We start from the raw sequence: 107,624 nt of genomic DNA, 5'->3' as shown, positions 1-107,624 counted from the left end.
CATATTCAAGTGGAACCTCCTGTGCTCCAGTTTGAACCCATTACCCCTTGTCTTATCACCGGTTGTCACCGAGAAGAGCCTGGCTCCATCCTCCTGACACTCACCCTTTATCTATCTGTAAACATTAACGAGGTCACCCCTCAGTCTCCTCTTGTCCAGCTCCAGAGCCCCAGCTCCCTCAGCCTTTCCTCACACGGGAGATGCTCCACTCCCTTCATCATCTTTGTTGCCCTGCGCTGGAGTCTCTCCAGCAGGGTTAACAGTTTGTCCATGGTTAACTCTGATAAGTGTTCTCTCAGCATGGCTATAGGTCAAAAAATAAAATAAAATAATAAAAATATATACTATATATATATATATAAAAATATATATCTCAGAACACTTTGTTTATGGCTCCCAAGAGAGCTCGTGCAAAAAGAGCAACAGGTTCTCAACTTGCCAAAAAGTTCTTCCAGCATGCTCAGAAACAGGGATTTATGCTCCCGTTAAAAGTATCGGCACTTCTGAATCACACGCAGCTCCTCGGTTTCACAGTACACAACCTACAGTTAAACAGCGGAAAACCTTGCTGCAAGGTACTGTCTATGCTAAAAGTTTGTAGAGGTTTGAGGGAAGATCAGGCAAGTTAATGAAACTCGGGGGGTTTCAAAGTACAGCCTGTCTGAAGCAGTTCTTGAACCTCAAATTCTCGGGAGAAAGTTTGGGAAAAGTATTCCTAAAAATAATATTGCAATATTTTTCCCTAAGCATTTGCTTTTCACTAGATAAAACCAGGTCCTATGATATAAGACCTCACACCTTATCTAGAGTAATTAATAATTCCTATGTCAGCAGCAGGACAGACAAACAACGTAGAGACTCTTGTGCCGTTTCCATCCACAAGCAGGCAATGCTGTCTGGAAGATGCTCTGGGGTTCAGGTCTTGCAGCTGCCTGGTTGGACCAACCGGCTTGATCAGCCTGCACAGTTATCTGCTGGTGATTACAGAAAGATCATGGAAGGTCTCGGTTGCTCTCTCAACTTTATCCCAGCCAGCTATGTGCTTTGCAGGACAAGTCAGTTCATTTCTTTATGTCTAACTTTCCCCCCTGTGGTGAGTTTTCACCTATATTTTAAAGCAATTCTGCATTAAAATAGAAAAAGGTTGCAATCATAACACACAATCTTTTTTCTGTAGTTATGAAAGTAGATGACTTTTCTCCCTGTGTTATTCTGAATTCTTCTTTAACAGCTCTGAAAATTCAAAGCCATCTGGTAGCAGCTGTGTCTTGACTGCACACCTGTGCTTGAGCTGAAGTGGGGAAAAGTTCAATAAGGATTATACTGTAGGTGCCAGAATGTCTCATTTGTTCCAGGAATATTGCACAGATTTAATATCCCCCACCACTCCCCCCTTAACTGGTTTGTGCTTTACTCGGAACATCCAGATTAGAAAGACAAAGCAATTTCTGGAGAGTACAAAGCCCTTGCTGGTAGGTGCACAGCAAAAGTTTCCATGAATCTCTGTTGATCCTGGACCTGCGCTTGCAAAGCTTTATTGATTCAGGACAAAAATAGGCCTTTGGCTGGGCACCATGGATTTCCACAGATATCTGCTCATCAGCAAGCCAAAGCAAACTGTTCTAACGGTGAAAAAACACCATTCTGAGCAACTAGACAATAGCAAGCTTGGTAATGCCTGCAGCTGCAGGGCCCATACAGCCCAGTGCGCTTAGGGAGGACTCTCAGGACAGTATCTCTGATTATTTCCTTATCTACCCCTTCCTTTAAGTTCAAGAAAATAAGAAAGCTGTGTATGGAGCACACAGAAAGAAGAACCTGCCAACTCGCAGCAGTTCGGAAGAGGACAAGCTGAATAGGTCACTGCTGGTTCTTCTGGTATAATACAGCAACACTGCTGCCGATTGACTCAAGCCGTCTTTGCAAGGACACTTGTTCTCTAAGTACTCTTAAGTTAAGCAGTCTCAAATACCGGATCTCCCCTATACTTTAATCTTATTACACCGGGGCTGCTTGCCGTAATCTAGTACTGGCTTTATGTCATTGACTTTAGCTTAAAGCAGCTCTCATTTTGTTCCCACCACTTCTTTACCGACACGATGCCCTGCAGTTCTCCTCCAGCTCAGTGCTCAGGCAACGCTGTGCTGTTAAAGGTATTATCATTGCAATTAAAAATAAATACCTGCAGATCACTGTCATGGCATTCCCTACCCATCTTTCCCCTCCGCCACCATCAGTAAGGCTTGGAAACAAGGAGCATTCTCTCAAATGGCAAAACGCAGAAGCTGAGCAAAACCCCAGCCATTTTTTTCAAGGAGTACAACTATAAATGTAAAACCCTGCAACATTTCAAGTTAGGTAACTATTTTCCCTTTTATGGTATCTTTGATTCTTGTAGTTAATAATTGTATAGATATTGTAAGTGTTCAACAGCTGGCACAAAGTACCCTGGGATTTTTCAGCATTAAACAACCTGCACGAGATACAATTTCCTTCTAAACCCCTCCTCTCTTTATTAATCCACCAAAACAAAGCAGTGCAATATCTAACCTAAGTTTAGCTGTTCTCAAAATCCTTCCCTATAAGATATTAGTCACATGAAATGCCCTCTCTCTTTAAAATCCATGGGCGCTTCCATTCTAGCAGGTAGTGATAATGCGTCACCTGCAAGAGCAAAGTAAAAAGTGTTCCCCAAGTGGGAATATAATCTCTTTAATAGAAAGTGGTTTTCCAGAGGGGGGAAAAGCAATTATTTTTCTTCCAAAAAAACCAATATATAACCAAGTTTCCATACGCATAGCAACTTTCAACAAAAAGTCGTGTAATCCAAAATGCACCATTTCCTTGTCTACCATGAAAATCTTTTAGCCCAGCAAATGAACTCAGAAAGGGGTAGAAAGGAGGTCAGGTATATCTCATCATGACATTTAAACTAAGCAAAAGTCTTGGGTTTGAGCAAAGGTGCAGACAAGAGAGAAAAGCAGGCTCTTATTTGAAGGCCAGAATGCATCATATGAACTTCCAAGAAAATCAGATGGAGTTTCCATTCCCTGTAAACAGGAATATTCTATTCAGCAACCCCATCCTCAAATGAATACTGCAAAATGTTTCTCATATACAGAGGGAGCCTGGGCCAAACCCCAGTGTTCTAGCCCCACTACAAAAGATACCGGTTAAAATCCAAACCCAGACTTGCAAGCTGTGTTTAAATGGTCAGCTTTACTTGCAACATCACCAGGCTCTGGGGTCACCGAAGCAGACTGATTTTTTGGTTTCGGCAAGGTTGCTGCCACGTAGAGCTCTCTATCTCAGACTTCTATTGCTCCACATACCTCACTTTCAGCTTTGCACAAGAAAATTTGCCAGAGCTCCACTTCCATTCTCCACCAAAAACTACTGCCTGGGAGCAAATTAAATAATAAGATGCACTTGGGCAGCTTTCTTAGGGATGTGCTGAGCTAGGATGTTAATCAACCCAACCACCCTTTACAATTAAGATTTCTTCAGAGCTGGCTGCTGTGAAGTAAAGGAGTTTGACCCACCTTTGGCCAAGCTCTAGGGAGATTCTGCCCATGCCTGCCCCATAATTAATTACATATTCACTCACAAAACAGCATGGCTTGTAACATATCACAAAACCCTGTCACCAGGGGCTACTTCATTGTGCCTGACATGACTTGAACTGAAAATGGGGACTAGAGGAGCAGGTGTTCACAGAACACTTGACACTCAGCTGGTGCATCATTTTCATGGCGCCCTTCTTCCTCCCAGGGCTGTATCCTCAGAATGTTCTGACGATACAGCTCCAGGACTGCATTTAATAAAACTTCACTGGTAAGTTCTTCTCCACCGTCAAGATCTCCTCTGCCACATTCAGACTGAAAAACTATTTGTTTGTAGACCTCCGTGCCAGTCTTCGTTAGACCTACACTATCATTTCTTAGCTACTCGGTGAGCTCCCTATGCAACAGGGTGTAGCACTGATGACAACCTTATAGTTCAGCTGGATGTTAAAAAACTAAATTACTTTGACTTACTGGCCAGATGGGTTGAGCAGCACGCCAAAGCCTCCACTCAGTCAGTGTTTCCTTCATTTCCCGTCTTATGATGAGAATGTCTGTCCATGAGAATGAACCTTGGTTCAACCTTGATTTTCATAACTTTCAGTAACTTGCTCCAAAAGAATTGTTATCTGAAAACAGTATCCATGCTCTTCTTGAATGTGACGCAATGTCACAAGTGAGTCAAACAGATGAATTCTGGCTGTTCCCTGGTGGCAGGATGTTAAATCATAACTACCTGTGATACGTTCATCACCACAGAACATCAGCATCCTTCACTTTGAAGTTAGGTCTTCTACAGTAGTTAAAACCAAAACTACTTCATAGACATTATTCCATTCTATTCCAATTAATTACTTTGATTCCAGTTTTGAATTTGTAAAAAGTGTTTCACTTGTAATCACTCAGTAAGTTGATACAAAGCGGGATTCAGTCAGGCTACAGTACTTAATTCACTAGTGCTTATGAGATACTTTGAGATCCTATAATAGGAAATCTCTAAGAAGGACAAGAGATTAAACTAAAAGACGGTCAAAATGCAGCAGTTGCCATTTGCTTCCACACAGATCTACTTGGGAAACAGTTCCAGCGCCAGTACTTTAATGGCTTACATACCGTATTTTTTTTTCAAAAGCCATTAAGGCCTGAGAAATCCCACAGTGGTTATTTGGCTTGACTGGAGAACTTCTGTGCCAGAAAAACATTCTGCTCGCCAGGACAAGGTAGGGGAGGCTGCTCTTTAATTGGGCTGGTGACCACTTCTCTTAAGGAAGGGCTTTTACTTTGTTATTTGAAACCGCTTCCTTGAGGTTAAGGAGGAGAAAACATGTCAAAACGCAAACATACAAAAACATGCAGTGTTAGATCAGATCAATCTGATCAATCAGATTCAATCTGGGTTTTGGAGAACACTTATTGACTAGATGTGGGGAAAACACTTTTGGACCTATTTTTTTTTTTTAACCTATGTTAAAAAGAGGTAAAAATACGTCACAGTGTCAAGGCTGCTTACAGATTTTCCTTCCATTTTCATTTCCTTTCAAAAAATAATACAGTTAACTTAATTTTATAGAAAAGATTTTGCCTATATTTACAAAGTTGTTTACAAGATTCTCCATCTCCACTCCCAATTCCAACACCACCTACTGTAGTGCTAATTTTTAGAAGTTCAAACATTATCAAAACGAGTATTATCATTGTGACATCACACCCTGATAAAAATCAAAGCTGACATCTCTGATTATTTAAATCCAGCTACTTCTGTTGTGCCATCAAGTCATATTTAGCCCCTCACTTTCCAAAACCAAACACAAAACCCCTTAAGCAGTGTATACAAATCTAAACTGCTGCTCAGCTCACATCAACCTGTGATGTGCTCAAAGTTTAAAACAAAAATAAAAGTGTTATTTTATTTTCAATAGATTTATTTTTTCAGAGACAGAAGAACCAAAACACTGCGAGAAGCTGCATGCAAAACTTGGAAGTCCAGATTACACTGGAGATTGAAGAGATTCCTCTAGTTTGGATTTGCTTCCAAACTCCTAGATGCTCGTTTTAAATGAAGCATGGTTGTCTTATTCTCTTTTTACTCACACTGCTTTTGCATCAGTACAGGTACCCCAAACTCTTAATTTGCAAACAGCATTATGAGGTAAACAATCAGATCCTTTAAATTCAACCTGTAGTGACTTATCGTTTGTATATAGCATATTGTTCTTGCAATTCAGCTCCAGGATTTCACAGCAATTCACTGAAATCACATAAAATTTAGGATAAAATAGTTTCATCTTTCTACTCCATGCCATTCCTCAGCATTTTGAGTCAGCAGAAGGCGGCTCATTCACCATCATTTAATTACCTTCAGAACTCACACTAAACTTTCCTAAGTCCTTTGGCAACGGGCACAACCGAGTGAGCTGCACAAACGCTGAGGTTGCAGTGAATGTGTTGATTAATGAAGCACTAGATGGCACCCGAGCATTCAGCTCTTCAGAGGTTTTTACAGCCCTTTTCTCACCCAGATTTGAAAACAAGACAGGTGCCTGAATTTTATTCAGGTCAAGAATGAGGATTTCTAATTCTTTACATGGGAATGTGTCTTAGCAAATACCATCTAATATAGTAGTGCCAGATTACAAATTTTAAAAAAGTAAAACTTTATTCTATTCTACATAAGCAAATATTAGTTCTTCTAAATAAGGAAACTTCAGAAATGAGTAAGCAATTCCATTACTGCGAGCAGTTTAAAAGCAACCTTTAGAGTAGAGAAAAATATTATGTTGATAAGTTTCTTCTTACCACTAAGCAGCGAAGAAGAAACTGTAATCAATTTCTGAAAATCCACCTGAGTGCCTCTGTAAATGCTGGACAAGTCAGAGCTGATGGGACACAAAGATTAGTCATCCCAAAACAAGGGCTTTGTGTGTTTTGCCCAAAAATAAATCAGTACGCACCTATTTCCAGCGCTATTAGGATGGAAGGAGGCGCTGTTGTCTCTAGACAGCACACTGATAAAAAAAATCCAGGTTTGGAGCAATTAAATGATATGGTCAATACCACAGAGTAAATCTGTGCCAGAGCAAGGGAATGAACCATTCCAGGCCAGTGACTGACCCAGCAACTGCCCCTCCTGCCCCCAGCAACTCTTGGGACCTGCTTAAAGCGCATGACAAACAAGTGGTAGCAGAAAACTCCATGCAGGACTGATCCAGAGCACCAAAGGACTGGAATAAGGTAACTGGCCAGCAGATGGGCTATGGCATCTTTCCAGAACTCACACAACCAACATTCTCCTTTTCTGAAGCGAGGACAAAACAAAATGTTCTGCCTTGTCTCTGCATTATTGCCATGAAACTTTCATATGGCAGAGAAAGAGCACTACCAAGAAGATGAGCACAGAATTTTACATACATTCTAGATCACTGAAAGAATAAAAGACCGTGGCAACAGACAACACAGAAGGCTATTTTATGGTGGTATTATGTTTCCATAGATTTCCACTAGATTTCCACTAGATTTGTAGATAAAGAATGGCTTAGGAAGCAGAGAAACTGGAAGGACAAAAAAAAATTTACAAGCAACAACAAATGTGCTGTGGTAATATTTAAAATAATAAAAAGCAGAGAGATCTAGGCACTCCTAAAGTTTAAACTAGATGATTGAAACCGATTTTAGAAAAACCACTTGAGTTCCACCAGGGTACATGAGGTCAGAATTGGACCCAAAGAACCTAATCTCTCACCATATCAACAAGTTAGCAGGTGGTCAGGACAGTCCAGCTGGAGAACGGGCTCAAATTTTCAGTGAGCTAATACACACTAATCTTCCACTTCTGCAGACCTGGCTTCAAAACCTAAGATCATGAACTAAAATTAGTCTGCTGCTTTTATTCTAGTCCGCACTTGTGCATAGCACTAAACCACCATAAAAAGTGTCCTGACTGGCAATGTCTCTGAGACAGGCCCAGTTCTGGAAGGGCAGGAAATGCTGTAAGCAGACTAAAGCACACTGGCACAGCCGTGTGCAGAATTTTATATTCTCTGCCCACATTATGCTTGCCAAAGCCAAATTTATATATTTTTTTTTCTCCTTGATTTCTGCAAGTGCCACATTCATGCTGAAAAGAAAAGAAGAAAGGAAGGAAAGAAAAGAAATACAGAATGAATCACTGCAGTCACTGGAACTAACACCGCACTGATTCACACCCTGTACATCTGCAGAGAAGGCAGTGATATTGCACAGGGTATGGATTTGCACAGGCGTTATTTACAGTATCTGGTTTCATTGGGTTTGTTTTTCTTTAGCATAGTGCATAGCTTCATTTTGCCCCACCATAATGGTGCAGATTGCTAAACTGGTCTATAACTTTTGAACTGGCCTAAATCAAAGTACTGTAAACCTAGATGATTCTTCCACTCAAGCGACTGTCCCAGCTACACAGAGACCCAACCTGGAAATATGCTTGAATTTGTTAACATAAAATATTCATAGTTATCCATGACAGATCACTGGACAAACTCCAGCCACATAAACCAAAGATAATCAGCCACACGTCACTAAGGAAAAACCACTTCCAGCTCATAACTCCAATATAACAGCACGTATTAATACAGGCTGTCATATTCAATAGTTAGAATCTAAAAACCCCTGAACTATGACCAGAACTACGCCCTATCCCTCTAAAACCATTTAGGATTGAGACGGGTTTTTTGCAAGTAAAATTTCTCCCATGCACCACAAAACTTCCAGCCAAAACAGGCAGTGCAAAATAAGGTCTTCGGTAACACGCAAGCTAATATAAAAATGAGCAGTTTCAGGCAGTTATGAGATCTTCTAAGACAGCAATAAAGGAACACACAAAATTTAAAAGGAAATAAGAAGGAATCAACTGATATAGGAGCTTAATGAATTGTTCTATTTAACAATTATCAGCCACAAATAACATGACTCCACTGCACCACCGAATTGAATGAGACTAGCTGGCTGGAATTAAATAAAGCAGGACCGTAACTTTTGCCAGCAAAAATACAAAAGCCAGATAACAGTAGCAGCAGCAGTTGCCGTTAATCCCAGGAAACTGTTTTTCCCCATTTGCCAAAGCGGCCATTCTCCCCAAGAGCAATTCTCCTTCCGAGGCCAAGGTGGTGCTCAAATATAGTCAGTAACAACCACCTTTCCCAGAAGGTACCTGTGGCAACTGGGTCCCTTCCCGTGCGCTCAAGTGGGGAATGGAGCAGAGCTACGAACCAGGACTTTGACTCCCATGCAGCGGAGTTCATAAGCACGGCTACTACCGTAAAAATGGGCACAGAAAAAGTGGCAGGTTAAAAATTAAGTGTTCTACAAATTTACCGGCTTATCTACAGATTTCATTTTCTAGAAAAGCTCCGTGATCCTCATCTGGACTGTAATGTGAGAATAGCTTCTATTTAAGAAAGTTTCTGTTAACATCTAGATAAATATGACAACATCTCCAACTAAGTTTTGAGTCCTCACTTGCTGTGTTTGGTCTTTGTATTACCGGAGTTTGCTTCAGTTACAATCGCCCCAGAAAGAGTGTTCAAGCAACACCAATAAGGAACCTTGAATTTCCCTCCCACTAATGTATTAATACACTGAGTAGACCTTATTAATGGGGTGGACTTCAGTGACTATGGTTATATTCTGCAGGCTCCATGCCTCTAGAAACTTCTCAACAAGAGGAACGCCTACAGGAGATGTCCAAGACTGCAAAGCAGAAAGAGACCAGTTCTATTTCTGTACCTACAAAACCCAAGGAATAATTAACAAATAGAATGTGAAACTGGCTACAGAATTGAGATGTTTAAGCCATGCACTTGCAACACATTCATTCTGTTTCCATTTAATTTTCTTCCTTAAGTCACACTCATAAGAAATCTGGAAATAAAAATATGCTTTCGGCAGATCGAGCGGGTTGGACAGCAGAATGTGATTTTTGGTGGCCCTCTCTAAATGACCACAGACAACGTTTTGTTTCTAAGAGTTGTCTCCAAGTGAAAAGTCAAGAGATTTTTGGATTTATCTGAAAGTAAAATTCACAATGATAAAACCAGGCAAACCCATTCTGGAAAGCTCAGATTTTATTTCAGGCTCACAATAGTTACCGCTCTTATACTGATGCAATACATGAATATATAAAAGCAACGAAGCCTCCAGGAACAGAAGCCAAGGAGTTTTATTGATACCCTAATTAGACAACAGAGTAAAGATCCCTCATAGCTTTCTAGAAACAGCCCTGGATATGCACAGCACTGTCAGAGTGAAAAATCAGGGACCCAGATTTTAAATATCTGTCTGGTTTGGATGGCAGGAAACCCTTCCTGGCAGCAGCTCCCTCCTCGCTCGCCTCAGTGCACAACAGCGTTAGCTGAGCAGCTTTGGGCTAATCCGCACCATCCTACCTCACATGCTTACACAGGTGGGAGCTGCCCAACCTGGCTCTTCCGCCGGCAGCTGTGGCAGGGAAGAAAGAAAAATATCCTCGGAATACAGACCAAAAGCAAAGTGGGGAAGAAAGGAAAAAATCAATTGACTTCTGCTACCAAGTAAAAACTTTACAGCTGTTTTAAAAAGGTACTGAGCTACCAATTTGCTTTTCTACCACACCAGTTATTAGGCACACTCCTGGCTTTAATAACCATTTTCTGCTCCAACTATTTGTGTAATACAAAGAGGAATACAGAGCAAGCAAAACCCATTTAATTAGAAGTGCTGTTTGCTAAGCATTCAGAGGAAGTTACAGAATTGTGTGTTTCACCATAATGATATTTAATCTAATGAAAATTTTCTTAAAATAGGATTTGTTTCCCTTACACGACATAAACATATTGTTCATGCTCATTACAGGCGATCCACACAATAAAGCAGAAACTATAAAATTAAAACACAGATCTGTGAACAAGTTAGCACAGGGTAAACTAGGTTATGAACCTTTAGGGTACATCACCTGTGCTGTGGTAACGCCGTGTAAATGTTTTCACCCCATGGTAAATTAAAAGTAGCTGATCCTTATTCAAAGAGCTGTTGAAAGAATTTCTGCTCCTTTGCCAGCGAGTCCTCTGGCGCTGAACAGATGTGGTCAGAAACTATATGAGACTGAGTCCTGGAAGGAGCTACAAATCAAGATACTACCATTAAGCAAGGAGCGAATGCCAACCCTGCTTAACATGTTGTAAACCCTATCACAGGCTTCAGTGAAAACACAACTTTGCCTGCTCTTTCTGGGTTTGCTTCTTAGAAACTACTTATTCAACATTTAAAGAAGTGGCCTGGCCATTAATACAACTTTTGTGTGATTGCAATTTAACATCTAACAGAAAACTCTGGCCTGACAGAGTGCCTTAATTCGAATTGTTTCTTCACAAACATCTCAACATATGGAGAACATTATGCTGGCGGCTCGTGATGACCTATGGTCTATATGACTAGTGCTGTTATAACAGCAAGAACCATGTATGTAGTCAGAAAGGAAAAGTGAAGAGCAGGCTGAGTGTGTACACAGATAGATGATAAAGTTTCCAGTACTCTTCAGGAAATTTTGACATACAAGATAAACAACAGTAAGGAGTAAGAGAGTTCTCTGAATCTTCTTAGATTACCCCATAAATGTTTTTACTCATATGTGTAAAATCTGGATAACAGCAGTGGTACTTACTGGAAGGAAGAATTACTTCTGTAAGCTTAGAATTGTGTCTAGTATAACTAAATACGAAGTCCCCGCAACAAGCCTTCTGATAGCCAGAATGTTATTACCTATTGTTGACCCAAGAACTGAGCTGAAATTCAGAAATTTGAGTTATTTCAGTTAGAATGGAAAAAATATTTGAACTTCAAGAGCTATGATTTCAGATTTCAAAATGAGTTTCAGATATTCCCTTTATCTGTTCTCAGAAGCAACAGTCACAGTGCTATTGTGCCTCGTGGCCTTTGAAATGCAACAATTTATCAACAAAAATACAACCCAAAAAACCAATCACCTATAAACCACCTCCTTCATCTGAGCCACATTACTAAAGCTTTTAATGCCTAAATATGTCTGCCATATTTATGAAGATATTGTCATAATAAAACACCAGTTCATTCATTAATTTTCATACCTACACAGGTTTCTTCTTAAATTCCAGAAATCCATCTCGAAAAACAGTTCAAGTTGTGGAAGGGCACAGCTCTCCAGACTGTGCCTTTACCTGAAGCCAGTTAGACAACTCAGTTTTGGAACTTCTCTTTAGCTGTATTATATACTCCAGTCTAGTAACTCTTACTGAACAAGTACCACATAGAGCAAGGATTTCATTACACACTCAGAGTTTAACCCTTGATACTGGTCTTTAACTGGCCACTTCACAAAAGGTAACTCTGCTTTTTGAGCTTCGGTGCTGTCTGTTCATCAAGCTGGGACAGGGCTGCATTCTTGTAGCACTTTGTTCTGCCTCACTATGTACTTGTAAAAGTCCTCCTTCTAGAAACCCATTTCCTTCACAGGACCAGCATCTAACTGACCTGTCCCCTTCCATTTCTGGCATCACTGATACTTTCCCTTGTTTTCACAAACAACGTACTATTTCTATAAACCTTCACATGTGTCATGAACTAGATTAGCACCAGGTATTAAAAGACAAAGTCATGCAAAAATAATTGCCAGCTTCCAGCATCCTCATTAACAACTTTTTTTTTAACTTCTCCGAGGAATTACTAAAATTTAGTGGTAAATTCTATGGTGTCCTGGGGGCACCCGTGGTCTCCCTTTCTAGTCTTACTCTGGAAGTCTAAATGCCACTGAACAGCAGCACCTAGACACCTATTCCTTGGAAAGGCAGGTGATAAGATGGGAAGTTCTCAAGCTGCAAGATACTTAATCAGCCCTAACCAGATGGTCCCGTTCTCTTGCTAGTATTTAGCTATGTTGGAATTGATGACTGACCCCCAAACCAATACCTGGTGCCTGCTTTACTGGGCACAAGCCTTTTCACAGAGTAAATTTTGCATCATTGCTTGTCTCGGGTGGCTCTGTTCAGCCATTCAACTGATATGTAATATAAATGAAAATCAAATTCATTAAGTCAGTTTTGCATTATTTGGACTTGACCAGCTTGACCTTTCCCCTTTGGCAATTCCCTCATTACCTAAAAAGTTCAATAAACGTTCCATCCCATTTAAGTTCTTTTATTTCCTCAACTCTTTGACATAGCTAATTTCTGCTGGGAAATCTCAGAGCTTTCCTGATCTCCTGTGTTCCACTGAACTTCTTTCTTGACAGAAGGAACCACAGATCTGTCCCCAACATTTCCCACTGCTGCATTACAGCTGGGTTTCGCCATCTATCCCAGCATTATAACAAGGACTCTTTGGTCCTTTCTGGGAAAATTTTACTCATTGTTCTACTTCTTCTCATGAAACCTCCAAGTTTAGTCATAATACTTTCTTGGAATTTCTGAGCTCCTCAGGCATCTCCATCTCATTTCTTCTTTGTGACCTAAATAAGTTGGCAAACATAAGGGTCACAGACATTTGAACGAGTCAAGACAAGAAATAATTGAGAGAGCCAAGTACCTTTACTGCATGCCCTTCCCCATGCGTAAAGATCATACAAAATTGTATATTCCTACATGCAGCAGGAATCAAAAGAGCAGTTGTCTGTTCACCAACTTCAGCCTCTTTCTAGGTAGCATCGACCTCAAGCTCTCCCTCCTTCCGAGCTTTCCATCCCTACGTATCAGAGCTTTTATGACTACATCTCCCTTCTGCCACTTCTCTCATCCTCTTTCTTCGTCGCTTTCACCTTCAAACAATGACATTCTGCTACCCATATTTGGATTCCACATGTATTTGCTTTGCAGGCCTGCGTTTGGAGGGGAGGCTTCTAATGCTCTGCTTCTCCTCTTTGGTTTCATAAGGGACATCTCCTGCTGAAAGCCGTCCCCAAACACTCTCGTGTCCACCTGCGCCAGCCCCTGAGCATGCTCGTGTCCACTCACCACAGTTCAGCCAATTGACAGTAAGAGACAGTAAATCTATTACATTCCTGACCTGAGAGAACAAAGCTCTTTGTGTCCTCCCTTCCCCTGGTACTAATAGCAGTGCTGGTTACCACTAACTTGAACACTGCTTTTGTCTCTGCAGCATTAGTCCACAGGAACCAAGCCAAGTGACTCGAGACTTCAATCCCAAAGCACCTACTCAAATTGATTAAGCTGCAGCAAGCCCACTACAACAGTAAGACAAAATATGTTCACTCATGAGTCTTCCACAAGAGTTTAACCGAAGGCACCGCATACCTTGCATTTCTGACACTCTGCATCCATGGACATTGTTGGGTTCGTTGATCGTATGACAAGCAACAATTCGATTCAATTTACTTGGGTCAACATGTGCCCAAGAATGTGTCTTTCATGAACTATACTGTCAGGTCCCTGAGGAGGAAAAAGAATACAGTGCTTCTCCCTGTGCTCTTCAGACTGAACATTATGTCCGCAGATCTGGCCAACAGCGTCCCTACAGGGCACAACTTTCTGCACTAGACTCAATGGGAAAGTTAATAATGAAGAATAATTTTTAAGTGCTCCAGAAAGTGAGCATGTCTTTAGCTGTCAGCTCAATTACTTCTGTTAGGAATTAATTTGCTGATGTTTCCACAACTACAGCTTTCCAAAGCCCACACAAGAACAAATTACATGGGGTGGGAAGAAAATTACAGTAGGGCTCAACAATTGCAAAATGTGGAGTGTACAGGCACTACTGCAAAATCACAACCATTAACATGTTATTCTATCGAACATTTAGATACTATGAACATTTTCCAGCTGAAACCTGTCCAGGTTTTCTTCTATCCAGTGCTCCGTGTTTAGTCCAGGAACATTAATGATGAAAATCTAGACAGCGTTACATTGTGTGAACTATTAGACGTACACTGATGATACTTGATTTTATATTGCCTTTGGCTTAGTCAGTTCACAGCATTTAAATGATCTGACTTCTGGCTAGCATCTGCTGTTGAACGAGTAAACAGTAAATCAAACTTAAGACTTCATTGCTGAGTTAAAAGCCTGTTTTCCTACAGACCTGGTATACCGCATGATGCAATCAAACACATTATTATCTGTCAAGCATCCAAAAATGAACTAAATGACTCATAAAAGCAATAAATAAGACACGGTCTCTGCCCCTGAAATACCTTACATTGTAAAATTAAAACAAGACTCCCAGAAAGACTAAATTCTGGGGAACCAAGTTAGTCCCATAATGGAAGGAAGACCATGGGTTACACAGTAATAAAGCACAAAAACTCCTACAAAAGGGTGAGAATGGAACCTGAACTGCCCACAGCTGCATTAGGCTGATAGTACCTGTGCATGTTTTCTCCCCACAGAAAATGTGAGTTACCTTATTCAGTAGTTCTGTTCAGATGTTTCCACACTGTTTCCTTGGGCAGCAGATTCCAGTTTTTCCCCCAGATGAAGGTGTGTCTGCTTCCCCATTTTTAATGGAATAAACTACAAATCCATCACGTGGTTGCAGGACACTCCTGAGTTCAACTGGGTCTCTGTTAGATAGCGATCAATAGGTATTTCCAGGAAATCACTGCTAATATCTCTTCTGACAACCAGTTGCTCACATACAAATACCTGAATACAGTTGAACTTCTAAAACTTTAAAACAAAAAAAACCCCACCCTAGTTCTGTGCAGCAATAACCAAAACCATCATAACTGCAGAGCATACTCAGCAAGCATCCCTATGATTTACAATAGTCTAATAAAATTATGCCTCACGGAGAAAGGAGAAGGATTTCACTCCACCAGGCCTGCCGCGTCCAGCAGCTGCTACTGAGAGAATCTGCAGAAGGCAGAGTGTATGTCAAGAACGCATTTTAACATCCATACACAGCTATACACAACCATACGCACATGAAAAGAAATAGATTATATAATTACAGAAGTCTCCATTATACTTACGGCTTACATTTTGCAATTAGGTACTAAGCCTTTTAGATTTCACATATACACGGATTTATTTTTTTAACAGGAAGGTGCAGTAGTCATAAAATAAATAATGCTTTCACATTCTCTTAATTCAGACATGCTAAAATTAATTAAATTTTAAAGTGTAGGTATCTGAACAACACCACTCGCAAAGCTCCAGACTTCTCCTCTGGTTTAATAGTCAAGGAGTACTGCAGTGACACTGCGAACTGACCTTATGTGTAGTTACTTTTCTCTTAATAAATGAGACCTACAGCACCTAACAAGTATATCGTGTATCAAATGTCTCATGGTACCGACAAAGAGTGTTGATAACTACTTTGAAACAGAAGCAGACAAAATTTTGCACTCTATTTTATGAAGCCTGAAACTTTCACCGTTGCCAAATCATTTCTGCATTTATAGACATTATTAAATGTTATTTAGAATTGTTTGAGAACTATTCTTTATTCAGGGCTCAAATGGGGGATGTGAAGAACAAGTATTCAAATTTTTGTCTTATCTCCATTGTGCAAGTCTTGCCATATATTTCCTCGACCCTAATCTGTCTGCAGTATTTCCTCAGGAAAAAAAATCAACGTACTGATACGCTTTTCACCATTACAGAAGTGTTGCCTACGCTTTCCACCATGTGTGCTTCATATACCCTAATTCAGTCAAACGAGTGGTACTTTCAGACAGGACACTGAAGCATAGAAGGTCAAACATGTTCAGCAGTTTTAATGGACTGATTCAAGAGGCCCAGGACCATCTTTTCCAGAAACCAGCTTCTGTTTATTTGCTTTGCTCAGACCCGTACACCTTTCTTAGCACATGTACACAAGCGCTTTGAATCACACCCCTAGAAAGCCACCACCACTCAAATTCCGTGAGCCCCAATGATGTGGTTTACACACCTCACCTCGCGGCACAGAGCATCATGATGGCAGGCAGCAGCAGAGAGTTAATTTCTCCAGGACAGTGTTCATCTACAATACCAAAATCCTTGTTCATCTGTGATACCAAGATCCCTGTTCTCAGCCCTATCCATCAATTCTAACAGCTGCAAAAAGGGAGGCAAGGATCATACCAAGCTCTGAAATATCTGCAAAGTCTCCTCCTCAAAGCAGATCCATCATGGGCACCCTAACGAGCATCTGTCACTGCTGAAAAAGAAAAAAGTAGATTGGATGCATGCGTGCCAAAAAGCACATGTATGTATAAGAGGATGGGAAAATCCTTTGTTTAGCATTCTATTACTTTTATATGGCCTAATTTGCAACTTCAGTATTTTCAATGTTATGTTTTGAAAAAAACAGCAAGTCTACCATGTGGTGTCTTTCCTGTAGGATTCATCATCATCCTGTAGGATTCATCATCAGTTACAGCCTTTACACCCAGCACACAGACCTCTGCATTTGAGCCAAGAGCAACTGATGGTGACAGCACCTCGTCATCCTTGCTGTACATCACCACAAAAGGGGATAACATCTTGAAACAAAAAATTAACTTGGACTATTGCAGTGGTAGTTCTCACTAGTAGTAAAATGCAAGAGCAAAAGAATGTAAATGAAAGGTAGTCAGTATTTTTTCTTTCAGATGCAATCATCGTAAGTCCAGTGTAATTTATCCCAAGTGGCACGTTATTCTATTAGCTGTCCACAAAGTTTCTCCAGAATCAGGCCCTGAGTAATCTCTGTTACTATCTGTACTCTTTACAATTTCATTTTAAAGTACCTGTGCTACACAGCGAGGCTGAGTGTTCCATGTCAATGGGATAGAGCAGATGGGATCATAACAGTCACATAAAACATATAAAATACAAACCCTCCCTTACCTTAGCACATGAGTGAACTACATTTATCGGCCCTTAACAGGACAATCCTTAAACCCTCCAAAGACCACCTGATTCATGCTCTCTCTTAGATCATTTCAAGAGAACCTAATCCTTTTGCTACTCAATGCTTTAAATATAGTAAGGCTCTTTGCAATTTGCCAAAGGTTTGCACTCAAGTTAGTGCAGTTCAGAGCTGAGACCTATTTCACTCATGGCAAAGCAAATGTACACCAGACTGTGGATACTCCCATATTCTACTGACTATCAGCAAGTATCTGGGGAGAGAAAGCAAGGAACTGGTACCTCACAAGAAACTGGCAGGGGTGGGGGCGGGGGGTGGGGAGAAGGGTCTCCCTGCCTTCCCAAAGGCAACTTTAATTTTAGTGTCCTCATCAGCCAGAACCCAGGACAACAAATATTCTGCACTAGCAACGAGCATTATCTTTAGCCAAGAGATAAACCCACACAAAAGATTTCAAACATATACCAATACATATATGTGTGTATAAATAAGAAAGAAGCCTTTGAGTCCCACATTTAAAAGTGTGTGTGGTTTGTTACCATCAAACGAGGTGTAAAAAGCACAGATCTTGGCTGGCTGAAGTTGAGAGCAACACTAAGTGCCCATAGACTCGGCCTACCTTGAGAAATCTGTTCCTGCTGCAAACTAACAGGCTTCAGTACAGTCTGCAGGATGACATCACCCAAAGCAGCCTGCCAAGTATGTTACTTTTACATTTCTTCAGCAAGAAGATTTCCTTTCACCACTTTTATTTTTTTTTTAGTTAGTCGACCGTTCAAAAATATGAAAGTTCTAAGTATTTCCAGGCCTATAGATTAGCAGCTTTTAACACAAGCAAGTGACTATGCCTTTTAAAAATGTTGTATATAAGTATCTTTTTGCCTGGTTCTTTTTAATAGATTTATACTTGCAACCGTGCTAAGCCAAAATAATACAATTGGATGCAGTTACCATACTGAATTTTTTCTCCCTTTCGTTTATCAGAGTCCCACTGAAGAATACTCCATTTTATGTGAACAGTGAAAGCACATCCACCCATTTAGCGAGTTGTATGTAACCCACTGGAAATTATGGAACATGAACAATAATATAAATCAGTCACATGAGAAAACTCTTGCATTTTCAAGGAATCTGTGTAAAGCTTACTGGATGACAACTATGAGTAATGCATTTCACTCTTCCACATAGTGTAAACAAACAAACAAAACTGCTCAGTTAGTTGCAGAAATTATGGTTCTTTCACTGAAATATTCTAGATAAGCTCTTTACTTTTTCAGTTCTGATGAGGGTTTGCATCTTATCTTTGTAGAAGCCACAGCTGAAGTACGCAGGAGGTTTTTCTTTGGCACTCATTCTCCTCAGGTGTTAGTACTTTCTTCATCAGTAAGTTTCATAAAGTCAACATCCAGCTCCTCACAGCAGAACCTGTGTCTTCATTATTAGGTTTGAACCTAAAGAAGATAATTCAATATTAGTTAATGCTGTAAAGGCTGGGATGCTTTCTCTTTTGAAAACCTCGGAGGGAGGAAAAAGAGAATGTAGAGTGCTCAAAGCAGGAGTTCAAGTTCAGAGTTACATATGCAACCCAGTGCTATTTCTTTGACTTGAAATAATGCTTTAAGTTCCTCTTTTGTAGTCTTGTTTTTAAGCAAAGGACCAGACACTACTACTGTAATTCAGATTTTTTTCCCATCAAGAGCCAGACTAGTTACGGTCCTAAATCTGAAGCACTTTGTATGGTACAGGAAACAAAGAGACTTCAGAGAACAACCCAGTGCTATCAAGGGGAGAAAGAAGGTAGTACAATGGCAATTTTCTAATGTCCTAATGCAATGCAGCGATGTCTTAAACTTCACCGAAATTGTCATACTCCTAATAAATACCTATAGAGTACACATGTTCACAATATATTTTAAAGATATATTATCTTCAGTTAATTTTCCCCGTGTTTCCACAATGATTTTTTAATATAAGTTGATCACTTTAGGAAAAAGTAGAGCTGATAATGAATGCAACTACTTTGATCTGCTTGCAAAGCAGCTCAGATCTAATGCTCTCCAAACATATATTGCAGTGCTTATGCAAGAAATATGGAAAAAGGTTAATTTTTATTTATATATTGTTAAAGAGTTTGGGCAATAGTAAATTGAGAACCCGAAATTTGCACTTTATTAATTTGTCATTTATGACCACTTGTTAACATAAACCTTGAGTAACTGCGGATTACGAGTAAACAAAACACAACCAGGTTTTACGAGTCTAATTTCATGATTTGCAGCTCGTCCTTCTGCACGCCATCCAACTACAATTACTTTAGTGCTGCTTCCTATTGCCTGGCTTCAGATTGCTGATAAAAGGCTAATATCACAAAACTGGCATTCTGTTGTGACAAGAAGTACCCATAAATTAACATCACATTCAAACACACTGATGCCAGTATGTCTCAGTGAATTGAATGGACTCTTACACAGCCATAAAGTGAACTCTTATTTGTTCTATTAGCTCAGCAATTCCAGGCAACAGAGGATCAATGTAGATTATGTATTGTTTAGGCAATGGTAGGTATTTTTATAAAATACCGAGGAAAAAAGTCAACCAAACTAACAAATCACATGGGCCTATTGCACAGACAATGGGAGATTTGATTTAGTTCTGTATATTATATAATATTTAGTAGAATTACAGTCACTTTTGAAGTTAAAAATATTATCCTTGCATTTACTTTGACTTTACTTGCAGATTATGGTCCTCTTTCTTGAAAGGGCATCACGGCAAGGTAAGATTAAAGACAAACTTTATAAAACACAATTTTGTGGTATTAAAACAGAACTCCTCCTTTCAATACTTGTCAAGGCTGCTGTAAGAACTTCAGTGCTAAATGCTCAGGTTACACATAATCCTCCAGCTGCAAGGCAACAATTAGCACCAAAACCTCTAGAAAAGCTTTCAGCTCTCAACAGGTGCCTCACCATTGTGTTCAGGTTTAAATCAAAATCTGGCAGTGTGTCCCACCTCCTGCCACCCCTCCCCTTTGAAACAACTCTTATTACAGCCCCTACCAGAGCAGCTCCACTCTCATTTTCTCCAAGAAGACCAAACATGACTTTCACTCTTTTGTCTGAGTGCTTTTTTCTCCCATTATCTTTATCTATCTGAGAGATCTGAAGGCAGGAAGTGGAATATATTTGCTGTGTATTATGAGTCTACTACTTCCCTCCTGACTGGTGAAAACAGGAGCAAATCCTTTGAGAGCCAGACAGTTATACTGACAAAAATCAGAAGGACTTTCTCTAGGCAGTTGCAGAAATGACAATCCAGAAAAACCTCAATATGTCAGTCTGTAACATTAATTTGGATCTGTATTAAAGTGTGAATTATAGATCTGAATTTCTCTGTAACATTATGCATTACAGAATTTCCTTCCCTAGCAAAACCCATAAATATTCTTTAGATTAAAGCTTGTTTCTGTCCTTTAGAACGTCTTCACAAGGCAGGAATGGAAAAGTGCTTCTTACAATCCTGACTTCAACAGTAAGTACAAACACTGTCAGAACACTTCACAGAAATCCTCTCTTCTATCAAATGTAGAAGCACCCTCTACACAGGAGGAATATTTATTAGGAAGAATTCCCTCTTTAGTAGGCAATCGAGCTCTTCTGATCCAGTAACAAATATGTTTTGGCAAAACAAGCCATTTAGAACCCTGCAATACTCAGGCCCTGCAGGCTGACTTCCTAGTGAATTAATCATTTACAATGAACAAAAAGAAAACTGTTATGAGAGATATCAGAAGATCTAGTAAAACATGATGGCACTTAAAAGAACAAACAAATCTTGATGTTTGATCTGATGTGTTTCTATATGGAGACAAGATTGATAATACAACTCAGATATTTCTTTGGTGCAATTCAGTTTATGAAGTCAAGTTCCCGTGACACAGTGAGCAAGTAGATTAATCATGCACCATTTCCAGGTTTGCTTTCTGCTCTGCATCTTGCAGAGCCCTTTTGCAATTACCTCCAGCTGTGCTCATGGCTGCTCCTCGCAGCTTTTTGCTGCAGCCCACACCCTGCCCGCGGCAATCGGCTCCCGAGACTTACAGCTCTGACATATCTATGCAAAACCCCCACGCTGGAGGAAGCATGGGAGTGAGCACTAGCCACGTTGCTATAATAGCACTCGGTTCTGGATCCTACTCTAATCCAACTACCAAGTGGTACAGGGGATTTGAATTGGTGGCTTACACTGATTTATTTACACTGGAATTACCAGCACAAAATCTGGAACTTCTGTGTGACAGCAAACGCTCCTGGAGCTGAGAATGCAACTTGTTTACCACGATTGTTTTCTGAAGTATTTCTGCTCAGGAGAGTCTCAGATATCATTAAGCTATTGGGCTCTGAAAAAGTCTAACAGTGTGACAGTTACTTGGAGCAAAAGATCTTCTCAAGATTGTGCTTCTACTTGCTATATAATACCCATTTTTATTATTTTTTCCTCCAGCAATTCAGTAATAATTAATTCCTAACTGTGCTTTTCTTTCTCCCCCTCCTTGCATGTGAAGCCTCCCCTGGGTCACAGGTGATGAACACCGTGGCATGGAGGGTCACATCAATGTCACACCTTCTACCCGCAGCTGGAGCTGATGCTGCTCACAACCCAGCAGAGCAGCCGCTGTCTCATGGTCACAACATGGAAATAGCTCCCACTTATACAATTTCCTGCCATTCCTTTAGGATGGCTACAAGAATAATTAATCTCCTGTATTGAAACCGGTAGCTAAAATAATGGTAACCTTCAAAGTCACTACACTGTGAGCGTGGCCGTAGCCAAAGCAAAAGAGACAGAAAGGTCTGTTTGGAACAAGGGACAGCTTTGGGAAAGCAGATTTTGAAATAAGGTGCAGATGAGACAAATCAGTCTGAGAATGTTAAAACAGAAGACGAGAGAAAAATGGATGTCACTGACAGTTCGTCAGTGGTAGGAATAAGCTTCTGTACTGATAGAAGCATATTCATATAGCCGCAGCAAATCTAGTTTTTCCAACTCTGTTGAGTAGAATTCATGAGATACAGCTCTATTATGTAGCAGAACTGATTTTTTCTTATTAAAAAAAAATTGAAGCAAAACCTCAAATTCACACATTTTCATAGATTAAAATTGACTCAAGCAAAAATGGCATAGACATTTACATGTAACCAGCTTATTCTCCTTAATTGCCTTAGTGCAACTACTGTCCCTTTCAAGAGGAAAGCCTGGAGTCTTTCATTCTGGAAACAGCTAGAACGATCACAGACCTGTTCATTTTTTTCCCCACATTACTTTACTACTAATAAATTAATCAAAGTGAGCTCCTCCTATAACATCCATAGGTTTCCAAAAAGCAGCAAATTTGTACTGAAAACAAAATCTTCACCTAAATGTTTCTGACTCGCTTTCCCAGGGAGAAGTTGAGCAAATAACTTGACATGGTTGCAGGATGACACGGAGGTTGCTCTGCCGACCGACTTCATCGGGCAGGTAATCAGCAGAACACACACAGCGCCAGGATTTTGACTCCCAGCCATCATAGACTTCATGCCAGTTACAAAGATTAGTGGACAACCTGAAGTCGTCAGTATGTTACATGTTTCATCGGAAAACAAGTCTTTTTTTAGGGATTCACAGACTGCAGCAAACACCCTGGACAGAAAGATTAATTTCACCCTACTAAAATTATTTTGTTATCCACAGCTTAGGATTCACCAGTAGGCTTAAGTACAAACCAAGGTTTAATTGTCTGGGTTTTTCAGTAACTGTAAGAAGATGACAGGTCTCTAACGCAAGTTATTTACAATCTAAACAAGACTGAAAATAGCAAGGAAACACTGAATAAGTATTAATCAAAATAAACAGAAGTAATCTCAGGAAACCAGGAGCCTATTGCTGTTGATTTTTTGTGCTAGGGAAATAAGAAAGGTTTATTTTGGGGTGCTTCTAAGAGCCCCTCCAAAACAGGAAGGAAGCAAAAGTGAGAACATAAATGTACTTTATCTGAAAATGCATTGAACAAGTGACAGAGTCACATTTCATCACTGAAAAAGAGGCAAAATAATAAGGAAAAGACACAAATAAAGACATCAGAAAGAAAAAAGAAGAAATAAGGAAGCGTCTATATAGGTAAAATGGAGAAAGGAGAAAAGGAAGTTTAAGGAGTGAACTGAAAGTGGTATAAAGATCACTGGCCTTTAGATGTGCAATCCTGTGAGTTTACAGAACTTCAGCTGTTTTGCTGAGGAGAGAGCAGAAGTGATGGATGCAGCCCAGCATAGGATAAGCCCAAAGTCAGAGAACATATGCTTTGAGTTTAATCCAGCTGCAGAGTTCTAGCAAACATGCCGCATTTATAGAGGCAAATACATCAACTTTTAATTTTTTGGCAGCTGTGCTGCCCTTTTATTCCTTATAACCTGAAGTCTACACTTGCACCCCTTTCGCTTACCTCTAAAAAGCAGATCACTTAGAACAGCTCAGCCTTTCTGTCTGAAGCCAACTAACAACTCCTGCCCACTGGAATTTTCTCTGAGATGTACTGCTATTTTCCACTTGTTCTGCCCATTTTCTTCTTAATCAAACACACATTGAAGTGTCTTCCCAGGAAGGCTGAGCCATACCAGCAGGAACCAAGACTCTCTAGTTCAGCTGTCAAGCCTCTCCCTAGGAATCCCAAATTATCCTGGATCCAGAAAGCCTCCTCTCTTTCACGATTCAAGCATATCCTCCCAGACCCACCAGGTCTCCTAGCTCTGCTCTGATACCTCCACGCATTTCAGCGTTAACTCTGCTCGGTGTATTGGAGCCAACTGCCATGAGCACCAGTAGAACATCACCACTAATCGCACTTTTGCTCCCAGCCCTCAGCTGAGTATTTGCCTCCCACACCTGAGGTCACTGCTCTGCAGCTCCCCCCAGCACAGGGTGATATCTGCACCCCTCCCACAAACCCCATCAGGCTTTCATACCAATTAAGCTTATTGACACCAGATTTTACACATTCCTTCTCAATGACGGCACACGTTTTCTTAAAGCGAACAAACCTTTGAATGTGGGAACGTGGTACAAGGTCCCCAAAGCTAAAGCTGTCAGCTCTGGCACAGCAGCCCAATCCCTTGGAAGCTGAAAGGGAGAGAAGGATGGGGCAGCAAAGCTGGAAAAAAAAAAAAAGGAGATGACGTTAATTTTACACCTGTTGTTGTTTTCATCCCCTGGCAGCTGAGGGACAGGAAGAGCTGCTGGGAGGCAATGGGTGCAGGCGGAGCAGGAACCTGCCCTTTAAGGCCACTGGGGGAAGGAAAGGGGGATGCAGGGAGCTCCCCCTATCCATTCCTCAGCCTGGCCCTGTTGCTGCAGGGGAGGGGAGGAAGGAAAACCCCCCAGGGCCTGGGCTCCCCACCACCACAGGACTGAGCTGTGGGGCAGCTGCCTCCACCGCCAGTTTGCAGATGCATTACATCCTTGTGGCAAAGGGCCGCTGGAAGTGTGACCTGGCTGATGGCTGCTGTGATCGCTGAGGCGTTGCCCAAGATCAGCCTCTTGTACAAACGTGGTTATTCTCTAGATCACCCAGGAACGAGCTGCTCTTCATACACTGCAGGCACCTGTAAATTATACCCATAGAAAGCTGTTACCTGCAGGCTGGTTTTTGTTTTTTTGTTTATTTTTACAACTGCTAAACCTACACGAACCCCACTGACATGAACGGTGCACAAGCCCCTGAACAGCAGAGCACACATAAAACTCAGCTCCTCATTAGTTACAAAGCAGATGTCCCCTGAGAGTGTCCCATAAACCCATCAATACAGGCAATGCCTTTGGAGCAGGGACCGATATTGCATCAGAGGCGCATCTTAAATGCACCGTTTCTGCCCACCTTTGGCACGCGGAGGAAGTTCATCTGGCAGAAAGCTCTGGAAATGGCCTTTGTGCAACACGTCCACCAGCCTTCCAGTATTGCTGAAATACAGACAGAAATTGCAATCTTGTTTGTTCAGAAACGACTGCCGCCTGGTGTTGCCAAGAAAGCCCGGCTCTCTCAAACACACAAGCTCTAATTATTTCTTAAGATATTTTTTTGCTTCTCTCAGGCTTTGTATTTTGCTTTCGTTTATCAGACTGAGCAGTGGTTGGCTGTATACTGAACCCATGATTCACTCTTCCACTAATTCTCTTCATATCTCTTAATTGTCTTGATATAGCCAGACTTCTGCATGGTAATTAATGTTATTGTGAACTTAGACACTGGAAATCCTAAAATGATTAGATTTCTAGAGGGCTGAATAAACCAGGATCTGCAAGTGTAATGGTATGTAGTGGCCTGAGCACAAAACTTTAAACTGACTTCAAAACCTGGGTCTACCTTACTATTCCACCTCTGTTCTTCCCTCTCTCTATTTACCTGCCTCCCAAGTTAGGGGAATAAATCTTGAATGTGACATAAGTGCTAACACTGTAATTAGCAGGAAAGACTTTCCCCGTTCCTTTCAACATGTTCAACAACAGATGCCTATCACTTTAAAAACATATTCTGGGCAGAATATTTTTAAACCAGAAAGTAGTCAAGATGGAATTGTCTCGACAGTGTCTGCTGTAGAAAGATTCAGGCCAGCTCATTTGGTTTTAAAAGTTTAAATTGAAAGCTTGCAGGGCTTATTTTGTATTTTTCTTTTATAAAATAATAATAAAAAAATCTGTTATAAACAAAGAGATAAAAAGGGTTTTCTTAGTGCTGCTAAATTAAGACATCATTTGTAATGCCCACAAGGGGGAAACTTGGGATTTACTGGTTTTGGATCCAAAGTGTCATGGAGCATTAAGAAGAATCCTCCAAAGCTGCCTGACCTCAGGCTTTGTGGAATCCCTGTCCCACAGCACAGCAAGTACAGCCGCGCTCTGCCTTGTTGTAGTATCTTGAAAACAGATCCCACAAGATTTTGGCCCTCAGAGGGTGGAAAAGTGGCTGCTGTTTTGATCATCTAATCTCCAGTTATTGTATAATGAAACATTAATTTATGCAGAAGAGGAGAAAGGCAAAGATGATTGCCAAAGCAAATCACGATGTTTTCTGTAAAATACACAGACAGATCACACACAGAAAAGCACAAACCGGAAGCTCTCAGATGACTTTCAAGATGCACTCCAACAAGCTTCTGGTAAAAACAGAAAATAGCCCATCATGTCCTCATAGCAAAAGTGAAATTGTCTGAGTTTTGCTCCGAACATTTAACATCATCAGGATTGAGACGTTGTGAGACTGTAGATGCAGGCTGTAAGACAATAAATATTCCGTAACAGGAAAATTAAATACTCCATAACACCCTATTCAAAGAAAAAAATCTTGCTAAATTCAGGCTTATTTCAGTCTTGATTTAAAATTAAAATATAAAGGTAATCTGGGTATTTTATAAATACATCTGTTGGAGCCAGCTAAAAATGTTGATTTTCTTGTTCTTCAGACTTTCAAGCAAACAACTAAACAGCACTTCATATGCCACAAGTGTCAGCCTTTCTTTGAAAACTTAACAAGAACAGAGTTGGATCTCATCCATCATTTTCCAAGAGATTAGATCCCTAAATCCCAGTATCACATCTCGTAGAGTTACCGATATAATACAAAACCAAAATTTTCCGCTCATAAAGACATCAACACGCCGCTTTGCCAGAACATTGACCTTCTCAGCCGAGGAGTGTTAAATGATGCATAGCATAGTTTTATAGTCAGACAGATAGATGAAATAAAATTATAAAATGTTTTAAGGTCATCCTAGGAAAAGGATAGCAAACAGGACTGGAAAGTACAGGCTGATTCATTGAGAAATTATTGACTAATTTTTAATCTTTTCATGAACATCATGGAAAGAGCTGTCTGCAGAGTTAGTCGGGATGATTTCTCACTAAAAGAACCTGTGTTGCTATTTTGTGTTGCTACTGAACAGCAGATGAGCAAGTCTGCAGGACCAAAACTTTAAAGGCAATTAGTCTCCCTGTCTCCCCTCTGATTATATGGTAGTGATTTTTGACAACTGAAAGCCAGCAACTACCATGCCAATTTTCTGTGAAGGAAAAAAAATACCTGTGATTTGGGCAAATAATTAGTCACATGAATAATACTTTTAATTTTATAGCTTGGTTACCTATGTCAAGACAGGGTAAGAGTAGAGGCAGTAAGTCAAATGTTTGACTTTTAGAAAATATTCAACAGTTCTAAGGTTTCATCTTTAAGGTGGTAATAACACCTACTGGTTTACAAAGTGTGGCTAGTATGTGTGCAATTCATGATACACTTCAGACAGAAACAGTTACATAAAGGCCCAGTCTTGAGGAAAGAAATGAGTTGCAGAATTGATAATTTGCCAGTTCTTCAGGGTTCAAGCCCTAGGTGAAATGGGAACATAAATACGTCACAATATAAATTTTCTGCTGGTGTATATGAAATCACTGTAGTGATCACGGAACAGCTGAACAAGCCCCTGCTGTACAAAACTATCCTGTTGGCTCTAAATGTCCTTTTTGCTAATGGTTTTGGCAGAGAAAGCGAGGCCGCTCTGATAAGCAGGGACTCTTATCTCCAGAGGTGGTCCGCCGGTCAGAGTTAAGGAATGTTGGCTGGGCAGCACGGTGAGCATGTGATGCTGCTGCTGTCTCGACTACGTTTATCTGCTTCTTCCAGGAGCACCGAATGCTCCGTGACATCATTAGGATGAAGAGTACAGCAAAAACAAACCAAACATTTCGTCAGTGACAACAACATCAAGAATTATATTCCCAAGAAATAAAAAACATTCTGCAACCTCAGGAGAAGAATTAGAATGGAAATAAAACCTCAGACGTGAATTTTTAATTACCCAACCTTAGGAGAGAATATTTCCTTGAGGGGAGTTTTTCTGAAACTAGCAACTGTCATATTTCTTGCATCTTTTTCCCAGTATTGGAGGCAAAGTGCCAGCCTAGATGGGCAAATACAATTAATACACCAATGCCAAAACTCACACATACCTTTAAGAAGCATATACCTAGCGATTGTTTTTAGGTTTCTAAGTGTCGAAGTTATTTGAGCAGCAGAAAGGAAACGCAGTCACTAAGCAATTGCAAGCCCCGTTTAATCCAGAAAGACAGCACAAAGAAACCCAGATTCCTTTTAATCAGAGGCTGAGCCATCCAGTGTGACCATCTGAGTGCCATGAGAGCAACAGGAGCTGGAAGTGTCAGAAGCAGAACCCATATAGGGGAGTGTCTCCCAAACAGTGACTGTGCTTATGGAACAGCGGGATTGCACAGGGAGCTGGTGGTACAGGCAAACGGCCCCAGTGAAGGTGCGTGAGGAAGAAGCTGCACAGCCCTCAGGCCCCAGGGAAACAAGTGTCCTGGTACCACAAAAACAATTCTCTTGCCTTTCACATCTGATGAGAGCTCACTGAGACAAAATATACATAACTGTGGGAATTTCTGTGTCTTTTAAGTCATCCGTAGAAAGTCTCAACAGAAATCTTCATGATTTTTAAGTACTGGCAATATTGTTTCTCTCCTTCACTGAGCAGAAGCTAACACACCACTGTGTCAATTAAGGTCAGGCTTTTCTGAACACTCTCTGAACTACTAATTCTTCTCTCTCCCAAATGTGTAATCTAAACCTGTTGAAACTGGCCTCTCTTCCCACAAAACAGGATGTGAAATGAAGGCTGATAGCCCTAAAAGTAATAAGAAAACTCAAAAAAAGTTTGCTTATGTAATGGTGTTAACAGTCTAAATATCATGACAGATTTTTCATATATCAAATAGTCACAGAATATAATAGCACAAATCAGGGGCATAAAAATGCAGAAACATATATTTGTGTCACATATTGTACTTATATACAGCTTATATATGTGTATACATGTACAAATATAATGGTTTTGTCTGTGTGTCAGGAACTAGTTATATCCACCTGTTCGTATGTGAGCTAAGTGTTTTCTTTGCTTAATACCCTTTGTGCACAAATATAACCATCTGTTGGGTCCTGAGAAGAACCTGCCAGAAAAGGATAGTATTTAACAAAAATATTCAACCTATATCAGGGTCCAACTATGCAAATAATTATTAGATAGGTGGTAGGCCTTTGATCACTGCTTTTAGAATTTGATTGTAAAATTAATTTACACTGAAAACATTTTCGTTACCATACTTACCCTGTTGTGGTGGAGCCACCGTTCCTGGAGCTGTTTAGAAGACACAGAGATGAGGTTCTTAGGGACATGGTTTAGAAGTTGACTTGGCAGTGCCAGGTTAATGGTTGGACTCAATCATCTTAAAGGTCTTTTTGAACCAGAATGATTCTATGATTAAAATGCAAAAAAATCAAGATATTATACATATCTTACGTCTATATTTATAATTTTCTGTGCTTGTATCCCCTTGCATATTCTTCTGTTCCAGTATTTGCTACTTGATCAACAATACAAATGTTTATTAACTCACTTCCAAAGAAACACACGAGTGCACTGACAAATACAGTGCTCTGTCTGTATATCACATGCACACAGACTTCTGCATGTACTTAGTACATGTGTAAGTGAAAACATAGACAGTGATGGTTTCAGACATACACATCACTCTCAAGTAATTTCACTCAACCAGCTAAAAAATTGCAGAGCAAACAGCTGCAGTGTCAAGGTGCTGCCTGCTGCTCCTTGGCCCAACCTTGGTACGGTTTGATCCTTCCTCTGTTTCCAGGATGTTCCTATTAATCCTGTTGGAAACAAACACAAACAGCCAACATGCCCTTTAAATTGAGATGGCCAATATTTTTAACTACTTAAGCGCATGCTATTCTGCACTTCAGACAATTTATGGGTTAACTTTTGCACGCCATCGTGGTAGTTATCAAATTGTGTAAATCATTTTAATATAAATTTAACAGTTGTGGGTTTTTCCGTTATGCAGCCTGTTTACATCTGTCCAACACTAGCTTTCCTTCAGAGGAACAGTCTGCGTGTCTCTCAAAATCAGACATCACCGACAAGGAAAGGCAGAATTGTTCTGGACATAGAACATGAAGTGATGATTAATCTTCTCCCTGTGCATTCTTGTCAAATGCTTACTTCACCTCTCACTTTATTCAGTTCTCAAAAACCATCTGGCCTACAGTTCTTTTTTTTTTCTTTTGGTATATGTTGCCTAATTGTTGTTAGTCATGAAGAAAAGCTGAAACCAATGATGATGTGACTGTACCAGGTGCCTGGGATTACATCACGCTGGACTTTATCTTGCAAAACAGTCAAATACTTATTTTGGCTGAAGGTATTTTTTTTCCCAGAGTAGGACGGGATATTCTTACCTCCCCACACGTGTATTGTTTTCTTTTCTACTACACACAGGGCCATGAAGTGAAAGAGAACGATGCTCAGTAAACAAATAGACAAATGTGTTCTGCAGAAAAGGTACATGTCAGTCTTTCACTTGTATGAAAATCATGGAAGGAATTCCCTAATTCCGTACACATTATATATAACCCTCAGTCTCTGTTAACTGCTCGTTGACATAATCAGATATCTCACAAAATGACAGGCATAATCACAGTTCAAAGTAGAGAGGAACAAATAGGTAACATTATGTGAAAAAAAATACCCAGCCCTTATAAAAAAGAGCAAGATGGAGCTCTGAAGCACACTGAGCCATCTGGCCAAAGATGAGAAGCTTTCAGGAAAAGCAACACTTTGCTTTAATATATGGACTTGTACCACAATTAAAATGTTGTTAATTACACAGGTGTCGAATGAAATCACTACAAATAAACAAGCCCATTTCCCTATCAGGGTATTCTTCTTTGTGTCAGGTGAAATCCCCTCCAAAGCGACATGCCCAGGTAACAGCGTTTACTTGTATAATTTTACCATACAATCAAGCTGGTTTACATTCACGGTTTAGTTAAGACAAAGCGGGAGCCAAGCTCATTCTGTTGCCATTGGACTGTGTTGGACAGACACTTGCCAAAGACACTTCATCTAACCAGGGCACCGTATCTCAATTATCTCAGCCACCTCTCTCATGGTGCAATGGATCATCTCTGACTTTCCTTTTTGTCTACACTGTGAATCTAGACAAACAGATAACCTGAATTTCAGGCAAAAATTAGGTAAGTGGCTGATCCCTTTTTAAACTGGCTGCTGGGACTAGGAAAGGCAGTCCTCCTCTGAACACAGGTTAAAAAGCATCACCAGGAATTACATTTAAAGTGCCAGGGATCTTTTGTTTGCAACTAAAAGCTCTTGGCCTCGTCCTTTTTGAGACCTCCAATGTGTCTGTATGTTTGTGTCGTCCGTTTCCATTAAATTCTGAGTCAATACTTCTGCTTCTAGGTCTATATAGAAGCTGAGACACGCCTTTCGTTCTTTTGTTCTCCTTCATGACAATCAACTAAGTGATTAAAGTCTTCCCAAGCCCACACATTTTGTAGGACAATAGTTTTTGATATCAAACTGTCACAGTACACACACTGCTTTTATAGCATTATTTTTATGCACTCTCTTGAAATTAAAGGTCTCTTTGGTTCTAAATCATTAATTAAACTCTTAGCACTATTCAATACCTTTACTGAAGGCAACTTTCAAAGGACTGTGCAGTGACGGTATAATGTTTCACTGTGAAATTTGAGACTGTGGAGCCATGACAGACACCGTTACATTCTAAGTCTGACCCTAAATGGCAATCCGGCATAGAGAAAAATAAATCCTCCTGTATCTTTGTTCATCTTCCTTCCCTGTGTTTCTTATTTTTCAGGTTTATAATAACCTGCCTCATACATAAAAACAGACTATTCCTCTTTCTCACAAATGTTACTGGATTTGTACTATAACGCTATTAGAAGAGAGACATTGATTTCAGGACTTTCCAAGCCTTGTGTAAAATGAGAAAGTACCCCAAACTCTGTGAAACTAATTCCTAAACAAAGAATAAACAAATAAAATTAAAATGCATGCAGCAAAAAAGCACTATCATAAAAACAACAGATTTGCAGCAACAGTTTGTGATCAAAGGTTTCTTAGTTGCTATTGCACAAAAGCTCTACTCTGTTATCAAAGAACATTACAACTCTTCTATTGTTCTCAAACACGGCACAGGTCAAAGAAGTGGCATAACAAATCAATTAATGTCCTACCTGCCTCCTTCACTAATTAGAGACTCAAGTCTCTCTCTGCTCTTGATATTTGAAACTTCTCAGAAGGTGAAGATTAAAGTAGCACCTCTCAGACTTTTCCAGAGGGCTTCCTTTTCAAGCCATACCTTCCCTGACAAGTATGGATTCAATTGAGGTGAAAGAGCACTAGGAAATCTTTCCATCTCGGCTGCTTTTATTTATTTTTATTCAACTCTATAAACACTGTCTGTAGAAACACTTCTGCAAAGGAATCTCCATAGTATCTTGCCTCCAGTTCCGGTTCTGAAAATATTCAGATAATACAGAATATCAGACGTATTTATTCATACTCCTCCATGCTCCAGGAAATATGGCCTCGGTACATATACAATAAGCATCCATCAGCATCTCTGGTTTCGTAATAATCTTTCAGATATAAACCAGCATTGCCTTTCTTTTCGTTCCATAACATAAATTCTTCAGTACATGTGTCTGAATTCACACTTATCCTTTTAGATACAAGTTTTCTACTTTCCCTCCTGGGCATTCCACTGAACAGGCAGGACCATTATGTCCTGTCATTGTTATTTGGCTTCCAATACTTTTCCTACTTCCCAGTCAGTTAGGAAACCAGAAAAAATTAAGCTCTACCATAAGCACAAAGTTGGAGGCTGCACGTCTGATGATGTGGAGGGGAGCAGCTATAGGGTGCACAGCCTTCTCCACCTATGGAAGCCATAGCACAATCAGCACATTTTAGACACCGCATGCTGTCAGAATCCTCAGTTTCTCTGCTGCCTGTACAACTGCAGCTGAGGAGGGAAGACAGCAGTCAGTAGTGATTCAGCTCTAGGCATCAATAGTAAAAACAATATTATCTACTTTGAGATATTCCCACAGAATTGCCCTTCTCCATCTTCACTTATATTCTTGTGTCTAGATTATTGGTTGGAACCATGGACACTTGAGGGAAAAAAATAAACTACACAAATAAATATGCTGGTCCTGAGCAGACTTTGCTACAAAGAGCCTTTTTGTAGCTTGTGCATAATGCAAGCAAATCAATGATTTGCAAAAGTGGTGCGGGTAAGTATACAAAGATAATGACAGGGTTCTTGATTACTTGATATTTAAGCAAAAAATTAGAAGAAAACCAACAACACTGATCCTCTTCCAAGAATGAATATTTTCTCATAAGATTCTGCTTTGGCCAAGAATGTAAGGAATGTACCTAAAATGGCTTCAAGCTTCACAAGAAAGGAAGAGGCTTTGGATGTTGATCCAATGGCCAAATGAGAGGCAGCCAAGCCTCTCGATGAACATTACAGAAGAGAAGGAAACAACAGGTATCCATAGAAGTCTGTGAACACTTGATTTGTACAGTTTTGTCTCTGCCCAGCGACAAGCAGGAGTGTTGATGCACCTGATTTAGTGGCTTCATTCGCCAGCTCGCAGACTAAAACAAAAAGCCCATTTCAGTCTAACAGTGATGTTTCAGGGAGCAAAATGTCTAAGAAAAGAGTATTGCAAGGCAGTCTTGTGTGACCCTCTATCTCCCCCTCACACACACTTTTGGTCCCTCATATATTATATTCTCTGTTAACCATAGAGTTTCTCTTTTTAAAAAAACAGGGTCCCTCACAATGTTGTTGCCATACATGTGGGATGTCATCACACAGACCAGACTGCTACTCATCTCTTTCCAGGCTAGAATGGGAAAGGATGGGCCCACCCAGTTCCCTTGGACACATCTTTCATGCCAAGGGAATCATCAGTCAGTAGCAGCTGATTTCATAAGCTCCGCGAAAAGGTTACTTGTATTTTCTTAAAATCAAATCCCAGTCTTTTTTTTTTTTTTTTTAAATATGTTGCCAACATTAGAGCACAGGGATCTAATCCAATCTAATTATCAAATGTGCAGGTTTTTGTTTCCATTACACCACTTTTCTGTCTGTAATATAAGAATTTGTCCTGTGTTGATACAGCTTCTTGGGCAAGCACAGAATTTGCATATGTACACTCGGTCAAATGCAACAGGGGACTGAACCCTGCACATGACTGTATCGCACCCGAGTAAGGGCTTCTCTGCACCTGAAAACCGTTCTGGAGTGATGCAGGGAACGATTACACCTAAGAAAATGCCTGTACATACAAACTCAAGACAAAAAAGTAGGAGCACTTTTGTGGGAATTCTGGTTTTGGAAGGGTTAATCCAGAGCTTCGCTATTCTCTGAACACAGCACTTACGAACCATATCCACAGGGGCTCTGTGCACTTGCAGCGTTCACTGAAACCAGTGGGAGTCACGGCTTCTTCCAGGACTGAGCCATACACACAGAAACTACATTTAAATATATTTTTTACATACTGCAAAGCTAATAATTCACAGAATCCCTGGCATCATACCGCAGGATTTTCCTTCAGACACAGTCACTTCTCCTAAGCTAGTTTTTCACATCTTGGTAGCAGTTGACCCTTGAACCATTTTCAGACATAAGTCAGTGTTTTCTTAACCTGCCAGTGCCCTACTGTAAGCACGTTCATCGTGCAGCTGCGCTCTTAGTCAAAGCCCCTTGGGAAGGAACCGCAATTACTGACGAGTTTCGCTGGCGGGACCGTGGCGATGTCAGTGCAGGGTGTGCTGCTGGGCTGTGCTGAGCCTCCCGCCTGCCGCACCCGCGCAGGGAACCACGGACAGACCTGGACTGCAGACTGGGACTGTGGTCTCCATTCTAAACACGCGTCCAGCACAGCCCAGCTGAAAGCAGAGCTTACCTTTCCGCCGCTCTACTGTGCTCACAATTTTAATGCGTTCAGCACGAAATAGCAAGCAGAGCAGAGAGATGCAAGGATTATTTCTGATAAGGCTCAAATGCGCTACTTTATTTCTTCTGAGCTCAGGTGATCCTTCATTCCTTCCTAATTTCAAACTATCATAGAAGTTAAAAATTGAAAAAGTATGTTAAGATCAAGTTAATCCCCCTAAAATTTACCTCAGCCTCAAATATCTTAACAGATACAAATTATGATATTAGTTGATTATTAGTCTTATTTTAACTAGACCCTTACTCATGGCAACCTCTCATATGATGGTCCAGATTTCACACAGAATCCCAGAGTGTCAGGGGTTGAAGGGCCCTGGAAAGCTCATGCAGTGCAATCCCCCCATGGAGCAGGAACACCCAGATGAGGTTACACAGGAAGGTGTCCAGGCGGGTTGGAATGTCTGCACAGAAGGAGACTCCACAACCTCCCTGGGCAGCCTGGGCCAGGCTCTGCCACCCTCATCGGGAACAAGTTTCTCCTCAAATTAAAGTGGGGCCTCCTATGTTCCCATTTGCACCCATTGCCCCTTGTCCTGTCACTGGTTGTCACTGAGAAGAGCCTGGCTCCATCCTCCTGACACTCACCCTTTCCATATTTATAAACATTAATGTTCCTTCAAATATATCGGCTCCTAGCTGGAATAGTAGTTTTGAGAAACCAGTAGAGAGTTCATCCATTAAGCCAGAGTTATGGAACAGTTAGCAAAGGCTTCTGCTGCTCAATATTTAAGATGAATGATGCAATTCCACTCTAAGTTAATAAAACTGGCATCTAGAGGGAAATTCTGACATCATTCTCAAAAGACCGAGTCTGTTTAGTCATCATCTTCTATGACCAACTTTTAGACAGAAAGGTGACCTTTAATTCTAACTTTTCATAAATCTTTCTTAAATGATATCTCTAACAGTGCAAATGTTTTAATAGAAAACAAGTAACTTGAGCAAGATGATAGCATAATTATAAAATATTCTGATTTTCCAAAAGCAGATGGAAAAAGCTTATGTTGAAAGACATTTTTCAGGAAATGTTAGAAACATCTTTTCTATGAATTGTGTGTTGAAGGAAAGAGAATATGATATAATGAAAAGGGACAGAATCCAATTATTCTAATATTTTATTTCTATCCAAAGCCAATTTTAGGCATTCCAGTGAAAGGCTAAAAACCTACTCCGAACCATACAGAGACTCAATGGAAGAAGTTAAAAACCAGAGCAGGTGTTGGAAAATGGTATCTGCCCTTTTTTTCTGTTTGTTATCCAAAAATGCAAATTGCTTTTTACCAGAATATTTTCAGCTACATTTTAGTTTGAAAAATATAGCATCTATTCATGCTAGTGCTGAGAGAGAAAGCCATAAATGTCAGCACACAGCAGGCTGGATTTTATAACCACACGTCTCTCAACATCCTTCTACATAACGCATAGGACTAGGTAATTGCAGCACAATTTAAACAAATCTTATCATTAAATAGGATTAGGATAGAAAAAAGCAAGGAAACTTATGAATTGGGGCTTCCAAATACTTGTAATTGGCCCAGTTTTCTTAAGTAACTGCAATATGTAAATACCAAACTATAAGAAATCAAAAATTCACACTCACATGCAACATTTTTTAAAATTAAAAAGTATCTCTGCTTTGCTAATGGCATAAACAGTCAGAGCAACTATATCTAGGAGCCCCACATGCAAAATTCACACTTCCACAGCCACAAGCAGAACCCTCTCTTTGTAACAGACACCCCGCCCCGTCCTCAAACTGAAGCCAGCACCATTTTCTCAGTTCCTAGGTCTAGCCAGTGTTGTTTTCTCTTTAAAACTTGTTGTTACTGCAGGATGGGTCTGTGTATTGAGAAGAGGAGCAAGCGAGGCACATATCTAGGTGGAGTTTGATGTAAGGTTTCATGCAGCTCCATCAAAGTCAGCCCAGAGCTGCAGTGACACTGGCAGTCCACAACCGTGTCCCGGTCCTGTGCGTCCTCCCGGCAGAGCTGTGCTCATCAGCCTCGAGGCTGTGCTCATCCAGGTCCTCGAGGACCTGGACAGACTTTAACTCATCCCACAGCTCCCGTTGATGTGCCGGGCAAGTAACACCACGTAGGCTGGAGCACTCACATCCTTCCACAAACACATTCCACTCCTGGTCCTCAGTACCTGCACGCCATTTCAGTCACGGGGGGTCCTCCAACACGTTGAAAGTCAGATCCAGAGCATCCCCTGAATTCTCTGTTCTGGGCCTCATCTAAAAGCAGCACTCTTTTGATTACTCAGATGAGTAAGACCTGAAGAATGAAACTACCAAACTCATATCCTTCTGTACCTTTCCAAAGGTCTTTGTCCCACCTGATCCCTTCACTGTATATTAACTGACCTTCATTCTCTTTTGCTTTAGCGCCTTTTAAATACCTAGCGGAGGACTCTGAGGTATTCACACAAGCATCTGATGTAGCTTTGTATCTAAATAAGCAAAAGGAAGCCAGGCCAACCAGAGGTGAAAGACTAGCATAGATCTCAGTGGACTACCAACTTCCTCTCGTTTTTTATTTTACTATGAAATAAGTTATATTTCTATAATTTAGCATTATCTTAAAGTCATTGCATTGTGTGCTTTGGCATATTTTAATATGACAGCTGGAGATAATTTCAAAGATATACGAAGATTTCTGCCATACAGATCAGCCATGTATCGCCAAAGAAGGAAGTGTATTAATTCTCCCACATCTGATGTCAAGACTTTTTCTTGCTAGTCTGTTAAATACACGTTACTTCCAGAGCTGGACAGTCTTGGTTATCCACAATATCTTCCATCCGTACGGGAATTGCTTGCACAAGATTCCATTGATGACAGTTCCCATTAGCACACATTCATTTACACATAGCTTTTTTTTTGCATCTGTGAAATTCCTTTCTTCGAGTGGATATGAAAGATTATTCCTTTACTAGTCCCTTCCCCACAGGTAGATAAGTCTCATTTGGGGAAGCCGTCGCTCACCATGACCACTAGATCAAAGGGGCTCCAGCAGAAAGACTGTCTCTGAATCTGTGAAGGGTCACTTGTCCTCTAAGCCCTGGCTGGCATTCACATTAAATGATGGTACAATTCCATCCCACCTGTACTAACATTCCAGTGGGGCTGGAAAAGTGGTATTTTCCATAATGCTGCTTCAGGTCAGCTTACAAACTATCAATTACTTCATAAAATAATGCCAAATTTATTTGATCAGTATATTTTTTTTTTTCTTCTGGGCACTAAAACACAAGTACAACCCTGGCCAGTCACCACAGCTACGGTGTGCTGCCATGACAAGCTGCACATCCACCCAAAGTTTGCTCTATGGCCAACCAGCACATCTCAAACCAGAATGATTTCTGGTCCCTCTGAAGCTCAAGTGCTGGCATTTAACTGAAGGTAGACCCTTCCTGGAAAGGCTAAGTTAGAGAAATCGTGGCAACTAAAGCGCGGTCTTTGGCAGAAGGGAAGTTCTAGTTCCTAACTACTGTGAGAAGGAACATCCCATCAAGGTGTTCACTTCAAACCTGTGTGAATCTCATTGGAAGTCACAAACACAGGAAGACAAAGAGCTCTCCTGCAACCTTTGTGCAGCTCCACAGGGCATCTTCAATGGCCGATGTTCTCACTCCATCCACACAACAGGGTTCCTTTTTCTCCCCAGCTGAATGAATCATGTGTCCACAGCACCATTTCAGACAGGATGACCTGGAAGGCCTGTGTATGGTTCTGAACTGATCCGCTATTAAAGTGGATAACATATTTCAAAGAGGTATTTTCTACCTATCGTGTAGTGGTTTTGCTCACTCTATAGCCTATCAACTTCAATAAGGCTGCCATGTCTAATTATAAATTACCTTCTTCAGTGACTCTGAGTATCCGCACCATCTGTTTTCAAACCTCAGATACAATCACAATATGTGTCATATCCTGCTTTCTAACATCAGTCTCCTTTCTGAGGACAAGTTCTCCAGCGATACAACTTATTAAGCTAAGCATGTCCAAAATGTGAATTTCTTAACCCACATAGAAGTCAAAATGATTAGCAGGTCCTAAGTACTGAGAGAAGCAAAATGTCCCATTTTTAAGTTTTAGAAGTTTTCCTTACTGGCTTTGCAGCAAATTTTCAAAATCAATAAAATAAAAAAATTGAAAAATCTCCATCCTTAAATAAGTAAAAAACAACTCTAGGTTAGCCCTCAAACTTTTACAGTTCTGCCAGTAGAAAGTTTCCAAAGAGCAGAGGAATACACAGGACTTCAGTTCAATTGCAGCCTCGCGCGCAGTTTTAGATCCAGTCCAGCAAACAGCTGTCCAACTAACTAGCTTAAAAAGAAAAGCTGCTGAGAAGCAAGTTGAGTAGAAGTTTAGAATAACATTGTTTGACTCAGACAATCTTATGCAGCTACTCTTCCAGCTCTTCAGTTTGGCAATTCTGGAGAATTCAAAAGAGCCAAGAGGTATTTTTTAATCACAATGAAATCACTTTTTCCTCACCCTTTGCATTAAAGCTATATATTGCACTTCCACGACACTTCCATCCAGAAGGACTGCTAAGGTCTTCACAGATTTTTCTAATTTTTGAATCTCCTTCAGACATACAAAAAGCTTTCTCACCTTTTTACTTGGAGCAGAGCAGACACAACAGAACCCAGTTCCATCTTCATTTTACAGCAGCAAACACCTGTTCATATACATCTAGCAAGCAGCTAAAAAAAGGCATATTTAAAAATATTTATATTTTTGTATCATAGTTGCACTTTAGTGAATAAGATCTGAAGCCACTTACATTCTGAGTGAAAGGCAACAGTTTTAGCCTCTTTCTATATTATTTGTATTATTATGTGGTGAAAACAAGCGGTATCTGAAAGCCGGAACGGGGATAAAAAGGTCTAGTAAGTACTAGTTCAGAGATAAGGGTAAAGAATGCACTGAATTTAATTTATAAACTCCTGCATCATTATCAAAGTTTGAATCCTTACCTGCATTAGAAGGGCACAACACTTACAAAGCCACACAAAAGGGGAGGAAAAAAGCTTTAACAGCAGCAGTATTAACTACTCCCTTTCTGTTCCAAATTATCAGAGAGCTGAGTCCAGTTATGAAATGCAAGATACTGGCTCTGGAAAGCCTGGTTTGTAAGCTTGACGCCAGATGGATGGCCCTGGACATTGCTGTCTCTTCTTGATCGCCAGACAGGGTCTCCCACTCCAGGCACAGAAGACTGTGCTTGGAACATCTTAAAAAGTCCTTCGCATACAGCAGAATTAAGAGAAGTTAAATGCACTCGCACTCATTATTGGCCGTTATCCTGATTTCAGAAAAAGAATCTATCAAGTACTAGGCACCCTGAGCAGACAACTCCATTGCCCAATTTGCCTGTAGTTTTCTTCTTTCTCCTTCTGTAGTTGAGCCTGAGCTGGGAATTCAGCTGCGAGCATCTCAACATTGATGATTCACTGTTTGAAGGACCTCCAGGGAAGTCCTACAGCACCTCCAGACAAAGTTCTCACCTCTGGCTTTTCTTGGATTGCAGGTTCATTACCCACTCGAGAGTTCAGGCTTATAACACATCCAAATAGAACTTAACTTGAAGGCTCATACACATGCTAATGGACCCTGGAGCTCCTAACTATAATTACATATTCGTATCAGCTGAATGAGATGCTAAATTACAGTCTTGATCCCACACTGTACCTCTGCACAAGCCACAGCTGATGTTCATCTTCAACTGGGAGACTGGGAGGGGGTACAGAAAGATCCAGCTGTTGCTCATTTGACTCAAGAAAGAAACCATTTACTTTCCAATGTGAAAAAAAAAATGATGAGAATAAAATAATGTGAGCAAAATAACATTCCCCACCCTGTCATTTACAAAAAAACATAGTCAACATCTTCAAACCTAAGGCTGTAACGAAAGGACAATGGCATATACTAATGGGAAATATTGCTTAAAAGTAAGCCTTTTTTCAGTTAATGCACATTTTCACACTTTGTTTCCTCCTTGAAAGTTTGGCCAAAACAAATCTTCCTAAAGTTAATTTCTCTCAGGAGTAATAGGGTTGATGCAGCATTACACATTCATGCTCTGGATTCCAATAAAAAAGTTGTTACCATAGCAAGAAGTATTATTGCAAAGACAACACATACCATGTAAGATTAAAGAAAACCTCCAAAAATATTTCCAATACTCAACAATAACACAGGATATTTTCTCCTCATTACATGAAGATGAGCGTGCGCTACTGCTTTGAGAGTTCCACTGTGGCAAAACAGACCGGCTCCTTTAAGACTCATTTTTCAAAATGCAAATTTCTAAATTACTAATTATTTTTGACATCATATATATCATCCTGCTGCCTGAGTCCAGTAAAAGACTGGAGAAAGACATTGTGCAAAGTATTGTACATAAATGGTAAAAAAGGCAGGTCATACTTTATAATCAGAGTTAATTTCAGAAAATAGAGGAATAAAGGAGAAAAAAGAGTGAGTTGGGGTAGTATGAATGGAAAGACAAGGCAGCAGTAGTCTGAATATAGATGCTCATCCAGTTTGGCATGCCACCACCTAGTCAGCCTGCATTGCTCAGTAAGTATTTTGATACAAGCTAGTTTTAAGAAAAGTTTCAACTACCAATAAACTTTGAACTTTGTAGGCTTTCCTAGACACCTCACAACGTGAGAGAAAACCTGGAAATGATTGCAGGAGTAGACTGTCCTGGGGGGAAAGCTTGCATTGCTGGAAAGTGAAGACAGCTGTAAATAATGATGCAGCACCATCTGAGACTGGAACAAGGTGAAAGTGGAAGAGAGAAGAGCAAGACAGCAGAAAGTGTGAAATCGGACGAAGAGCCAGGAAAATTATCTACGTAGCAGAGTTTGAATGGGCTCTGCAAGGGCAAGGCTGTGGAAAGCAAGACCAGAGAGGAGGACATTGCTTTAGTAAAACACACACTGCAAGGAGCCTGGAGAAGCCTTTGCATGTGAGCGTACATGTTTAGGTAAAGGGCAGGTTCTCTGTGTGTCATGTTGGAAGAGACGGGAAGATTTATCCACAGACAGCATGTGAGTCTAGAGAAGGAAAGGCCAGGCTGAAAAAGAAATCAATATATGGCCTTCGTGTCTGTTGACAGTTGAAAAAGGAAAACAGAATGCAAAAGAAAACGCAAATGTAGGAACTAGGATTTGAGAGAGGCAATCTGAAAAGAGGAATAAAAAAGGAACGTGCAGAATAAGCACATGTGAGGGGAGAAGAGAAGCAAAGGAGTTCACTGAAGAGGGCAGTGACGAGAAGGAGATGTGATGTAGGACAGGCACACAGTGAAAGCTGTAGGTGAACAGCAAACAGTTACACCCCACAAGCTATTAAAATAATATTTAGGTTCTTGATTAACCATCATAAGAACTTTGACCTCACTGTAAACATAGTTTGTAGAGGGAAGAGGGGATATTTATTGACTGAACTCTTTAAAATGCTTACACTGGAAATCAAATGTCATCAGGTAGAATTCCAGCACAGCAGGTGGTCAGGCAGCCTGCCCGAGATACACGATGTTCTCTGCTTGACTTCGCCACGAGAAAGAGATGGAGAAACACACCATGTCGATGGGTTTCAAGTGCTGAGGTGTAGTGGTCAGAAAACATTTCTGTCCCTGTTCCTTTACACCCTGTCCAGAGCACCCTTGCCAATTTTTCACTACTAATTTTTTTCACTGTTTCCGTATCCTTGCCTTCCTAAGCTCTTTTTCTTTCCTCTTACCTCTCTCCTAGTGCCCTGCCATTCTTTCCCTTGCCCACTGTCCTTCATCATTTGCAGCACAGTAAGGCAGATTCCTCCTCTTCTCTGGTGCTCCGCACTAGGCAAGACAAGCACAGACAGATCATTTTCCAGATTAAAACAAAAAAAAATGGCCAAATTTCCTCACTACAGACTGTGGAAGCACTAATATTGCTCAAAAAGTCAGAGTTTATTTATACATACACATGGGCATGTATACATGCATAACTACACATATCCTGTAAACATGGGCAAACCAACATCTTTTACCCCAACCCTAGCTGGAGAAATGGCTGAGCATTTTAGAATAAACTTCCAAAAATACTTGCCCAAGACACACAGCATGGGAAATTTTGACCCCAATAGTTTAAGTTTGGCAAAGTCAAAAGCAATAGAAAATAGGATCTTATAACAGAAAGTGCTGGGCAGCCTTATGGCAGACATCGCTATATGTGCTGCTTGTAAGACTTCATTTTCTTTAATAGGAGCTGCATGGCAGGGCTGTAGTACCCTGGGGCTTCCTGTCTTTAATTTCCTTTGAATATAATCTTGGTCTTAAGCCTTCCTTCCTAAATGACCTCTGTCTTTAATTATTTTTTAAGCAAATTACAACTTAACAAGCACACATTCTCATAAGACAGAGCCTCTAATTATCAAAAAGACAGTGCTGCTTAGAATCTGGATTTCACAGTAATTCAGCAACCCATTTGATAGGTCAGTAAATAATTATACACCATCACTGCCAAAAAATAATCAAATAGGGTATTATAAGAAGTCGTTGTGTATAACTACACCTTGCATTACTCAGTCACCTGGTTGATTCTTGCAGGGGAGTGTTCATCAAGTAAAGGTACATATGTGCAGTCCCAGGTGGTCACACAATTAATTAATATTTGGAAGCTGTATTACATTATTTTGGGATAAACTCTGAGGGTGTTTCTCAATCATTATGTAGGCAAGACTGTCACAAGTACATGTAAGACACATTGGGATGTGGCTCATCACTCTTAGATACATTACATAAAATTATTCTGCTAGATGCAATTTTATATTAATTGTCTTGCCAGGAATAACTTTTAGATCCCTAGAAAGGATGTTTTAATTTTGTAGGATTTGCTTCACAGATTCTCTAGACTCACAGTGCTTCATGTTGCTTCATCCTCTGATGCGACATAAAATAGTCACTGTGATATCAGTGTATATCCTTAGAAAATCATATCCTGTGATATACAGCGATATCCTTAGAAAAACAATAGCCAGCTGTTCCAAGTTCTTATTCAGAGTGAAAATGAGTGTAAAAATCATAAATCTTTCTTTTAATTAATCAGCAACATTATACAACAAAGTTTTCAATCCTCAGTTTGAATAGGAATGAAAATTCCTGAAATACTTGAGTCACCTTATTCAAGGTAAAGACCTGACTCGAGGAAAATTGATCCAGCTTGAAAGCAAACTAGCAAATAAGGGCTGCACACATCTTCATGTGTGTTTTGCTAGTCTAAGTAAAAGATTACTAACATCACCCTAGATTCAACTTTCCACAGCAATTAACTAAAGTATCTCAATTTATCTTTCCCTGACAGTTTATGATTTTAAGGAAATTTGAGATGTTTGGGTTGTTGAGGTTTTTTTCCTTTTTTGGACATTTTAGCACCATCTGCTGGTGTTAAAACTTGCTCTGGAAACTAAACACCAGCTACCTGCTTCATTTTAGCTTCTTTAAGGCCTGCTTCTGGCTCTTATTAGGAAAGGTTAATTGCTTGCTTTTCTACTACAGATCCCAGGATTGGATAAGTAATTTATCTGAAAGAACCACGCATCCAGATGGAGAATGCCTTCTGGAGGCTATATAGCAGTAGCAACACACTATTAAAGAAACACTTCGTCTACAGCTACATCCAAGAGTAGATGCGATTGTTTTTTACAGTGTAAAAACAACAAAAAACACCCCTCATTTGTTAAGGGATAATAGGCATTTTCTTCTCTGAGTTGACAGTGGTATTTAGACTAAAGGATTATGCTGTGATATTGTAGATTTAATGTCTGGTGCAAACAGTCAAAACTGACCTGTTAAAATTACCTTTGACTGTGTCTAGTTATATAATCATATAACTTATCCCATCTAATTCATCCAGTTACTTTTCTATTTCCTTAGATTGCTCCTGGCTCAGCACCAGTTCTTTCCTGTTTCAGAGCCTCTTGGGGCACAGAGAGTCTGAAAGCACTTTGGGAAATGGTCACACCAAGTCTCAGCTGCCTTTCTACAGCACCTGTCCTGAATACATGAAACACCTCCCATCTTAGGTACAAGCTTGATCTCTGCCTTGGTTAAGCCAAGCTGACAAAATTCCTCTCTACAAGACTTGTCAGAAGCCTGGGTTTGACTGACAACATCACAGAGCACTAAGAAACTTGCCATGGACTTCTTGAACTCCCCAGAGGGAAGGGTAAGGACCAACCCATTTGGATTCAGGCAGGTCTAGCAAGTAAATGTGCCAGGGGAATTTCAAGTTCTTCTGTTGTGGCTATTCTTCATATCAGTGACTCCTGTGACATGACAAACAGGGGAATGGACCTGGGGATCATTTTTTCAGTCTTCCCTTTCAATACTCAGCATTAATCTCCGTGGTCCATACTTCAGTCTCAGTTCCACCTCACGATCCCAGCCCTGTCTGCACATCTTTTATGTACCCCTTACTCTAAGGGATACTCTCCCTCCCTCAGGTCTCTTCTGCAGCCATTAGTCTCTCTTCTCAGCTGACTCTTCATTGCGTTAAAAACTCCGATTTTGCAGATTCCCCATGGCTTAAAGCTGAAATTCAGTTATCTGAACCTGAAGAGAATGTAGAGAAACAATCTCTCCAAAAAGTACATTCCAGGTTGCTGTGAAAAGCTGATGTAAAAGCAGCAGACAGGATGAACTGTCAGTTTAACAGCATGGTGTGTCAAGATGTTATGGGTGAGCAATCCTAGGTGCATCCTTTCCACTATAGATATAAATACGCTCCAGCATAACAGAACACTGCCACGGTCCACTTAGGCAGCAGTTGCCCCAAGGAAGCTAAATAACCATGAGACAATTAATTACCTTTTGCTTTCCTTCCAGCCATATAGATAAGGTTAAGTAAAGCCCAAACCCTGCTTGGCCATAAATTCTTTATCCTAAAGAGTGGTGACTGAAGACTTTTCAGATAGATGTTCTCAGGTAAGTTTTCAAAGTTGTGCTCAAAAGGGTCAAGTCAAAAAATAAATCCCGTTATTTGTTAGAAAGATCGGTGTGTACACCTCCCACAATCACTGCTTTGAAATGGACCCCTTAATGTCTGGAGGGGATATAAAGCCTATGGCTCTTCTAAGGTTTCAGAAGGAGGAAGAAAGGCCATGACCTCTAATAAAAATTATTCTGCAGAAATAGCACTACTTGCCTTTGCATAATCTTTTACAAAATAAGCTTGATGAAAAGTGCAATGGAGTAATATAAAACAATGCCTTAAGAGCTGTAAAGAATCAAGGAAGGCCCGGAACACGTTATATACATTGATGGAAAAACTATGATCTGGCTTTAGGCCAGAGATGGTTCCACTCACAGTACCCAGCCTCTCTGGATTGCAAAATAAAGAGGCATACTTAGTATAATTAGCCCAATTATGTCTGCCAACACTGGTGAATGTCAATGTAGACTGATTTCTGAATAACTTCTTTCCACATGAGTATCATTCATATCTAATTTCCATCAATATCAGTAAGATTCAGAAATAGGTTTATCAAGAAGAGATGATTTGGGTGGGGATGGGAGAGATAACTCTTTGCTGCTTCAGTGAAACAGAAACCATAGCAGCAAATTAATTTGGGCAAATTTCCCGTTAAAACAAAACCAGAACCTTTTGAAACTCTCCAAATGTCCTTTCCAAAATATTTTGAAGAAATTAGTTCCTTTGAGTTGCAATCTACTTCTGCTTTTCAAATTTAAATGAACGGAAATTCAAATAAAAGGTCAAAGTTGAAATGTAAACCTTCCAAATCTAATAAAATTAATGTCCTGATCTCATAGAGAGCATTAGTGACAGGAAGGCACCCTGTGCCTTGGGAACTCCTTGTGCACCACGACTGGCACAGCAGGATCTCCTGAGCTCCACCGCACCTTCTCCAGTGGCTGCAGGTCCATGGGAAGCGAGAGTGCAAACACTGCCAGTGATGTCGTGTAAAGCCATATGGAAAGTGAAGCAAGATGGATAATAACTGCATTAAAAGACTGCCAAGCGTGTTCAGAAAACTGGAGTGGCTTTTTGTAAGAACAGGAAAGCATCTGCACTACATGCAGTAAATTTATCCAAAGAAAAATGTGCTCTGATTACATTTGCCAACTAATGGACATTGACATTAGAAAACATACATAATTGAGCACAATTTTTAAATATCTGAATGTAGCTTCTATATGTTCACTGAGAAAGTAGGTAACAGAAATACATATAGAATTCTCAGTTATTCATACAGAGTTCTGATTCTGAGACAGATGATGGGATATTGCTAACAATATGTGGTACAAGAGACAGATTATTCTGTTTGTTTAGTTAAGCTACCTGACTAGTCAGTTACAGGAAACAATTTGCATTTTAGTAGTACTCACATTTTAATTATGTGAAAAGAACAGATGTTAGACGAAACTAAAACAAAGACTTATTTTATGTGCGTTTTTCATTTTTTGTCTCAGAAGTAAGAAATTTCAGAATAATGAATAAAGGTGCACTGAAAATCCCCAAACATCCCTTATACCTGACCCTCTATCTCAGAGAAAGGAACAAGACTGACTTACTGGGGTTGTCAGAGTTCTTGAAGCAGTTCCATGTTAGCTGGCATCCTTTCAGTGTTTGGTTTCAGGTGTGATCACTTTGTGAAAAAGAAGTGCCATACTTGCAGGTCAGATGGGTTCTTTCACATCTGGGAAAAGAAGAAATAGTTTTTTTCCATGTAAAAAATATTTTAATGGAAAAACTTTTGGCTTAATTTGCAATTATTTCTACCCCAAGAAATGCAAACTTGCAAGGTGTTAGGATTTTCACAGGCCACACAAAAGAACTTCTAATTGCAGTAAAGAGGTCTGAGAGGTGCTCCTCCAGCCACAGCTTCTCCTGCCCTGTCTTCTGGGGCTTTGTGCTTACTCAGTCCCCTTGTCCCTTTATTAGGCCACAAATGTACTCCCAATAAATAGAACGCCACAGTTTAGGTGGTTGAAGCACAAGTTTTCAGTCTTGCCAAGGACAGGTTTCACTGGATGGACAGGGATACTGTTGGAACAATTACCTAACACGAATATGCCATTTTGTGGTTATTCACTTCTCACTGTTCATTCTTAGATATAAACAAGTAATTATCCATCTTTAACCTAACTTGGGCACTCAGCACAAATAGCCTCCCATTCAATTTGATATGATAAACTAAATGTTTCCTCTTGGAACTAATCCAGCTTCCATCGGAGGCAACACAAAAAAATACCATTAATATATTATGAGAGCCTTTAACCTGTAACAACTATTGCCCTGGAACTCTCACTAGTTCACTTCCTAACCAGCGCTATTGTTCGGATAACTTCTGACACAACAAAAGTAACAGTTCACAAAGCCAATAGATAGATATGCAGATATTTTGACGGAGATAACATCCAAATGTCCCATTCACAGCTGGAGGTCTGTATTCTTCACATGGAAATCCTGAGTTTGGTACACAGTAGTTACCACGGTGTTCACAGGTTACTGTGCAAGGAGAGAAAATGCTACATGAGAGCAATATTTTGTTGTTCTGGTTCAAAACTTACAGGCAAAGTGAGCCGGTATATGTTAACAGGTAATACAAGCATTTTGGATTAGTAAAACTGTATACATCATGATAAAATTGAATAGCAACAAACCCCTACTTCCAAATACGTTCCTTAACATGAAAGTACCTCTTAAGTTGCATTTAAATCAAAACATAGTTGCAAAACTTAAAACTGGATTTCAAACTCTAGGTTTATGGAGAATCTATAGATGGCAATTCTCCTTCCCAAAAGAACCCTTTGACTGTGATCAGAAAAGCAAGTCTAAGCTCAAGTATTAGGTATACACAGAAATTAAAAAGAAAGGAACTACTAGTACCTTGCAGTGAAGCCACTCATAAGGTGACAATGAATTGAGCAGCAGCAAAATATTACTTTCATAACATTTTTTATTAACACAATATAACCTGATAGCAGAAAAAGAGGGCCCCCTCCCGCCTGGGTCATCATTCAGGTGAAAAAGAAATCAAGTCTTGAGCAGAAATCCCTTCAAACCATCATGAAAAGGTCCGTGCACAGCCTTGGTATAGTGCAATGAAATTAAAAAAGATGTCATGTAACCATGTCAGCCACATCTGTGACCCATATGGTGCACGTAACAAGAGCATATGTCTATACCTAAAGAGAACATTATATGCTCTATAAGGCGAAGGCAAATGTAAAAGTGAAGTAGAACACCTTCACATTACAAACACAGTTTGTTATTTGTGTCACATCAAAGAAAGAGTCTCCAGGAATTATTTGCCTCTGAAGTCATTTAATTATGATTAAGTGAACTAAGAACTAATGTAAATGGCATTTTATACCCCAGTGAATTAAAGTATGAGATCTAGTCAAGGTGAATAAGATTTACAGCCAAAATTCATGCAACCTTACAGTAATTTCATGACACTTTTACTACTAGCCCAGACATTTCAGTTCTTGAAATAATTAAAAATACACAAGCAAATTTTATTCTTTGAATGCTTATAATAAACCATAGCCAGAAAAGAGAATTGGTTGCTTCTGAAGTGATTTATGCACTTCTGTTTTCATTATAAAAGGAACAATGATAATGCAGGGCAAATACAAGCTTCAGAGTTTACTACTGAAAAAAGAAAGAAAAGTAAGCATAGTAGGATGCCCACAAACCTCTTCCATTTGGACTAAATCTGGCCCAGATTAAAGTCTCAAGATTCATTTTTGGCTAATCCCAAATACCTGTCTGCTAAAGAACGCATTTGTTATGCTGAGACCCATGCATGATACAAGCAAGTAAAGTCAGCCAACTCACTTTAAAGATACTAAGGGTCTTCTTACAGATTTTTAACTATAAGGAAAACTATTGCCAGGTATTTGCCTTCAAGTAGAATTAAGACTGTCCAAGAAGAAATGTATAACATATCAACGAATAGTTATATTTCACAGCTTTTCCAGCTGGAAGTAAACTCATTTTCCAGCGACAACTGTTAATCCACTCTCTTCTAGACCCTCTCTTTGAAATGCTCCAGGTAAAGAACAGAAACTTGGCTGACAGAAGAAAGTACCAGATGGCTGCTGGGATGGGAAAAAAATTGAAGAGAAGAAAGCATTGAAATGTGAGTTGTAGAAATAAGGATTGAATCATAATCAAAATGTAAGTAGAGAACCAGAGCCTTCGGATTTTAACAGGAGCCATGTTAGGAACGCAGCATCTCCCCAAGCGGTAAACTTGACAGCCTGAAGAGGCCCTTAAAATGCAATGCAGCAGTAACAAATTGCATCAGTTATGTCTGAAGAGAGCTCTTTGAACAGGCTCTTCCGGCTGATGTGGCCATACACATTTGCACAAATCTGTCTCCTTATACTGAAGACATGTAAACCTGAATACTCAGGCCATACCAGTATGTGTCTCTTACACACAAACTGTACACTTTTCAAGTATTAGAAAACAAACAAACCAATAAACAAACAACAACAAAATACCTTTTAAAGTCACAGCAATCTATTTGGGAATCAAAGGGATCAAAATTCCTATGCTAAAAAAGCACTAATAGAAATGCTCATGCTGTGGTAGTTGACATTGTTTTAAGTAGCAAATGGTGCGGAAGAAAAGAAACAACTGGGACCGAAATGTAGCAAAATTTAGAACATAAATGAGAAAGTCTGGGTCACAAAATATTGGGTCCTGACCCATTGCTCACCTCCTTCTGGCTCTAGACACTGAAGTTTGTAACACCTTTTTTTTCTTTTTGTAACCTGTCTTATTTTAGCTTGCCTTCAGAAATACTCTCCTAAAGGAAGCTACTAGTACTACATTAACACTTAGGAGTATCCAGATTTGTATCAAATTTGGCATATTTGTAGTGTACCCCCCAGCTGGTGACTGTGTGATGACAGCAGCTCAGGCATCCATTTTATATCCATGCTGAAAAACTATGGTTTGGGGGAACTTATTTTTCATATAGTCAGGCTTACAGCTAATGCTGTTTATGAAATAACAAGTGCTGCCTGTCACATAGGAAGCTCAATAACTAAATTGTCATTCTTAGCTAGCGCAGACACCCAGACTCACCATGGCCGTGCTGAAGAACACCCTTCCTAAACACAGCCTTCTGGAATATCCCCATTTTCCCTTGTTTTTCTTCATTTGCCTTTCCCTTCCATTAGATGATCCTCAGCCCGACTGGCATGAAAGACTTCATTAAAAAATTCCAGTTGAACTGAACTAGCCGATTCTTACCGCCAATAAAATTGCTTTCGCTAAGACATCTGTGTAAAAGACGAGCACCTGGGGACACGAGATGGCTCAAGGGATTGGTAACAGGCTATGGAATATTTCACGTCTAGGGTGTTGGCTTAAATCCAGAGTCAGGACCAAACTTGAAGCATCAGTCTCTTAGGCAGGTCGCCACGTGAGACCTTTAAAAATGATACCCCTTCGCTCAGGAGAGCCCTTGCTGGTCTTCTGTTGAGAAACTTCCTCTGTCCAGTCTGAACCTTACAGCTGAGACCACTACAAGTTGGAAGGCTGTAATTTAGAAATGTGCAAAATGTTATGCCAACACAAAATAAAAGCTTTAGTGCAACTGTATGAGCAACCCTGTGAACTAGATTTAGTGATCTGCCAGAGGACTGATGCGTGGACTCACGATTCTGCTGTCGATACATGCTATAACACATGAGACAAATGATAGAGCTTCTCTATGCCCAGAGCATAGAGACTACATGCGATGATAAAAACAGTCTTCTATTTTGTCCACACTTAATCTTTCTGGATCAAAAATCCAACTAAAATTAATAATTATTATTAACTAATAAATATAAATAGTAAATAATTTTTAATGAAAATTAAAAGTTAGTAAGGGTAGAAACCATCAAAACTAAAAAACACTTAAAGCCAAAGAACACAATGGAAGCTTAGTCTGTTTTAAACAAAAGCCGTTCCCTGCACCTTTTCCCATAGGCAGCAGCAGCAGCTGTCTGCTCCTTCGCTGGGATGGCGTTGGAACGAAAATTCCTAAGCCACTCCCTTCGCTCCTCTGTGTTATCATTGTCCACAGCAGATTTCTTCACACCCTTCATTAAACCTGATCCTCTCACTCTTTGAGCAAAGACAAAATAATTTCCATTTGATGTTTGCTATCACTGTTCATCTCAATGAAAGTACAGTAACTCGCTCTATTAGTGACTCCCAACTTAGCAGGTCTGTGACTGTACAGTATCAGTGAAAGCACAGCTGGAGAAATAAAACCCATGTAAATAGCTGAAAAGATAGGTAAAAGTCTGGGCAGTGATCCAAAAACACTAAACTACAGACTCCCAACATCTGGTTCAGGGTGGATTCCAAGAAAGACAGAAAGCGAAAGGCAGAAAGAAAGGATTGATTTCTCTGTATATTTTTTTACATAAGGTTTTCATTTATTTTTTTAATTCGTCAAAAACGTTACTCGATTATTGTGGTTTCATTTCTTCACCTTACTGCATCCTGTTGCTTCACTGGTTTAGCTATATTAATCAGAAGCAAGCAGTGCCTTGGACAGGGGTTATAAGCAGCTCTCCATTTCATAATTGCATATTTCATTGTGATAAAGGGAAATTACAGATGAAAACCTCCAAACCGTATTATCCAGCCTCTTTCTGTTTTTAGCTAGGACTGAGCTTATGACACATGCATGAGAATCCTATTGAGATTTAATTTCAGGAAAATGGTCACAAAGGAGCCAACCCTGTCAGTTACCCAGCTTGTCTAAGCACTGCAGACATCAGAGCGAAGCCCACACTGCCCAGTACCTACAGGGGACACCCAGGACTGCAGCACTCTGACCACCACTGTGTGAAGAGTAATCTGCTGCTTTGAACAGTTTTTTAGCTGAGAGCTTCTGCTGAGGAGCTCAGAGACACCATAATTTTCAAAAGCTCATACATGACTTAAAATCAGAAAATCCCCCTTTTTTTTTGGGGTATTTCTACCCTCAGTGTACCCAAGCTCTTTTCAAACTCCTGCCTCACCATGTTAAATGAGCATGTCACCTATTCCACAAATGATTGCCTGTTCTGGCCATACAGAATGCCCCAGGCTATCAACACATCATGTCTACCACCGATATGTTCAGATCATCCTCCTACCACCATGCTCAACAGACAACTGAAGATGCTGTTCTTCCCCTCTAGAAAAGTCCTACTGCCATACGGACTCTCTTCCAGACAGGAAGCACCCGGCTTTGTCTGGGTGTCCTTAATCAGCAGTGGGTTTTGCTTTGTGTTAGGTGTTAGCAGACACACCACTGGGCCTCCACATGGTTTGCACACCAGCTTTGTCCCCACCGTTTCCGAGGTACCTTCTCCCAGGTATCAAGGCACCAGCCTGCTGTGGGCCCACCTCGCAGGTCCCTCCAGCCGCTGCCAGTGGCATCCAAACCTCAGCAACTCCTGATACGTGCACTCACAAAAATCATTAAATGCACAAATGAGGTAATGAGAAGCTCTGAAAAGTCTCCAAACAATTTCAAATTTGCCTACTTTGTGCTTCAACGCTGCCTCACTCGGAGCCGAGCAATGAGTGCTTGTGCGCTTTCCAAGCGTTAGTATTTGCATACAAACACAGGAAGAGAAAAAAATTCACATGGGTTAATTGCCTGATTCTCCTGCTCAAAGAATAATTCCCCCCTACATCTAGACAAGGTATGCATTTTCTTACTTTCTCCTCTTTCAAAACTGTAAGAAGGTTCAGGACGATGTTTAGGACTCGGCCACCATCTTACCCCTTTGCCAGCGCTGTGCCCTAGTCAGGGGCACCAAAGAATTTAGTTCCACCAGAAAACCTTTTATGCAACAAGGTGGTGCCTTCCAGGTAGTACACACTGCCAGTAAAATGGCAACAGGCCACTCACTACTCATGTCTCTGAATCCACCATGAGCTTTCCTCTGCTGAAAAGAGGTAATGACTAGACTGAAATGGGAATCCCATCAGGGCACCGACAGGTAATATAAGGAGACGAATTCTGTCCCTCAGAAACAAAGTCCCTGAGAAATAAGGAAGCTACCATTCTTGAAGATCTGTGTAATTTATTCTTTACGATCAGAGCCTAAGGGGAGTAATTACATACACGTATTATTCAAACCTGAATTCATTTTTTTGAAACTCTCTTTAAATTATGCCAGTTTGCAAGACTATCTTTGGTACCTGCTTGTAGCTTGCTGCCACAGAAAGATCAGCTTGCTCCCCAGCCTGCCCAGGCCACCTCGCTTCTCCCTTTCCATCAGTCCGGACTTCGAACCGACCCTTTAGTGAACACATTCAGCTCTCTAGACCACCAGAAAACAACTGACTTTCACTCTGGAAATACTTGACTGATGTTCCACTGCCCCGGGCAGAAGAAAGAGAATAAAGCAGCTTGCTGCATAGTTGACAAAGCACGAGTGCTTTGAAAAATGACTGATAGGCCCTCCACCCCATACCTTTGTGATACCCACATCAGTCTAAACGCGTATGTTCACACCCGGGCACATAGATCACACACTGAACTAAAGGAACAGTCACAAACGAGAGAGGTAATTTCAAATCAAACAGAATTTCCTTCTGAGTTACACTAACAACACTTTATAATGAAAGCAACAGAGAAGTTGCATGAAATGCCTTGATCCAATCCAGTAACTTTTACCCCATCTCCTGCAGTCATTAGATTCTTCTGCAATCAAGTAATCTGGCAGAAAGCTAACCCCAAAAGGCAGGGCAGGACAGAAAGTTTTCACCTGAACTTCTTTCCAAGGAGTCTGGAAATGTCGGCTTGGTTTGGAGATTGGAGGTACTCTGCAGCTTGTGGATTAAAAAAGGGGAGAAGGAGGAGAGGGGAAATGTCTGAATACAGCCTCCATGAATTGCCTTGTCAGGCAGAATTAACTAAGGCGTTTCACAGATATTTACATTAGACTAGGTAAAATTCTAGCATTATACAGAACCTAATTTTGCAGACCACAAGGCACTTGGAAAGATGAATCATGACAGTCAAAAGCACATCCATACCCTTCCTTTACAAGGTTCTTGCTTTACAGGCAGATTTATACACAAGCAGGGCAAAAAGCTGGCTGAGACAGCCCGGTTTCATCCTGCACAAGGACGGCAACACACCAAGTCAGTGAAGCTTAAAGGAAGTCACTTTTTTTCTAAATCTCAGCCCTCTGGCTTTTCACCACCTGGACAGCGGTTCTAAAAGGATGACCTCATCATTTATCATTTTACCTTTCAGTGCTTTACTTAATACATGACCTGCTCAGTAAAATATTTGCAGACTTGGTACTCTGGTACTTTATCCCATTACAAAGGCACGCATAACATTTCACGTCTCTTTCATGCAGGTGGTCCTCTGTTCTAACTCAAGGCCAAACAGCATATAAAGTTAGGCCAGTTCAGCAGTATAGGTGAAGGCATCTGAACTGAGGGGAGGGAGTACGGTAACTGCAGATGCCAAGTGTGGCTATACATTTCAAAGATAGTGCTAATTTATTTATTTGGCTTACAGTGACCGAATCCATCTGTCCAGTACAGATGAACAACCACAAGACGTCTAAGAATCACTGCGAATGAACATTTTTTTATTAAAATTGTTCACATATGTACGAAGGAGCCACAGAAACGTGTATTAAAAATGGTCCCGTTCTTTCAGGCAATTCCACTCCATTAAATTTTATGAGTACACATGTCTGAGAAAGAGAAGACAGGAAAATAAAAAAGCATGTATCGGATACTTTTATGTTCCCAGTTTATTTTTAGAATGTGTAACAGTGCAAAACGCAATGCCTTTTTAGTTAATTTCTCCATATTTTTCTCCATTCCAATAAAATATTTCCTGTGCTAGACAATCTCTCTCTCCCTCAATAGTTTTATACTGGATGATCTAGTTGCAAATATCTTCAGACACAGCGATTTAGATTTACAATCAGCAAATTGAATATATCAATGGAAGTCTCTAGACAGATGAGTTACAGTACAGACGGGCAGGAGGCATTTCTTTTAAGCTTACTTACAGAACGCGTTTGCACAACTGGTTTTGATTTCTATTTCTGTTCCTCACTAAGGAGATAGATGTGAAATCTGGTGCTTGTGGCACTCAGCGCTGATAGGTACTGGGAATGTTGCCACCTCCGAAGATGACACAGTAAACTGTGGGGACTCAGTGTCATGCAGGTCTCTCCCAAAGGAAGTCTGCCCTTTCAAAAAAGGAATGCGGCAAAAAGAAGCTGGGAAGAAGATTTCCTCTGCCATCGAGCTTTCTGTAACACATCCCTTTGATTCTAATCGAGAGCTTGCCTGAGCAACGACTGCCACAAGAGCAAAAGGGCAGGCACAAGGACACACAGGTGACAGAACCGAGCAGCGAAAAGTACTTTACAGAGCCCTTTATTATGAAAGGTTGCTAAGGAAATTGTTTGGTCCACAGTGACTTGCTATTCTTTAGCTTTTTTTTTTTTTCCAAAACTCAGCTATTGTGCTCTCAAATTAAGATTTGGCTTCGGCTTGTAGAAAGACACGAATAATAATAAAACCATATTGCTGCACATATGACTTATGATTAAGCAGCTCTGTGGGTTATATACAGAGGAAATGTCTGAAAAGGTACTGGCTGACACTTATCAAAGAATTTGGAAATGGAAATTACAGCAAAAGACAGTAAATTAGCCAAGAAGTTTAAAAGAAACAGGATATAATGATCAAATAGATGACATCAAATTAAAACCCCAGATCAGGAACGAATGCAAAAAACCTCAAGACGACATGCTCTCAAGCTGTCAACATCATATTTATATATATCCTGTGTCATTCAGACATATTCTGGTGGTCTCATTAAATATACAAAGCATATGATTTTCAACTCCTGTTTCTCTGTCTCCGTTGTATATTATCAGCTTTAGAGGGCTTTGCAGATTAGTCCCTGTTCATAAGTCTGTTGCTCAGATTCTACTTAAAGTCAGTGTTGGAAGGTAGGGCTTTCCAGTAGGATGCTTATTGTGAAGAAAGAGTACAGCATTTTTCAAGACCTGAGCTAGTGAGTCATACTGTTTGTGTTTCCCAAATAAATTAATAACAACAACTAACAATTCATTCCTAAAGTTCCTGCATGCCCACAATTCCAACCGACTGCAGTGGGAGCCAGAAATGCTCTGCAGCTTTGAAAATGAAAACCATCCTATGTGTTCCAGCAGAAATTTCTACAGACGAATGGTTGAAGGTGACACTTAAAATCTTTGGAAACCAAATTTTCAAATTAGAAATCCTAAACCAGTAAAACACAATAAGCTTATTATAGAACACAGTCTTTTGAGACTATTACTCCCTTTACCCGTGCAACCTGACATTTAGAAGCAGATCATATATTTACTAATGTTACTGGCATTGACAACATTATCGTTGCAATAATTTATTACCAATTATTCCAGATTATTGACAGCATTGGTAGAGCAATCTAAATAGAAAAATGGTTACTTTTATGAAGTCACCAGTCCCTGGCAAGAAAAGCTGAAACCTGAATTTGTGTCCAGGATGAATCTATTTTAATGACACTATTTAAAATATGTGTAGGTACACATTGCACCCAAAGTATATCTTTGTGCAAGGATCTCAGAGCTTTGGTGTTTGGTGGTTTGTCTGTTTGGGGTTTTGGTTTGGGGTTTTTTTTACAAGTTGGGTGCTAGCATTCCATTCTTGTGGAAAGAGGTGGCTCAGGATGGTAGATACATTTGCCCAGCACAAGGCATTTCAACGAAAACAGCAACAGCTACGCATGCTGGGCTCAAATCTGCAACCTGCCAACATCCACACTGCTGCATGGGACTCCTGTGCAGTTCTTTTGGGTGAACGGTTGTTAAGATTTCATTTCAGTTACATACAGTAACATACAAAGTCACCTTGCCTTCTGCCAGCTGCTAGACAACTGCTTTAGCTCTGCCCTGGAAAGAAACGCCCCCAAACCAGGACTCGTCGTGTTTCACGATTAGAAAGAAGAGAAATGGAATCAGAACTGAAGACTGACTTGTGTACAGTAAGTGTGGATGGCGGGCGAGGGCCGTGGTGCTGTTGAAGCGAGGGCAGCCGGCAGTTCACCTATGTGGGGAGAGGAAGGCAGTGCAGCGAGGGTTATATAAGCAAAGTCACTTGTGGAATGTGCAGAATGTACACAGAGGGTGTGCCCCGAGCTGGGGGCGCGGGGAAGAGCCTCCGAACCCATGTGTAACAGGTTGCCTGACAAAAGGCGTTTCCAAAACGCAGCCTGTGTTTTCTGCCCTTGCCGCTGTTTCTGCCCTTGGACTCAAAATTACAGAAGTCATCAGATACCAGTGTGGACAGTATGGTGTGTTATTTAATGCTACTGAGGTAATCATAAATAAAACAGTCAACATTTCTCCAGTGCCCTCATCCCCCTTCCTGAAACAGGCAAGACTTCCGCAATTGTTGGCAACAAAGTGCAGGCAAGATATTCAATCAAAGGTAAAGAAAAAACTTCATACCATTTCCGGAGCAGTCTGGGTTTTTTGCTGTTGCTGCTTTGGATTTTTTTCCATGACTCATTAACACATCCCCCCCTAAAACCTACCCAAAACCCGAAGCAAATAAAGGGGAAAAAGGGAATATTTTGATTTTCAGTGAGTCTGCTCTAACCACTGCAATGCTCCTTTTGTTTTCCTCTTCAGGTGCCACTTGAAACAATCAAATGTATTGAAAGTAAGTCCACCTCAAATTTACAGATATAGTAAAGCAAATGCTCATGAAATCATGGAATAAAACTTCATCCAGCTGAGAGGTAGATTTATCTAACTAATGCACAAACCCAGGGATCTGTGGAAATGTGTATGTTGAATGCAGTTGCCAAATACTTGACCCCTGGCTTTGCGAACTTAGTATGGGTGTACGAAAGTGTGCATGAGTAGCCTCTGACTCCGGGACAACACCAATTAGGGGCAGAATTCCCCTCTTTCCCTCAGCTACAGGACGGCATCCTGTCAGTGTTTTGTGATTGCCAACAAGAAGACGGAGTGAAACTATCTACAGTGGGGCTTGAATTAGCTCTACTGATCAGAACTAATTATAAGAAAAGTTCACACATTGAATGTCAAAGATTAATCCACAGAGGAAATATAACACAGAAAACACATGTTCCAGACATGCTGTTCAAAACAAATCGGGAAAAAATAAGGTCAAGGGACCTGGAGTAATTCTCACAGAGATTCTGCAAGCTAAGTAGTGAAATGGCATTAAATAAATTACATGGTTTCAAATTACCCACTAGGCAACTACAAACTACAGAAGAATATGGCTCTTCAGGAGTACCCTGCCTATAGCAGAACAAAAGTGTCTGGAGAAATATGCAAAGAAGAGCAGAAACCATCAGTGTTTAACTGTTGGCCATGACTTACTTTCTGTAAGCACCAACCAGTCTCTTCCTCAGGAGCAGGATTTTGGATGGACTCCTTAAGTAGTTCTGTACAGAGGAATTCAGAAGACAACCATTAGCAGGCACTGAGAACAATACATATTAATCCATATCACCTGGCTGTGCAGCCTCCCCCCTGGCAACAAGGGGACACCGACGCGCAGACCACAGCCCGCTCCGGAGCCCTGTCACAGCGGCTCTGGGCAGACCCGAGTGCAGGACATGGGCACTAAGGTGAATTTAGTTTAGAACCAGACATAGTTCACAGCATTTAGTTAATATTGCAGGTCCAAAGCTTCCAACAGGACTACCATTTCCAGAGGTAGCATCATTTTTTTCAAAAAGTATTGTTCGCTGTGCATTCAGCTTCTGTTAGAAAAGGGATCCCCACTTCTAGAAATTTCATATTCTCAGGTCCAATTTTTCGTAGAAATGGCCTCATTTTTGAGTTCACAGAAAGCGTAAAAAGCAATAAAACGTTTAGATGTGAGGTGATTTTTCATCTTGCTAGAAATACTTCAGCACAATTCTAATTCACCATCAACCCAGGAAAGGCTGCCTGTAATTCACAGAGCCAGTTTGGGCACTAAGCCAGCAAAGCACTTCAGCATGACTTCAGCTCTAAGCTGTACCACTGACTTCAGTGAGATGACTCAAAAATCATCACGATTAAAAAGCTTAAATGGCTTGCTCGTTTAGCATCTTGGTGTGAACTTCCTACGAGTATTGTAGCATAAAGTTATAGCATTTGGAGTTTATAATGCCCTAGCACACGACCCAACCCAAGTAAGACCCTACAGATGAGCTCCAGGTGAAATGTGATGGGAATGGACAATACTTGCAACAGGCCTTCAGCAGAGGCCTTTGTATTCAAAAGTCTCTTATCCCAGTGCAGGTGAGAGTATACTTTATACATCCCAGGAGGAAAATAACTTAAGTCAGAGAGCTCTCAAAGAAAGATAAAGAGTACAGACAGGAAAGCTATTGTGCATAAATCCAGGAGGAACCATAAGTCTTTCTCAAAATGCTGAAAGAATAAATCCCCCTCGCACAAACTACATAAAAAGATGTGGTTCCCATACACAATTGAGTGGCAAAGCAACTTCCCACATAGTCACATCTGACTCCTTTTTCCTCTGTTCCATCACTTACATTCTGTCACGAGAGCAAACGCAAGAGGGGGGCAGGGGCTGTATACGCACATCATCATGGGAAGGAATAAAGGACGGAGGAGGATTTGTACCCTAGATGTTTGCACATGATTTTGGCTTCAGCCTTCATCGCTTTTACATGCCTTTGAACACTTTCTGTTTCTTTCTGCATTCTTCACTGCTCCATTTTATTTATTTTCACCTTCTGCTTTTCAGATCTTCTGCCAGACTGCTTATTTAATTCTACTTGTTGCACCAAAAACACCATTGTTGTCATCCAAATTAATCCCTGAACATAATAAAAACCTCAAAATAACTCAGACGACCAGTTTTCCATCCTTTGGTCTCACTTGCAGTACGGTATAAAAGCCAGTTCTTGGGAGCTCTGAGAGTTTACACAGGACCAGTCCTGGGTACATGGCATTTTAGTAGGCACGGGAGATTTTTCCTTCCCTATTTCTCTTTTCCTTCCATCAGTTAAGACTTCTCAGAGTCCCCCCCACTATCTCCAGCCCAGTTAGCCCCTCTTCCAATGTAATCCACTGCAAGACTTAATGTTTTTCAAAGAAACTCAGTATTTTTCAAATATTGAGGTGGCTTTCTGTGACAGGTTAGATAAACTAAGATCACCTTTACTTTTAGGAATGAGGAAAGAGTCTGTGGTGAAGTAGTAGGGCACCCTGGCTACAGATTCCCTATTAAGTCTCCTGTGTTCATCTCTGTTTAAACTGCACAGGGGAAAGAAAACAAAGAAAAAAGAATAAAGAAATGCGATAGGACCAGTATTTACTTTCCCCAAACCTGTACTGCCATTATCTGCCCTCATCCTCAATTTTTCTCCTGTGAAAGCATCCCCGGGATGAGAAAGGCCCTGAAAGGGCTAAACATTCTTTTACTGCAGATCAAATATCTATCCTTTTAAGAGTCAATCAGGGTGGAGGGGAGCTAAAGGGGATGAACACATCACTACTCGCCACTAACCCAGTCGAGTATTCATTTCATGCCTCGTGGGGAACAAAAGGGCCACGTTGTTCTGTCTGAGGAGCTGGATGGTCCTTCTTGATCTAAAGCTGCTGGTGCCAACTGCCCATGGGGACACTCTGCAGCAGAATGAAGAATAAGAGCACAGGCAGATGACACAACATGGTCACAGGATGGCACCAGGTCAGCCTGTCCAATTTGTAATTTTTAAATATTAAGTTTGTGTCTCTTTTTAGGGAGGAGAAGAAACAGCAAGTGGCAGATGCTGAAAGAAAGAATGACAGTATCTATTTAGGCACTCAGAAAGCAGCACAGACTACTTCGTTTTCTTACAAACTTCAATCTCAGAACTTCACAACACTAACAAAAATTGTGAAACTGCAAATAAAGAATTAATCTTTTCTTGCTGCCTTTGGCCAGTCTGTCAGTACTGTATTTTTTCAAGGGCAGCTCACTCCTTACCCTTCAGTCTTTTATTTCCTTGATTTGAACTAGATGGCAAATAACTATCATAAGGCAAGTTTAAACAATGGATCAGTTAGAGAAATATTCACTTGACACATACGCAAACCACTCAAACTAGGACTATAATAATTTTTTAAGCTGTTCTAGCTTTTAAAGGACTACTTTAGACCTCTTCTTACAGTCTTTAGGATTCCTTTCCATTTTTTTTTTCCTTCACATAGAATTTACAATTATTCATACCATTTATGTCATCCAGTAGCACTTCTAAATTAGAAAACCAGACTGGAACTTCTACAGCCTGTCTGAGTATTAACCAATCTCAGCTCCTCCACTCTGACAAAGCTCTGGCTGCTGGCTGAGAGATAAAAAAGAAACACATACCTACTTGTTACGAGCTGTTCATGCCAACTCTTCCTTCCCCTTGCTGCTATGCACTAATCACAAATGGAAAGCGTTTTAATATTGTCAACACAGAGAGCTTGTGCAAAGCCAGATGAGAGAAATAAATCACAAAAGTAACAAAATCTTTGAACTTATGTTTATGCTGCTTTAGCAAAGAATTAATTGACTAGAACACAGGCAGGCTGCTTTCTAGTCTGTAGACACATAAGATGCTAGTGTAGCAAACAGTGTAGTTTTTAAAGTCCTTACCAATAAAAAGTGTGATTAAGCCAAAAAAAAAAGTCAAGCATTCAGTTTTCACATTCAAGATCTCACTTGATTTTGCCATTTGCTGATTTGGGGAAGCCAGACTGTAGTTTTCTGCTTCATTTTTTGTTCATACCAGGTTCACTTTTTAGCTCTGCCACTAAACACAGCAGTATCAAGTTTAAATAAAAATATGCAGTTTCCAATGGTCTTGTGGATATATTTTCCAACTCACAGATATTCCCACTCATATCAGACTCTGTAAAAAGCAAATCAAAAAGCAAAGTCTAACCCACATTTTAGTCCTAAGGTATCTGCCAGTAGTCCTTTAATCCTGACAGGTAAAACCACAATAAGATCACTACATTTATGAAGAGCAAAAAGCCCTCCTAAAATAAAGCCTTAAAACTGTGGGGGTTTTTCCTGAGTATTTTATCATGCACTGAAATAGCCAATTGCATCAGAAGGTCTGAGACATGAGCAAAAGCTGTTTCAACTTCCAACCTCAGCAGAAAAATTATCCTGTCATTTGAAAAAGTATTTACCACCCTGTAGCTACTCTTTTCCATGTCAATGTTTCTGTCCTCTCAGAACTGCTTAGCAGGGGTGCTCTTCTTATTTTAACTTATGTGCCATCAATAAGGGGTGACTGATAGAGAAGAAAGTAATGTACATAGCTGCCTCTCCACATCTCTGAAACTCTTTGAACTAGAAGCCCCTCAAAGCTTTCAGCAAAAGGCAGGTTTTTGCACTTGGACTGGGGTTGATATCCGTGAACCATAATATTTACATTCTTTCTCTTTTATATGGCTTTTCCTTAGCACTTTCATGAGACACTTAAAAATAGAAGGTGAGACACTACAACTATTTAGTGGTGTAGTGCTCCCCGTGGCTTGTCTGTGCCTATTCCTTTTTACTGAGTAGGGCTAATACCTACCAGCACAAGCGGTGCATCTCTTCCTACTCCTGCCAGTGCAAGATTACTACTACACTGCACCTCTTCGCAAGAGACTACAGTATCACTTACATAGGTTTTATACATGAAGGCTGCTGAGAGCTCTGTGTAACTTGCTGATGTGGAACACTAAATATACTCTTCTCATGGAGGATCTATTTGAGGTGCTTCACCAGTTTTATCCCACTTTCATGTGACTCTGTCTGCTGTCCGTCACTGTTCTGGGAGGTTATCCGGCATTGCAGCACTTCAACAAATTTTAGGAATTTGCTCTTTCCTAATTCATGTTGTCACTATTTTCCAAGCAAATTCAGTTGTCTTTTCAACGTCACTTTCTTAAGGCCTCCTCACAGTAACTAATCTCTTGAATACTTAAGCCTAATAGAGAAATAATAGAAAGTTTCTCTCTATCTAAGGCCTTTCCTCCCAGAAAGTTTCCTGCATATGTGATCTGCTTGACATGGGGAATCTCCAAACTCTAGAGTGGAAAGAGCACAACCTGTCATCCTTTTTGCTGCCTCATCACAAGCTGGTAATACTATGATACAAATAATTTCTGTGCAGGGTCAGAGCGAGGTCATATCTTAATACTACTCCAAAGAATTACTCTTATTTGGTGCACAATTTATACGCGCATGGGTGTTTACTGTGCCAATGCTGCATCGCACACATGCATTTCAGTTAGGGCAAGGTAATTCACACTCTGCACAGTCAAACTGCAAAACCATACTATAACTAGAAAAAGAATTAACAACATGACTGTCTCCAGCTGAAGGTTAATACACAGAAGAAATGGTTCTTGAAATTACCGGTATCAGTCATCATTTCTTCATAAACCTGCATTTACATTGCTCAGAAAGCAGCCATGTTAAAGTGCATCTGACGTGCTTTCATTCCAAATGCATTTTCCTATAAATAATGGTAAAAATCTGTTTAATTGTATTTCAGCTGTGAAAAGGTAAAAGTGACCCAATGGTTTAACTAATTTAACTAACTTGGGTTTGTAAACCCAAATATTGGCCTAGTTTTTCACATTTTCAAAAGTCATAGCTACAATGATTCTTCTAGTAAGTTTTTCATTCTGTTACCAGTGCAAAGGTTTTTGTTTGTTCATATTCTTTTTCTTACAGAAACCAACAGAGCCGTCTCTACTCACACTTCACAAGAGCATTTGTGTGGTTTTTGTAACATTAGTAATTACACTTTACAGTCTAGAATACTTAAGGACTTAAAAAGACTGGCTTACCACCATGAAAAATATCCATTCTATGTAATGTATTATATATAAGTATATATACACAATGGAGACACATATAGTATGCTAAAGTCATTAATTATTACATTTACGTTCTTTCTATTAGAGTTTCACTATAAATATATAAATGTAGATATGCACACACGTGCATAGACACACACATACACATATTTATCAGTGTTCTGGGTCAGTGAAGCAAACACTCTTGCAGGTCACCCTCCCATTACGTTCACAACAACTGCAGTTTTCCACTGCTTCCCACGCACATTTCTTTATTGCACAAAAGCAAAACGTGCCTATACTCAGAAGCTTTTCCAAGTGATTTTGAGAGTATGGTATTAGCATCGAAATCAGAACAGTCCCACTGCAAAGGATCTCAGGTGCTCAGCGGACCCATTATGCTGACAGCTAAAACACTGCAGGCACCATTGTTGATTGTGCCCATGGGACTAACACATTTTCTGCAGAACCACAGGAAGCAGAACAGTAAGAACTGCGAACCTGAACATGCTGAAGACCCAATGCCCTTTAAGCATCCCCTCGCATTTACAAAATTAGCAGGTGCTGCACTGGCCCTACATGTGCTTCACAAGCCGAACACCTACTTCTCAGCAACACCCTGCATCTGCAACACATTGCTAACGAATTCACACCATTAGCTCTCGGTCTTTCTGATATCCCTAGCAGAGTCCATGTATCCTTGTTTTCATTTCCACTTTTATTTCTTACAGTCTTCCCACTTCTCCCTCCTTAAGTTTGCTTTTTCATCGCTTTATTTTGTGACTGAGTTTTTGCTGCACTTTATGCTTCATTAGTCTTTCATTTTATCTGCCAAATGCCCCTTCAATTTAGATTCCTCCTCCAAAACATTAGTATCTCCACCTCTACCCTTTCCTTTAGACATAACCAATGGCTTGTCTCGTTTAGGCTGCAAATCTTTTCACCAGGGCTTACACTTTCAGTGTTTGTACAATATCTGATTAATTTGTAATCCTTTGAAAATTCTTACTAATATTTTAGTAGGCCTTTTTTTTTCCTCTCACCCTTAGGAAGTGATACAGTGTTTGTCTTTTCTGAGGCCAGAGAGATAAAATGGTCATCCATAACTAGACGTACAAAGCACAGTGGAAAAATTAGGTGGTTTCAGCCAGAAAAACTAACAATCAAGAACCTTTTGGCAGGTCTGAATTTTAACTTAAAGCTGCAAAATACATCATTTGAGACAGTTTCAAGTCTTGACCAAATCTTTACTGGAAATTACAGTAGCAAAACAAAGCCGAGTCTCCTGAGACACCCTCACATCTCAGCAAACATTGTTAATCACCTGGCAGCTTGCAAGCATTTATTTCATGTGAGAGAGAATGTTCCAGATGATTCTGGTATTTGATGGAAAAGATTGTTGAATTCAATAATATTAAAAAATCTGGCAGCACTAGTCAATGTCAAACTTGCAGGGCCCAAAATATGATTTCTCTTAAAAATATTATTTCCTTCTCCTAGAGTTTAAAGGCTCCAGCTTACACTTGTTCTTTGCAAGACCAACTGGCTAGAAATTTTACAGACAAAACCCAAACAATTCACTATGGGGCCCCACCATAAACAAAGTCATATATGAATGCTATTTTTATTACAAAAGCTGTAAAGATTTCCTGGAAGCTCATCTGTGAAGCTGCTGAATACTACATACCTAACCCAGGTTTCCATGATATTGCCTCCAACTCCATGGACTTTCCAGGAGACAGGAAGATTTTGAATATCCTTCTCCTGTTCCAGTAGAAGTGCTCAGGTTGAAGAAGAGTATTGTTAGCCAGAGTCTTATAAATTTATTATCCTGATTAAGTATTCATTTTTTCTTCTGGAGATGGCAGTAGCATCCATGCACAGATCACTTACTTGCCTTTCTGACTCTTTGTTTCCGAGTTTTCATTTGAGTGCCTTTAATAAGTGGAAGACGTGCCAAAGAGAGAGAGACATTTTTGCACTATGTGACAAACTGGTTTCATTCTCTCTCCTCCCCATCCTACATCCTCAGCGTGAGGTGTTTCTTCATTTCTTCTGCAGTGGGGTTTGCAATTGCAACTGCTGTCAGTCGCACCCTCACGTATAGGTCACCAGCCGTGAAGCAGTGGAGGCACACAATAAAACAATTTTCATGAAGCCAACCTTTTCAAATAAGCTGGTTTTATTTTTCCAGACCAAGCTTGTATCAAAAATATCCCACCAAATAAATCTAGTTGAGGAAATAAAGAACCCAGACACTCTATGGGCAAGCTGCAACAATGCCATTAATCTGCTCACTTGCCTGTCTTGCCAACTCCCACCTCAGCTCCACATCAACTCCAGATCTTTCATGTGTCTTTAGTGTTCAGTCAAACAAAGAAGGTCTTTTCCTCTCTTCCAAGTCTTATCTTCCAGTTACTTGCCTAAATAGTTGTGACAGTTTTTAGCATACAGCCTTTTGTCTCCTTTCTAGCATTATGCAGACCACCCAACACTTCAGCTCCTTTACCCTCCCTTCTCCTTCTACAGCTTGTTGCATCTTGAGTTGAAATCTCTCAGAGGATCAACAACACATGTTCAACGTGTAATAGATTCAGCATGTAATAAATGAAGCCCTGATCCTAACTGGTCTTTGGATGCTATCATAATACAAAGTGACACCATATATTTTTGGTCTCAAAATAAGTTTCTGATCCATGCTCCCCTGTTACTGGCAAGACCGCGTGAGTGTGACAGAAATAAACTGTGTGCTGGTTTATGGGACCAGCACGGGATCTGGTTTAGGTTGCGCTCACAGAGCAGAAATAGGAGAAGGGGGAACAAAACCAGCAGAATTTCAGATCTCCTTCTTCCTCCCCCCCACCTCAGTGTGCGCCTCAGCCTATTGCAGGGCTGTGCTCCCAAGCTCCATGGGCTTCCTTCTGCCTTAAACTTCTGTTTCACAGTGTCATCTCTCAACACACTTCCACATTTACAAAACAAACAGTGTCAGTCTATTATTTCTTACAATCTAAAGTGAGTGTGAGAGAGCAAGCTACTGTCAGGCAGGCGAGCTCTAAATGTCTTTCTAAACAGAGATTACTTTGTTGAATAAAAAGCATTTCAGAGCCAAGGAACGATCCTGTTTATTTTCTTATCTCCTTGATGAAATAGAACTAATTTCTCTTACATTCAAAGAGATTTTGCCCAGAGAGCTCAGTTTTTAGCACTACAACTCTTAGCATTTCTATTAGGTTCTCCCTGCAGTTTAAAGCCAGGAAAAGCCAGACAAACCTCCTGGGTGTGGTCTGATGCACAGCCAGGAGGTCTCTCAAACCATATGTTTCTAACGGTCCTAATCTGTGATTAAATCAATCTAAAAGAACAAAAGCTGTGTGAAAGCAGAAAATAACTTTATCTAGAAATGAAAGCAAATTCAATCAAATGTCCTTTTCTGAGACATTTAAAAGGTGCTGCATCAGCCAGCAGGTGCTAAATACAGGAAAGCATTGCCCAGGGATCAGTGCCTTTCCTGCAGTGTGCAGATAAAGGGGTTCTGGTCCTCATCCACAAAACACAAGACTGGTGAGCAGATTTTCTAGCAGAAAATATAAAAGGATTTGCCTTTATTTTTTTCCTTAAAAAAAAAAAAATACTCAAAAAAGACCCTCCCATAAAAAGGTATCTTGTTCTTTGGAACGCTTTAGAGATCCACTTGTTAGTCTCTTCCCCGTATTTCCAATTGTAGAAAAGCTGAGAATGATGGGCAATAGGCATGTTTGAATTGTGTGTTTGTTTGGCATGACAAACTCATTTGTGCAGAGATCCAGCACAACTTACACAGACAGATATAGAATTTGGAGTGATGGTATCACAACATTTAGGGGAATACAATGTGCAACTACTATATCTTAAGTACTTGAGATAAAACCTGTTCAAAGCAATGAGTGCACAGAATAACCATATTTATAACCAAAAAAATACATGCTGCAGTGCTCCACAGTGGCGCCAAATTACAATACAGTGTCCGGATTTTGGGGTCCTACATAAAATATCCTGCACTAGGAGCTTGTAAAAAGAGAATAAATTCACAACTGTGCTATCTGTCTGTAGTACTCGCCCAGACATGGTCCCGGTCCCTCTGCACTGGTGTCACATCTCCATGCCAACACAACCTCCCCTGGCCCAGCAGCTCTTCCATGATCCCACACACCCTCTGCCTGGCTCTGCATTGGGTCGGCACCACTCCAGTGTCCACAGCAGCATTTTGTGGCTCTTCCTCTTGCCCACGATGGACTGAGGACGCTCTACTATTCTGCGTGGAACGGAAGAAGACTGCCTGATCACTGCAGAGGGGCACCACCAAACACCTAGGGAGGAAAGCAGGGCTGTCAGGCCCCCTGTGCTGTGAGCCTCTCCCTGGGAAGCCAGGCTCAGCCTAACCAGGGAGGTGGATGAAAAGGATCACTGGCTTATTTTGCTACATCACAGCACATTCCTAGGACCCCAGCCCTCAGGGGCTTTACCAAACTTGCTGTGTGTTACACTCATTTGGCTGTCTCATTAAACACTACATTTGGCAAATTCTACCTGCCTTAGGCCATGTCTACACTGTAAAGCTTTGCCAAAGTTTTGCACACCCAAGGTCAGGTCAGGGCATGGAAAAATCCTGTAGCTGACACTGTTACATTGGTGGGACTCCAGGGACTTATATATCTGTGCTAGCAACAGAGTCCATGTCAGCGGACCTTCTGCTGTTTAGGAAGGTGAAGTCCCAACACCAGCATAAAACTTTCTGACACGATATACTGTGTCTCCACAAGGTAGTCCGTCTTGGAGCCACAGCAGAACAAACACTTTTTGCTGGGTGCACAGGACCTGCAAATTGCAAGTTCAACTTGTACATTCCCATCTGGCTTCTCTTTGTTCACTTTCTCTTCCTTATACACCATATAGCTCTCTAGTCTTTACTTTGGAAAAGACTCACAGTTGCCTCAGGATGTAACAGAAATTCTCTGTGAATTTTTCATGTTGTGTTTACAAAATACACAGGTTAAAACATGCTTTTGGAGCTCTGCTTCTTGCAGATATCACTTATATGAAGGCTCTTTTTGTTAAAAATACTATCAGCATTTCACTGGGGGAGACATGTTCAAAACCAAGAATGCAAACTGATGGGAGCCAAGGGAGTCAGTGATATGCAAAGAGGGCAACACCAGGTTGTCACTGACACATCATGACAAACATTCCCAAACACGTTCTGTGCAAAATAAACTGTGCCCTTTCTCCTTAAAATAAACATCCTTGATATACTTACTGAAACCAGGAATGTGCCATTACTAATGATAATGTAGTGCAGGAGACAGCTTTTCTTAAGGTTACCCAAAATATTTTTGCTGCTTCATCAGATGTATTGTTAGAGCTCACCGAACCCAGAGCTGTGGTGCACCTGTTTTCTCTCAGACACATCTTATTTTTCTTCCTTGGAAGTCCCATCTGGCGTCCAGGTTTTCTTAAATTGCTACCAGAGCTAATTGCTAAATTGCTACCAGAGCAATGCCCCAGAAGATGGAGAATTGCTTTCTGTGGTGAAAGGCGAACAAATAGGTGGACTCGGTTGACCAGAATGGCCAAAGAGATGGAAAGAGCTGGTGGGAGCTTGTCAGCGTGGGAGGGAGAAGGGGACACAGCAGCTGCAGCCAGGGACACAACCATGGAAGTTTCAGGGGTGTTGACTTGGGGGTGCTTGAAGCAGGAAAATTTTAGGGAGGCTCAAGGGAGAAAGGAGTAAGTTGGGGCTGGTAAAAAACTGGCAAACTTGTGGTTCTGTTGGGGGTCACTCAGCTATGGAATCACAAACTCAGGGAAAACATTTCCTGAAGCCCAGGTTTGCTCCACCTGAAGGCACAGAAGGCAGTCTGCTTTCTTCATTTGTTTTTTATTTCTTTTGCTTGTTTGGATGCTCTGTGATATTATTCCAATATTATTTTTGAGAGGTTTCTCATTCAAGTAGATACTGAATTCAGCCTCACGGAATGGCTTCTCAGCCTGTGACTGCTTCACTAACAGAAAAATTTATCTCCTGCTAGTAACTGCAGCAAACCCATCAGCAGAAATAGCAAATGGCAAAAGCTAAGAATAGGCAAGGGGTTTGAACTTGCACTCAGTTAGGGAAGAGAAACTGTATTTAACTCAGCAAACTCACAGCTTGGTAACAAATCTGTTGAAACACTTGCAGGGAAATTACTGACCACAACACTGCGCATCTTGTCAAAAACAACAATAACAATGAAGAATATCACCACTAAAACCCTGTTCCAAAGGGCCTATAATACTAAAATAATAATGATAATTTAAAAATTTAAGTAAATCTGGGCAATTGTATGCACACACAATAGAAAAGACTACTTGCCTGTGATAATAACCTCAAGAGGCTATATCAACATTTTCACACTCTGGCTTCAGGAACTACATCAGGAAATCAAATAAATATTATCCCATGTGTGCAGTGAACTTCCTTCTTCTTGAAACAAGCAAACAAGAATTATTTTCTTAACAAACATACAACAGACAAAAGCACTACTGAGAAAGATCACAAGACTAGGGAAAAAAAACAGGGATACTGATGAGAACAGAAGTCTGGGGAGATGTAATCAAATGCTTTCTTCCTTCCAGTCGCAAAGAGCTGGAATTTACGTTCACCGGTTCCTTATGGCTGGTGGTGCACAGAGGCAGCTTTGCAAAATGCTACATGCATGGGACTCGCATCACTCCAATGGAAGCCGAGATGAGCACTTCATGCTGCTGGGCAGACCTTGGGAAATACCCAGATGTAACAAAGAAGAACAAATCAGTGATGCAACCAGACATCTATAAGCTCAAAATGCCCATTCAGGGCTAGATAGGACTTGCCTTCAGGAATTTGATCTCAAGAAGGAAACAGTTCTGCATGAGTAAACTCCCAGACGGATAAATCCCAAGACTTGGTAGTTTTCAGCAGACACACTGCTTGAGGATTTCAAGGAATATGACTATAAAGCCTGTGCTGCAGGGCATGCTCCCTGCCTGAAAACTTGCAAAGCCTCTTAAAATGTCATGTGTATTATAAGGGACCAAACTTGATGAAAGCTTCAGTCCCACCACACTGAACATACATTGTTATCTGTATGAAGATGAGCACAGTCATGTTAAACTTGGTCTGCATGACGTTCCCGCTGATTTACACATGAAAGAGAGGTTGGGACACCGCACTAGCAGGGAAGGAAAATAGCATCAGAGATGGGTTTAAGAGTTATTTTAGGGTAGGTTCTTTTCTTAAAAGTGTTCAATCCAAAGACTGTTTGCTGCTTCCAAACTAAACCACACTGAAAACAGCACAGGGCATTTGTTGCATTTCTCTAAGCAGCCCAGCATCTCTGGATTTATATTTGCAAGTTCCCCCTTCACTTAAGCTAGTGAATGAAGTCCTCAACAAGCAGGATTAGTCTCCTGCAAGGGTAGTTACATTACCAACAGCAATAAACAAGCAGTAACCATTTTAAACTTAGGACAATTTTAAATGAGACTCAGGGAATTGCTCATTACATGCTTTCATTTTCAGGAAAAGAAAAAAAAAATCTTCAGGGGAACTAAGGGGGAGAGGGCAATTCTTCCTTAGACGTTCAAATATATCTCTCAGGCAGCACAAAAAAAATGTTGGTATTCTGTACCACCCAGTGCCTGCCCACTTCTATGCTTGATTACCCCGATAAATCAGAAAACCTGTTTGTTACAGGCTCTCCTTCCATTACAGCTGTTGCTCTGGTTAACATCTTCTGAATCATCCAATTCATCAGGATCACATACATGGGGGTTTTAATCCTTTGATTTTTTTAAGTTACTTTGTTCTGAATTTTTCGCTTCATCCCCTTACTGACAGAGGAACTGGATAAAGATAAATAAGTCAGAATAGCATTGTTTTTCTCCCCTGCTTTTTATTTTGCCAGGGGAATAGAGAGGGGGAACAGAGTAGCTCTCCATTTCACAGTTCTTTAGTGGTATCACTCAGCATTGATGGTGTAGCCTGAAATTCAAAGAGTCTGAATACCAGTGCTGAACTTCTGAAGTATAGTTAGCCCTGTTGTGTCCTCCCAGTCATTGAAATGCTATCATCTTTGAAAAATGTATATTAAACACACAAATAGCTTGGTGGTTATTCCAAACCCTTCATCACTACCATGCCTTGCAGTATTAATTTCTGTAAAAGGAACAAAACCAGGAATTGAGTTACCACTGAAGTGCAATTGCTACATAAATTATCCCGAGTGTCAAAGCTGGAAAAGGAAAGTAGGTGAGAAGGCTGCTAATGGGCTACCGAGTCATTCACCTGCTCAAATCAAAATCAGACACGAGCACACCCATTGGAAAGACTCAAGAGAACATAGTCTACAACACGTGTGATTTTAGGATTAATGCACACAAACACCCCCCGTATTCATTCACATGCCATCAGAAGTCACTCTCACACGTTTGTAGGCTTCAGTAAGGTTAACTTGCCAGGTCACTGAGAGGTGAGGAACATGAGGAGCCCAGCCTGCTTTACGAACAGTGACAACACAAACCCGCACCCTCAGGGGACTTCAGCAGCAAGGCCACCTCCTCCCCAGGGAGGGCTGAAGAGAACAAATACTGAGTTCTCAGCGAGAAACTAACTCCATCCTCTGCCTGCCCGGTGCCCAGCACAGGGGAATCCCAGTCTCTCAGCACTGCTGCAATATAATAAGTGATAATAACAGCCTGTAACTAAAGAAAAGACCCCGATCTCTAACAGTGTTAGTTCATTTTTATGGACTACCACATATACCTACAAAGATATGAGGAAAGAAGAATGATGGCTAAGCCTCAAATTGTTTCATGATTTTACTACTGATCTGACATCCTTCATCTTGAAAATCAGACTACATGTTTCTTTGTAAAAACGAGCTCTACAGAGACACCCGAGACTGGGCTGTTCCAAGTCTTAGCTGCCTTCAGGGTAGAGGATTTCAAAACCAAATCGAGACTATTTAGAAGAGCAAAAAATGACCTCTGATGGAGAAGGGATGTCTCTAATATTTTACATACCTCATGTTGGATAAGACTCACACCAGCATTTATAAATTCTTTCAGAAGAAAATATCACAGCCTTCCTTTTCTATCCTCCTCACCTGCTTTTTTCCACCTTTTTTTAATAATGGCAAAACCTTTTGGCATTATAAAAAAGTAGTTTATTGACCAGTATAACGGATTCAAGATATGAATCCAAGGTTACCAACTGAAAAAGTGCCTGTCTAGCCATATTATGTTAGAAGGAATGAGTTTTTAATTATCAAGTTCCTATAACTACGGTTGAGGATTTTGCTTCTGATTAATTTCCTGGGAGCCAATAGGAATATATGAATCCAAAAAGAAAAGTCTATGGCATCAACAAAAGTACAATTTCTGGCCTCTCATATTTAAGACAAAGACAGACAAAGAAAACACAAATAAAAGAAAAAAAATAAAGCACATACACAAGCCTTCCTTGAAAAATCTGTCTGGCATTTGCTACAGAAAGATGTAAATAGCTGCTTTTGATTGAATTTATCTGGTGTACTGGACACTCAGAGGATGTTTTGTTTAAAGGCTTTGAGCTCTTCCCCTGACTGGACACAGTTGCACAGTATAAATCTCACCTGTGGAGGGAAACCATAAAATCATAAACTAAACTTGAGCAGGAAGAATTTTGTGAAGATCCTGAGAATCAAACAAAGCATTTTTTTTCCACAGAGTACCTCCTACAAGTAGAGGCTCAACAAGCAACATGTCTGTAATAAACCGTAGGCCCAGTCCTACAAACAGCTGCAGTTGGCAGAGCTGCTCAAGGAGGACATGAAAACTTTTCAGGAACGCACCTGTATTCCACAGATAGCAGAGTGAGGATCATCTCCTTGAACAAATCAAACCAGTCAGCCCATGAGCTACAAACAATGTCATTAGGAAAACACGTGAAAGAGTAATGCATAAAACCAGCAACACACACCATTTCCCCATAACACTTCCATTTAATCTTGTAGTCTTTCAGCTAAAGTCTCACAAATACTGAGAATCTGTTGCAAATGGAGGTTCTTCTGTCTGATGACACTGTTATTCACATAGCATTACATTGATTTGTATAATGGATAAACACAGGCATGAAATAATTGTTATAAATGTTTTCAAACACATCTTTGGGATAGTAACCTACATTCTTAGCAGCACTAAGGAGACTTTTCACTGAATAAACAGATTGTCGGCACCAGTAGCTGCATTAAGGCTATTAGAAATATGTAAATAAAAAGCAACATTTGCACTCGCAAACTCCAAACTGCTAACTGAGAAGACAACATTGGTACCGAGAGAAGAGAATGTACACCCCCTTTCTCAGAAAACGACACCTGCTTGTTACTGTAGGAAAACTCCTGCAAACAGAAAAAGATTCTAAAGCAGTAGTACCACACAAGATGCACCTTTGGCTGGGGAAGACAAACACAGGCCAGGGCCAAATAGAATACTGCCATAATAAAAAGACCCACACCAAGGGAGATAAAAATGTGGCACATAGAAAGGTAACATAAATAGTCTGTCAGGAACATTCATCAGACCGCACTGAAGCTTGGGCTGACAAACAGAAACAGCATTGCTCAGAAAACAGGTTGGAAAAGATGACACTGTTTTTTAGAAACACTCGTTGTAAAGAAAGAAGAGGAAAAAGAAAAAAGAAAAAAAAAAAAAAAGAAAAAAAGGCAAATATAGCAACACATCCCTGAATATCCAACTTCAAAATAGAGATTGGACTGGGTAAAGGTCACTATTATTCTTTATAAAACAGGAAACAGTTTTCACTTTTAAGTCTATAATTAGACTTCAATGGAAACTTACATTGTAAGCTCAAGAAAATTGCCAAACTTTCAACATAATTTGAAGAATAGTGCAATCTTTATTCAAGTCTGGTCTGGACACGTGTTATATTTTAACAAGTACTTTGCACTGGAAAAGTTCTCAGTCACAGTAAGTTTTTAGTACCATTGGAACCAGATATTTCAAAATATGTAGAGAAACAGATCATTGTAAAAGAGACATCAAAAGTTTTACCTTGAAGCTCTCCAAGGCATCCAAGTATAGCGGGGATAAGAATAACAAGGGCCAACTGCCCACCTCCATGCCCCCCACCCTGGGGAACGGCTTATTTTGCAGTTCTCCATGAATGGCGTTGGCTCATGGAGGCCTCGGTGGACAATGGGTCCTCGTCACATCATCATCATAATTTCGTTCACTTGGCAGTCTTTCTTCCAAGGCAGTCAGAACACACTTAGCTCAGATATTGAATTTCCTTTCACCTCTCCAGAGTATGGTCTTTCCAACTCAGGGTTAAGCTTGTTTGCAATTCATGGGGAAATGGATTGCTGCTGTTGTCTGCACTTTGCATGGCTCACGAACAAAGAACTCTGGTTTTTAGGGCTCTTGCAACTCTTTAAACAGTCACTCCCTAAACAAAAATTTCCTGAAATCTGACCTTCAGATCTGAACCTCTTGAAAACTAGGAGATGAGCAGTCTGGCTTTAAATCCTCAAAACCAACTATCATGCTTCTTTGTTTTCAATTTATCCACACCTTAATTCAGAAGAAACACAGATCTGATTCTAGCATGGTCAAACCAGGGTCTTGTCTTAACAAATCTCATCCCAAGCTGACAGGACCATCCATGAAGGAGAAAGGTATCCCTGCAAGATTTCTGCCATCTTCTACTCAAATCTTGAAAGATCAAAGGCAAGATTTCAGCAGTCAATAGTCTCAGACTCAGCCAGATCAGCCTGAATGTGCAGACTCAAGCTAAACGCCACCTCCTCAGGAACCCTGCAGTCCCATAGCAGAGGGAGATGGACACTCCTGCAATCAGCAAAGTCATAAGCACTTCACTAAAAACTGCAGTATCTTCCCCTTTGCTTAAACATAGTAGTAAAAACGTTAACATGTACTTTAATACTATGTACTATTACAGACATTCCATAAACACCTAATACTGCTCAAAAGATCTTTATTAATGTTTAAATACAGCTGCCATTCTCTGCTACTTTCCAAGAGGCAAAGAGGCCCTCTCCAGAGGTGGTTTTGATTTTCCAGACAGTTAAGGTCTACAGTGGTCAGACAAGAGACTGAACTTTGGGAGCTCCGCAGCAGTCCCACCGGTCATCATAAAACAGCTTTGATGGGATCAAAAGGAAGTTGTATCAGATGGGACTCAGGGGAAGTTACATCAGACCTTTATTTGCCCAAAGAAGGTCAGCAAGTCAGAGGGTTCAGAAACAGCATGCAAAACATGGCACACATTGCAGGGTGTGGATAAAGAGGAAGGATCTTTCATAAGAAAGAAAAATAATTGACATGGCATATTTCATCTGACTACAATTTTTCCCTATTTCCTGGAGAAGCCAAAGCAAAGACAGAGAGAACAATTTGCACACATTCACACACAGCAAGTGTATCAGAACACATATCTCTTGGTTTGCAGGACACATCCTCTGTTTCTCCATTGCCTAGAAATGAATGCACTGGAGACTCTATACTATTACCTGCTTCACATGTTACCGTGTTTATATTTGTTACCCTATTCCTTGAAAACTGAAGCGTTTCTAACTGCTGCTCTTTTAATTTACAATTCTGTTCAGTTCCAACTAGCTGTGAATGTATTTATACCCTGGAGTTTACTCGTTGGTCAGAGATCCACAGGAGGTTGCCGTGTGAAAGCAGCGGGCCTGCTGGCCAGCCGCCCAAGGAGGAGGTGGATCCTCTGTTCGGGAACACCCAGCACCTGTTGCGGGACCCTGATCTCACAGGGTTCGAGCTGTGGCTCAGCTCCTCCTGACACTCCATAAGGAAATGGCCTCGTTACAGATTTGAAACATTGGCAAGTACATCTATTTCAACGTCTTTGCAGAAACTCAGCACTAAAAGAAATAAAGTCTGAATAAGAGGTGACAGCCTGCGGATAGCAGTATTAACTGTGTTTGACAATGGAAGTGAGAGTGAATGATGATTTATTATTTGTAGCAAGGGATCACCTTTGCCACTTCTTCTGCTAGCAAGATAAGATTTGTATGTATTGTCAACACACACCAGAGTTCTATTCTGCCTAAATACTTGATCAAGAATAATTGGCAATAACCAAAGAGCTAAGCACATTTGACAGTCCGGCAGAAGCCATCCAATAGCCCTTTCTGACAGCAGTATGCTCCCCAACTGCACACAACTGCCAGGAGTGAATTCTGGCGGCAAATGCTCCCCAAGCAGTCCAGGAAGAGCAGGACCCATGAATTGCACTGGTCCCTTCAGCCTCAGATCAGCACCCTCTGGTCACTCTGGAGAAACCAAGCCCAGCATCCCTGTCCTTTCTACTCTGTCATCTCTCCACTGAAACTGTCAACAAAGGGGCTTATTGCAGTACTGGCTGTAAATAACAACACTGACAAAACTCAAAAAACCTCATCTATTTACGCTCACCAGTTCTTTTCACATCAGTTACTGTTACACAGGAAGGTGGGGTTTTTTTCAGCCCAGAGGTTGGATGGAGTTCATTACGGGGAAGCCTCCCACTGTTACTAAATAACCACTCCAGAGTTTGAAGGTTGTCATCCTTTCCTATCTCAAGATCTTTAAACTCCACTACAATGTATTGAGAATATGTATCTGTATGCAATACATTGTATTCTCATACAATATACGAGAAGCTTGAATTCTCATACCACTAGGAAAGCGTAGCTCAGCTTTAGAGAGACCTATTTAAAATGAGATGAATGCATCAGAAACTCTATTCTGCTGTTGAAAGGTACACTGACCTTGAGGCTTGCAATAATGTCCAGAATTAGCTTGTCAGCAGCCCAGAGATCCAATCTCAGTTTTCATGGAACTGTTCCCAGAACAGGTAGATAATGCCCAATCTTCAAAGTAACTATGTCTCAAGTTTATCAAACAAGCAGAAAAAAAAATGACACACCAAAGGGCCTATTCACCGAACAGTGGCTTACATGAGTCAGCCAAGCATGTGAAGATCTATTTTTCTTGCTTGGGTGACAGAAATGCTGCACCACAAAGGGCAAGAATACAACTTGCAAGTAGATTAAGTGAGTTCAGCATGGACAGAATGAATTATTTCAACGCAATCACAAATTTACTTTGAACATTAGAGTTTAGAATTTGATTCAAGTATTAAATTCAGATTTGATTAGCAGAGTCCAAGAAAAGGAAAACTAGGAAAAAAAGAAAAAAGCTAATGAAAAATGTACATAGTCTCAGCAGTTCAAGAAAAGCAAATTCCTTTAAGCCACTGTAACACATGCTAGACATTTCGAATCCATGAATGAAAAACTAGATGCGTCAGGATTTGTTTAAACAAAATTCAAATCCACTTGAAGAAAAAACAAAACCAAATCACAACTACAGCATAGGTTTGACCTGCATGAAACAGGTATAAGGTGCCATGGATTGGTGGGCCTGTAAAAAGAATACAAAAAACCCTAAAAGTGATACAATGCAAATACTTTGTCTACACTTCAGCTGAAGCCTGGATGTATTTGAGCACAGAATGAATGACAGCGACCAGCTCAAGTAGGAGTGGCTAAGCTATCCTTAGCATAAAATCAGTATCTGTATTCCTGAAACAAGCCATGAGGATGAACTCTGACTCCTACCAAAGCTGCTTCTGTCCACAAAGCAGCAGATCTTCCAAATCCGTCTGTAATTTTATGCAGACTGCTGATGCTTCGCCCACGCACATAATTCTTTTATTGCTAACTCTTTAGTAAAAGGTTCTGTACCTACGTTCCAACAAAGGTGAGCCTATGACTCAATCCTGATGGCTTTTGCTGTATACAGTTTATTCTAGGAAGCCACTGTAGATCACCACACAGGCTTGATACACGAGATACCAATAGCAGAAAAACATATTGGGTCAAAACTGCAGCCAGTATGCATTTGTTTCTACCCATAACAATTACTATTATGGCAACACCCTGTACTGAGGATATAAACCCAAAACCTCTCCCAAGAAGTGACTCAACGCCTTCACTCTCAACTATCTGTGAGATTCCTTGGAAAGAATTTTAGACCATCAATGCACAGCTCTATGTCATCCCAAAAGCTTTTGGACTTCGCAGAGCTGCAGGGGAGTGCTTCATCACCATCTCACACCTGTCACTGCACCCCACGGCAGCCACTGCAGCTTTGTAGCAGAGAAAACACCTCTCAGTTTCAGGTTAGGCTCCCAATGTTCCAAAGCATCTCACTAAGGATTACATAGCTGGACATTTCAGAACATTAAAAGACAAGTCAAATGAACTGTTGTTCTGAGCAAACACCCATTGTACTCTATTGGAAAGCTCTACATTATTTATTTATTTTTTTTTCATGGTTCATCTTTTTGCATTGTTTTCCAGTATTATCTAGAAATAGAGATACACTACTAAGTGCTACCTTCTTTGATCACTATTTTGTATAACTTCAGTTATATTAACCTGAGTTTTCTTCTCAAGCACATTTTACAGGAAAGAGTAGTTTAGAAAAGGCTACAGCACCATCTTTTAGCTCAAACTGCTTATAAAGTAGAACACCCATGACTTCTTCCTCTCATTTCTTTTAAGCTGAAGTTTTGCTCGTTACAGCAGAGAAAGTCTACTGTCTTCCCAGTTCAGCCTTCAGACACCATCTTAATTCAGATCTGCCACTGATTCTTCAGGTAAAGAATCACAGAGAAATACACAAATGCAGTAGAACCTGTCCAAACTACACTGCAGCTGAGAACCCCTTTCTGCTGAAAGCAATTCTTCTGGGCTTTAGAAAAGATACAGGAAATGCCACAAAATCTGCTACAACCATCATTCAGAATAGTGCCTATGTTCCAAGTGCAGTTCCTGGATATATCCCTAGAAACAGAAGTTTTTCTTAGGCTTGGCGGGTCTACTGATGTTTCATTTGCACAGACCCAGGTTCAGACCCCAGCTCAAATCATGCCCAAATTGCCTCCAGCACTCCACATTTACTTCTTCTAGTGCATGGCACCTACTGCCTCACTGGGGATGTCAAACTGAAAAGAGCATAAAAAAAAAAAAAAAAAGGTACTTTTTAAAAGTACAGTAGAAAACGCTGAAGGAACACAAACTATTTTTGAGAGCAAGATTATGCATGCAGACATCACAGGAGGAAGGAGAGGACCTTAAGGCACTGAGTAGGTAAGTGGATTGGGGGAAAAAGACTGAATTTAGGGACAAAATGTGGAGATAAATGGGTGTGTATTTTTCTCCAAACAGAACAGCTTCTGAGGAGATCATGGCTGGAATCAGTGCAGGAGAAAACCACGGCCATTGTGGATCTTTTGTGTCTGTTTCCATCCCTAGTTTTGGGCCAGGGCATTGGTGTGGTCTTTGAATTTAAGCTCAGGAAAACAAGTAAATACAAAATATGCATGCCAGACATTCATGTGATTTAGCATAGAAATACTTTTTCTGTTTTTCCTTATTTTAGGAAGCATTTTAGATGGTGACATAAAACAAAAAGCAAATTAATAGGCCTTCTGAATTTGCTTCAGAAATATCAGATTTGTCAGCTGACTACCCAGCCAAAATTTACTTTCCAGGAAGGTTGTTATCTGCCAGACTGACAGTTCCAGCACCCAGAGGACCCCTTACTGTCTTGGGTAAATAATTAGTCTATAGCTTAATTTCAAGGTAGAAAGTTGAGTTGGTTCATTTCCAAATAATATATTCAATGTGGAAACATACTTAGAAGGATACAAATTTAACAGAGCCCCCAAAACTACACAAGAAAAAAAATTAAACCTAATATTCATTCACTCAAGAAAGATGCCACCTGGCTTCTAGGCTTCAGAGCAAACAAAGAGCTGAAGGCATGGGCACAGCATATCGTGTGCCCTGCAAACGGCATCCCCATGTCCCTCTGATTACACTACCCAGAACACCTACTGCTCAAAACTGTCTTACGCGCTTAGTACCATTCCTTGAAGGTGGACAATAATTCCCACTTTAGCCTACATTGACTTCAGTGATTTTCCATCAGACAGGTATCTGTTTTCCCAGGTTTGATATAAATCCTAAGTGCCATGAATTTAAGCGTGTTCACATTTTGCTTGCTCTTGAAATCCTCAAAAAGTCAAAGAGAAAACGTCAGACAGAGGTAGTCATGCTTTTACCCATTCCCAATATATTTACTTGAATACATAGGCCAAATTCCACAAAACATCTTTATGGCCACCTCTTCAAATTACAAAACCCTGTGTCAGCTGCACCAATTGAAAATGCATCTGAGAACAGAGCTGTTTCAAGGCCAGCCAAGTTGATACTGCATGTAATCTTTCACAGTGATGAGATCATATTCTGCTACTGAGCTAATACTACAATCAAGATAAGTCCATTTTAGAGGGACCATGACTGACACATTCCTTCCCTCCGCTTTAAAGGCACAATCCTGTTTCTACAACAATCAAGTGTCCAACGTTTTTTCTATAATTTTTTCAAATTTTAGAAAAATAAATACTTATTTTGCCATTACATATACAAATATAAGAATGAGCTAATTTAACAAATAAAATACCCTCAAAATCCCAGGTCAGATTTCAGCTTGCATAAAGGTAGCAATTTCCACAGTGGCTCACACTCTGTTTAACTCTGCGCACATCCATGCCTCAATATACGGAAAAGGCTTTTTAAGTGCAGGCTGCCTTACTGCCTTCTGGATGAGGCTCTTCTCAGGCAACCTCTAATGAGCTTGCACTGCAGATCTTTGCACCTTATTTGCAAGTGCTCTGGCCGGGTTCACCCAAGCATATTTAGTTATCAATCTGCAAAAAGGCAAATGTGTTTGTAATTAACAGCATCTTTAGTTTACTGTATATAAATCAGGAAAAGATACTGTTAAATGAAGGAATTATATTGCTTCCAATTAGGTTCATAAGGAAAAAGCCTTTCAATGACTGGCTTCCGTTCGATCTAACTAGATGCTCCCATTTGTTTTGCAGGGGTCCAAAGATTAGCCCTTCATTAGGGCAAAGTTAAGTGAAATGGCTAATTTAAAACCCCTTCCCCTACTGCATAGATTTTTGTCTTCCTTTTAACTGAGATTTGTTCGTAGGTCATTTATCTTCTCTGACAGATGCTGCTGTTTAGCTTCTGATCACTTCGTAAAGTACGTACACTTTCAAAACCAAAAGATTTCAAGGAAATCTTATGACATAGAAACAAGAAAAAAACAACAGTTTCATAATGGTGTTGATTCTTCTAAGACATTATCCTGCCACAGTAATTAGCTAGCTATATTCTGTTTGTTACAAACTCTTCCTTTATTTCACTTTTTTTCCTGGCTACTCTGTATTTCGGACATAGCACTTATAACAAAGCAATCACTCAGGTCAAACAGGCATAGTCAGTATTTCACAAGGTAGACAGGCTTCCAAAAAGCTCTTACGAAGCTCTCTTGAAACTTGCATAGGTAGACTTGACACAAAACGAATCTCCCTTCCAAAAAGTATTGTAAAAAGAGCAATGCTATAAGTACCATTTTAAGGACAAGTACAAAACAGTAACTCTCACCATTTGTAGTTCTTAATATAATCTTATCTTATTTGAGAGAGCATTTTTTGTGCAAACTGTTTCAGAAGGCTTCGATAAGGAAGAAAGCAACTACTTCCGCAATTGTATACGAAGGAAATGCTGCCCTAATTGACTTCTCCTGGAATTACTTCCACCCTCTCAGCCTTGTCCCATCTCATTACAGTTTCTAACTCAGCTCCTGGCTCAAACAGCTGAAGCCTCAGTGCTCCGGTGAACCACTCCATCACCTCTGTGGAGGCAGTAGCAGTACACAGGCAGCTACAGAAAGATCTTTCTTCAGGATGTAAAGATCTTGGGCATCCTCCTAGGTAAACTATGCTGTTATTCATTGCATTAATGAACAGAGTGAGTGTTACTTGCTCTCACTACACAATATGGCTCTTAATAGCATACGATCACACGTTACCTCTCTTCTCTGAACTATGATACTGAGAGGGTCTCCCTTACTCAAAGGAAAGCTGAGTAGAGACACGCTGATGATGGCTTGCAGCCCTGTGCTATTTGATTAAATCCCCACTTGTGTTCTTTTGCCACTCCTTTTCTCAAAGTTGTATCTATCACACAGCTGTTCCACATTGAGTTGGAGAATTCATTTGGAGACTCAGTAAAGCAATAGCTTGGCAATTCCAGCACTGCAAAGGCAAAGCTGAAATGCCTTTATGCAGCACCTGCTGAGGGGACCTTTTACTGCTTTCATAATATGGAACAGGAGTTTGGCCCCAAGGGGAGGATCTCACTATACACATGCAAACTCACAGGTTCTGCCTCATTATAGTTATTGGCCTACCAATTAACTTGCTTCCTGTGAGAACTGGGAGGAAGGCATTTTGTTCATTGAGATACTCAGGCTCTCCAGTTTGTGATTATTTTTTTTTTTACTTCAAGGACTCTGTATGTCCCTAATTGGTGTTTGTCACTAGCCCTTCAAAGCACTTTTCCTAGGCCAGCTGCTACACAAAGCACTGTGCCCCACTTTTTAAAGATGGGCAGACTGAGGCACAGGACAGGGTATCTTACCACTGTAATGCAGCATGTTCATAAGCTGCCCAGTTCCCAAGACTCAAGGCATTGTGTGGAACCTGCTTCCACACAGCTTCTCCGACTGCCCAGGTATCAGATAACTACTTGTACATGGTTCTAATAAGGAGTGTCAGAAATACTCATTCCTGGAAACTTCTATGTTTGAGAAATACTCATTCCTGGAAATGTTCTATGTTTGAGAATATTTCTGGGATGCCCAGTCCTCTGTGAGTTTAATCTAGGTCATTTAAACTATCTTTCTGGTACATCATTCACAGTCATCCACTGGCAACATTGGTATCCATCTGCAACAATAAGATATTCCATTTGTAATGACTGTAAGAGCGGAAAAAAACACGAGCAAATGTAAAAATGGCTGAAATAAAAGTTCTCCTCTAAATAAGCTGTGTAATGCTTGCAGACTATTTAATATAAGCAGCATCTATGATGTAGCACATACCTACAAAGCGTTAAACTGTGCCACTGTAGTAAAACTGTCAGCCTTGATTATTTAAAAGGTGTCTACCTGTAGGCTTTGCTTTAATTCACTGTGGTTATTAGTACATCCCACATGTCTGATCAGACTGGCCAATGCTCCACTCTGTTCATATTACACTTGGCCCCTGCTCCTGATTTATCAGCCATAGAGACAAAAGTTTGGCTTACCCTTTCTGAACAACAGAGATTTATTCTTGATGGCATCCCTCTGCAGTCCAATAAAATTCATGCACACATTTCTCAACAGATCCACACTAATGCCATAAACATACATCAGTGTTGCAGCCAAGGCAATGACTACTTGTTGTGATAAAAGATGGGTATCACGCAAGTGTTGCAGTTAATTTTAACATACAATAGAACTGACACTACATGAGCCATAGTTTCCAAGCTCACTTGCTCCCTCCTGCCCACCACTTTTCTTCAATTTTTTTCAGCTCTGTCTGCAGGTCCCATCTCATTCTCCACATCTGCAACTCCCATTTGAACTCAAGTCTAGCCCATATTCATTCCATGCATCACTGAAAACAGGAATACTATCTACTCGGTCTCTACATCAGGGTTAAACAATTTATACTGCCTTCACACCATGACAGAAAGAGCATTTATGAAATCTTTATGTTTCTATTAAACATTAACATGCATGAAGTAATATGGGCTAGATTCTAAAATCATTGTCCCTGGTGGACATGCGGAGTAAACTACTTTTCTTTAATGGTATGGAATTACTCCAGAATCTATCCTTTCACAACCACTATAATAATTTTAAGGTTTAAGGAGAGCTTTGCCTGATTCAGAAGCTTTTAGCAATAACTTTTTAAAACCAAAACATGCTTTCAAAAATATAGTCCAGATCATCTTTGATGTGAACCTATAGCTGAGATTTGTATTGCTTCCCAGATTGATCAGACTAGCCAAAATTTTAATACTATTTTCTATGCCTGGGGAGAGACAGAAAGATAAAGATTTAATGTTCTATGAATGGGCCATTACTAACTGTGAAATTGCTTGCTGTTATCTAGAGCAAAGCTCTTTGTGGTCTAGCTGTATTTGTTCTGCATAATGAACAGAATGCCAGTGGTTTCCATCTACACCCAGCTCTTCACTCCGGGCATTTTACAGATACGGCTGACTACCTTTACTAGTTAAAAATGAAGTTACCAGAGGCAAAGAAGATTCAACAGTCAAAACCCGAGTCTCTGGCAGAGTCAAGAATAGAACTTAGAGCTTCTAAATTATTCCTGAAGGCCAGTTTTAACCACTACACAGCACTACATTAGCAGGGTGCAACCACAGGTCGAGCTCTGTGCCAAAGGGAGAGGCTGTCTATGGCGGCGTCAGCTCTGCCGTAGCTGCGTGTGTGCAGGCACACCGTCGAGCACGCACACATGCACATTGCCTTCCCACCCCCCAAATCTTTATGGAGCTTTCCTTATGTGTCACAAGAGAATAAATGCCTGAGACATTATCTGCCCGTTCCAAGAGTTCAGAGAATGTGTATGACATCATGGGCATGACTCCCCCACTAATCACATTATATGCTGTTTAACTTAACACTGCTAAGCTTTGTCTGATAACACTGTAAATACCATTTTATTGTAAATTAGATTATACAAACCTCCTCAGAGTTTAGGTCAGTTCTTGTGTGAGGTCCTTATTGCCTCCCCTCTCTACTACCCCAAATTGAATCTTTTTGGTGTCTAAGCCAGGGCATTTCTACAGAAGGAAGCACAAGAGAAAAAGAAGGCTAAGCCATTATCTGTTTCCAAGTCAGCACTGCAGATTGCAGTAAGTGGACAGAAGACTTCATACATCTGTTCTTTTTCTCTTTCTTCCCTTGGAATAAATTCAATAGGTTTTGTTTTTCTCTTGAAGCTGGCTGGATTTCATTACAATCTTCCTGTGAGGTAGCATATACTGGAGATCTATCATTTCCTACTATCAGTCCTAAGCTGAGTTATTCCAGTTGGTAGCCACTGTGTTCTTATCCTGGCCTTAAGGTTTCTGATTTGTTTACAAAGAAAGCTGCAGAAGTGTTATTTTATATTTATTTTTTTGCATTTGTTTATGTTTTCTGTAATGAAAGAACCAGACTCCAACTACATTAAGCCATAGCCCCAGGATCAGCAAGATCATCAGAGTGATTGACACACTGATGCTTCCCAGTTTCTGTGAAGGGTATTTTAATTTTCACATTTTGACACACTTATTGCTGAGGGAGATACCTGAGAAGCTTCTAATCTTTTAGAAAGCCTCAGCAACAGGATTTCCCAACATTTTTAGACAATGGCATGAGAAGATGCTCCTCATCTTTCTTCCCTAATTTTATCAAGGCCATAAACATTAGATGCTATTAAAGCAAAGGTTTGAGTACCCAGACTTCTGAGGTCTAGTCTCAGCTATGCTCAGCTCTGTGTTTCTGTCCTCACTACAGTCAACATCGGCTCTTAGTATCAACCTGAATTCAGCTTCCCACCCACAGGCAAAACTCTGAGGCTGGTGATGCTCCGGACAGAGCTATAGCACCCACCACCAGAACTACTGGCTCCTGACACCAAAACAAGGCTTTGATTTTTGATGGTGGAACTACTTCTCAAGAAGGATGCAGACCAAGCCTTCATGCCTTCCCCACCTGTTATACTTAGGATATAGAAACCCTGTCACAATTAACTGAGGAAGGAAATGTAAGTGCGGTTCAACCTTCCTCAGCATAAAGAACCACATGATGCAGTTGTGTTTCACTTAGAGGATCCCCAGCGAAAGAAGGCTTTGTAGCCAGCTCACTCTGCGTGTGTTGCTCAGGGCCCTACACATCCTTAGGGTAACCTCCTTGCAAGACACAGTATGAAGGAATGCTGGCAGCTCACAAAGGAAATGCAACACAATCCAGGTGACTACTCAGACCAAAGCACAGCTAATACAAGTGCTAGTAAGACACCAGTAAACTGCACGGAAGACAGATTCTCATGTCCTTGAGCAAACTACCTGCCTTTTGCATTCCTACATGTCCCCATCTGGAGAAAGGCAACAGCAATGCTACACAAACACAGCAAAGGATACTGTAAAATAAACATTTTGAGACCTCGCATGAAACTCAATCTAACTGAACTGTGATTACTGTGTACTGCATTTGAGTAATGTAAATGCTACAGAAACTGGATTCTGTTAACTCCTGATTTCTCATGGCAGATTTTAATGAAACTCATGTTATGAAATTCAGGTAGCTGTCCTGAAAAGAAACACATCTCATTCTGAACCACATTAATGCACATTTCAGTGGGTCTCAATCAGATGCAAGCAAGACTGTGCTCTCTTGAATATGCCCTCCCTAACCTTTGGCCGCTTGCAGAACTCACAAAAAAATAATCCTTTACAGTGGTTTTAATAACCAGTTAGTTCTTCTCTCCATAGAGAAAGAGTGATGAAGCAACATGATTTGTAGGGCAGTTGGTTGCTTCATCATGGAATTATCATGCAATTAACATTTATCTAGCTAAGTCTGCAGAGTACCTGGTTGCTTTTTTGACCACGGGAGAATAATGCTGTATTTTAGCTAACTAATTGGTGAGAGAAAAGAACAAACCTAGTAAGGTATAAATAATTTATATGCAGAAAAGAATAATTACAGAATAATTAGAAAATCGGGTTATTTACATTTTAAACATTTTTTGTGTGTTACCTTATAAGCATACTATACAAATTAATCTGGTACTACATAAATGAACTTGAGTAATGTTACTCATGTGAACCATTAGCAGTTCAGCTTGAAAAGCTTCAGTCATCAAAAATGCCAAAACTGTAGCCTTTTAGCCTAATTAGGAAAAGGTTTTTAATTTATTTTCTTTTTCTCTTTTCTGTCTCTCTGTTCTTTATTTTAGGATGTCCCATCTAATCATGCACTTCCAGAATAACTCTGTGCTCAAACTTCCTAACTCCACCTCACACGCTCATATGTTCTAGTTTTAGTTCTCCAGTGAGAGAACCAGTGTCATTGTCCTTGAAGAGAAATACAGAGAAGTTCTGCTACTGGGCCAAAAATCTCAAAGCAACTTGACCACAGAAAAATACAATGTGTAAGTCTTTGCCTCAGTCTGAATAGTTCACAGTACCAAGAGTTTACTGAGGTATTTAAAAACACACCCAGGTGATAAGGCAATAGCAAGAAAGTTCAATGAATCTTTGTATCTCTGTTTAATACAGAAACCTACAGTCTTTTGCAAAAAGAATGAATTTAAGGCAGCAGCACAGATGAAAATAACAAAATGATATGAGGATTAACTGATAATCCCCACAGATACCCCAGGGGAAGTTGCCAGACTGTTAACTGAGGTGTGAAATATGGTATGAAATGGTTGGACCTGACGATCTTGGAGGTCTTCTCCAACCTAAATGATTCTATGATTCTAAATCTAGCTCATAAACAAGCCTTACTGCAAGAAAAATGAAAAAGAGAACAAGTGACATAACTGGTGAAAAGATCACAACCAAGAGAAACAGATGTTCAATGTCAGTGATGTGGGGAACTCCCCAGCAGACTCTGACGTCTGTGACGTGACTACTGCTGTTTCATATTCCATAAATGATCTGGAAATGCTGTAGGTAGACGGCTGATGATACAAAGCCACTCCCAAAAGTGAAACCTAAACTTTATTCAGTGAGTGGGTGCTAAATAGTAAATTCAGTTCGTGAATGAAAAATACTGTATGAGGAAAAAGCCATTCTTGCTGCGCCTTAAATCAGCTGTTATCAGCCATGAAAGAAATCCTGGAGAAGTGCATAGTTCTCTGAAAAGATCAGCACAGCCTCAGCACTTTGAAAAAAATGTCCTGTTAGGAATTTTTAGGAGAAGAACGAGCACAAAGCAGAAACCTCTTCCATACTGAGCATAGTTTCAGTAACTGCGGAAATACAAAGCTACAGAAAGTGCAAGAACATCAGTGTACCAAAGCTGCACAGGAGATGTTAGAAAGCTTTAGCGTAGGGAAACCTAAGCAAGCCAGCGCCTTTTAATCTGGAAAACAAGGAGAATAACAATTAAGTTCTAGACAAGCTGTTACAGCATGGACAAGGTAAACAGCAATGACTATTTTCAAGTAGGTTTAGCAGAAAAAATAGGGCACCAACTCAAACTGGCAGGCAGCAAGCAGGTTCAAAAGCAAACAAAAGGAAGTTCATTTTCACACAATACCTAATGATGTTGTGGAACTCATTGCCACGGGATGTTACGGCAGCCAAAAATACAAGTGGGTTTCAAAAAAACTATTAGACAATTTTATGGAAAAAAGGTCCATCAAGGAATATCAAAAACAATGATACAGCTGCAGCCTCCAGCTCAGGAAGGTCTCTAAACCAGAAACCACTGGAAGCCGGGAGGGTTTACCAAAGGAAGTATCACTCTATACTCGTCCTGTTTTCCATACACAAGTTATTAGCCATTATCAAGAGGCAGGATATGGGGCTAGACAGACCTTTGCTGTGACTCATTTTTATATATGACCAATACTAACTGATGCAGATATAAACACATAACTCTCCACGGTCACGCATAATTCTGTAAAAGGCTGCTATAGCTAAAAGGCACACACTTAGAAGAGTAACATAATAAATGATGGCATTTTTTATTTGAGTAGAACTAGAACTGGCTTTTGTGTTTCCTTAGGTATGTTCTGAGTCTATGCTCTGCTGAAAGGAGTTATGATGTTATCCTCCTTTTTATTACCTAGCTACAGCAAAAGAGACAAATGCAGTAGAAAGAACTAGCTCCAAATTTCAGCTGTAGGGCACACAATGACTTACATCCTAGTGACTGAAAGCTTCTTAGCTCAAGAAACCCTGGAGAACTACTGCTGCATCTGCCTGTCAACTTTGCTGAATATGGCCAAACCACTTCGAAACACAGATTAAAACTTTCAGTCATGCTCTAGGTCTTCATTACAGACATCGTCAATAACCATGCTTTGGAACTTTGAATGGCCTCCTTATCTTCTCCTTATCTTCTCCTTCTCCAGCAGTGAAAGTAGAGAATGAAGCGACTCACTGCTAACTCGGCACCCCACCACGCTTGAGCAGCTCTGAACCTAGGAACCACATGACAAGCCTGCTATAACAAGTTACTTACCACCTTTTTCTTAATTGTTTCCCAAACCACGGTTGAAAAAAAGAAAAAAAAAAGATGACGACAACGAAGGGATTTAGCAGAATACCCTTATTCTAACTTCTGTCATGCCCCTTGTTTCAACATCTGGTAAGGAAATGCTACTGTCTTGACATTAAATGACAGTATAAACTACAACCCAAAAGGTACATGCAAGATACAAGAACTGTGGAGAGAAAAATCATGCATCAATCAGTGGCCACATGGCGAGTTACACTGGCATGTAATATACCGAGGGGTAGAATTACACAGGTCCATATTCTCCAGTACACTTGGCCAAATACCAAAGGCCTAATGACTCTGTGTTCCTATAATTCTAGCCCAAGCCTTAAGAAAAAGAGTTACAACTCTTTACCCCAGCAAAGAAGCCTTCCTCATTCCTCATTCACCCTCCAGTACCTGGAGTTGTATTAGCATGAATTGAGTCAGGCATCAAACCTCTGCTTAGCCATGCCAAGGAAAGGTGTAATTTTTCAGGAAGAATAAGTAAGAGAATAAGAATCAAAACAAAACTGTGTACATGAGAGTCAAAGGTCTGATGTTTGTTTGCACATGCTCGAACATAGCTTGTTCCCCTGAGGACTACAGGTCTCAGTTACAGCACTTCTCTCCAAATGGGGTTTCTTGTGATTCAGAGGTGAGCCAGAACGATTCTGCTTCCTACTTAATCCATACTGGGATTACAGAAACCCGCAGATCCATGTTTGACACCAAAATAAATAGTAACCGGAAAAGGTGAGTACTTTCTTTTTTGAAAATCACATCATTTATTTAGGTACCTGATCCCAACACTCAGGTAGGCAGGTCTGGAGCTTTATCCTTAGACCCTTACTTTAATTCTGTCACCAATTCTAGACTTGCCACAAAAATATATACGTACTTCTATAAATTGACTAAAATTCTGTTGCCTCGTTCACATTGCCTTCCATTAGAAATCCTTCCACCAGGCAGAGCAGTGAGATTCCTCAGGTCAAAGACACTGGTTTGTTATACACTTCTTAACCCAGCACAAACAGGGTCTAGGGCCTGGAAGTGGTACTACAAAAGATAATAATACCACTAGCTTAAGTAAAAACAATCAAAGATAAAAACCAATAAACCATCCTCAGCTCCCCTTAAGAAAATTTGTTTATTCACCCCCTCACAAAGGAGGTTGCCCTATTCATCTGCCAGGAAACCCCAGACATTCCTTGCATGTGCGACACAGATGGTCGCCACACAACAAAAGGCAGAAGGGCTCCCGCACGTGCGCGCTGGACGCGTCTGGTTTCTGGATATGCAGAAGCCTGGCCAGAGCCACTGCTCCAGCAGGGCTGCCATGCGTGTGAAATCCCAAACAAATACAGAAAGTCATCAATATCCTTTGAACAACACCTCTTAGTGAAAAAAAGTGACTGTCTGGGAAAAAGGAGATGCACAGAACCCTTGGTTGTGAGTGTTAATTCATTAGTGTAGGTAAAATGTTTCGAGATCCCAAGGTAGGAAGTGCTAAGGAAGCAGAAGTATTATTCGTTAAAGCTCAAGGCTCTGTTGTTTCGTTATCCGTGGATATTCTTCACGTCTGATTTTGCATTCATGGCTATTGCTACTTCATTTTTTTTTCAGCCATCTTGATCTCTTCTTTACCAAATGGATTACCCAGGCAGAGGATATGCAGTATCTAGATTTGCTCATTGCATTTATCTTACTCTTTTCAAATTAATTCACTACTTTGACCTCACTCCTGATCTGACTTTGACTTTATAGTCAGATATCAAATGTGGCTGCTCTCCATGAATAGTAATTATTTTGCCAAAAAATGCCATTAATATTTTTACCACTTTGCTAAACATACACTTCTACAGTGTACGTGGAGGGGTCCGCAAGGTCCATTTTAGCAAACTGGGTATAAATATCATTGCTAATTCTTCTGTAAGTTGAAAGAGCAGTTTGGAAGTAACCATTTCAGTTCCCAAGACAAACAATACAAGCTGTAATCAAGGAATAAACCTGGGGGAACTGCATGAACTGAAATAAAGCAGAGCAGAAAATTAATTTGGTAACACATTACGTTCTGTGACACAAATTGTATACAAGTTTCTGTTCTCCTTCAAGAAATCAGTGAGTGCAGAATTGTGTTCTATGCAATACATGAAAAAAAATTGCTGAACACATTTCTACCTTCAAAGGAGTTATTCCAGCTTTCAGTATTTAAAATACATGTTTTCTTTTCTTCAGACAACACAGGATACAAATCTCTCTGCTTTTTCCTCAGCTTAGTAAAAACATAAATAAACCAGGAAATTAAAGACCAAAAAAAAGAGGAGAAAGCTACCTTTTCCACATCCTGTTGTGCCTAAATAGACCATGTTGTACCAGCCTGTACAACTTCTCAATAAAATGTATTGCGGACACTTCAAAAGCTGACCATAATCATGAGAGTTAAGTGAGGAATGTCAGCTTGGATGGGGGGATTTCACTGCTTTTGTTATACATTAGTTAAGCATGCAGGTTTGTGTTCTTTACTTTATCTTGGATTTTACTGTAATGTAATTGAACTCTGTTACCTTTTTCAGTATCCTAAGTGTTCCTCTAAGTGCTTGTATGGATTTGGGTTTAAAGATTTGTAACAGATCCAGAGGCTATTGAAGTCAGTGGCAGAAGCCTCTGCAGAGTTTGGTTAGTCCTTGAATGCAGAAACTTTTTTCCTCTCTCTTAACATCCCTGGATCGACATTCAGACATGTTCAGAAACAAGGTGACTGCTATGAATCCAGAGGCCAAACTCAAATTTACTTCAGTAAAACCAGGCTATACAGAACAGTGTATTTGATTGTAGTGGGATGATTCACATTATATGAATTTTGTGCATTAAATTCACAGCATTTACAGGATTATGTCCTTAATAGCGATTCCGGGTTTGGGGTGCCCCATCATTGTGTCCACCCCCCCACACCTTGGACCTCTCTAATTTTCACCAAAGCACAGTTTATTTCCCTCAGTTATCTCATCACACCTGAGTCTTCATATAGATACTACAGAAATAATATAATAATATTTGCAGTGGGATGCTTGAACTCCTCAGATAGTTGTATCTCCATGTAACCAGACATGACAAACAAATAGCCAAAAAACACACTTCTGTAGATTTTACTACCTCTAGAGCAGACGATATTTCTATAAAAAAAACATGGCTTAGGCTTCATGTGTCAAGTTCTGCATCAAACACACCCGTTTTACAGCCACAGCTCTGACAGGAAAAACCACCTCCCATTTAAAAAACCAGATTCCTCACCTTCTGCAGACACATGTGTGGGTGTTCCATGTCGTCATATCACAATTCCCTTCCTATCTTCACAACAAAGCACTGCCCGGGCCTGCGGGGAAAGGAGGCTGCATGTCAGGGCCCTTTGAACCCTCACGCTGGGGTGGATGTGAGGAGAAGCACTTTGCTGTAGGGCAAGACCTCCTGAGGGGAGAAACCCACTGTGGGGGAGAAACGCGCTGAGGGGACAGATGCCCACCATGGGTAGGCCTGCTGGAGGAAGATACCTACTGAGGGGATACCCACCACGGGGGAGACCCACTGTGGGGAACTCTCTGAGGTGAAAGACCTGCTGAGAGAACAGAGATCCACCATGGGGCAGACTTGCTGAGGAGAGCCCTGCTGAGGAGAGCCCTGCTGAGGGGATCTCCCCTGAGGGAGAGACCCCACTGAGATGAGACCACTGTGGGGACACACCGCAGGGGTGACCTGCTGAGAGGGGCACCAAACTGCACCTCAGCTCTGGAGACTGGTACCCCCAGAGCAGCGGGCTGGTGACTCGGGGGTTTGTCTGTGGTTGCCTCTGGTTCCCAGCAGGGCATGGAAGACACTTTACCTCAGGGCCATGAAGGCCCAGTCCGCTCCCCTGCGCCGCGGGCGAGCGCGGCGGCCATGGCGCGAGCAGCAGCGCCGCCTGGCGGGCAGGACGGGGCCGGAGCGGAGGGGGCGCCCTCCCTCCCGGGCCCGTCTGTGTTTGTGTCCCCCCGGCCCGGCCCCCCCGTCTCCCCGAGCCTGACTCCGTCTGTCTGCAGCGCGGCCGGCAGCTGCCGTCACAGATACGGTGTCGGCGGGCCGGGGAGAGCGCGGAAACACCTGTTTCCAACATGGGGAAGGTGGGGAGGGAGCCCGGGCAGCGCCGCTCGCCCTCCCTCCTTCCCTCACCTCCCGCCGCCTGCAAACCGGCCGCAGCGCCCGCGGGATCGCTTTGCGAAAAGATCGCTTTCCATTTTCACACGTTCACCTGAAAAACGTCTCTCTAGCCCTCCCTTCACGTGTTATTTTCCCCGTGTCCATTTGGGGGCAAGGGCGGAGAGGGGAACCCTGACAGACCCTGCCCGACCCGCCGCCTCCGAGCCGGGTCTGCGGGGACGCGGCTGCGGGGGGACGGGAGCGGCCCGGGGCGGCCGGCGGGGCGGGAGAGCCGGGCGGGAGCGCCGCGCTGCATCCCCGGCTGCGTGCGGGGGCTCCATGATTTCATCGGCGGCTTCGCGGGGACCTGCCAAGAGCTGTTATGCCTCACTGCGATGTGTAGCTTTTTCCTGCCATTTTTTTCATAATAAAAGAGGGAGTGAAGCTGGCTTTTTTTTTTCTTGAAAGGAAAAAAAAAAAAAAAGCCAAATGGATCAGAGAAGAAGGGGGGGGGGGAAGCAATAGCCAAAGAGGATGCCAGTGAGGTGTGGCTTGCATTTAAATATCCAATATGTCAATGTAAGGGGAGTGTGTACGTATATAAAGTGCAGTTTGCATCCGACCGCGGGACACATCCAGCTATGGGAGGCGCGGGCAGCGCGGGGCCGGGCCGGGGCCGGCAGCGCGGGGCCGGGCGGCCGCAGCCCGCGCTCTGAGGGGCCGCTCCGCTCCGCGCCGCGCCCGCCCGCGGGCCGCGGCCCCATGGCCGAGGTGGGCGGTTTCCTGGGCGCTCTGGACCCGGACCTGCACGGCTTCCCCCCCGCGCTGGGCGGCGGGCTGCCCCTCGCCGACTCCCCCGGCTTCCTCAACGAGCGCCTGGGGCAGATCGAGGGGCGGCTGCAGCGGGGCTCCCCCACCGACTTCGCTCACCTCAAGGGCATCCTGCGGCGGCGGCAGCTCTACTGCCGCACCGGCTTCCACCTGGAGATCTTCCCCAACGGCACGGTGCACGGCACCCGGCAGGACCACAGCCGCTTCGGTAAGAGGGGCGGCTGGGTGGGTGCCGGGAGCAGGTGCGCCCCGTACCGAACTCATTGCCCCGCTAATATAAATCATCCCGGGACAGATATAATTAGATTCCTAAAGAAATGCGCTCACTCCGCAGCAATGCGGGAGCTTTTATTTCCAATTTCCTACTCTCCCGGTGCTCAGCCTGCAGGTGCACAAAAACGTGCCTTAGCAGGGGAAAACCCCCCTCCCCCCAAAAAAAAGGTGGGGGGGTAACCAGCTCTAGCTGTGCCTCTGAAGTGTGAGGGAGACAGAAGAAAGGAGGGAGTACGTTGGAAAAAGAAATTCCTAGCTTTTTCATGTCCTGGTTTTTTGAGTTTTTGTTTGTGTGGGTTTTTTCCCCCCCCTCCTCGTTTTTGTTTTTGTTTTGTTTTGTTTTAATTTTGCTCTCTGCAGATATTTGTGAGCAGATTTCTTTTACTTGCATGAATTTCATTAGAAGAGTGTCTCCGCAAAGCGGGCAGGGATCACTTGCTGGATAGGTGTCAGGAGCTCAGTCTGGGGAGGTTGTTGGGAAGGAAAGTGGAAGCCGAAGCGGGAAAAATGCTTAGGGGAGCTCGGAAAGAAAGGAGAAGATGAAACAATAGGCAGAGCACCGTGGATTTACCTTGCCACCTGGGATACAGCTGGAAGACTGCAGCGCCTGTATCGGTGTCACACAAGAGCAGGGATCTCTAATGAGACTGTATGTAATCTTCAAAAAATGCATCCCAAGCCACAGGCAAAGAAGTGCAGTAAGTTTGAGCACAGCTAAGAAGAATTCCCGCTACTTCAGCATCTAGTGCAGGTGTCTGTGCAAGCTATCAACAAGTCCCATACCGGTGATCTCAGCTGTGTTGTCAACAGGTTGCAAGGAGTGCTTGGAAGAGTTTTTATAGTTTTCAGGTGATTTAACTCCTCAGTGAAAAGAATTCTTTTTTTGGCTTTACTTGTTTGCAACCCATCCTTTCTGATACTTCAGGAATGCTGCTGCTGTTGGTAGTTTAAGGCGAGTTTTTTGGAACAATTGGGGAAGCTTATCTCCGTATTGCGCTTTCCATAAACGCCAGGTGTGTGCAGAGTGTGTCCCTGCCTAAATCGGCAAGAAAGCCATAACCTGTGGGTCAGAGTCAGGTACAAATAGGCTCGTGGGGCAAGTGTTCTTTAATTACCTCCCAAAAGACACATATCTTTTAACCTTTCACGATGCAATACATGGTAGGTTTCCATGTTAAAAGAAACTGAAAGCAAACCCATTGTATGTTTGGTTTTAGTTCAATCTGCCACGTAGTATTTCTATCAGTTCTTTTTACTTATCTTTATACAAGTAAACAGTTTCAAATGGCAGCATTTGCCTCTTCCGTTTTTTATAAAGATTGAGTAATATAAGTGTATTTCAAAACAAACCTTGGAAAAAACATGTTAAATGGGCTAAAACTTTTAATGAATTTTGCACACTTAAGCTCAAGTCACACAGTGCATTCAATAAATTGAAACACTGGCATTCCCTAAGTGTTTTAGCAGTCAGCATCCAACTACGTAAACTAGACCAGACTTCAGATATAAAATATTATAGTTTTCTGCTTCAGGCTTTTCCCAGAGGCAGTGTAAAATAAATAGTTATTTGTTGTAATTGCAAGACAAAGCCCCAAAGGATTAGGCTGGAATCCTCGTGTTCAGATAAAGTTGGACTAAACCTCGCTTCAGCAGAGACTCAAAGCAATAATGTATTGGCACACAGTATTCACCATCTGCATTCAGTAGCTATGAATATTTAAATTCCAGTGTTACTGGTATGGTTCATATTAGGATGTCATGTATCAGTGCATTCCTAAATTTTGCATGCAGCGGTCAGAAAGCAGTAACTTATTACAGAAATAGGCAGCCTGAGCGATTCTGGGGAACTACAAAACTGTGATGGGGGACACAGAACTGGATGAGGGTTTCAGGGCAGCAACTTAGAGCTGCCTTAAATCTAAGGGCATCTGGGGGAATACTCAGAAATGCAGCCTGGTGGTTTGGTGGATCAAGTCCACATGGCTGGAAGGTGCTCCCTGATATCATGAGCAGATAATTAATGTGCTCCATGGATGGCTGTGACACGGCAGCAGAGGCACAGATCCAGCTGCAGATGGGATGGAGGGTGGAACTGGACTTTGCATCCCTGTCTCCTCATACTGGAAGGCATTCAGGAAAAGATGGGCAGTATCTGCACCCTCCCATGCGCAGCCATCCCAAAAGTTACCAGATGTGCAAGACATCCAAGTCTTCCAGAGAAGAAAATAAAGTGCCAAAGCCCTGGTGATGCAGAGCAGGGTGCCAAGGTCCTAATGGACACAAGGGAGTTAGCAGCATCGTCTGTCCACACTACCTGAACAATCACTGTAACTATTCCCTCTCATCTGTTGGGGACTGGAGCATTCCTAAATAACACCTGTCTTCTGGATGTGGTGTTTTATACTTGTGAAAATACAGAATCATGCAAGAACAATGGGCTGCAGCCTGTTTTTCCTAGAGGAGGCTTAACACAAAATTTGGTGAAGCCCTCCAGGTTCGCTGGAAGAAAGCTCGCTCTCACACTAGAGAAGTGTCCAATTTGTCTCTCTGAGCTGGCAGCTCCACCTAAGTCATTCCAGAAGGAATAAAGAGTTTTCAAAAATGTATATGTTCTAACTGCATCTGCTAAGAACCTCCCTGAACCAAGAAACAAAGGATGGTCAAAATTTGGAGGAGGTTTGGGCTGACATTAGTGCCCCTATGAGAATTCTTCTGAGAATGAAACAGAGATAAATTTGCCAGGAAAATCTCTGCCAGGAGGAATTGCTCCTGTTCTGCCTTGTGTTTGTTTTACAGCAGCCTTGAACAAGTGACACCAATGGTGCTACTCCTCACCGCAAGAGAGGAGAGAAAAAGGCCTTGAGTTTGTACCGCAGATGAATAAAGGCAGCAAATGAAGCTCTTCTTGGGTATGAACCTGCTAATGGATCTGTAACAGTCTCCTCGAGAAGCTGATGAAACCTCCAGAGGAAGTTTTGCTGTAGACTTTCACATTCAGACCATAGTGCACCTGTTGCTGAACAGTTGTTGAGGTTTTTAGCCGAAGCTTTAGGTTTGTAGCCATTAATACAACATCTGATGCTTCTGTACCCCTGCTCCTGAATGTGGTCATGTAAGAAGAGACAGGTGCAAAGAGCTGAATTGTTCTTTGAGGGATGGTTTATAGTAAGGCGAGAGCACACGGGTCTGGCCACAGCAAATCTCAGGAGATTATTCAGTGCTTTGGTGGTAAATTAATCCAGCCGGAGACTTAATCAAATCTCTCCAAATATTGCCTAGAAAGGCTCAAGAAACAAACAGAAGGAATTATCAAAGCAAGAAAGAAGAGACAAGTCCTGGGGGAACAAAAAAATAAAAAAGCATGTTCTACCACAAAAACACACCGCTACAATTGGAAGGAAAATTCTTGAGCTGGCCCCAGTGGCCGCTCCCTGTGCTGCTGGAGATCAGATGTACGAAGCTGCAATTTTGTCTAGCAATTGGAGTGAGTTAAGGACAGGATGGATATCCGCCCACATATTTTCAGCCTTCACTCTGTCTCCTGACTTTTGTGGGTTTAAGTTATGTTCTTAATGCTATTTCAACATAGTCGTCTTCTGTGCACGTCTCTAAGTGCCACTCAGAGACTGGAAAAGGGGAATATTGCAAGGGACATTGTTGGGAGAAATTGTCACAGGCACACGTTGAAGAAATTTTCATTTGCAAAAGTAGCAGCCTGCACCAGATGAGGGATGTCTCACCCACCTGCTCAGAGAGAGGAAACACTAATTCTGCTCCTGGGTTGCTCCTTACCAGGTCTTTGGAGACCTGGATTCCCATGCCACGTACAGAGCGTACTTGTGGGTATACTCAAGCAAACCTCTTGGTTTCCTTGACTCAGACGTTCCTTGGTTTCTAAATAGGACCAGCAGCTTGGAAAATGACTGCGCTGGTCCATAAAGCATGTTTTCTGTCATTTGCTTCTGTGTTTGTCTTGAGGACTTGTATCTCCCAAGTCTGCGTTTCATTCCCCCTCAGCACCCGCCGGCCGCAGGAGGGCCGGGTTTGATGCACAAGCCCCAGAGCAGGCAGGGCAAAAGAAGGACAAAAAGTCCGATTTAAGGCAGGAAGACTAATTCTTGCACTCAGCTTAGCTGCCAAACTGATGAGCCTGCATTGAACGAAGGGAGACAGAGGTGTCCATCACCGCCTGGTCTGTCCTATATTTAGACTAGATGACCTTCAGACTATTTGGACTAGATGACCTTTGAAGGTCCCTCCCAACCCAAACTATTCTATGATTCTATGATATTTAGGCAGTGATGCAGTTATCGTCTGAGAGTTACCGCATCCCTGCCCGGCCGAGCAGAAGACACATGCCCCAGGCTGAGGGGTGACCCGGAGCCGTGGCTGCCCCTGAAGTCAGCCGGCTCAGGTGGCCGCTCGTCACGCGGTGATTTTAGACTCAAGGCCTCCTTTTAAGAGGAGCTCGGGGAGGTAACCTGATCAGAGCAGCAATTGCTCAGGACTGGACGTTTTGGGAGCTATATTAAGAGACCTGGAGCCAGGCTAAAGGTTAGAGCAACTTTGTCCTCCTGTCAATGGAGACATCTAGTCTGGCCATTAGCTGGGATGGTGAAAACCCTCTTCCTTCCCCTGCTGTCACCTCCCAGCTGATTAATTCAGCACTGGACATGAGCAAAGGCTGTCCATGACCTCGAGCTAGGGAGAGTGTGATATCCAGAGCCTAACACAGTCCCACTAACACCTTCGGGAGGTTTTCTTGGGATGTTTGAAGGTCACCACCACTTGTGATGCTGGCTTTGTTCAAAGCAGTTAAAAGTGCACCTACTTGGGGTTGTTAGGCTTTAAGAGCTTTCGCAAGGGTTTTTCTGTTACAAGTCTTTCCTCTGACAAAACAGCCACCGTCCCCCTTGCTATCAGGAACAGGGGTGCAGCAGGCAGCACGGGGGTGGCAAGTACCCCCCTGGAGCACCAGGATGAAGATGGCCCTCATAGAGATCTCTGCTAGTGCTTTTTGCTTGTTTTTATTAAACTCAGCACTTCTAAACACGTGGGACTATCATCTCAAACCAGAAGCCCCATGGTGACAGAAATCACTCTCATTTGGTGAAGAATAAAAGCCAGCGTGGTAACAACCTTCTGAAATTTCTGGTGGGTCAGGCACAAGTTTCTACATCTGTCTTCTTGGTAATAATTAGGGAAAAAAGAACCCCAAACCAAAACAACAAAACCTAGCAAACCTTTTATCATTAGTGAACGTAATTCCTCTTGGGCAAGTCAAATTGGCAATGCTGGGGAGAAGCCTAGAGTGGAAATTGGAAGATTGCATGCAGATGGGACTACAGATTTAAGAACCGTGTTGTTATAAATAAGGAAAATGGGGGCTGTAGGGAGCTCTGCGAGGGTTGGGAAAGGCTGGTTCATGTTTGTCACCGGAGCCTGGTGTCAGTTTTATTCTCTGTATGATTTGGACTTCCTTTCTCTTTTAGGGATTTTGGAGTTTATTAGCCTGGCGGTGGGGCTGGTGAGCATCCGTGGGGTGGACTCAGGACTCTACCTCGGCATGAATGAGAGAGGCGAGCTGTATGGGTCGGTAAGTTGAAGGTTTTGTGCTGATTACAACACCATATGATGTATACATCATCGGTGTAATGAGCTGTGTCTGTCACAGGCCACTGAAGTCCTTGGGGTGCCATACACCTCCATCCTACCTGCGATGCCACTGTTATAACATAAATGATATATATGAAATAGGGTTGTGGAGGGAGGAGACACTCATGCTTGGGGCAATGCTTGGGGAGCGGGGGTTTATTGAGGTTTTGCCTTTCAGAGAGAGGACAGCAATGGTCAGCTCAAGGCAGGAGGGAAATTTAGCATGAAACCAGAGGCTGCTCGTGTGTTGTCATTGCCTGAGTAACACATCAATTTTATTCTCCACCTGATCAGGATCTGCACCTATCTGCAGACTTTACATTTCTGTCATAGCTCTTTAACTACCAGAAGCCAGAGTTGTGGTCTGAGTGTTACTTTATTATGACATTCTCTACAGCTCCTGTTAGTTTAGGGGAGTGTCTAATAATCTTCTAGATGAGCCCTTTTCAGACTGAAATTTTCCACATTTTGCTAAAAACCAAGTGTAAACTCCTTGTTACTTTTTCACTCCACACAAAATCCCAAATACATTTAAACTCTTCCTGACGTCACCTATAGCAGACTCTGCCTCATCCTGCGCTGCTGACGGACAGAGGAAGCAGAAGACACCCCATTGCCAGGCCAGGCTCAGGTTTCTAGCGGCAGCTTATTTATCATTTGCCCCCTGGATTTTGGCCGTGCCCTTAGAGCCGCAGCTGCAGCTGGGACCAGCTTACATCTGCTGCACTGCTTTTCTGCCCAGTGTTACTGAACCTGCACCACCCTGTAAACCACTTTGAACACAGGCAGGTGCTCCAAGGAACCAGCCCCCAAAAGAGGGTGTACATCAGGGTTTGGCTGGATGAAACACCCACACACAGCAACAGCTTCTGCAAGGCTCAGTGGGGCTGTGGGGTAGGGGTGCTGCGAAGAGCTTTGCAAAATGGGTCAAGTCTCCATCAACCTGAAGAAAGCCGAGCTCTCCTCTGCTTCTTTCTATTTAATTAAGGGTCAAAACTTGCAGTCAAAACGTCAGGTCTTAACAAGTGGGCAGAAGTGCTTCCTACAGGTTCATTTAACTCCAATTCCTAATTGTTTATCTCAACTCAGTATAAAACAGTTATTTCTAGGTAGCTAGAAGAATCACTTCTGTTTAAAAAGATAATTGCATCATAGATAACCATTTTAAAATTTCCTTTTCTGTAGCTGCTGCTTTTCATTGGTGCTTTTTCTTCAGATGCCCCATTGCCTTTAATTCAACCCATCACCTGTGTGTGATCTTTTCTAAAAAGTCTCTTTCTAGATGACAGCACTACCCTGTATGAGGACACTGATTTTTAAGGATGGATCACAGTAAATTTAAAACAGAATAAAATAAACCGGTTTTAAACCAAAGCCGAAGACACACACTCCCTCTAACCAAATCAGATCAACCTCATAGTGTAGAATTTAAACTCTGTATATAGAGAAGCCTTCAGAAAACCTTTGCTTAGCAAACAGTAACAGTAAACCACAAGTTTCCATCATCTTTTCTTCTCCCATTCCCATCTGAGACCACCACAGACCCTTTCACTATTTAAGATGCAGTTACTGATGTTTATAAGAGATAATCAAGTATCAGCATGCACCAATAACTAGGGTTTTTTTCCACTTAATTCCTGTAATAACCTCTACCCAAACGTTAAATGCAGAGACAGCAGTTAAATTACAAACCTGCTGAAAAGGAGGAGACGAGCTGCATGTTCCCTTCTGCGCTTTCAGACCCAGCAGCTCGGATTATGTATCAACAGTTTCACCATGGGTTAATTAAATTCTAGGGCCTGTGTTCATGTTACCATATGGAAATAAAATTATGATCACATTTTACAACATTTCATCTGGAAGCAGAATTGACCTGAAGATGTAATTGTGGGAGTTTTCTCTCTGTCCTTGTGCATCTTGTGCCCCAGACAATGCACCGATGGGACACCGCAGGGACACGGTCAGATTGCTGATACAAACATAGCCCTGGAGTTTTAAACTCTGGGATGCCTGGGTTGTACAATAATGGCTTTTCAAAACTGAAAGCCACTATGCTATTCGTAATTAAAGATCCATAAGCCAGCACCTAACAACAACGTTAGCATTACAACGGTATTTAATATACAGTGGTATTTTTAAATTTTCAGCAGGTTTATTATTTCCCTCTGTGCCAATTTCACACGATCCGTGTGTTGATACAGCCAGAGCCGGCCATCCCTGCCCCAACACGTGGAGGCCCCTCGGGACAGATGGCTTTTCTGCCTGTCCCTCTTAACCTTGTGCCAACGTTTCCATTAAGCTTTCCACCAGTTTCAGAAATGCAACTAATACTCAGAGCAGCAGAAGTCACAGGCAGCAGCTTGCACGCTGCCTGTACAGCATCGGGCTCAGGGGGCACATCCCAGGGCTTGGAAAGAAATAAATGGCACTTTGCAGAGTCACCGCAGACTCTCCAAATATTTGGCACAGGCACTATACCTCCGAACGGCCCGGTGAAGAGAAGGCAAACTGAGGCAAGGCCGTCACACATGAGTTCAGCTGGTCAGCAGCTTCCAACATATTTTGAGTAGGTGGCATCCTAGGGGAACAAAAAATAGAAGTCTGTATTTATTGACAGATCTGGGAAGAGAAACCCCCAGTTCCCGGTCTCAGATGGCCGGGGCTGCGGTGTGGGCTTGTGAAGGGCTCATGACTCACCCCAGGGTTTATTTAATTCGCAGCAAAACATTCAAAACAGGTCCTGAGCACAGGTGAGCTCCTGGATCATGTTACAAAACATCTACTGCAGGCAATAACAATTACTTAGCAGCCTGCATGCCCTAGGTAAGACACATTCCCTACCTGAATAGTTTCCAGTGTAGGTACGGTGTTTGTGCTATGATAGCATCCTCCGTTTGCAGATCGCCTTTCATCTGCAAGGGCTCCTGCGTCCCCCCAGCGATCCCCCTGCGGGACGGTCGGGACGGCAGGTCCCTGTGTGACACAGCACGGCAGTGGTGGAGCTCTCGTGTCCCTGTGGGGCAGGGGATGGTGCCATCCTTGCACAGCCCTGGGGACACAGGAGGGAGCGATGGGCACAAACTGAAAAGCCGTTGTTGAGCATCCGCTGCTGATGGCCCCAGCTGCGCCGGTCCGAGGGAAAGGCTGGTTGTGCCCATGGTGACACTGGTGCCATCCGTCCTCCTGGCCTCGGGCTGCCACATGGTCATCACGTCACCTATCACTGCCGTAAATCTTGGCCGGGGTTTGACATCCCCGGAGCGCTGCTCCCCATCCAGACCTCCCCGGGTCTCGTCGTGGCCCCACATCACAGCTCCGCGGCGCGTCGGCAGATGAAAGCCCTGAGGAATGCTTTCATTCCCCTGGCAGCCTTACGTGCCTTCAACTTTCAAAGCGGTGCTCGCTCCTCTTTAAACCCTTCAGATGCGCTGCCCGCTTTTCCTCCTGGGTGCCTCTCCCCTGCAGGAGTGTTCTTGGTGCCTGCGTGGTACCCGTGCCCGGGGCGGGCAGCCCTCGGTGCCACGGCCACCCTGGCGACCTCCCAACTCACAGCCCAGTCGCAGAGACCTACCTGTTTTGCTATGGCCCTGACGTGCTGTTTGTTTGTTTGGTTGTTTGTTAATGGGGCATCTTTACAAAGCGCACACCCACCTGCTCTTCCTCCTTTTGTCGTCTCTCTCCTCCAACTTCAGAGGCCTTTGGGTCCCAATTTGTGGGGTTTGCGCCCGTCTCCGGCTCTCACTCAGGGGGAACATCCCTGGCAGCGCAGTCGCCGTCCTCAGGGGAGCCAGGAGAACGTAGCTAGGAAAACTACAGGAAAATAAAGTGAAGGAAGGAGGAACATCTATTTCTTTCTTCGTTTATTTTTGACACAAATGTCTTTTTCTTCCCCTCCCTCCTGCACTCCAACGCAGAAGAAGCTGACACGGGAGTGCGTTTTCCGCGAGCAGTTTGAAGAGAACTGGTACAACACGTACGCCTCCACCCTCTACAAGCACCCCGACTCGGAGAGGCATTACTACGTGGCTCTGAACAAGGACGGCTCCCCCCGCGAGGGGTACAGGACTAAGAGACATCAGAAATTCACCCACTTTTTACCCAGGCCTGTGGACCCTGCCAAAATCCCTGCAATGTACAGAGACCTCTTCCACTACAGGTGATGTTTCTGCAGCTGCCCCGTCAGTGTACATACTTGGGCTCCCAAGCTTTTTCCCAGAGCACTATATTAATAGTCATTCCATCATTCCTGTAAGCGTAGATGACATAGGAAAGCACTTACGTTGAATTCAGACACTGCTGTTCCTCCTTGTTTCAAGCGTATATCGAACCTGGGTTATTTATGGGGCTGGGGGTAGGGAGGGAACCCTACATATAATCTTTCATTTTCATTCACTTTCTTTACCCGGTGGCTACAAGAGAGGCCGAATATTGGATGTTACGGTTGCTTAAAGGAACAAGCAGGTGAGCAAACCTGATCACCTGGGGTTGGAAAAAACAAAATTAAAAAAAAAAAACTAAAAATGAAGAGAAGGAAAGAAAACAAAAGACCATGGAACTGCTGCGGACGTTGCTGCTGAGCTCAGGATGGTTACCCGCTAGGAAAAAAGCCTTTCGAACGGTACCCTGCTTAAGCAGCCCGGGAGTTTGCTACGTGGACGATGCTACATGGACTGGTCCTGATGCGTGGGGTTTCTCCTGCTGTTGGGGTGGAAATGGGGCGAGGAACATTATTCAGATGTAAGCATGGATACTGTGCATAGGGACAAAACTATTTATAAAATGTATGTGATATTTATTTTATATATTTATTTATTTCAAAATAATTTTATTTTTAATGAGAGATGCTATGACCGGATTTTCATCAGGAAGAATAAGGTCCTACTGAAACAGGAAAAAAAAATGAGTTTTAAGAGCTTATCGGCAATAAAATTGTCTTTATATTGTAGATTTCTTGCTAGCCCTTTTTTTTGGCGCTCCTTACCAATTAACCCAGTATTTCCCCATCAATATGAACATTAAAACCATTCACGTGGTAAAAATAAATTACCTAAGCTTGTACAACTAACTCTTGTACACGGATGACATCAAATTCTACCTGGAA

At 41.4% G+C, this 107,624-nt stretch overlaps 1 protein-coding gene and 1 long non-coding RNA gene across 4 annotated transcripts; one reads left to right on the top strand and one right to left on the bottom strand.

The window, feature by feature from the left end:
• Positions 1–9,884: 9,884 nt before the first annotated feature.
• On the bottom strand, positions 9,885–97,003 carry LOC110354971 (uncharacterized). 2 transcript variants are annotated; one of them, XR_010475732.1, is made up of 11 exons: positions 96,695–97,003; positions 94,886–94,967; positions 59,837–59,901; positions 47,969–48,093; positions 39,997–40,088; positions 29,600–29,746; positions 26,539–26,698; positions 25,306–25,388; positions 24,920–25,033; positions 24,473–24,582; positions 9,885–18,847 (listed from the first exon to the last, which is right to left on the bottom strand). It is a non-coding gene; the product is annotated as an uncharacterized LOC110354971 (long non-coding RNA). The 2 variants fall into 2 exon arrangements; XR_010475731.1 differs by having other exon boundaries at positions 24,473–25,033.
• Positions 96,298–107,236, top strand: FGF16 (fibroblast growth factor 16). Of its 2 annotated transcripts, none has more exons than XM_065078011.1 (3): positions 96,298–96,803; positions 102,361–102,464; positions 106,441–107,236. In XM_065078011.1, the coding sequence occupies exons 1-3, from the start codon at positions 96,299–96,301 to the stop codon at positions 106,681–106,683; spliced, it is 852 nt and encodes a 283-aa protein (XP_064934083.1). In that variant the 5' UTR covers position 96,298; the 3' UTR covers positions 106,684–107,236. The 2 variants fall into 2 exon arrangements, with proteins under 2 accessions (XP_064934083.1, XP_064934082.1); XM_065078010.1 differs by having other exon boundaries at positions 96,331–96,803; positions 106,438–107,236.
• The last annotated feature ends 388 nt before the right edge of the window (positions 107,237–107,624 follow it).

The sequence above is a fragment of the Columba livia genome, chromosome 12, assembly GCF_036013475.1.
Source record: "Columba livia isolate bColLiv1 breed racing homer chromosome 12, bColLiv1.pat.W.v2, whole genome shotgun sequence".
Classification (NCBI taxonomy): Eukaryota; Metazoa; Chordata; class Aves; order Columbiformes; family Columbidae; genus Columba; species Columba livia.
This window is presented reverse-complemented; position numbering and strand designations above follow the sequence as displayed.

Coding starts and splice junctions, on each gene's coding strand:
- FGF16 (XM_065078011.1), top strand. CDS start 96,299: ATGCCAGTGAGGTGTGGCTTGCATTTAAATATCCAATATGTCAATGTA. Junction 96,804..102,360: donor GCAGGACCACAGCCGCTTCG/GTAAGAGGGGCG, acceptor TTTCTCTTTTAG/GGATTTTGGAGTTTATTAGC. Junction 102,465..106,440: donor GAGGCGAGCTGTATGGGTCG/GTAAGTTGAAGG, acceptor CCAACGCAGAAG/AAGCTGACACGGGAGTGCGT.